At 48.0% G+C, this 142,649-nt stretch overlaps 1 protein-coding gene across 5 annotated transcripts; it reads left to right on the forward strand.

Annotated features, from left to right (window-relative positions):
- The first annotated feature begins 9,353 nt into the window (after positions 1–9,353).
- On the forward strand, positions 9,354–75,149 carry STX2 (syntaxin 2). 5 transcript variants are annotated; one of them, XR_005214022.1, is made up of 12 exons: positions 9,354–9,465; positions 24,533–24,607; positions 28,054–28,153; positions 37,547–37,621; positions 43,048–43,121; positions 43,747–43,855; positions 65,663–65,736; positions 65,873–66,010; positions 68,100–68,210; positions 70,298–70,422; positions 73,007–73,289; positions 74,756–75,149. XR_005214022.1 is itself a non-coding variant. In XM_037817091.1 (11 exons), the coding sequence occupies exons 1-10, from the start codon at positions 9,436–9,438 to the stop codon at positions 70,376–70,378; spliced, it is 867 nt and encodes a 288-aa protein (XP_037673019.1). In that variant the 5' UTR covers positions 9,354–9,435; the 3' UTR covers positions 70,379–70,422; positions 73,007–75,149. The 5 variants fall into 5 exon arrangements, 3 of the variants coding, with proteins under 3 accessions (XP_037673019.1, XP_037673022.1, XP_037673021.1); XM_037817091.1 differs by having other exon boundaries at positions 73,007–75,149; XR_005214023.1 differs by lacking the exons at positions 70,298–70,422; positions 73,007–73,289; positions 74,756–75,149 and adding an exon at positions 67,436–67,599.
- Positions 75,150–142,649: the final 67,500 nt, after the last annotated feature.

Raw genomic sequence — 142,649 nt, forward strand, 5'->3', positions numbered from 1 at the left:
TTGTCAACACCATAATTCTCATTTCTTTAGAGTTCTGAATTGGAAAGGATTTTTTTTTTAATTCCCCCACTATTACATTAAATCCAGTAAAATAAATGGATTTAGAATCACAGAATTTTAGAGTAGGTGGAAACTTGCTTGGTCAACACACAGTTCTCAGGGAACTGTTCGGAGCTTTCATGCTTCCTTGTGGTGTCCCATCGGTGCCAACGACAGGCCCTCACTGAGGCATCTGAGGCCAGATGAGCCCCCCCGAGAGCGAGCCTGTGGTACCACCTGAGCCACTCCTCTGCCCGCCGACCAAGTGAGTGTCCCAGCTTGTCACTTGCCGTAATTCACGTGGCAGTGAGTTAAAGTCTCTCTTGAAGGGATGAATGCAAAGGTAGCAGCCTGGCTTGTTCACTCACTCACTCAGTCATCCAACAGAAGTTTATTAGACACCTTTTACAGGCTGGGCACCCAGAGAGGTGTCGGGGGTACATGGGTGGGTGGGGCAGGCACAAACGCCTCCCTCCACAGTGCGTCTACGCCAGGGGGAGGACAGGGCATAAGCAGTGAACAGACAAGGACACGTAGCACCTGGCACAATAGCGGGTCCTGCAAGCAAGCCTCCTGGTACTGGCTTCAGGCCATGTTTTGCAAACCATTAGTTGGGTAGTGAAAGAAATTTAAAGGGTTACAACCAGAATTAAAAAAAAAAAAAGATTTGGAATAAGAAAGACTAGAAAACGTCAGAGTACAGCCCCTGAAGGGTGTTTTTCACAAGTCCTCCGTTTCAGGTGTCTGTCTGCACACGTGTGTGAGCAGGGTTGAAATGTAAATGGATCTCTAACTATCGGCCGAGGTAAAGACAAGTTAGAGAGCCGCCATGTCTAGGAAGAGATCTAGTCACCCTGCAGAGGGTCGGGGCAAAGCCGAGTGTTCATTCTCGGGGCCGCCAGGCTCCCATGTGGGGGGCACCAGGGTGGGCTGTGGGCAGAGGTGGGGGATGCTTTTAGTGGAGGGGCTTGTAGGTGGAGCCGCAGTGCTGGAAACGCCCCCACCACGGCTGAGGCCCCTCCTCCCACTGTGGAAGGCCCGGCCAGACCAGCATGGCTTGCTTCCTCCTCCTGAAGTAAGAGCTGGAAGTTTGTAGGGGCCGGAGCAGGGTGGGGCAGGCTGAGGGGTGGGGGGTACAGGCCTGGGTGGGGTGCTGCTCGCATTGCCCTGTCTCCTGCTACCCTCCCCGCCCTCCCAGCTTGCTGGCGTTGGTGGCCCAGAAAAGCCCCAGCTGCCCACTGCAAACCAGTTCTCTGAACGTGGTGCCCAGCAGCTTGGGAGGGGGGCAGGAGCCTGAGGAGGAATGAGGTTGGGGGCTCAGGTCCTTGCTTTGCTTCCCCTTCATGTTTTCCACACCCACTCCCAGGACATCTTCCCTCCTCGGCGGGTGGACAGTGGGCCCCAAAACATGGGGCTTGGCAGATGGAACTGAGTTAAGGATCTGGAGATGAGTGACTCCGGATTCTGTAGACGGGTGTCTAAGAGAAAGGAGATTTGAGACAGAGATGCACAGGAAGAAAAAGGCCAGATGAGGGCGGAGGCGGAGATGGAGGGATGAGGCTGCAAGCCAAGGAGCACTGGGGGCCCCCAGAAGCCAGGAGAGGGAGAGCGGAGCCGCTCCGGAGCCTCCCAAGGGAGCACAGCCCTGCTTTCACTTTGATCTTGGACTTCTGGCCTCCAGAGCTGGGAGAGAATAAACTTCCTTTGTTTTCAGCCCCCTGGTTTGGGGTAATTTGTTACGACAGCGCCAGCACGTTCTTAGGACTCCCACAGCGCTGAGGGCTGGGCCGCTACTGTGGTGGGCCGTGGAGGGGCTGGAGCTCTGAAGTGTGCAGCGACGCTACTGCAGACGACCCTGTGTGACGGTGAGTGAGTCAGACGGGAAACCCCAGATCTGGGGGATAACTAGGCTGCACAGGAGAGGGTGGAGGCGGATGTGTCCACAGCCCTGGCGGTGGGCCTCTGCCGTGGGTTCCCACACCTGGCTTCTGTCGCCTCCCAGCAGGAATTCAGCTCTGCTCAGCTCCGGCCAGGAACTGCTTCCAGCTCCACAGGGGCTAAAGTGGGACTGATTCATTCAGTTCACATCCACCGAAAGCTTGGATATGAGTGGGGGTGGAAGGACACACAGATGAAGATGTCACTACCCTTGCCTCATTCACTCATTCACTCCTGTAAGATTCCTTAAAAGGGATATATAAGCAATGCACTATATATGCCTTATTCTCCAGGTGCTAAAAATCTAATTTTTAGTATATGATTGTGTATTCATTTTCTCTTGCTGCCGTAACAAATTACCCAAAATGTAGCAGCTTAAAACAGCACAGATTTATGAGTTCATGGTTCTGCAGGTCAGAAATCGAGGATGGCTCCGCTGGTTTCTCTGCCTGGGGTCTCCCAAAGTGGAGACCAGCTGGGCTCTTGTTGGGGCTCTCTAGGAAGAGTCCGCTTCCAAGACCATCCAGGTGGCCGGCAGAACCCAGCTCCTTGCATTCCTAGGACTGAGAGCCCCATTTCCTGGCTGGCTGTCAGCAGGGGCTCCCAGCGGTTGCCCTGGGGTCCTTGGACACAGGCCCCTGCTTCTCAGACCAGCCCCGTGAGTCAAATCCTTCCCACACTTGCATCTCCGACTCTCACTTCTGCCTCATGTCTTCTCCTTCCAGCCGGAGAAAGTCATCTGCTTTTGGGGGCTCAGGCGATTAGATTTGGCCTACCCTCAATAATGCAGGAAGGTCCATAGTCTGCCAAGTCCTTTTGCGGCATTCAGTGATGCAGGCACAGGCTCCAGGATTAGGGATGGGGCACCCTGGGGAGGGACTAATGGTGTTGCGCTCGCTTCCTTTTCTCCTTTCTATGGTCTAGGCTGGGAAGGGCACCATTTAGAGTGCCAAGTCCAATGTGTGATGACCCCTCTTTCTTTGAGAACTGTCTCCATCCACTGGGGTTGGGCTTCCCAGAGCCACGTTTGCACACTGTGATCGGAACTCTCTGGCCAGTGAGTGGACAGGGGGAGGCTCTGCCGGCCAGCGGGTTCTCTTCTTAGGAACGTGCACTTCTTTGGCTCTCCCTGTATGGCTGCTGCTACAGTGTTTTGAACCCGCCATAGTGACCTGGTTGATGTTTTCACCCCAAAGACATCTTGACTGCATTTGCCTGTATGTAATATAGAAAAAATGACAAATTGTGTGCCAATATTCACAGCCTCATTCTGTCTGGATAAGAAAAATGCTGGTAGCCAGCTCAATGTTATCTGCCCATTCCCAATATTTTTATATATTTTGGAATAATCAATGGGGGAATGGGGAGACACCAGAAAGGGGTCAGTGCTTATGGAGAGTGATGAAAATGATGGTGGCCAACGGCTGGAAAAGGAGCTGGAAGGAGAGTGCTCGCTCAATGTGAGTGTCCACGAGGGGCATTTTGGTGGGAAGTTTGGGTGTGGTATGGAGAGAAAGGATTTTCTGGGAGCTCCACAGTAGAAGAGGTATGGAAAGCAAGAGAACCGTTGAAAGAGGATTTTAAGAGTGCTGCTCTGGGTTATAAATTCTAACTTTGAATACTCTTTGGGAGACCTTAGTACAGATTGGAATCACTTTTTGTTGCTTTTGACTCTTGGGCTGTGTTTCTCTGAGTGAGATACTACAGGGATTGGGCCTTTAGATACTGCACTGGTGTGAAGCTGTGATGTACCCCAGGAAAGGCCATGTTCTTTAATCCATCCCTGTGGGTACGGACCTGTTGTGGGTGGGACCTTTTGGTCAATTGAGATGTGACCCAGACCATTCAAGGTGGATCTTAATCCTTTTACTGGAGTCCTCTATGAAGAGAATAAAAGCAGAAAAAAGCTGAGAGAGCTCAGAGAGAGAAACACCTGGAGAAGCTTAGAGGAAAGCCCCCAGTGTTGCTGAGAAAGCCACTGAAACCAGGAGCTAAAACAGCAAAACCCAGAAGCGAAGGGCAGCAAACGCTGGCCATGTGCCTTGCTATCTGACCCAGGAACCCCGGATGCCAGCAGCCTTTCTTCAGAGAAGGTATCGTCCTGTTGATGCCTTATTTGGGACATTTTCATGGCCTTAGAACTGTATATTTGTAAACTAATAAATCCCTGTTGGAAAGCCAACCCAGTTCTGATCTTGCATTCTGGCAGCTTTAGCAAACTGAAACAGTTGCCATATCCAGAATTCAGAGATTAGCTTATCTGCAGGGTCTAGGCAACATATGTGGCTAAAAATCTTTCATCAAAATTACACTGACATCAGTTAGTTTTCATTAGGAAAGTGTTTTCTAGATGAGACCTTATTAGGATAATTAATTACCATTCTACACGATGCAATTAAAAGATCCCAGCTTCTACCTTTCTCATTTTTGCTCTGATGAATTTATTTTCATTGGAATTGAGAGGGCTACTGTGGTGGTGATTTTTTGCCACCCAGAGCCCATTTATTCTTGTCTAGCACATAGATTTTGCACGGAGGAGCCAACCCTCCCCGCTTACCTCCTGGATATGGCATCTGAAGGCCCATTTTTCTTGGTATCACCAGCCAGTGAATCTCGCCCAAGCCTTATATCCAGAGTTTTCACTGGGGCTCCATTCTGTAGGCGTGCCAGACTGCCCGCGTAACTGGTCAACTGATAGGCTGACACTAATACATTTGTGCATACTAATACATTTGGGTGTGACGTGACCCCAAACCCTCTCTGCCCCAAATCACTCTGTTGCTGTCTGGCTCGCCCCAGGTCCCCAGGCAAATGAAGACCGTCTCTCAGGAGCCGAGGGCAAAGGCAGGACCTCTTCTGGGGCAAGATGAAATTCTTTGCTACACAGAAGTCCTCCTTGAGGAGGTGCCTTTTGAGCTGTGATCTGAGTGATGAGAAATCTATTGGAGAAGAGCAGCCTAGACAGAAAAAAACCAGGAAGCTTTGGGTTTGGTTCTAGTTGTGCTTTGGGTCTGGTTTTTGGTGGGGAGTAGGGGAAGCAGTGAGGCCAGACAGGCCAAGAGTGACGTGGACTGGGGGAGACGAGTGGCATGCTGGCCCCCTCTTGACTTAGGACTTTGATAAGTTTTTCATATTTTTTTTTTATTAAATTCAGTTTTATTGAAATACACTCACACACCATACAATCATCCATGGTATACAATCCACTGTCCACAGTATGATAACATAGTTATGCGTTCATCACCACAATCTATCTCTGAACCTTTTCCTTACATCAGAAAGAACCAGAACAAGAATAAAAAATAAAAGTGAAAAAAGAACACCCAAATCATCCCCCCATCCCACCCCATTTGTCCTTTAGTTTTTATCCCCATTTTTCTACTCATCCATACACTAGATAAAGGGGGTGTGATCCACAAAGTCTTCACAATCACACTGTCACCCCTTGTAATCTACATTATTATATAATTGTCTTCAGGAGTCCAGACTGCTGGGTTGGAGTTTGGTAGCTTCAGGTATTTACTTCTAGCTATTCCAATACATTAAAGCCTAAGAGGTGTTATCTATATAGTGCATAAGAATGTCCACCAGAGTGACCTCTCGGCTCCATTTGGAATCTCTCAGCCACTGAAGTTTTTCATATTTTAAACTGAAGTCAATAAGTTGATGGATGTAATTTGATCAAAAATGCTATATTTTAGTAAAGCTACAAAAATGCAGTGAGGGGTGCAGTTATAGCAGAGTTTGTCTGAGAATGGAATTAATAAATATAAAAGAAGTAAAATTGGGAGACTGGGAAGGACACTTGAGCCGCAGCACAGCATTTGAGCTCCTGCGCCAAGCAGCGCCTGGAACCAGCGCAGCCCAGGACTTTTATGAGCCATAGATGCCCATTTTGGTTTCGTCACTTAGAATGAAGAAGGCATGGTACACCCTGACGACATCCTGTTGAATGAAGTAAGCCGTACACAAAAGGATACATAATGTGTGATCTCACTGATATGAGATAATTAAAACCCACAAATTCATAGAGTCGGAAACAAGAATATAGGATACTGGGGGCCAGGATGGGGGTAGGGAATGGGGAGTTAATTCTTAAATTGTACAGTTTCTATTTAAAAAGGTGATGGAAAAGTTTTAGTAATGGATGGTGGTGATGGTAGCACAACATTGTGAATATAATTAATATCACTGAAATATATATTTGAATGTGATTAAGAGGGATAAATTTAGGTAGTATTTATGTTACTAAAATAAAAAAAATTAGTCTGCACAACACAATGAGATTTAATGTAAAACATAGACTATAGTTATTAGTTTGATTGTAATAATATTCTTTCATCAGGTGTAACAAAGTTACCATCCTAATGCATGGCGTTAATGTCAAGGATTGAACGTATATGGGAACTTTGTATTTTCTTCATGATTTCTCTGTAAACCTACAATTTCTCTAAAAAGAACAAAAAAATGAAAACACACATACACAAAAGAAACCATGATACATAGCTACAAGTTTAAAAATAGACAATATTACTTTACGGATGATGAGGTAGGCAAATTTAAAATGTAAGGCCCTCCCAAGCAGGGTTTTGAGGCTGTGTGCTGCTGTAGCTCTCTGATGCCCACAAAGGACTGGCAGGCTGTAGGCTATACATTTATGGAACAAAAGAATGAATGTTCAGGTATGCTTTGAATCACAGTTCCACCGTTTACTCTCTGTGCGACTTTGCACAACATTATTCATCTCTCTAAGCCTCTGTTTTCAGTCCATGAACTGGTGATAATGCCTTTGAATCCAAAGACGTTGACTTCTGCACCTTAACCCTGCTGTGCCTCCAGAGCCTGTGATTTGACCTCCTAATGCTCTTTACTGCAAACAGTAAATACAAGTCACTAGTCTTTAATCAATGAGTATTAGTCTCAGAAATAAGTAGTATGCAATAAAAAATCAGCTAAAACACACATGGTAAAATGTGTGCAAATTAAAAAAAATGGACTGAAAAATCAAATCTGGTTAGTAACAGAGAAAACAGCAAAATAGTTTCCCCTGGAAAATAAGGCTTGGGAGAAAGAGTCAGGAAAATAAAATTATGTCTAAAAATGCATGCTTCAAAATTTGCCCTTCCTTTAAAATTTGATTAAAGAGTCAAATCTCCTTAAGAAACGTTAGATGTGCAAAATGTTGCCTTCAGAAATTGCACTTCGTAAAAATAATTCACACACATGCACACAGTCCCAGACACAAAAGCCCCCCAATGCCAGATGTGCTAATGAATAAGTGTTTCTATTTGTGAAAAAAAAAAAAAAAGTCAACGAATAAAATCTTGGTTATAAAATGTCTATGGAAAAGAACTGATTCCTCTGTCAGTCAGCTTTCCTCAAGAAAGGGTGGGGGGCTTGATCCAAGACCCCAGCTCCCTCCCTCCACGATGGTCCCAGCTCCACCAGACCCAGCCTGCCCACAGGCGGTCCCTCCCCAGGTCTGTGTCCCACAGGAGGGAAGTGACGGCCTCCCTTCCTGGTTCCTCTAGCTCTGCGGTTGGCCCGGAGCCCAGACATCTGCCCTGGCACCTGCCTCAGATCTCCTCCAGGGTCTCTCCCGACTTTCCTGGGCTTGTTTCATTGTGTGTGGTCCACTTCTCCCTCTAGAACTGTATCCCAGTGCCGGCCTGCAAGTGCACCTCACCTTACCGGCCCATGCCCTTTCTGTTTTTAAAATGTTAACACAAAATTGGTCATTTATTTTTATTGTTGTTATCAAGAAGCAAAAAAAAAAAATGTACTGATGCAACAATCATTTTCCAAGTAGAGGTTAAATATGAGCCTCTACTAAGTGTAAAGTGTAAAGAGCCTCTACGTGTAAAGAAGGAAGAGGAACATCACTTTAAAAATCATTAAATTAAAAGCAGAAACCCAAAGAACCAAGCCCTGTGCTGAGTTCTCTCCTTGTGCGACTTTGCAAAATGAGAACAGAAAAAGCGGTGGGGTGGCGGCCGTGGGGGCCCCAGGCAGGGGTGGGAGCTGGGAGCCAGGAACAGGCAGGAGGGGGCTGCTGGGTGTCAGGGGCGATGGCCTCCTGTTGGCTGGGCCCCATCATCCCTGGCACCTGGGTGTGCTTGGTGCCCCCCCAGGGCTGAGGCAGAGAGGAGGTGCCTTTGGATGCCCAGCCAGCCTGTGGCCTTGCAGCCTGCAGGGACAAGCCAGATTGGGTGGCAGAAAGAAGCCGGGCATGAGGACGGCCCCCAGTGCCTAGGCTGCACCGGTACTGGCTGCCACCTGTCCTCATGGGAACTCGCCCCGGGCCAGCCCTGCATCTCCTCCTCTCTCTTCAGACTGCCGGCCTCCGGGATCCTCACTGGCGCTGCAGCACCAAATGGTTTATTTTTGTCTTTGTTTCTATTAAATAATTAAAATATATACACACACACATGCTGTAGGACAGAGGAGGGCAGGAGCTGCCGGGCAGGGCCAAGCAGAAGGACAAAGCCAGAGGTCAGGGGCCCAGAATGGCAGGCCATGCATTTTACAATAAAAGCAGGAGTTCAAACCTCAGGAGAACAGGACTGGGTTCCCCAGAGAGCCCCCACTCCACACTGAGTGAGAAGGGTGGGCTTGCGGGGGGGGGGGGGGAGGAGGACGGGGCTTGCGGGGTCCCTTAGGCCCTGCTCCGAGGGGGAAAGGCGCAGCCTCAGCTCCTTGCAGGCGTTGCACTGAACCAGCCCGGGAGGGCGATGCCTCCGCTCCCCATTTCTTTGCAGGAGACGGCGGAGCAGCAGGTCCCTCGGGGCTGGGTCCCCGTCGCCCCCGCTGCCCTGGCCCTGCGTCCCGAGCGCACCCCCCGGACCCTCCCGGGACCCTCGCGGCCCGGCCGCTTGGGGTGACCTAAGATCGCCAGCAAACGCCAGATGCAAAGGATTCCCCCCAGAGACTTGGGAGGCACGGACCGCAGACACCTTGATTTTGGACATCTGTCCTCCAGAACGGGAGACAGTAAGCTCCTGTTGGTTTAAGCCACTCAACTTGTGATACTCTGTTAGGCAGCTCCAGGAGGCTCGGGCCTGAGGCAAAGCAGATGCACGTCCAGATGCAAGTCCAGCTGACCAGGGCAGGCGGCGGCCTGGCCCCGCCCCTCTCGGCCCCGGCCCCGCCCCTCCAGGCCCTGGCCACACCCATCCTGCCCCTGACCCCGCCCCTCAGACCCCGGCCCCGCCCCAGCCCCGCCCCTCGGGCGCGCGGCATTCCCGCGGGAAGCCTCCTGCAGCTCGTCCCGGCGGGGAGCGCGGCGGCGGCCGGGCATGCGCAGAGCGGGCGGGCCGCGGTTGCCGTGGCAGCGCCGGCCGGGCGGGGAGGGCGCGGCGGGGCTGAGGCGGCGACGCGGCGACCCGAGGGCCCGCGGCCGGGCGGGGAGCGGCGCCGGGCAGGCCTGAGCGGCGGGGGCGCGCCGCCCGGCCCGCGGGGATGCGGGACCGGCTGCCGGAGCTGACGGCGGTGAGGCGCGGCGGGCGGCCGGGTAGCGGTTCTCGGAGGGCGGAGGCGGCCGGGGCGGGGCGCGGCGGCGGGGCCCCTGCGCCTGGGCGCCCCCTCGGGACTCGGGCCCCTGCGCCTGGCGGGAATGGGGTCCCCTGCAGGGTCGTCTCTCGCAGCTCGCAGCGACCTCCAGGGTCCGCAGACCGAGCCCCGAGCCCCGGGCGGTCTTCGGGGCGCCGCGGCGGGCGGGCTCCCGGCCCCCCAGGGCAGCGGGTCCTCAGGCCCCTGCCGCACCCGCACGCCCAGCGGCGCACATTGCCGCACGTTTGCTCCCCGCCGGCCTGCACGGGCGTGATCGCCTCTCCTCTTTTGACAGCGCTGGGGCAGCAGGGTTTTGCCCTCATCTCAGCAGATGGGGAGCTGCGTTTTGGGGAAGGTAGATCTTTGTGAGCTGGCCCTCTCCTGCTGGCCTTAAAGTAACTCGCTCACGTCCCGGGCTTGATTCTCTGCACTGCTCGCAAGGCAGCCAGGAATTATGTGTGCAGCCCCACCCTAGCGGATGTCAGCTCCCGGAGCAGGGGCTTGTCCCCCCACCCCCTCACCGTTTCATCGCGTGTCCAACGCAGGGCCGGGCCCACACTAGGAGCTCAGCAGATAGGAGCGGAGTCAGTGCAGAAGGAATATGGAGCCTTAGGATGCTGGATGCTGGGGAGAGGGTAGGGCAGGCCCAGCAGCTTGTTTCTAGTGTTTCCCTTGAGGATCGAACTGGGACTGTGTTTATTCTTTATACACCTAACCCACCCAGCTAGTGGAGTCCTCTGAACCTGGTATCGTCCCCTGAACTACAGCAAATCTCTGTAAGAGAAAAGCAGTCCGTTTAAGAATGGAACAATTTTTTTTTTTTTTTTCTTATGCATTCTACCTGTGGAAAGATGACATTTTGGAGAATGAGATGCTGATGGGGGAAGCTAGAGTGGGGGTTTATAGAATGTGCAAGAGTTGAAATATTTTAGGCCATCAAAATAATGACATTTGCTCCCTTAAAACTGCAAGTGCCCGTTCCTGCTGAGTGCTCCCCATTTCGTGAGCCAGTACGCAGATTCAGCCTCTGTCCTTAGAAGACCTGGCAGCCTCAGACCAGGGGTGCTAAGCCCTGCTGCCCTGGGGCGTCAGCTGCATGCCATGAGTTAACCTCTCTAGAAGGGAGCTGGTAACGTACCACCCTTGGGAGAATAGAAACAAGTCACCACTCAAATCATTATCCGTGTTCTGTGGTTCCAGTGGAGCCCAGGTTGAGAGAGGCTAGGAATCTGTCTTTCGTGTCGTGGGAATTGTCCTCTATCCTCATTCCAAGAAAGCCTTTTCATAGTGATTTTTCTTCCCTTCCTCCTTTATTCCTCGTCTACTATGTTGACCTTCCCTGCAGTCTACTGGTCAATGTGATACTACACAGAACAAATTCCTACTGTGTTATCGCATCCTATAGAGGATCTGTCAGTGCCATGTGGTAGGAGCTCAAATATTTCCTAAATGAGGAAATGCCAAAGGCAGCAAACTGGAGAGCTGTACCGATTTTAGCAAATAACAGCCAGATTTATGTGTTATTGGGGAAGAGAAAGTGGTGTCCAGAGAATATATTAAATATATTAATGCTTTTTCTCTGCATGATCAGCAAAAATTAAATTAGGGAATGATCACTCTTGAAGTGTCTGTATATTTCCACTGTTACTGGAATGTTAGTAACAATATGTAAACATACTTTGTGTAGAATTTTAGAGCTAGAAGTGACCTACCTAGTCTAACACCATCCTCTTTTAGTTGAAGGGACTGAGCAGCTGGAGAGAAAATTAGTGGGAGTTTCTGCTTCTGGTTGTAGAAACCAGAAAATGGGCAAGTCATTTTTAAACTTCTCAAAAATTCTGTAAATAAAATGGGAATAATAATATCTCACTTGTCTGTCTCATAGGGGTAGTTGTGAAACATAAAATTATCTAACATCTGTGAAGTTCTGGGAGAAGGTGGGAGGGGGAAGTGCTATGTAATTATAAGTGCTGTTAATATTTACTAGGTTTGTTTTTAAACATTTTTGGGAAGTTATAAAAAGCAACCTTTTCCCTAGTATAAAATATTAAGTTAAAATTAAATTGGAAATACTTAAAGTTTAATAACTTTTAACATTTAAAAACCAATCTTAAAGTTACCAGATATAAAAGTTTAAATATATTTTTCCAAGAAATATGTCCTTTTCAAGTAATACCTGTAGTAGTTAAATATCTGTTCACAATCATGTTTCTAAATGGTTGGTGTTTTTCCCTAGGTAAATTTTAATATTTAATTTTGGTAGTTAAAATGCCTCGCTTGCAACATCCACACTAACGAAATATTTGTGATGCTTACCAAAAGTTTTCTGTATTATCTGTTAATGCTTTCTCCCGAGAAGGTTACCATTGATCATTATTTGAAAGAACTTAAAAATCAGTTTGTTCATACAATTTTTCAAACATAGATTTAGCTTCTTCTAACCAATAAATCTCTTTGTGTGTGTGTTGTACAGTCTACATAACATAAAAATCATTTAAACTTTTTAGGTACTCACTTCTGTGACAATAAGTACTTTTGACAGGTTGTGTAACTTTCACCTCTTATTTCCAGAACATTTTCATCACCCCACATAGAAACTTGTACATATTAAGCAATACCCCCCACCCCCCACCCCAGGCCCTGGGAGCTGCTATCCTGCTTTCTGCCTCTATGTATTTGCTTTTTCTGAGTATTTTGTATTAGAGAAATCATACAGTATTTGTCTTTTTGTGTCTGCCTTCACTCAACATGTTTTTAGGTTCATCTGTGTTGTAACGTGTGTCAACACTTTGTTTCTTTTTATGGCTGAATACCATTGTGTGGCATTTTATCCATTCATGTGTTCGTAGAGACATGGGTTGCGTCTACCTTTTGGCTATGGGGAATAATGCTGCTATGGACACTGATGTGCAAGAATCTAATCGAGTCCCTGTTTTCAGTTCTTCTGTTTCCATACCTAGAAGTAGAATTGCCAGGTCATATGGTGATTCTGTTTAATTTTCTGAGGAATCACCAAACCATTTTCCACAGAGGCTGTTCTGTTTTTACATCCCCAACAACAAGGCATGGGGGTTCCTATTTTTCCACGTCTTTGCTAACACTTGTTATTTTCCATTTTAAAAAATAACAGCCACCGTACTGGGTGTGAGGTAGTATTTCATTGTAGTTTTGATCTGCATTTCTCTAATGGCTAATGATGTTGAGCATCTTTTCTTATACTTTTTGGCTGTTTGAATATCAACTTTGGAGAAATGTCTATTCAAATCTTTGGCCCATTTTTAAATTGAGTGGTCTTTTTGTTGAGATGTAGGAGTTGTTTATATATTCTGCATAGTAAACCCTTATCAGATATGTGGTTTACAAATATGTTCTCCCATTCTGTAGGTTGTCTTTTCACTTTCTTGATAATGTCCTTTGATGCACAGAGGTTTTTGATTTTGACAACGTCCAATTTATCTATTTTTTCTTTCATTGCCTGTACTTTTGGTACAAAATCTAAGAATCCGTTGATTAATATAAGGCCCTAAAGGTATTTCCCTGTGTTTTCCTCTAAGAACTTTATAGTAGTAGCTCTCATATTCAGGTTGTTGGGTTAATTTTTGTATGCAGTGAGAGGTAGGGATCTAAGCTCATCATTACTTTGCATGTGGATGTACGATTCTCTTTTTGAGCAACTAATTCGTTTGGGTGCAGAAAGCTTAATTGACTTGCCCAAGATCTCCTGGTCCCTGCAGAGAGATGTTGTTTCTGAAGGACAAGAAGTGACGGATCCACCCTCTAGCAGTCCTGGTGGGGTGTTAGGTGCAGGGAGGCCCGAAGAGGAACTGGGCACCTGCCAGGGACGCACACATCCTCGGGAGAAGGAGCGGAGGGTGGCCCGGTGAATCAAACAGGACAGCTCTTCTAGAAGATAATGTTTTTATTTTGTTTTTTAAAATTTGTGTTTGCAAGCAAATATTTATTATAGTTAAGAATAAAGAAACTGTAGATTCCAATTGTGGGAATTATGTGCATGATAATAAATGTGTTAATCATTAATAGATCTAAGAGAAATAAAATCATTTTTAATCATTAACCGTTAGATAAATGCAGATCAAAACTATAATGAAATACTACCTCACACCTAGTAGGGTGGCTGTTATTTTTAAAAATGGAAAATAACAAGTGTTAGCAAAGACGTGGAAAAATAGGAACCCCCATGCCTTGTTGTTGGGGATGTAAAAACAGAACAGCCTCTGTGGAAAATGGTTTATGTGATTCCTCAGATCAAAGTGATGAACTGCCAAATATAATTTTTAAAGGATAGGAAAAACTCTGCCTAGATATATGTATATAAATATATTTTATTGTGGTAACATGTATATATAACATAAAATTTGCCATTTTCATCGTTCTTAAGTGCGCAGTTCAGCGGCATTGATTACTTCCGTCTTCACCCTCCATTATCAAAACTGTTTCATTACCCGAAAGAGAAGCTGTTTATCAGTTAAGCAATAAGTCCCCATTGTCCCTTCCTCTTGGTCCCTGGTAACCTCTAATTAACTTCCTATGAATTGGCTTATTCTAGGTATTTCATTTACGTAGAATGATAAAATATCTCTCCTTTTGTTTCTGGCTTATTTCACTCCACATGATATTTTCACTGTTCATCCATGTTTTAGCAGTTGTTAGAACTCCATTCCTTTTTACAACTGAATAATATTCCATTGTATGGATAGACCACATTTTGTTTATCCATTCTGCTGTTAATTGACACTTGGGTTGCTTCCACCTTTTGGCAATTGTAGATAATGCTGCTGTGAACATCTGTTCAAGTCCCTGCTTTCACATCTTTGGATATATAATTATGAGTGGAATTGCCAGGTCATATAGTAATTCTATGTTTATTTGAGGACCTGCTAAACTGTTCCACAGTGGCTGTACCATTTTATGTTTCTCTAGTGATGCATGAGGGTTCGTTTGTCCACAGCCTCACCAACACTTGTTATTTTCCATTAAAAAAAAAAAAAATAGCCATCCTAGTGTGTGTGAAATGGTATTTCATTGTGGTTTTGATTTGCATTTCCCTAAAGGCTAATGACGTTGAGTGTTTTTTCATGTGCTCGTTGGCCATTTGTGTATGTTCTTTGAAGAAATGTCTATTCAAGTCCTTTGCCCAGTTTTTGATTGGGTTGTTTGTATTTTTGTGGTGCCCTGATATTTTTAAAGTTACTTTTTTGACAGTTCAGATATGTGTGTAGCTCAGAATATTAATATAGTAAAGTTTCAGAAACTAGTTTTTAGCATAAGAACTTATTTTTCTAAACACTAAAACACTAAGGATTTCAGTCTATTTATAATTTTATATATATTTATAGTTTAGAATTTATTCAGTCCTGCTAACTTTTCATAGTTTACTATCATGCAAACAATTTCCAAAGTTGGAATCCATAGTTTCTTGACTAAAATACACCCATTTAATTTCATAATGTTTCTCTTTTTTTTGAGGTAGCAAAACCTCTAACTTTCCACAGATTAGTTGCTCTTCATTGTAACTTCAGGTCTGTTCTAAATTTGAGGACTAGACAATCTAAAAGATACCTGATAGCTGGAAGGGCTTCCTGTGGAGCCTCCTTCCTGCTGGGGCCCTTGTGCGGGCGGCAGCTCCTGCCCACGCTTCCTGGGAGCCCCGGAGGGGCCGTTCCCTCTGGCCACACCGCTGGCCTCAGGCTGCCCGGGTCTCACTGTCCTCTGTCTTGGGGTGTCTGAGCGCAGGAGCTGTGCCCTCCTGCTGCGCCGCACCCCCCCCCCCCCATGCTCGGCGGCCTTGCGGGCAGGGCTGTGCGGTCACCTGGCTCCGGGCCTCAGTGCCCAGCACCAGTGCGTTTCCCTGGAGAGGGCCCCTGGGGAGGAAAACATAGACAGCAGAGGGCTCTGCTGCCTCCCACGTGCTTTTGGTTGTGAGGGACAGAAACTCTTCAGCCAAAGCAGAGGGGGTTTGGTTTATGAAGAGGCAGAGTGGTGTCGCCCGGCTTTCCCCACAGGAAGCGCCGTCAGTCCGTCCGCAGGAGGGAGGAGCAGGACAGGCAAGCGGCCTGCGGCCTCCAGGACCTGTGTCTTGCCCGCTTGGTGCCTGCTTCATCAGGCCTGTGTGTCTCTTTCTGTGCATCTTGGTTTCCGTGTGTCTGCATGCGCTTTCCCTGCGCCCTCATTGCTGAGTGTCCTTCTCTTTGCTCTCCTTCGCTCATCCAGCAGTCGGGCGCGACTCTCCGTGTGCGGGGACTGTTGTGAAAGTCAGAGAAAGGCCTTGCTCTCCTGAAACGCGACATGGGGCAATGGCAGGAAACAGCTCAGGGACTGGACCAGTGCCGTGAAAGGTGCAGAGAAGGGGGCTGGGGAGGCTGTGGGCGACGGGGAAGGCCCTCTGAGCTGAGCTTTGAGCGGCAGGAAGGACCTGCCGTGGAGCGGTCTGGGAGGAGCATTCCGGGCACAGCACTGAAGTCCAGAGCCCTGGGGTGGGAGCCAGGGGTGCGTCCACCAGAAGGGTGCCACCTCTGCCTGCCCATGTGAGCAAGGGGGGAGACAGGCCATGCAGGAGTGTGGACTTCGTTAGTGCACTGGGGAGGCCCTGGAGGGGCTCTGCCCCTCTGCTGCCATGTGCAGATGGAGCTCTCGTGGGGCAAGGATGAGGGCGGGGGCCACTGGGTCCAGGTCAGATGGCGACCCATGGATGCCGAGATGGAGACAGAAGTGTGTGCGGGGATGAACGGAGCGGACTGCAGCCTGACTCCTGGCCCAGGGTTTGGTTTTGCTCTCTGCAGCACTCTTTCCCTTTCCTTCCTCATGCCTCCTCTTTCTCCCTGCGTTTGTCTCTGGCTCTGGCTCTGGCTACCTGCTCTCTGTGTCTGCTGTAGCTGCTTCACTTCTCTGTCTGCCAGTGGGTTATGGTTGTTCTCTGTGACCCATGGCCCCAAGTTCAGATGCCTCCCACATCAAGCTGTAATTGAGTCCGCAGTCTCTCAGTTCTGATCCTTGTTCCTGGGAGAGAGAGTCATGTTGGGCCGGTGAGGGCTGGGTGTCCACGCTGGCCCGTGGCCCTGAGTCAGCCCAGCAGTGTGCTGTGGGGGGGCGGGGACGGACCAGTCACAGCCTCTCTGGAATACAAGTGAGCATCACTGGGTGAGTTTAGAGATGCTCAGACCCCGTGGCTCAGCAGTCCTTAACTGGGTGTATGTGTCTCAGAAAAATCCTAACATGTACTTAAGGAGATATGTATAAAAATGTTGTTTTGTTGTATTTTTGGTAACAACAAAATATGGCACCTAATAGGAGCATTTATAAATAAATTGTGACAGGTTTACATAATGGAATACTATGCTGCAGTTAAAATGAATGGGTGGGGTTGAACATAACACTAGAGAGAGCTACACATGTCAACACGGAGAAGTCTCTAAACATATGTTCAGAGAAAGCAAACATAAAACTGCAGAAGAATCTGTGCAGTACAGTACCCTTTATATCAAGTCCAAGTCCCTGCAGAAGAGTACTTAGATAATGTCAATGGAGACAAGCATGTAGTTGTTGGGGTCCCAACCCCTGGCCCTCTGAATGCACACCGATTTGCACACAGGAACTGTGAAGGTGCTGTTGATGAAGTGGTGCCCAAACTGAAGGGGGGTGGGCCTTAACCCAATATGGCTGACGTCCTTGTAAGCCAAGGACATTGGACATAGAAGGAGAAGCAAAAAGCGGGAAGTCAGTGGAACCTAGAAGAGAAAGGAGAAGACACCGCCATGTGATGGAAAAGCCAAGGAACCCCGAGCATTGCCAGTCAGCCAAAAGATACTGACCCTGGGAGGGAGCCAGCCTTCTAGCCTCTGAAACCACGAGCCAACACGTTCCCATTGTTTAAGCCCACTAGATGGTATTTGTTTTAGCAGCTAGGAAACTAAAACAGTTTTTAGTCCCAGAAAGTGAGGTGCTCTGTGACAAATACCTAAAAATGTGAAAAACGACTTTGGAATTGGGTAATGGGTAGAGGCTGGAGAAATTGTGAGGGCTTAAAAATGAGTGAGAGCTATAGAGAAAGTTGGTATCATCTTAGAGAATACATAATTCATCTTGGCAGAATGTTGGTAGAAATATGATGTTGAGGGTATTTCTGGTGAGGCCTTAGAAGGAAATGATGATTGTGTCATTGGAAATTGGAAGAAAGGCCATCCTTTTTATAACGTGGCAGAGAACTTGGCAAAATTGGGTTCTGATGTTGGTTGGAAGGCAGAACTTGAAAGCAACACATGGATATTTAGCTGAAGAGATTCCCAGGCTCATTGGAAGGTGCAGCCTGGCTTCTCCTTGCAGTGAAAAGAGAGAGGAAGGAGATAAACCAAGGATCAAATTGTTGAGCACAAGGAAACCAGCAGTTAATGGTTTGGAAAATTCTGAGCCTATGCAGAAGAGTTTGCTGAGTCTAGAGCCAGAAGCTCCGCATCAGACACCTCCCTGAGCTTTCTGGAAGTGAGTCCCCGGAGGACAGGGCTCCATGAGAGGGTTTAATTGAACAACCCTTTGCTAAAGAGGGTGTGACTGAACGTGGGTCCAGTCGGCCATCTCAGTGGAAGTCAGGAAGGATCTGTGGCAGGTTCTCTGGTCTGGTGGTTTGGATCTGCTTGAATTGCACACAACGCCAACAAGGTTTTGCAAAATGTACATGAGCAGAACGACTACCAGCCTGGACTGCAAGGGACAGAGAAGGGACAAATTGAAGGAAGAATGATTTCGGGGCAGAACCATGGAAGTCAAGGTCTCAGGGCAGCAAGTGGGCCCACTTGCATGTGTGGAGAGGGCAGGTCCACCCCTGCCCTCAGAGGGGCCAGGCCTTGCACCCCATTTGTCAGGGAGAGTCCTGCCGCCTCAGTGCTCAGAGATGGTGGGGCCTGCACCCCAGTGTTCGGGGAGAGCATGGCCGCTGCCGAAGTGCTTAGAAGAGGTGCTGCAGCCACTCCAGCAAGCCCGGAGGACAAAGCGTCAATCTGTTGGTGACTCACAGTCCTTGAAATCTGATGGAGTTTGTCCTGCTGGGTTTTGGACTTGCTTGGGGTCTGTGACCCCAGGTTTCCTTTCATTTTCCCCTTCTGAAAGGGGAATGTCTATCCTATGCCTGCCCCACCCTTGTATTTTGGAAGCAGATAGCTCATTTTCTAGGTTTCACAAGGCCGTTAGAGGAGCTTTGCCCCAGGACGGACCACACCCATAACTGAGTTTGATAAGACTTAATACCTAGTATTGTTCTAAAATGACTTAAGGCTTTTAAGATGCTGTGATGGAATGAATGTATTTTACTTGTGGGAAAAACATGTCTTTTGGGGGTCCGGAGGGCAGATTGTTGGGGATGGAATCATGCCCCCACGAAAGGCATGTTCAGATCCCAAGCCCTGGCCCTGTGGTGTGAATCCATTTGGAAGGAGGACCTTTGAAGGCGTTATTAGTTTAGGTGCCCAAACTGAGTGAGGTGGCCCTCATCCAGTAGACCTGAAGTGCTTATAAGCAAAGAAAACTGGACACGAAAGAGGAGCCGCGGGGAGCAGCCGGAAGTCGGAAGTCAACAGAACCTGGAAGAGAAAGGAAAAGACGCCACCATGTGCATCGCCATGTACCCCAAAGATGGCCGGCTCCTGGACGGCACCGACCCCCAGAGGAAGCCAGCCCTTCTAGCCTCTGAAACCACGAGCCCGTTACCTCCTGTTCTTTAAGCCAGCCCATTGTGTGGTGTTTGTTTTAGCAGCTAGGAGGCAAAAACACTAATAAAAACACTAAAACATGGACAAATACAACATTTTACCATAGGATATAGAAATAATTATATGAAAATATGAAAAACCAGTGTCACCTTTGGGGCCATAGTCACAAACTGGCCAACAGTCTGTTCTTCCCTGAATCACAGGTGCGACTTTCTCTTTTATATGCAAGTAATTTAATTTTGGAAAAATAAATTAATGTATTCTAGCAGCAAAGGTACCACAACCACAGTACTTATGTCAAGGCAGTAATTTCTTAGATTTATTTCCCCACAATTATAATTGTATAGAAGGCCCTTAGTGTATATGGATATGGACAGCAACATAGAAGAAAAAGGTCTGCTTTTCGTCCAGCTTTGGAGTCTACTAATTGTGATAGTTCAGCTTTGTTGAATTCTAAATAGCGAGCATTCCACTGGCAAAGTATTCATATCTTTTAAATTATTTCCAAACATAGAAGCTTGCCTGTTCCTGAGGATAGTAGTCACATAGGGAGAGTTGTATTTTTCCTATTATGCTGCTTTTAAAATTTAACAGAATCAGATTCTGTATAGTTGAATGTTTCTCCTTCACTTTGAAACTTTAGAAATCAAGTTTGTTTTATGGGAGAGTATTCCCCAGTGAATTTGGTAAATGTGTTGCCACAAATCATTTTATTTATAATAAATATGCTGTCATTGACGAGGCTTTTGTACAAGTCTACTCTCTTAGCATGAAAAGTCAATATGGGTTTTCACGGAAGACAGAGAACAATGTAGCTTGGGCATGAAGCCAAAAATATCATTGATTTTGGATGACAGCCTGTGTTTATTAATATTATTTTTTGTTTCTTTTTTTATGAATGGAAATGGAAATGCAGACACAGTAGTATCAGGCCTGTTCCCTAATATCAAACAAGCAAGTAAAAGATTAAAATATAAGAATAAAAATAACATAATAGAAAAAGGATATTCCTAGTCATTTTGTCTACAGGTAGAGAAGCACAGGAATTATTTACTAGCAAGTGAATGACTTGGTTAAGGAAAAAATCATTCATGACAAATGAATTTTAAAGAATAGAAGAGGAATTTAATTTCTCTAGTGATTGTTCATTCGGTGCCATTGTGTGGAGTATAGTAAGTGAGCGATGTGGGAACTGAGCTAGTGAAGTACTGACTTTCCTCAGCGAGAGTCTTATGTTGGAGACCATCTCGCCTCAGCATGGAAATAAGTTTCTTTAGTGGAAAGAAAGTGCAGTTGTTAGCTTGGGGCCATGTCTTACAGGTAGAATAGGCGTCTTTGTGGGGTCCAGTGTCTTGGGGTGGAGTGGGGTGGGAGGTGGGGGGATGTCCAGGTGAGAGGAGGCGCTGCAGATTGATGGCAGCTGAACCTGGGTAATGGCGTGTTGACGGCTTATTATACTATTCCTTCTACTTTTGTTTGAAGTTTTCCGTAACAAAAACTAAAACAAACAGCAACTAGACATCTCTGATTCTAGAATTACTGTCAGAGTGGTGAGGTACCCAGTGAGAGCTGTGGGGTGACAGATGGGGGCACAGATTCCTTTCCCCTCTCCCGTGCATGGGCATCCGTGGGCTCGCTGGCGCTGTGCCACACATTCCCTCCTCCCCGCCCCTCCCGCCATGCGTGTGTGGTACTCCCAGCAGGTCGGTACTTTGTACCGTGAGGCAGGCTGTGATGTTGCAGACCCAGGGCTGTACAGCACACCATCATTTCCTTCCAGGGAGAGACAGATGACCACAGGAAAATAGTTAAACCACAGTGCCCACAGTTGTGTGAATAAATCCCAAAGCAAGAGGAGTGTACAGTGAATTTTCTAGCTGTCAGAGACAAGAGAGTTTAGCATGAGCTGTAATGGGGAGGGGAGGTGGGGGGACCTTGGTTGGTGGGCTCAGTCTCCAGAGGAGGGACGGTCACAGGCACAGGCCACGGGGCACAGGCCACGGCGAGGAGCTCGAGACCATCTGAGGTCCGAGGAGGGCCGAGTGGGCCCGCTGGGCCTGGAGTGCTGGGGCAGAAGGATTTGCAGTCCAGCTTAAGCTCGGAGGAGGCACGCTTCTGCAGTTTTAAGAACAAGTGGTTCTGGAGGACAAGGCTGCATTTTCTGGCTGTGTGATCCTGGGCATTTGGCTCATTCTGCAGTGTTTCAGCCTCCTCAGCACAGGGGATGTTAAAAGTCAACAGGCACATGTGTGCAAAGTCCCTTTTACTTTGCTCAACCATCGTGAGCCTTAGTGAATGATCACTTGGGATTTTTGAGAGTCAACGTAGCATAATTGTTAAGGTGGCAGCTTTTGTTGCCTAACAGAGGTGGGTTCAAGTGCTGGCCCTGGCACTTCTTAGCCATGAGGCCTGGGCACATTCCTCACTGTTCAGTTCTCTGAGGGGCACCTCTTCCAGGGTGCTGGTAGGGGTGTGCCAGGCTGCGAAGCCTCTGTGCCCAGAACCGTAGCGGCTCATCTTATTCTGTAGTGACATGGATGCCTGAGAGGACCGGACGTCGGTTTCTGAGGCCTCCTGCCTGCCTGCAGTCAGCCCTAAGTTCTGCTTTGCTTAGAACTCAGACCACAGGCTAACAATGGTTTTGAAACCTTTGTCAGTTTAGGTGCTCCCTAGAAAAAGAACACCACCTCATGTGTATGTCTTCTCAAGCCTCCTGAAACACCGGTGATGCTTTAGCCTGACCCCTGTCTTGGAAGGAGCTGGGACATGTGTTCCCTCCATCTCATGGACAGGAGACTGAGCTTGGAGAAGTTCATGGCCTGCTGGAAGGAGTAAGAATCCAGATCCTGGGCTCCTGACAAGCGTTCTTTCTTTCAGCTGAAGTTGTTTTTACACGGAAAGAGTAAGAGGAAAAGCCTTGCTTTTTCAGCCCACTGGACTCCTACTGTGCTTGACGGCTTGGCTTGGCCCTTGGTTGGCTGTTAGCACAGCCACACGTTTCCAGCAGCAGCTCTCTTTAGCTCCAGGCATCTTTCTCAGCAGATAGCATCGGGTGAGAGCAGGGAACTGGCTCCCTGTAACTCAGGGTGCTATTGGGAAAACCGCTCAAAATGGATGCCCAGGGAGTCAGTATAAACAGAATACGCAGTTGCACAGCTGGGAGAGAGCCTGCTGGTCCCCTGCCTTACCCAAGGGAGGGTCTCAAGTCACCCCGTGTAAGTGGGTTTATTTTTCCTTGAAGACTGCCTTGGCTAGCTGTTCCTGTGTCTCCTCACCTTTATATTCTTCTCATAAAAGCCCCTATACAAGCGAGCTCATCTCTGTCTAGCTGAAAGAAACACATTTCTTTTCGCTTTACTTTAATGAACTGATTTGGCTTATGTACAGACAGAAGAAGCCCCAGGGTAAAAGAAGATGATGTTTAAAGACTTCAAAATAGAAATTAAGAGATTAATATAGTTTTTGTGGTAGTTTGGAGCTGTATGAACCCCAGAAAAACACATTCTTAAACCTAACCCGTTCCTGTGGATGTGAGCCCCTCCTAAGTAGGCCCTCTTGCTGAGGCTACTTCATTTGAGGTGTGGCCCAGCTCAGTCAGGATGGCTTCGTCCTGTTACTAGAGGCCTTCATAAGCAGCGTGAAATTCAGCAGAAAGAGAAAAAGCCATGCAAAGTAAGAAGCTGAAATTCAGCGGAACCCAGCAGAGAAGGGAGAGGCCGGGAGAGCCGCCATGTGCGTGGCCATGTGATGGAAAAGCCAGTGACCAAGGGTCTCCAGCAGCCGGCCCCAGAACGCCACAGTCTTCAGGGAAAAAGCGTTACCTTGATTTTGGACTTTTTTCTGACCTCAAAACCATGAGCCATTAAATTCCTGTTGTTTAAACCATCTCTTTGCCTGGTATTTGCTTGAGCAGCCAAGGAACTGAAGCAGTTTTATAGGCCAAATCGATTTTACCTTGGTGTGGGTCCTGGATAGCACACAGGAAGGATTTGAGTGTTTTCTTAGCACATTTATTGTATTTTGCAGGTGTTTCTAAGCTAAATTTTAGTAAAATTTTGTTTCCAAATTATTCCTTTGCTGTAGATCCATAAAGCTCATGCTTCAGACTTGCTGTGGGTAAAGGCCTTTTGATTTTCCTGAACAATTTTGAGACTTCCTGAACTACATGCTGCCTCAGCTTTTACAGGGTTGGAATTGTGCTGACTCATCTGGCGTGTCCCTAGGGGACCATTCAAAACAGCTTCCTCCCCTGGGCTTTCTGATGGGTTTTCTTTTCTTCTCTTTCCCATCTCGCATCTCTCTCTAGTGGATTCTGCAGCAGAAGTCTTTAATAAACATTGTGTAATTTAGGTGTCAGTTTCCTGAGGTCTTATTTTCTTGTCTCCTCTCCCTACTAGTTGAAACAACATTTTTTTCATCCTGATTGAGACTTCTCTGATTATTTTGACTGTCTAGAACAGGCGCCTGTAGCAGTGGCAGCAGTGTCCCCTGGCCCGTGCTAGGGATGCAGGTTCTCCTCCCAGACCCAGACCTGCTGAGGCCAGCTCTCTGGGGCCGCACCCGGAATCTGCGTTCTGCCAGCCCTCCTGGTCACTGCGATGCTCACCCCTGTTTGAGAACCGTGGACCTAGAATCTCTCCTGGTTCTTTGTTCTTTGACATTATCTTAAATGGATAGTACCTGATTTCTAAGACATAATATCATTTTGGCTCAGTCCAGTGACCACTATTTTGTTTTCTTTCTCGATTTTTCTTATTAAAGTCTTTGTGTTCATTGATTATTGATTATTAGTGCGGGTATGACTGGGAGGTACTCATTTAGAAAAAAAATGATGAACTCTAGCTAATATATGTGAAAATACTTTGAAAATTATTAGGTACTTTAGAAAAGTTAACCAGTAGTGTCAATACTTTTTTTTACCTTTATAGAAAATATGCAAAGCAAGCATTTTCACTTCTTGAAGATAAAAACAGTACATGCTATGTTGACTTACACAGCGAAACAGATAATTCTAAATTGCTTAGTTCTAAAAAATCCAGTTTTTTTTGTTTTGTTTTGTTTTTTGTTTTTTTCTCAGAGGTTAGTTGTGCTATTCCCCAGGGCTCCCTCCTCTTCCCCCTGGGAGCTGTAATCTCTCCTATTGAAAGTGTTGCAGAAGAAAATTGTCATAGATAGTAGGAACTGCTAGTTTGTTACAATTTGGTGCTCAACTGAGTTACTTGATATCGTGTAGGTTTTGTGTTACTTTTGTGTTTGAATTTACTGTTTATTCATATTTTCCATTTTAGTGTAGGAAAAATGATGATGGAGACACAACTATTATTGTTGAAAAGGACCATTTTATGGATGATTTCTTCCATCAGGTAAGTCAGTTAATGACTGTTTTCTCTTTAAACATAGTTATATTACTGTTATTGTACATTTATCAAATTTGAAATAATAGTAACATCAGTATATTTAAAGGTATCCTTTGATTTGCCTACGTTCACTGGAATTTTTACTGCTATCAGAATGTCAGATGATATTGAAAAGGTGGTGATAGACATGGGAGGGGTGGGTGAGAACGGTGGAGCCCAGAGGAGAGGACCCACGCCCGAATCCGGGCGCCCCGTCCAGCGCTGCTGCCTGCTGGTGCTCCCGGGATTCCCTTGGTGCCTCGGAGCCAGGCCTCGGGAGACCCCCTGGGTAGGGATGAAAAGGCTCTTGCCCGCAGACTCGGGGCCTTGGTCCTTGAGAAGGTGGACGTCGGCAGCCGCGACTGGCTCAGGGCCCCGCTGGGCGGCCTGGAGGACGGACGACCTGCTTCCCCGCAGTGCTCACCGATCGCGTGGATCAGAAAGCACCAATTGTCCATGTTCTCAAGTCTTTGATTGAACTTTTAATCCCTCTCCTTAGAGGTTTTCCACATTTCAAAACGTCAGTCTCCAGGTTAGATGGGTCTTGTCTCCTGAGTCATTCCTTATCTGTGAGCCAGTCTGTTCTCGTGGGAGCTCTGCTTCGCCTCCGGCATCGGCCGGTGGGACACTCTCCCTTCTGCCCCGAGGCTGGTCTCCGCTTCCCTCAGGTGTGACTTCCTAAACCCAAGTCAGACTTGACCGCATTTTGTGTAATTTAAATGTTTGAAATTGAGTCACAGAACAAACACCTTCATCTTGTTTAACATGAAGGAAAGAAGCATGTCATTTGCAGGATTGGTTTTGTTTATGCTGAATCTAAGTCTAATAGCTTTGGTTTAGGCTCCTATAAAGAGTCTAAAATGGGCTTTTTAACCCATGGGTTTGAAAATATATAGTATGTTACTAAAATATATTCCAAGTTATCAGTTTTTCAGATTCAACCAAAATTTATTGCCTACCTATAGTAAGTCTAGTTATTGGATTTGAAGTATTTATGTTAGTTCTTAATTTTGCCTTATAGAAAAAAACATGAGACTAAATTGTTAGACACAAAAACTTACTTTACTCTAAAAAGACTTAAGTGACTGGATTTCCTGATTTCATCCCTTGGAAATGAGATGCTTTTTGTTGCCTTTTAGCCTTCCTACCCTCTTTGTCAGATCATTATTTTTCTGGTTTTATACTCCCTTTACCTGGCTGTTTAACTCTTCCATACCAATTCTTTGTAAACAACATATTTGAAAGAATCTCCTAGCATCAAACGCTGTTGTTGTGTTCAGGGATGAGCAAAGACCTTTGATTGCTGAGCGTGAGAGGCGCTGCCCCAGTCGGTTTAGTGCTCATCCGCTTGGCCCCGGTGCCCAGGAGCTGTGGATGTGGCAGGCCGCGCACCGCTGCCGAGGTTTCAGGGGGTCCAACTTCATTTGGGCTCTGGTCTAAGCTCAAATTTCCATGTCTTAAGTAGTCAGTTTATTTTACAGTTGATTTCTGGGAGACGACTTCTTAGACAAACAGAGAAGCAACAGGTGTTTGTCATAAAAAAACTGTTTTTTAGAAAATGGCACTCAGACCTTAAACATCCCATACAATTTTTGCAAACAATATGATGCTTTTACATGACTCATGTTTAGTTAAAGACTAAAATAGCACCCTACAGGGTGACTGGGGAAATGCAGTTTGTGAGGATGGTTTATAATGGCCAGAAGGAGACCGTGTCTGGCAGTCCCCGGCCGTCAATAGGAGCTGGCATCATTAAAGCCACGCTGCTTGCCTCTCGGCGCCGGCAGGTCGGTAGCCCAGCAGATTCCTTTCCTGTTTGAGCCATGCTGGGGCCTCTCTTGCGGGGATACACTGAAGAACGCTCCAAGAGTTAAAATCATCTTTTTTTCCTACTTTCTGACTGTATGTGTACCTTTGAATTTATTTTAGAAATGGTACTTTCAAGATGGAAAACTGAGGTGTAGATCTATGTGCTAAAAATGACATATCTTTACTTGGGTTTAACCCTTCATGATAAAATAACAAAAAACTTACAAGAATCAGTTTTTATTTTATGTGTTGTTTTTACATGATTAATAAAATTAAACTATGCTGTAAGTTTATGTACAATATCTGAAGTTCTACAGAAATTGTGTATATATGGAAATGACACTCAGGCTTAATGAAATAACTTTTACGGTTCTATAAAAGCAGAAGGTTGTGTTAGAAGGTCTTCTAATGCTTTCATTTTAAAAATGTGGTCTGGGGCTTGGTCTGGGGTCCCTGGGGTCCCTGAGACCCTTTCAGGGGTCCATGTCGTCAACACTGTTACCACAATGCTAAGACATCCTCTGCCCTTTACTCTTGTTCTCTCTTAAATGTACAGTGGCGTTTCCCAGAGGCCACAGGGAGTGCATAATAGCACGACAGAAACCAGATGCAGAAGCAGATATGGGGGTCCAGCCGCCTTCTATTAAGCTGGACATTGGAGTTAACAAGTGTAAAACACTGTCTCTCTCTTCACAATTTTTCTTTGAAAATGTGGGGATTTTCCCCACATTTTCTGTTATGTATGTTAACATGTATATTATTTTCCTGTTGTTCCTACAAATTACTATAAATTTAGTGGTTAAAAACAACAAAAATATATTGTCCCACAGTTCTGAAGACCAGAAGCCTGAAATGAGCTTTATGGGGCTGAAACCGAGGTGTTGGCAGGGCCGGTTCCTTCCGGAGGCTCCGGGGGAAAGCCCTGTCCCCGTCCTCTCCGGCTTCTGGAGTCTGTCCGCATCCTTGCTCATCTGCGGGGCGGCTTCCGTGGCCACAAGCCTCCTGTGTGGCCAGTCTGCACCTGTGGACGGCCCAGGATGCTCTCCCTGTTCCAGGTCCCGGACTTGATCCGCTCCCAGGGCTGGGCAGTAGGACGGGGGCATCTCCCCGAAGGTGATGTCTTAAACCTGTTTGGACAGATCTTGCTGAAGAGTACATTTCATTCTGAAATGAGCATTAGAGGCCAAGGTATAGCTTTGCAAGCCGAGCCTGGTAAACTCTAAGTATCTCCTCTCTGGGGAACGTCGTTGTCAGCAGATGCTACAGCGCATTTGCCTCTTGTTTGCCTCAAGTCCTAGAATCAATAACAGTATGTTTCCAGCTGGAGTTGCCTGTGGAAGTACCTGGGGCTGGATTGTGTGATTTAGACAATCTACCAGCTTTGCCGGTGAATGTTGACTGATACTGCCTTAGTCATAAGGGTAGAAATTTTAATAGGATACATTTCTTGTTATCTTTTGAACTTTTAAAATGATTATCAATGTGAAAATGGGAAAAGGCTTTTATTTATGTAGTAATTATTCATTTGTTTTCCTTCATTATCATTCCCTTTATAGGTAAAGAAAATTTGCCACAACTTTGATGACTTTTTATATTTCTTCTAGGTTGAGGAGATCAGGAACAGTATAACTAAAATAGCTCAATATGTTGAAGAAGTAAAGAAAAACCACAGCATCATTCTTTCTGCACCAAACCCAGAAGGAAGTAAGCTTTTGACTTAAAAAGATGTTGACCCGTGTCTGTCTGTCTGTTCATGTGGCTCTCTCTGTTGCCACCTTTGGCAGAAGTTCTCAGCCCTGGCTGGGCGTTAGCTTGACTTGGGAACTGGTGGAGATGCTGCTCCTTGGGCTGCCCCTGTAGATACACTGATATGTTTTGCTTGGGATAGAGCCTTGGCATAGGTGTGGTTTTTAAAAAACTCCTGGCAAGGTTCTGGTTCAGCAAGGTGAGGACCACTGATGTATAACATCAAAACGAACACATAAAAGTGACTTTTTGCAACTTTGGGGCCATATCAATAAGACCTTAGATCTGGTTTATGTCCACATTAAGCAGAAATGACAGAACTAGGTCCTTAGAGGAGAGTTAGTAAGACATTGACTTGGAAAACAGTACTGGTTAGAGCAGGTTTAAAGATGAAGAAAAAACTGAGAGGTGATTTTAAAGGTTTGAGCAAGGCTTTCATATGGAGCATTCCACTCTTAAGTGTCTGTTGAGGACAGCGTGTAAGCGAATGATTTAAAAGTAGCCGAGCATTCGGGAGTTGCTAGTAATGAGGTGTGTTTCCTTGGTCTGGGGTGGTACACATCGGACCCCTGAAAGATGGGGCAGGTTGCGTATTGGTATGCCATTAACCACATGTGGTCCACAGCTGGGGTTCTTTGGCCTGCATAGTGGTTTTGAAGTAAAAATGGATAAGAAGTTGAAAGGAGAGAAAAATATGAAAAGCACCGACAAAAAGTCAAACACGTGGTTTAGCCACATGTGTCCTGTGGTGGGGGCAGACGGGCCCGTGCCAGGCTGTGAAGATGCTCATTAGTGCGCGCCTGACTCATCAGTCAACGGACGTGGGCTATGTGGGATCCAAGTGACACAGTTTGAAAGATTTGCTTCACATTGGTTGGAATGTAATCTTTCTGATGCTTAAAGGAATGAGTAATGATTTGAAAAATACCACTTTTGTGGAACAGTGAATTTCTCAAACATGTCGCTTAAAAACTGCACATTATACCCATTACCATGTTTTAGCTTAGTTTAATTTTTAATTTTGTTTTAACATTGAATATAATTTTGCCTTTACTTTTCAACCCTAAATTAGCAACTAAAATCTCATTTAGTTGTTAACACTTTTAAACAATGTTTTTCTACCCTTTCAAATGTATGTTCTCAGACAAGTGTTAATGGTAAGAGCAATTAACCCAAGACCCAGGGGAATTTCCGGATCACAGCGCCCCTGTGTTTCCAGTTTAGTAGATGTTGCTTGGCAGTTTTCTGAAATAGTCAGTCCCAGCTGCACTCGCTCCAGCAGCGGGGGCCAGTCCCAGGGCTCCCCGTCTTCCTCGCCCTTGCACTGATTGTCCAGCTCCTTTAGGCATTCTGGAGAGTGCATAGCAGTTGCGTTTTGACTGGGGTTTGCATTTTTCTGTTTCTAATAAAGTTAAGCACTTTCTAAAAGGTTTATTGGACATTTGAGTAACCCCTTCTGCGATACCCATTCAGTTCCTTTACCCATTTTTCTTTGAATTGTCTGGTGTTTTCCTTATTGAGTCATCGACATTCTTAACATATTCTGATATTTAAAGATTGCAAATATTTTCTCCTTCTCTGTATGTTGCAATTTCAGTAGTCTTTTCATAAATGAAGTTCATAATTTTAAGGTAGTTTCATTTTTTTTCCTTTTCTGTTCTGTTTGAGAAACCATTGCCTGCCCCAAGGTCTGAGCTGTTTCCTCTGCCTGTGTCTGCCTCCCTCTGTTTTCGATTCTAAATGCCTTACTGTTTTATTTTCATGTTCAGAACTATAAGCATCTAGAAGTGATTTGTGAGTATGGTTTCGGTTAGGAATCAAGCTCTTTTTCATTTTTTTTTGTGTATAGATATCCCATTGACCCAGTGCCTTTTCTGAAAGATTGTCCTTTACCCGACTGCATTGCCCTGTGCAGCCCATCATAGATCAAGTCATGGCATGTGTGCGAGTCTGTTTCTGGCCTCTTCATTGTGCTCATCTGGTTTGGAGCTTCTTTTTAAAATTGGTGTCTGCCACTGATTGGAATGTCTGTCCATCCTTGTACGAGTGACATCCTGTCTTTGTTGCTTTATCTTTGTGTAAGTCTTGGTGTCTGGTAGTGTGAATCCTGGGGGCTTTTGTTTGGGTTCACTGAATGCAGACATGGTTTGGTGAAAGAAATGCTCTCTTGACGATGTGGAGCCTTTCAGTCCGTGACGTGGTGTCTCTGTGCCCTCTGCTTAGAGCTGCTGTGATTTCCTTCAACAGTGTCCTGCGGGGTTGTTGGTAGAGGCCTTGCTCACCTTTCATTGTGCGTATTCCTGGGTGGTCAGCGCTTGCTGATGTTGCTGTAAGTGGTATCTGTTTAAAATTTTATTTCCTATTTGTTTGTTGCTATTATATAGAAATAAAATGATTTTTATACTTTAATCTTGTATGCTGTTACCTTGTCTAATTTACTTATTAATTCTAATAATTTCTCTGTAGATTCTGTTGGATTTTTTATATACCCAGTCATGCCATCTTTGAATAATGACAGTTTTCCCTCTCATTCGTATACTTTTTATTTTTAATTGACCTGTTGTACTGGCTAGGGCCTCCAAAAGAATTTGAATAGAAATGGTGATGGGGGCAACCTTTTCTTATTCCCAATCTTGGGGGGAAGTTGAAAGCAAATATGGCTCTCATTAGAAGATTATTTGGAGTAGTCTTACATTGAAAACGTAAGAAATTGGTATTAAAATTTAAAAGTACACATTTTAAAATTTTAAGATCTTGCATTTCTTAGAAAATAATGGTTTGAATCTCTGTAGATGCCCTATGTTATCATTAAGAAGAGCATTTCCCAAAGTATGTTCTGGAGCATGAGTCTCGTTAGGTAGCCTTTGAAACAAAGGTTCTATGGCCACAAACATTTGGAGGCTCATTTATACCAACCTCCCTTTTGGAAAGTTACTATGTAATTAGAACGATAAAGGTTCTGAACAGTCTATAGTAAAGAAACCTGTTCAATTTTGTTTAATCTAGTGTTTCACGAATTTGCCCACAGAACTTTTATGTTACACCTATTAACATCTTGCTTGGTTATTGAGGAAATTGAATTTGAGTAAATATCAGTGATTTTTTTTTCTTTCTTTTGATGAATCAAAAAAACTTCTGCCAACAAAAACAGATACGACTGTTGTTCGAATAAATTTCGAGCTCTTGATGTTGTACCATAGTCCTTTTTTAGCTCTACATAAAACTTTCTTTTAGTCTCTTGTTCATTTCCCAACAGAGTATGAACAAAATCTAGGAAGCAATCTCTAACTGCTTGTTTATTGGTCTTTAGAAAGCAAAATGCAACGACTTTCCTCCCCCAATAATGGGCTCTAGGATAATGTGCCACAGGATGGTGCATGTGCTCACTGGCTCCTGTCCCCTCCCACCCCTCTGTTCTCGAGGAAAGAGGTGGCCCTGGTTCCCCTCGGGGTGGGGAGGCGGCAGATCTCCAACTCCTGGGTATCCTCCCTGCCTGGGCTCCTGGCTGGGCAGACAGAGGGGTCCTGGCCAACAGGGAGATTCCTGCAACTTGCTGCAGTCCTGGAGCCCCAGCCACCTTAGGACCAGAGCAGTGCCCCTTGCTGAGAGCACAGGTGCAGCAGGTGCTGCCACGCTGCAGGCCCATCCTGACGGGTTTGCACCTGCCAGCTGACCCGGAGCCCAGGGCTGGCTGGCAGCCGGCCTGTTGGTCCTGGTCACTTCATTAACCTTCAGTGACAGGATCTCTGAGGTGGATTGGCTGGGCAGCGTATGAAGGGCCTTTTCACTCATATGGGCCTTTCTTTATTCACGTTCCAATTTTGTGAAAATTCTCTTTTTAAAATGGTGCCCCTGCTAAATGTGTACGTTTCAGGCCTGCTAAAACATGGACCCACCCTGTAGGGCCGTAAAATCTATGCGAGAGCATTATGGCTGGGGTTTGCCATCTCAGAATAGTGGAGGTTTTATTAAGGAACATAGGTTTTCTGGTTCCTTCTGATTAGGAATACGGCCCTTCTTTCACCCTGTTCTAGCTGTCCTTTCACCTGCCCTTCTTTTCCGTCCCCACTGCCCCTCCGACGGCTGGAGCCTCCCAGTGGCCCTCCCCGTCTCGCGGGCCGCCTCCTCCCGGCGCCCTGTGCTTTCCTATCGGAGCGCCCCTCCATGCCTGTCTCGGTTCTCTCTCCAGAACCACGTGGTCAATATTTTTCACCTTGGCTGCCTTCTCGTGTGGGCTCCGGGTTCGGCTCCCAGCTGCGGGCCTCTTCTCTCTGTGCCGTGGGTGAGCCTCTCCGCGTGCCTGCCTGCGTGCACACGGACACTGAGCGCGCGGGGGTCTGCGCGCCGGCCTTGCTGCCACCCAGACGAGGCTGCTCACCAGACGAGCCCTCGGTGGACGGCAGCTGCTGCTGTCCCTGTAGAGTCTGGGGCCTGCCTTGAAAGCTGCACCTTTCCCCGTCCTTCCTCGCTCCCGCCTCACCTTGCAGCGGCGGTTTTTCCCGAGAGTGTCTTTCCCACCCCCCTGCACCCCCGTCCCTCATCCTAGGGGGCGTCAGCCTGTCGTCGCCATGTCTCCGTGCCTGGCCCACTGACTACACCCTCCTCTTCCTCCTCCCCTCAACCCCTGCCCCCCTTCTTTCAGACGCCCCTTTTCTCCATTCTCAACCCTAATCAGGGTTTACTTGGACGTTTTGACAAAACGCAGAAAGGAGGGAAAAACTCACCCATAATTCTTCCCTTGGTGACAAGCATCATAACATTTTGGTAAATATTCTCCTAGTTAACAAATACAGTGTATGTGAAAATACGCCATTTTAAAAATAAAATTTGGATCACATGGTACCTGTTTTATAACCTGTTTTTTTTCATGTTAATGAATATAGATTTAAATGATCCTTCTTTAATGGCTGCATAGTATTTCGTTGTTGCCACTGTCGGCTGTGTGTTCAACAGTGTAGTGTTTTGGAATCAAACCCTGCCTTTAAGTGTTTGCAAGCAGCTTCCTCGTAGTGTGTGATGATAATTACGCATACTTCACATCATGACAGTGTTGCTAACTGACCCTTAGGAAGACTGATAAGGGGCAAGGGGCAGCACTCTGAACTCGTGACGTGGGGGCCTCATTTATACTCTGATGCGGCCTTGTGAGGCAGAAGCTGTCATAGCTCTGCTTCAGAGGCGAGGGCCTTGTGGCTGCAAGGAGACCATCTGGCCCTGGGTCTCTGGCTGGCCCTCTTCCCACTCTACAAGGCACTTAACCTGCGGCCTGACGCATGCTGAGTGTCCAGTTCTTCACCATTATAAACTCACCTGCATTGAAATCCTCATGTTCTGGTGTGTCCTTGAGTACTTGTGTCCTTAGATCTTCGGGAAAAATCCCTAGGAATGTGCATGCTGGCTCAAAGGAACTTTACCATTAGGCATTTTTTTTTTCAGTTTAAAAATTTTCACTTTTTCAAGAAAACACCAAATGGCAGGTGTCACTGGTGCCGCAGGAGGCCCTGGGGGCCCTGGGGACCCTGGAGTGGGAGGCCACAGTGGCTCCCGCGGAGCCTTTGGCAGTGGGGTCCAGGGCTGAGGCCTTGGCTGTGGTCAGGAGGGGCCGAGCTTGCAGAGGCGAGGCTGAGGACAAGGTGTGGCTCCCTGTCTCCAGCTGGGCCGCCCAGTCAGGGCTGTAAAGATCGGCTCTCTGCCCACCAAGGAGGCTGCGATCAGGTTTTCCTGGGGAAATGCCATCGGGGAAACATTTCCTAGGGGAAATGCCATTGGGGACTGCAGTGGCCACATCCATCTGAGTGTGAAGTGCTCCGAGGAGGCAGCCACTGCCCTGTGGTGTCATCATCCCAGCCAAGCTCTCCATCGTCCCTGGGCAGCAGGGCTCCTGGAGGAAAAAACCCCACTCCGTCCCTGGCAAGAAGACGAGGTGCTGTGGCTCTGTGTGGGGGCATCTCCTCCCTGCCCCCAGAGGAGGCATCCTCTCATCACTTGTGCCCAAGAAGCTGCTACACCTCAGCCAGGGCTGCACCGCCACCTGGGACAGCTCGCCACGGCCACTTTCAATGCCACCTCCAAGACTTACAGTATCTCACCCCCATTCTCTGGAGAGAGTCCTTGTCACCGGGCCCCCTCTCCAGAATTCACCAGCTGTCCTGTAAACACCACACCAGGGTCTCCATGCAGAAGGCCCAGGACCCGGGGCCACCACGTAGGGTTTTTCATGAGAAAAATAAAGGGAACTAATAAAGCCTGAAAAAAATTCAAATCTATGGAAAAGTTGCAGTTATGGTACAGTGAAAACTTAATTCCCCCTTTCCCTGGATTCATCAACTGTTAACATGTTGCCACATTTGATTTCTCTCTTGCGTGTGCGTGCGCGAGTGTGAGCATATACAGTTCCTATATGTAGACACCTGTACACATATATACTATTATTTTTGCTGAATTGTTTTGGAGTGAGTTGTAGACATTGTGACTGTCCCCGGCTAACTCCTTCATCATTTCTCTCTTAAGAAACAGGACTCTCCCTCACACACCTGAACCAGGACATACCTACAGCATAATCATCTAATACAGGAAAGATAACACTGGTACGGTGGTAGGTTACTGTTGTCTAATTCGCAGGCCATATTCTCATTATGAGAATGGTCCCAGTGTCCTCTAGAGCAGTTTGCTTTTCCCAATGTGCAGGACCCAGCCCCGGAGTACCTGAAGGATTCAGCTGCCACTTCTCTGACCTTCCCTTTGAGCGTCCCCAGGCCAATCCGGCTGTGGTGTTGTGGGTGCCCCTCTGGGCCCTGGGTGGCCGTTGCCTGTGATCACAGGCAGCTTGGGCGTCAGAGGCAGCAGCCGTGCCCTGGACTGTGTGCGTCCCGGGTCATCCCCTCTGGGGGCTGGGACCCAGGGTCACTCGCCGAGACCACCCTCCCTCGCTTGGTTGTGGGTTTGCACAGCAGCATTCTCCTCTCTTACCTGCATGCTCAGTGAGTGATGACTCCAAGACCATCTGAAATCACGTTCACCAGCAAACCCAGGTTTTAGGGTCCATTGGTTTTTTTTTGCCCAAATGGTTATTACTGTGGTGGTTGTAAAGTTACAATTTTTTGGATTTTTCATTCCTTCTACATTTATTAGTTATCAACCTAATGCACAAGAAGAGTTATCCCCCCACCCCTCCTTCCTTCATTATAACCCTCCTGTTACAATTCATCATGATGCTCAAAACCTCCTGGATGTGGCCAGAGGAGCCTCGGTGAGCTGGCTTCTGTGTCCTCTGGCATGTCCTCACGCATTTTGAGCACTTCCTTACCTTCAGGACAGCAGACCATTCAGCTCACCGTCTCCTCGCCTTTCCCAGCTCTGGAAGTGGCCGTTTGTCCGAGAGACCCCTGGTTCTTTTCAGTGAGTTACTGAACACCAAGGTCTGGGTGTGAAGTCTCATTGCCGTTGGATGTGTTTCCAGGGCCTCCCAGCTGCGATGAGGAGCAGTCATGAATCATGTGGGTGGCTAGTTCCAGTCCAGGGCCCGGGGCCTGCCTCTCCTCCTTCCCTGTTTGCAGTCTCCATCCCCTGGTGAGGACCCTGGTTCCTAGCACCGAGTTCTTCCCGTTTGCCCGGTCTCACACACGCCACACAAAATAGATGCAGACTCGCTGCCCTTGTTCCAGCTCCAGCGACAAGCCTGAGGAGAGGTGGCGGTTTCCTTGTGGTGCTTTTTGTCTTCAGGACCCACCTCGCTGAGACAGACCTGCAGAGGTTCCTCTGATTCGTTCTCCCGCCCGGCCACGTACCCGGTTGGCTGTTGGTGTGGGCCACCCGGCTCCCCTTCCCCACCCTCCTTCCCACTGGCTGAGCTTTGCCATGGGCACTGGGCCCTGTGTCCGGGCACTGGCCGGGCCGGGCTCCTCCCCGTGCACCTGCTGCGCCGGAGGGAGGCTTTTCCACCTGTCCGCTTGCTTTGTTCCTGTTGCTGTTTCCATGTAAATTAAGGTATCTCTTTTTGAACATGTTTATTGGCTTTTTATCAAAGATATATGTGTGGATTGTAAAATTTTTCACTGTATAAGCATGAAGGTTTATTTAGGTCTTCTGGTTTCTTCTAATTTCTTTCAGTTAAGTGTGATCATTTTCTGCATAGAAATATTTCATATCTTTATTATAAGATATAAATCTAATAAATTTGGATTTTGCAGTGCTCTTATAAATGGTATCTTTTTGAAAAATTCATTTTCTAAGCTGCTGATACATAGAAAAACCATTCTAATTCTGTATTACTCTTGCATCTTCCAATCTTATTGAACTCAAATTCTAAATTCGAATTATATATCTGTAGATGCATTTGAATGTTCAGTGTGTGATAAATGATGGCAGTTTTATTTCTTCGTCCCTATTCTGTACATTTTGTTTCTTTTCCTCGCCTTATTGTGTGAGCGCCTGAAAGTACATCCTTATCTCGTTCCTACTCTCAGAGAAGAATCCCCACTTTTCACCATGAGGGAGGACGGTTGCCAGAGGGTTTCTGTAATAGCCCTTTAAATTAAGGAAGTTCCCTTCTATTTCTAGTTTGTAAAATGTTTCTGTTTAAAATGAATCGATAGTCAAGTTTTATCAACTGCTTTTTCCTGAGTCGATTGAGATAATCGTGTGTTTTTTCCTCTTTTTCCTTTGAAGTGGAGAGATGCACTGACTGAGTTAAGCCAGTATTGCATCCTGGAGGGAAGCCCCCTGCGGGGCTGTGGCACCTTTTTTACATATTGCTGCATTTGCTTTGTGGTACTTTGTGCCTCTTTTCATGACTGAGAGGAGACAGTTTTGTAAGGTTTTGGAAGAGTTGGTAAGACGGGACTTACTTTTCTCAGCTCCCAAGGCCTGGCTCAGGGGCAGGCAGAAGTGGGAGACCTTCACTTGATGTGCTCATTTCACTCGGTGCACATTTGCCCGGATGAGTTGGTAATAGGAGAAAAGAGGGTTAAATCTCTGCTTTCCTTTTTCAGGTCTAAACTTTAGTCAGGGATTTAGTCAACTATTTCACCAATTGATGTATATACCAGTTATTCTCAAATTTAAGTGTGCACCAGAGTCACAGATTGCCGGTCCCCACACCCCCAGCAAAGTTTCTGGTTGAGCAGGTGCAGGCTGGGCCCAGGACTTTTCCTTTCTCCCAGGCCCCCACCTGATGCTGAAAGTGCTCTGGGGACCGCACTTTGAGAACCACTAGTATAAGCAGTAGTTTTTCTTTACTTGAAAAAACCTGAACATTTACCAAGAATGTTAATATTTTTTTTCAGTTGATTGGATGTTATTTCTGCTGCCTTGTCATAGCTCAGACACCTTATTTTTTTTTTATTTTTAAAGAAACAAAAGAAGAGCTTGAAGATCTGAACAAAGAAATCAAGAAAACTGCTAATAAAATTCGAGCCAAATTAAAGTGTAAGTTTAAAATTTTGATTATGTTTAATTTTTGATGTTGGGGCTATCGGTAATTGGTATTTTCTTTATAATTTTTTTATCCTTTTACATTTTCAAAAATAAAAATTGTGACCACTTCAAAATAAATTTTTATATGTAGTTACAGCAGCAAGCCTGTGTTTATGTTATTCAGAATTCTAGAATTTTTAAACTACCAGCTCTGAAGGATTGGGTATGAGGAGTTAAAGCTTTTGGTTGTTCATCCTTAAATTTAGGAGAGAAGCACTGATTTATATTAGACAAGGTTAAGCATTGACTTATAAATTATTATTCTCTTTTACTGTTACATATTTTCATGACAAGTTGGGCTAAATTTCAGATATTCGAAAAGGTGAAATAGCCTTTAAAATGAATTACCAGTCTTGTCTTTGATGGTTCTTTTAGTTGGTGAGTTCTTTTAAACTTTTATTATAATTCAACTTAGTTTAACAGTGCTTATTATTCAACTTTAAAGCAATGATTTCTGGGTTTATAGCTTTTGTATGGGAATTACTGCTTTTTCTATATATAGTAGGAAGACACATTGTATTGAATTTTACAAAATAGCATGAAATCAAGACTGATCTCATTGTAGAGTAAAAATTCTTTTATTATGAAAAATTTCAAATGTAACCTAGAAGGAGAAAGGCTGCTATCACCAAGTGGATGTCCTCATTCCTCAGCGTTAGCAGCTCTAAGTCAGGTCTTACTTCATCTGTGTTCCCGCCCCACCCAGATTACTTAGGAGCAAATTCCATAATTTCATTTCATTTCATCAGTACATATTTCAGTATGTACTTTTAAAACATAGGATTTTCTTTTCAAAAACATAATAACAGCACTGTTATTATATCTAAATTCAATTAGTTACAATTATTTTGTATTATAAAATACCCAGAGTTTATATTTCCCCCAGTGGTCTTACAGTTGTTTTTTTTTTTAAGTTAGTTTGAATTGGGTTTTGTTCCGGTTTGCTAAAGCTGCCAAAATGCAGTATACCAGAAATGGATTGGCTTTTTTTTTTTAAATTTTATTTTGAAATAAATTCAAAGTTACAGGAACAGTTGCAAAAACAATACAAACCCCATACATAGCATACCGTGACCCCCCTCCCCTGATACCCCGATCCATCAACTTTAACATGCTGTCGCACTGCCATTTCTTTCTTTCCCTCCCTCCCTCCCTATCTATCATCCATCATCTATTGCTCTGTCTTCTGAACATATGAGAGCTAGCTGCACACAGCCTTCAACAAACAATACACTTCACATATACATTTCCCATGAACAAGAACATTCTTTTATGCAATCCCATTAAGCGCAGCTAAGAAGTACAAGAAATTCAACATTGATACAAAACTTACATTCTATATTTCCTTTTTTTTTTTTTCCCTTATGTTCCAACTGTGTCCCTTTGAGCCTCCTGTCCTCCATCCTCAGATCCCATCCAGGATCATCCTTGGCATTCAATTGTCATCTATTTAGACTGTCTTTTTTTTTTTTTCAATTGTGGAAACATATATACAGCCTAAATCTTCCCATTCCACCCCTTCCCTAGCATTCCATTAGTGGGATTAATCACATTTAGAATGTTGTAATGCTATCACCTCCCACCATCCATTACTAGAAATTTCCCTTCACCTCAGACAGCAACCCTACACTCATTTCTTAACTCCCCATTGCCCCTTCCCCCACTTCTCATAACCCACACTCTACTTTTCATCTCTATGGTCATATTCTCTGATAATTTCTTTGTGTTTACTGTGGGACTTAAATTTAACCTCTTAAATCCATAACAATCTTGGTTTTCTTTGATACCAACTTAAATTCAATAGGACCTGTAAACTATGTTCCTATACTCTTCCATTCCCCCGCCTTTATATAGTTCTTGTCAAATATTACATATTTTACATTGAGTCCAAAACCACTGATTTGTCATTAGAGTTTATATATTTTATATCCTGTAGGAAGTAAATAGTGGAGTTACAAATCAAAAATTATTGACTTCTATTTGTATTCCCTTGTGGTCAGAGAATGTGCTTTGAATATATTCAATTGTTGTTTTTTTTTTTAATTTATTGAGGCTTGTTTTATGTCCCAGCATATGGTCTATTCTGGAGAAAGATCCATGATCACTAGAGAAAAATCTGTGTCCTGGTGATTTGGGATGTAAGGTTCTATATACATCTGTTAAAATTCTCTATATCTCTCTCTCTTTTCTTTGTTTCTCTGTCAGTAGGGCTCCCTTTAGTATCTGAAGTAGGGCAGGTCTTTTATTGGCAAAATCTCTCAGCATTTGTTTGTCTGTGAAGAATTTAAGCTCTCCCTCAATTTTGAAGGAGAGTTTTACTGGATAAAGTATTCTTGGTTGGAAATTTTTCTCTCTGAGAATTTTAAATATGTCATGCCACTGCCTTCTCGCCTCTATGGTGGCCACTGAGTAGTCACTACTTAGTCTTATGTTGTTTCCTTTGTATGTGGTGAATTGCTTTTCTCTTGCTGCTTTCAAAACTTGCTCCTTGTCTTCAGTATTTGAGAGTCTGATCAGAATATGTCTCGGAGTGGGTTTATTTGGATTTATTCTATTTGGAGTTCGCTGGGCATTTATGCTTTGTGTATTTATATTGTGTAGAAGGTTTGGGAAGTTTTCCCCAACAATTTCTCTGAATACTCTTTCTAGACCTTTACCCTTCTCTTCCCCTTCTGGGACACCAATGAGTTTTAAATTTGGACGTTTTATTTTATCTATCGTATCCCTGAGATCCATTTCGATTTTTTTGATTTTTTTCTCCATTCTTTCTTTTGTTCTTTCATTTTCTGTTCTTTGGTCTTCTAGGACACTGAGATGTTGTTCAGCTTCCTCTAGTCTTGTATTGTGAATATCCAGAGTATTTTTAATTTGGCCAACAGTTTCTTTTGTTTCCATAAGATCTTCTACTTTTTATTTACTCTTGCAATGTCTTCTTTATGCTCTTCTAGGGTCTTGTTTATGTCCTTTATGTCCTGTGCCATGTTCTTCTTCATGTCCTTTATATCCTGTGCCATGCTCTCATTCTTTGACTGTAGTCCTTTGATTAATTGTGCCAAGTACTGTTTCTCCTCCGATCGTTTGATTTGGGTGTTTGGGATTGGATTCTCCATATCGTTTGGTTTTAGCAAATGCTTTAAGATTTTCTGTTGTTTTTGGTCTCTCGGCATTTGCTTTGCTTGATAGCTGTGATCTTCCAGGACCTCTGCTGAGGGAAGGTTGTGCTACGTCACAAGTGCATGCCGTCCCTCAAGGGAAGCCCCGGGCCACCAGGCCGTGCAGGGGCGCTCCCAGCCTGATGCAAAAATGGCTGAATGGGGCATCTCAACCCCCCACACACACACTTTGCGCACAGCTCCGCCTTCCCAGCTCCGGGACAACTAGCTGTGGTTGCACCCAAGGCCACTGTCCACGGCCGATATTGTGGCGTGTGCGGGGTGCTGTGGGATACACTCCTTGTCAGACTGGGTTTCCTGGCGCAGCTGTGGGCTGTGGGTATGGCCCTGGGCAGGAGTGTCACCAGCACGCCAGGAAGCTGGCTGCAAGGGGTGTGATTTCTTTCTCCCTTTGGCTCTCCCCTCTGTCCCTCTGGCCCCGGGACAATCAGCAGTGGGTGTGGGGAGGGCTATCCTCCACGCCAGACACTGAGGCATTGGCTACAGCCCGCTCCTGCAGTGCTTCACTGCGCAGTGCTTCACTGCGCAGTTCTCACTGCTGTATCTGCAGCCGCTCGCGGGTTTGTTTGTTTTTTATTTTAAAAAGAACTAGTCCATCTCCAAATGCCAACCCGCAGTTTCCCCACACCACAGCGCAGCTGCGGGACTTTCAGCTGACTTACTCACTCGTTTCAGAATGCAGACTCCCAGTTTCACCAAGTGCACAGCCCCTGTGGATTTAGCAGACCTTGTCCGGCTGGTGCATTGCTGGAAGTGGTATTCTGGGTCACTTGCTGGTTTTTATGTAGTTTTTTCATGGAGGTGTTTTTTTGCCCTGTCTCACCTAGCTGCCATCTTAGGTTCTCCGGGCTCATCGGATTGGCTTTTATAAAGGGGATTTACTAGGTTATAAATTTACAGTTCTAATGCCATAAAAAGTATCCAAACTAAGACATCAACAAGAGGATACCTTCACTGAAGAAACGCTGATGGCATTTGGGGCTCCTCTGTCACATGGGAAGGCACATGGCCGGAGTGTGCTGGGCCCCTCCAGGGTTAGCTTCTCATTCTCATTGTTTTCTCCAAACTGTCTCTGGGCTTCTGTCTTAGCTTCTCTCTCAGCTCCTGTGCGTCCTTGCTGGTTCTCCCAGGGTGTTTCTCTTTAAGCATCTGGGGGACCTCTCTTAGCTTCTCTGGAGCAAACTCTGGATTTCTCTTAGCTTTTTTCCTGGTTCTGGTTTCAACAGCTGTCTCCAAAATGTCTCTAGGCATTTTCTCTGTAAACGTTTGGGGGTCCTCTCTTAGCTTCTCCAGGGCAAACTCTGGGCTTCATCTCTTAGCTTAACATCTCCAAACATCCTTCTGTCTGCATCTCCGTCCCTGAGCTCCCTGAAGGACTCCAGTAAACTAATTAAGACCTACCTTGAATGGGCAGAGTCCATGGAATAATCTAATCAAAAGTATCACCCACAATTGGGTGGAAACAAACTAATCAAAAGATCCCACCCACAATAAGTCTGCCCTCACAAGATTGGATTAAAAGAACATGGCTTTTGTGGGGGACATAATAGATTCAAACCAGGATGGGTTCCAGTTAAGACCATGCACTTACTGTGGGTTTATATGGCTCTCCAGACTTTAAAGATCAGTTTCTCCATCTTTTCTTCCTCCTAGCACTCTTTTTCCCTTGGTTGAAGAAAGCATGTCAGTTTTCCTGCAGAATTTGTCAAACATTGGATTTTGCTGATTTCATCCCTCTATTTTCTATTAAACCAGTTTCCATTGTCCTCTGTATTTCCTGTAAATTGGTAGTTAAATTTTTATTTTTAGGGAGTGGTTTTTTAAACCTTTTGCTATATAGCATGTGAAGTATTACATCATTCCAAAGCCAAACCTATAAAACAAGGCATATTCCAAGAAGTCTCGCTTCTCTCCCTGTCCTCTCTGCCTGGCTCCTCCTCCCCCTAAGTGGTAACCGCTTTTAAAAGTTATGGGTTATCTTTCCATCGTTTTTTTTTCTGTGAACAGATATTTATAAGAGTAATCAAACAATTTCCTCTTGATGTATCATCTTCTAGGTAGATTATTTTAAAAGGTCATTTATTCATTAGCTTTAGTTTCATAAGGAATATACCCCAAATATAAGAAAGAAAAGCAATTTGAGGTTTGACTCAAAAACTTTCATCTTTGTAATTTAAAAGGTGAATCCTTTGTGTTTGTTTCTAGCTATTGAACAAAGTTTTGATCAGGATGAGAGCGGGAACCGAACGTCAGTAGACCTTCGGATACGACGAACCCAGGTTTGACGCCAGCCTTGTTTCGATAGGAGGAATGTTGGAGAATCAGTCTTTTTACCTTTTTCTTTCAAACTCAGAATAATTGCTTCTTTCTGTCATGTGCATCTTTACATTTCTGTTTATAAAGGATACAGAATTTAGAGACTGTATCTGTTTATTATGAAGAAAAAAAACTATTCAGCCCATCCACAAGATTATGTTCTGAAGAGCAGAGAATTACCCACATCATTTTGGTGCCTGTGGGTGAAACTGCCCTTTGGCTGTTTATGGGGCGCAGTTGGCCTCAGCCTTCCTGGGCTCCAGACATGGCTCCGCTCTTGAGTAACAAGGCTCCCCAAAGGGCTGACTGCCTGACCCCCTAAACGGGCTTTCTTGTCCGCAGAATGGGGGGTGGAGGGAGGGTAATAATAGCATAATAGGGTTATTGTGAAAATTAAACAAGATAATGCATATAAAGTTCTTGGCATAGAGTCTGCTACAGGACGAGTTTCTATTATTCTTATTTGAAGGTATGGTACAATAGTTTGGAATTTTGATATGTATTGTTTTATCAAAATGTTTTATGTACCACTTTCAATAGAAGAAATGATCATAGTAAGTCATTCTTATTTTTTTTCTGTGTAATTAGCACTCAGTACTGTCTCGGAAGTTTGTGGAAGTCATGACAGAATATAATGAAGCACAGACTCTATTTCGGGAGAGAAGCAAAGGCCGTATACAGCGTCAGCTAGAAATCAGTGAGTAATTGGAAGTTCTGTTTTGGTTAAAAACATATTTTTCTTCCTTAAATTCTCACTTCAGAGTACTTTAAATTCAAGAAAGTTATTCCATCTCTGTTTTAACCAGTATTGTAAAACCTAAAGGCCTTCCATTGTGTCCTGTTCCTTGAATCAACTCAAACTATTATTTAAATCTTTCAGAAAATGCTAGGTGAATGAACTTTAAATTACTTTTAGCTACCATGACTTTTAGAATTTTAATCAAATTCGGGACAGTTCCAGCCATGACTTTTTCAAATGTTTCTTCTGTGCCCCACGTCCTCCTCCCGTCGTTGTCGGGAGACGTTTTCCCCTGGGTCTCTGGTGGTTCTGCACAGCTTGGAGCAGAGGCACACTTCTCCTGTCTGAAGGGTGCCTGTGGAGGGAGCGGCCTGGGAAGATGGAGACAGTGCCTCCCTCTGGAGCAAAGCAGCTTGTTACACAATAAGGCCAGTTGGGTTTGCTGATGCCCCACTATTGAAAAGCAGGATTTCCTAATCTCAGGGCACCTCGGCTGCATCACACCGGGGCTCTTCTGCACCGCCCCCGTGAGGCCTGGGGTCGCAGGAGCCGGCCGTTGTCTCTGACCCCGCAGCCTTGGGTCTTCCTCCCCATCTGTGAAACTGTGGTGGCTAGCTTGCTGCTTGTAAGAAGGGTGAAATCTCCGGCCTTCACAGTTCTTGACAGCTCTTTCTCATCTCCTTCAGAGAGTGTAACTGCACACACATCAGGCTGCTCGGAGCTGCCCCACAGTGAATGATGCTCTTTTAAGTGTTGTTAAAATTCTTTTTTCCATGTGTTTCATTGGATAGTTTCCATTGCTATGTCTTCAATGTCTCCAAGTTTATAAATCTTTTCTTCCCTGCCTGATCTGCCTTTAATCCCATCCAGTGCATTTTTCATCTTGGGCATTGTAATTTTCATCTCTAGAAAGTCTTTGAAGTCTTACTTTCAGGGGGACCAGTGCACCTTTTAATCGAGGACGTGTAACGCCTCCCGACTGAGGCTGTCTGAGCATCCTACCCAGTAACCATGAATCATGGAGCTCTCCGGTCTGGCTGTGGGAACAGCACTGTTCCCAGCCCTGTTTCCTCTGACCCTTTGAGTGGCCCTGCACACACGTGTGCTGGTCAGGGCCACTGAGTCCTCTAGGGGACCCTTGCCGATCTCCAGGGTGCCCCCTGTGCCTCTCTCTCCTCTCTAGCACCCCGTGCTGTGGACTCCTGCTGCCTCTCGGCTGTGTGCGCCCCACTGGGGGAGTCCACTGGCCCCACCTGGCTTACCCCTTGCCGTGCGGCAGCCTGGAGACTCGTTTGTTTTTCTTCTCTCAGGATTCACTCTTCATTGCCTGTGTCTTGAAAAACCAGTGTTTCATAGATTTTATTTGGTTTTGGTTATTTCAGTGGAAGGGCAAACGCAGTCCCTGCTTTCCATCTTGGCTGGAAGTGGAGGTTCAATCATAATGTTGATCATATTGTTTTCTTATTATAAATTGTTTTAAAACAACTACTTTAGTGAATTGTTGCTATTTAAGATAGTTTTTAAAGTGAGGGAGTCATGGTTGGCACCTAAATTACTGGCTGAATTTTGAGAGTTTTCATATATGACATAAAATCCTTTTTAGCTCAGAGTTCCTTAGGTCTTACTCCCCCTTCCCTAAGTGTCATCCCGTTTTCCCTCCTCCATGCGAATCATGCAATCTAGTCACAACGGGTCTAAAAAGCTTTCCTGAGTTATTTCATCCCTGCTCACCGTATTTCTTTTCCAACATTTCCCCTATTGAAATCAGTCTCATATATCAAACGCAATAGGGTATTTTTTTTTTTATAAACAAAATATCATACACATATTGGCAGTTTTAAAAATAATTATTTAGGGTCTGTTAAATTCTAAATCTTTGTGTGGCTTTCTTTAACTCTCTGCACCTAGAAGTATTTTTTCCCCTTTTGTTTGGTCCTTAAATCCGCCCTGTCATTGGACAGATTTCTTACCTTGTGTTTCAGGACATCTTTTCATGTTTCTGCTTTATTTCTTCACTGGTGAGTGAGTTCCTAGGGGCAGGGGCCTTTATCAGATAAAGTGTGAATTGTGAAATTGCGTTTCACAATTCAGAATTTTTCAGATTTTAGGAAGATACTACAGTAGATATGATGTGTATTATATAATACCCTGCTGGGTCTGGACTCTGTCCTAGAATCAAATTCATCAGTGTATCTCCAGTGAAGCATATGAATATTCACAATAAGTGGGATAAATTAAGATTGTAAATAGCCTCAAGTTGGTTTAGGTCAGATTTTGCCACGAAATGGATTTTAGCACCAATTTTAGGAAAAAAAAAACAGTTTTCTTAACATTTTGGATTTCAGAATTGTGGATAAGAAATTGTGAATGTTTATTACTTTTTATGCTCCATAACACCAGGCTGTTTCTTTATATAATAGTTAATCAGTAAAAATTGACTTAGTAGAAATTGACTTAGTAATCACAACTTTTAAATTATGTTGGTGGAAATGGGAAGAGCTTTGATAATATGAGAGATGAACAGCTTTTTAGTATTGATGATTATATTTTAAACTGTTTCAAAACAAATTTCATCTTCCTTAAAAAGCAAGGAAAAACTCGAAATCTTATAGGCCTGTTTTGAATAGATTTTTAATTTGCTTGAGAATTCTCTCCCCAAAAATAGTATAACATTAAGTAAATGAGTTTTGCAATTTACTGACTATTTCCATTAAATGACATTTTAATAATTTCATTGAGATTTAATTCACATACTCTGTGAATGCTGTTTATTTACAGTATGCGATTCAGTGTGTGTGTGTGTGTGTGTGTGTGTGTGTGTGTGTGTGTGTTCTTTTTTTTTTTTTAGTATATTCAGAGCTGTGCAACTATCACCATAATCAATTTTACAACATTCTCATCACACCCCCCACCAAAACCCTGTCCCCATGATCAGTTACTCCCATTCTCTCTCCCTCTTGCCCCTATCATCCCCAGTCTGCTCTCCGTCTCTATGGATTTACCTGTTCTGAATGTTTCTTATAAATAAAGCCTTACAGCATGTGGTCCTCTGTGGCTGGCTTCTTTCACTCAGCATGGTTCAGGGTTCTTCCCCGTTGCTGCAGGTTTCAGCACTTCCCTCCTTTTCATGGCTGCATGGTTTCCCGTTGTATGGACGGACCACATCTGTGTGTCCAGTCTTCAGTTGTTGGACACTTGGTTGTTTTCACTTTGCGGCTGTTATGAATAATGCTGCTGTGAACATTCACATTAAATGATATTTTAATTATTATGATAGCTATCTATTTAATTTTTTAAAGCCATTTTACTGAAATTCAAATACCATACAGTCCATCTAAAGTATACAATCATTGTCTTCTAGTATATTCACAGTTGTGCATCCATCACCAAAGTGAGTTCTAGAACATTTTCACCCTGAAGAGGGTTCACTATGTTGTGCAGTCCCATATTTCATCCCCTAGCTTTCCTTCTAGTGACATTCACGACCCTAGACTTCCCTTTTCAACCACAATCACACCACGTATCATCGCTGTTAATTACAGTCACTATTATGTGCTCCCATCACCTCCATCCATCTCCGAACATTTACAATCAACATTATTACGTGTTCTGCAGAAATTAACCATCAGCTCCCCATTCTCTGTCCTCATTCTGTCTTCTGGTGACCTATGTTGTAGATATTCACACCCTGAGTTTGTTAGTTATAGTTAGTTCATGTTAGTGAGGCCGTATAGTATTTGTCCTCTTGTGTCTGACTTATTTCACTCGACATAATGTCTTCAGGGTTCATCCATGTAGTCACATGCAACATAGCTCCATTTCTTCTTCCAGCTGCATAATATTCCATCAAAGGTGTATACCACATTTAGTTTATCCGTTCATTGGTTGAGGGACACTGGGTTGTTTCCATCTTTTGGCAATTGTGAATAATGCCACCATGACCATCGGTGTGCAAGTCTCTGTTCGCTTCTCTGCTTTCAGTTCTTCTGGGTATATACCTAGTAGTGGGGTTGCTGGGTCATATGGCCGTTCTATATGTAGCTTCCGGAGGAGCTGCCAAGCTGTCTTCCACCGCGGCTGCATCATGCTACATTCCCACCAACAGTGAATGAGTGTGCCTGTTTCTCCACATCCTCTCCAACACTTGCAGTTTTCTGCTATTTAAATGGTGGTCATTCTAGCAGGTGTGCAATGACATCTTATTGTGGTTTTGATTTGCCTTTCCCTAAAAGCTAGTGATGTTGTGCTTTTTAGCCATTTATATATGCTCTTTGGAAAAATATCTATTCAGGTCTTTTGTCCATTAAAAATTTTTTTTTTTTTGTCTTTTTATCATTGAGTTGTAGGATCTCTTTATATATCCTGGATATGTGGTTTCCAAATATTTTCTTCTATTGAGTCAGCTGCCTTTTCACTTTCTTGACAAAGTCCTTTGAAATAGAAAAACATTCATTTTTGAGGAAATCTCATTTACCTATTTCTTCTTTTGTTCCTTGTGTTTTGGGTGTAAGGTCTAAGAACCACCTCCTACCATGAGATCGTGAAGATGCTTCCCTACATTTTCTTCTAGGAGTTTTATGGTCCTAGCTCTTATACTTAGGTCTTGGATCATTTTGAGCTAATTTTTGTACGAGGGGTGAGATATGGGTCCTCTTTCATTTTTTGGGTTTTGGATATCCAGCTCTTCCAGCACGTTTGTTGAAGAGACTGCTCTGTCTCAGTTGGATGGACTTGGCAGCCTTGTCAAAATCAATTGACCTTAGATGAGAGGGTCTGTTTCTGAACTCTCAATTCTATTCCATTTGTCAGTATGTCTATCTTTATGCCAATACTATGTTGTTTTTATCAGTGTAGCTTTGTAACATACTTTAAAGTCAGGAAGTGAGAGTCCTCCAATTTCATTTTTCTTTTTCAAGATGTTTTTGGATATTTGGGCCCCTTACCCTTCCAAATAACTTTGATAATTGGCTTTTCCAATTCTGCAAACTGGGCTGCTGGAATTTTGATTGTGATTGCATTGAATATGTGACTCGATTTTGGTGGAATTGACATCTAAAGGGTATTTAGTCTTCCAATCCATGAACATGGAATGTCCTTCCATTTATTTAGATCTTCTTTGATTTCTCTTAGCAATGCTTTGTAGTTTTCTAAATACAGGTCCTTTATATCCTTGGATAGTTTATTCCTGAGTATATTCCTTTATTCTTTTTATCTGCTATTGTAAATGGATATTTTTTTCTGATCTCCTCAGATTGCTCATTACTAGTGTATAGAAACCCTCCTGATTTTTGCATATTAAACTTGTATCCTGCCTCTTGCTGAATTCATTTATTAGGTCTAGTAGCTTTGTTGTACACTTTTTTGGACTTTCTAGGTATAGGATCATACCACCTGCAAATAATGAAAGTTTACTTCTTCCTTTCTGATTCGTATGCCTTTTATTTCTTTTTCTTGCCTAGTTGCTCTAGCTAAAACTTCTAGCACAATGTTGAATAACAGTGGTGACTGTTCCCAGTCTCAAGGGGAAAGCTTTCAGCCTCTCAAATTGAGTATGATGTTAGCTATGGGTTTTTCATATATGCTCTTTCTCTTGTTGAAAAAGTTTCCTTCTATTCCTATCTTTAGAAGTGTTTTTTATCAAGAAGGGATGCTGGATTTTGTCAAACGCCTTTTCTGCTTCCATTGAGATGATCTTGTGGTTCTTCTTCAATTTGTTAATGTGGTTATTAGATTGATTGTCTTGTGTTGAAACACCCTTGCATACCTTGGATAAAACCCACTTGATAATGTTGTGTAATTCTTTGAATGTGCCGTTGGATTCTATTTGCAAGGATTTTTTTGAGGATTTTTGCATCCATATTCACTAAAGAGGTTGATCTGTAATTTTCCTTTCTTGTAGTATCTTTATCTGGTGTTGGTATTAGGGTGATGGTGGCTTCATAGAATGACGTAGCTAGTGTTCCCTGCTCTTCAGTTTTCTGGAAGAGTGTGAGCAGGATTGGCATTTATTCTCCTTGGAGCCATCTGGTCCTGGGCTTTTCCTTGTTGGATGGTTTTGGATCACTGTTTCAGTCTCTTTACTTGTGATTGGTTTGTTTGGGTCTTGCATTTCTTATGGAGTCAGTGTGGGTTGTTTTTATGTTTCTAGAAAATTGTCCATTTCATCCAAATTGCCTAGTTTGTTGGTGTACAGTTATTCATAGTATCTTCTTATGATCTCTTTTATTCTATGGGGTCAGCAGAAATTTTAAAATTCAGTTTTACTGAGATATAGTCACACACCGTACAGTCATCCATGGTGTACAATCAGTTGTTCACACTACCATCCTATAGTTGTGTTTTCATCACCCAATCAATTTTTGAACGTTTTCCTTACTCCAAAAAGAATAAAAATAAGAATAAAACTAAAAGTAGAAAAGAACACCCAAAGCATTACACCCCCCTATCCCACCCTATTTTTCATTTATTTTTGTCCCTATTTTTCTACTCATCTGTGCATACTCTGAATAAAGGGAGTGTGAGCCACAAGGTTTTCACAATCACAGTCACACCGTGTAAGCTACATAGTTATGCATTTGTCTTCAAGAATTAAGGCTACTGGGTTGCAATTCGACAGTTTCAAGTATTTCCTTCTGGCTATTGCAGTACACTAAAAACTAAAAAGGGATAACTAGCACATAAGAATGCCCTCCAGAGTGACCTTTGACTCCATTTGAAATCTCTCAAATACTGAAACTTTATTTTGTTTCATTTTGCTTCCTCCTTTTGGTCAAGAAGATTTTCTCAGTCCCACAGTGCCAGGTCGAGGCTCATCCCTGGGAGTCATGTCCCGCATTGCCAGGGAGATTTACACCCCTGGGAGTCATGTCTCACATAGTGGGGAGGACAGTGAGTTCACCTGCTGCATTGGCTTAGAGAGAGAGAAAGAGAGAGAGTGCGTGCCACATCTGAGCAACAAAGAGGCTCTCTGGGAGAGAGTCTTAGGCACAATTTTAAGTAGGTTCAGCTTCTCTTTTGCAGTAACAGTCTTCATAAGAGCAAGCCCCAGGATTGAAGGCTCATTCTACTATATTGTTAGTCCTCAATGTTTGTGAGAATACCAGTAATAATCCAGGTGGGGACGTCCAACATTTCCACACTTTCCCCCAGTTCCTCAGGGGGGCCCTGCAAATATATTTTTATTCTCTGCCCAGATTACTTTGGGATGTATCACTATTTCACATGACTCATAGAAACCTATCAGATCTCACTTCCTATTCAAAGTTCCATGTAGTTGTGGTGTTTGAATAAACCAACTGTACAAGTTGAATTATTTAGTGTGCTGCAGAAAATATAGATCCTGCACCAAATAAATATCTCTTCCCTTGGTCTCACACAGAAGTTGAAGTTTAAAAACACAGTCAGTCTCATCCTTTACCCTTTGGCATGATTTGCCTTAGTTTTAACCAGATCCGCTTCATTCATATCTGTAATTGAGGTCTGGACTCTCTTTCAGCTTTTTTAACCATTGCTGTATGAGGTAATACTGACATTCATAGCTGCAGAGCTCTAGCTCTGAGTCTCAGGTTTCACACAGACACCCAAAGTTCCAGAGACCTACCAGGTTATGCACAAAGAGCTCAGCATCTCAGAATTTGGAGATAACCATTACAACTCAGGAATAGATGTGACTGCTGCAAGAGCTTACAATCTAGGGACCATTGCAATAAGCCTTCCCCTGATAAACTGTGCTCTAAGATTCAATTCTCAGAGTTTACACATTATAGTTAGTCCATAATAGTGAGGCATTATAATGTTTGTCTTTTCATTTCTGGTGTACTTCACTCAAAATGCTGTCCTCAAGATCCATTCATGTAGTTGAGTGTCTCACAGCTTCATTCCTTCTTGCAGCTGCTCAATATTCTATTGTATGCATACACCATTCTGTTTATCGGTCGATGTACCTTAGGCCATCTCCATCCTTTGCAAATCTTGATACTGCTGCCATAAACACCAATGTGTAAATGTCCATTCGTGTCATTGCTCTCAGATCTTCCAGGTGTATACCCCATAATGAGGTGGCAGGACCTTATGGCACCCACATACTTAGTTTCTTGTGGAACCACCACAGTGTCCTCCAGATAGGCTACACTATTCTACTTCCACTAGTGAATAGGTACATTCCTCTCTCCATGTTTTCTCCAACACTTGTATTCCTCTCTTTATATTTTTCCCTGCAATTTTATATATACATATTTACATACCATACAATCATCCACAGTGTACAATCAGTTGTTCACAGTATCATCATATAGTTGTGCTTTCATCACCACAGTCAGCACTTGAACATATTCATTACTCCAAAAAAATTTTTAAGGAATAATAAAACAGATAAAAAATTAAAATACCATACAATCTTTAAGATACTTCCCTACATTTTCTTCTAGAAGTCTTGAGGTCTTAATGCTAATGTTCAGGTCTTTGATCCAGTTCAAGTTAATTTTTGTATAAGATTTGAGAGAGGAGTTCTCTTTCATTCTTTTGGATATGGATATCCAGTTCTCCAAACACCATTTATCGAAGAGGCTGCTCTGTCCCAGTTGCTTTGGCTTGACTGCTTTATCAAAGATCAGTTGTCTGTAGATGAGAAGGTCTATTTATGAACACTCTGTTTGATTCCATTGTTCAGTATATCTGTCTATGCCAGTACCATGCTGTTTTGACCACTGTAACTTTGTAGGATGCTTCAAAGTCAAGTGGTGTGAGATCTCCCACTTCATTCCTCTTTCTCAAGATATTTTTGGCTATTTGGGTACCCTGCCCTTCTAAATAAATTTAGTTATTGGTTTTTATATTTCTACAAAGTAAGTTGGGATTTCAATTGGTATTGCATTGAATCTATAAATCAGTTTAGGCAGAATTGACATCTTAACTATATTTAGTCTTCCAATCCATAAACATGGTATGTTTTTCCATTTTTTAAGGCCCTATTTGATTTCTTTTAGCAGTTTCTTTTAGTTTTCTGCGTATAGGTCTTTTGTGGCCTTGGTTAAGTTTATTCCTAAATACTTGATTCTTTTGGTTGCTATTGTAAATGGAATTTTTTCTTGATTTCCTCCTCCTGTTGTTCATTACTTTTGTATAGGAACACTACTGATTTTTGCATGTTGGTCTTGTAGCCTGCCCCTTTGCTATATTCATTGATTAGCCCTAGTAGCTTTGCTGTAGATTTTTCTGGATTTTCTACATATAGGATCATGCCATCTGCAAACAGTGAAAGTTTTACTTCTTCCTCTCCAATTTGGATGCCTTTTATTTCTTTTTCTTGCCTAATTGCTCTAGCTAGAACTTCCAGCACAATGTTGAATAACACTGGTTACAGTGGGCATCCTTGTCTTGTTCCTGATCTTAATTAAGTCTGATATTAGCCATGGGTTTTTCATATATTGCCTTTATCATATTGAGAAAGTTCCCTTCCATTCCTTTCCTTTGAAGTGTTTTCATCAAGAAAGGATGTTGAATTTTGTCAAATGCCTTTTCTGCATCGATCGAGATGATCATGTGGTTCCTCCACTTGATATATTGATGTGGTGTGTTACATTAATTGATTTTCTTGTGTTGAACCTGACTTGCATACCTGGAGTAAATCCCACCTGGTCATGGTGTATGATTCTTTTAATATGCCTCTAGATTCTATGTATTAGTATTTTGTTGAGGATTTTTGCATCTATATTCATTAAAGAGATTGGTCTATAATTTTCTTTTTTTAAGATTTCTTTGTCTGACTTTGGTATTAAGGTGATGTTGGCTTCAGAGAATGAGTTGGGTAGCTTTCCCTCGTCTTCAATTTTTTTTGAAGAGTTTACACAGGATTGGTACTAATTCTTTCTTGAGTGCTTGGTAGAATTCACATGCAAAGCCATCTGGTCCTGGGCTTTTCTTTTTTGGGAGCTTTTTGACGACTGACTCAATCTGTTTACTTGTGATTGGTTTGTTGAAGTTGTCTATTTCTTCTCTAGTCAATGTTGGTTGTTCATGTTTTTCTAGAAGTTGTCCATTTCGTCTAAGTTGTCTAGTTTATTGGCATATAGTTGCTCATAGTATCTTCTCATTATCTCCTTTATTTCTGTGGGGTCAGTAGTTATATCTCCTTTCCCATTTCTGATTGTATTTATTTGCATCCTCCCCCCCCCCCACTTCGATAGCCTCAAATAACCAACTCCTGGTTTTGTTGCTTCTCTCTATTGTTTTCCTGTTCTTGATTTATTTCTGCTCCAATCTTTATTATTTCTTTCTTTCTGTTTGCTTTGGGGTTAGTTTGTTGTTCTTTCTCTAGTTCCTCCGGGTAAACAGTTAATTCTCATTTTTTTTTAAATTCAGTTTTATTGAAATATATTCACATAACCATACAATCATCCATGGTATACAATCAGCTGTTTACAGTACGATCATATAGTTATGTATTCATCACCACAATCTATTTCTGAACATTTTCCTTACATCAGAAAGAATCAGAATAAGAATAAAAAATAAAAGTAAAAAAGAACACCCAAACCATCCCCCATCCCACCCTATTTGTCATTTAGTTTTTATCTCCATTTTTCTACTCGTCCATCCATACACTAGATAAAGGGGGTGTGATCCACAAGGTTTTCACAATCACACTGTCACCCTTTGTAATCTACATTATTATGTAATCATCTTCAGGAGTCCAGACTTCTGGGTTGGAGTTTGGTAGTTTCAGGTATTTACTTCTAGCTATTCCAATACATTAAAACCTAAGAGGTGTTATCTACATCGTGTATAAGAATGTCCACCAGAGTGACCTCTCGACTCCATTTGAAATCTCTCAGCCACTGAAACTATTTCGTCTCATTTTGCATCCCCCTTTTGGTCAAGAAGATGTTCTCAATCCCACGATGCTGGGTCCAGATTCATCCCAGGAGTCATATCCCGCGTTGTCAGGGAGATTTACACCTCTGGGAGTTGCAGCCCATATCCTCTTAATGTGTTCCACGCCTGCTGAGGAGGCTGCCTTATGATACATAAAAAAGATGAGCATAGAGAAGCAGCCATGGTGTGCAAATGGCAAGAACATTAGGAATCCCCCTCAAATATTCTAATTTAATAACTGTTATACAAGATTGTGAAGCTTATGCCTGGCTTCACCCTTTCAGTACCGTATAATAGTGGGCATATACATGAAGCCAATATGCCTCTAAAGAATTTGACAAAACTATGGTGACAGAATACCTTCATGAATTTCAAAATTCATGCAAAATTAAATCATTGTGTTTTTTTAGGGGAGGAAAAATGTAATACCTATATGTTCCAATAATCCTTGTCAAAAGATTGTTTATTACTGTTTCAAAATGCATTGACTAAAGTGTTTTAAATTTAGCATTCTGACAAGTTTGAAGTTAATGGTAATTGTATGTTGTAAGAAGTTTGCCTGAAAAAAATTCTAAAATCATTTTAGTAACTTTTAATATAAAATCTTAAAAATGTGTTTTTGTCAGAAAGAAAACAGAAAGTAGTTTTGCCCAGGTCTATCTTTAAAAAATTTTTAAGTCTTGGTCAAACAAAAGTTTAGGTTCCTCTCTAAAAGTAAAAAAGTTTCCTAGGATTGTTACTCTGTTTGTTGTTGTTGTTGAAAAACATTAATTTATAAATCCAAAAAGTTCAGTGAACTCTAAGTGAGATAAACTCAGAGTGATCCATATCTAGACACATCATAATCAGTGTCAAAAGGCAAAGACAAGGAGAGAGTCTTGAAAGCATCAAAGGAAGAAAGACTTGTTACATACAAGGGATCCTCAATAAAAGTAACAGCTCTTTTCCCATCAGAAACTGTGGTGGCCAGAAGGAGATAACATACTCAAATTTCTGAAAGAAAAAGACTGCCAGTGATAGAATTCTATATCTGGCAAAACTGTTCCTTCAAAAGTGAAAAAGAAATTGACATTCCCAAATAAGCAAAAACTGAGAGACTTTATCATCAGCAACCTACACTATAAGAAATGCTACATAGAGTGCTTCCCTGAAATGAAAGGACATTGCACAGTAACTTGAATTCACACGAAGAGACAAAGAACACCAGTAAAAGAAACTACATAGGTAAATATAAAAGCAGTATAAATTATATATTTATAACTCCTTTTTTTCTCCTATATGACTTTTTTTCCTTTTGTCTTTTTTTTTATTTTGAAATAAATTCAAAGTTACATGAATAGTTGCAAAAACAATACTAGCCCCATACACAGAATTCCATCATTCCCTGACCTCCTTCCCCCGATAGCTCAATCCACCAACTTTAACATGCTGTCACATCACTCTTTCCCTCCCTCGCTATCTATCATCCATCATCTATTGCTCTGTCTTCTGAATGTATGAGAGTTAGCTGCACACATCCTTGAACATAAGCTATAATTCACGTATACACTTCCCATGAACAAGAACATTCTCTTATGTAATTCCATTAAGCACAGCTAAGAAGTATAAGAGGTTCAACAATGATACAAAGCTTACATTCTATATTTCCTTTTCCTTATGTCTCAACTGTGTCCCTTCGAGCCACCTGTCCTCTATCCTCCAATCCCATCCAAGTTCATCCTTAGCATTCAGTTGTCGTCTAGTTAGACTGTCTTTTTTATTTTTTATTTTTTCAGTTGTGGAAACATATATACAGCCTAAATCTTCCCATTCCACCCCCTCCCTAGCCTTCCATTAGTGGGATTAATCACATTTAGAATGTTGTAATGCTCTTTCCCACCATCCATTACTAGAAATTTCCCTTCACTTCAAACAGCAACCCTACACTCCTTTCTTAACTCCCCATTGCCCCTTCCCCCATTTCTCTTAACCCAAACTCTACTTTTCATCTCTATGGTTATATTCTCTGATAATTTCTTTGTGTTTACTGTGGGGCTTAAAATTAACCTCTTAAATCCCTATCAATCTTGTTTTTCTTTGATACCACCTTCACTTCAATAGGGCACATAAACTATGTTCCTATACTCCTTCATTCCCCCACCTTTATATAGTTGTCTAAAATTACATATTTTACATTGAGTTCAAAACCACTGATTTGTCCTTAGAGTTTGTGTATTTTTTATCATGTAGGAAGTAAATAGTGGAGTTAGAGTTCAAAAATTATTGACTTCTATTTGTATTCCATTGTGGTTGGAGAATGTTCTTTAAGTATATTCAATTTTTTTTTTTTTTTAATTTCTTGAGGCTTGTTTTATGTCCCAGCTTATGGTCCCTTCTGGAGAAAGATCTGTGATCACTAGAGAAAAATGAGTGTCCCAGTGATTTGGGATGTAAGGTACTATATATGTCAGTTAAAATTCTCTGTATCTCTTTCTCCTTTCTTTGTCTCTCTGTTGGTAGGGCTTCCTTTAGAATCTGAAATAGGGCAGGTCTTTTATTGGCAAAGTCTCTCAGCATTTGTTTGTCTGTGAAAAATTTAAGCTCTCCCTCAAATTTGAAGGAGAGTTTTGCTGGATAAAGTATTCTTGGCTGGAAATTTTTCTCTCTGAGAATTTTAAATATGTCATGCCACTGCCTTCTCGCCTCCATGGTGGTCGCTGAGTAGTCACTACTTAGTCTTATGTTGTTTCCTTCGTATGTGGTGAATTGCTTTTCTCTTGCTGCTTTCAGAACTTGCTCCTTGTCTTCAGTATTTGACAGTCTGATCAGAATATGTCTCGGAGTGGGTTTATTTGGATTTATTCTTTGGGTTTATGGTTTGTGTATTTTATATTGTGTAGAAGGTTCGGGAAGTTTTCCCCAACAATTTCTTTGAATACTCTTTCCAGACTTTTACCCTTCTCTTCCCCTCTGGGACACCAATGAGTCTTAAGTTTGGATGTTTTATTTTATCTATCGTATCCCTGAGATCCGTTTCGATTTTTTCAATTTTTTTCTCCATTCTTTCTTTTGTTCTTTCATTTTTTGTTCTGTGGACTTCTAGGACACTGAGATGTTGTTCAGCTTCCTCTAGTCTTATATTGTGAATATCCAGAGTCTTTTTAATTTGGCCAACAGTTTCTTTTATTTCCATAAGATCTTCTATTTTTTTATTTACTCTTGCAATGTCTTCTTTATGCTCTTCTAGGGTCTTCTTTATGTTACTTATATCCTGGGCCATGGTCCTCTTGATGTCCTTTAAATCCTTTGCCATGTTTTCATTCTTTGATTGTAGTTCTTTGATTAATTGTGCGAGGTACATTGTTTCTTCGAAAATCTTGATTTGTGTGTTTGGAGCTGGATTCTACATATCGTCTGGTTTTATCATATGCATTAAGATTTTCTGTTGTTTTTGGCCTCTTGGCATTCATTTTGCTTGATAGGGTTCTTTCAAGTTGTAACAAAAAAAAAGGATATTGATCTAATTTTTCAGAGACACAGTTTGGTGACATACGCTTTCTCTAACTAACCAGCAGATGGCATCTGTGAGTCACCTATATCCCTCGAGTTAGTTCTCAACCTTTTTCCTGCGGTGTGTGGGGAAGTGATTCTTGTGGGTTCAGTTAGAGAACTCAGTTTGGGTGTGTTGCTGGAGCCATCCACCCTGAACGTGGGGCATGTGTACGGGTGGCCAGGGAGGAAGGGCAGTTCTACTGTTCAAATCTACCAGGTTCCAGGAGATTCAAGGCCACCGCAAGAGTCTAAGCCTTCATTTCAGTTCAGCCCCAGACCCTCTCTCTCTCTCTCCCACAAACCACCGGACTTGGCATAGCCTCCCTGGGTTCTCCGAGCAGGTCCCCCCGTCCAGCCGCAATCCTCCAGGAGTTCAGCCAAGGGAATGCTGTGCTATGTCACCAGTGTGCGCCATCCCTCAAGGGAAGCCCTGGGCTGCTGGGCTGTGCCGCGGGGCTCTCAGCTCGTTTCAGAATGCAGAATGTCTGAGGCTGTCTTCACTGCAATGCCTTGCAGGCTGAGAACAGCTGAGGTTTTCTCCACAGAGAGAGAGCGAGGGACAGAAAAACTCCCAGGTTCACCCGTCAGCCAGAGAGAGCACCCGATCCTCTGGGCTCCCTATCCTGAGACAGATATGTCCCCTGATTCTCCCAAGGTCAGTTGTCACCAAAAGCCTCTGTCTGCTTGTTGAGGATTCGCTGTCTGTATTGAGCAGTTATTATTAAAACCTCATTTGGGGCTGGGCTGAGAAAGTGCACGGCGCGGCTTCCGTGAGGGAGGGGCTCTCGGCTCTCAGCGCGGGTCCGCAGTTTTACTTACAGATTTTATGCTGTGATCTTGGGCATTCCTCCCAATTCAGGTTGGTGGATGTTGAGTGTTCAGTCCCGTTTGTCTCCCTATAGTTATTCCGGGTTATTTACTGGTTTTTTGTTCATTTATGAATTGTTCTGGGGGAGACTAAGTCTTCTACTTCTTTCTATGCCTCCATCTTCCCTGAGTCCTCTCAATTTTAATATAGGCATTTAGGACAATAAATTTCCCTCTCAGCACTGCCTTAGCTACATAAGTTTTGATATGTTGTGTTTTCATTGTCATTTGCCTCGAGTTATTTATTAATTTCTCTTGTAATTTCTTCCTTTACCTGCTGATTGTCTAAGAGTGTGTTGTTTAGCCTCATATATTTGTGAATTTTCTGAATTTCTGCCTGTTATTGATTTCCAACTCTATACCATTATGATCTGAGAAAGTGTTTTGTATAATACCAGTATTTTTAAATTTGTTGAGTCTTGCTTTGTGCCCCAGCATGTGGTCTATCCCAGAGAATGAGCCATGAGCACTTGAGAAAAATGTGTATCCTTCTGTTGTGGGGTGTATTGTTCATTTATCATACAATTCAACATCTCTGTTTCCTTACTGATTCTCTGTCTAGATGTTCTGTTCATTGATGAGAGTGGTTTATTGAAGTCTCCAACTATTATTGTAGAGATGTCTGCTTCTCCCTTCAGTGTTGTCAGTGTTTGCCTCATGTATTTTGGGGCACTCTGGCTTGGTGCATGAATATTTATGATTGTTATGTTTTCTTGATGAATTGACCTTTTTATTAATATATAGTGTCCTTTCTTTTAATTGTTTTACATTTGAAGTCTAATTTGTCTGATATTAATATAGCTACTCCTGTTTTTTTCTGATTGTTGTTTGCGTAGAATATCTTTTTCCAACCTTTCACTTTCATCGTATGTTTTTCTTTGTGTCTAAAGTGAGTTTCTTGTAGATAGCATATAGGTGGGTCCTATTTTTTTAATCCATTCTGCCAGTCTATGTCTTTTTATTGGGGAGTTTAATCCATTCATATTTTGTGTTATTACTGTTAAGGTCCGTACTCTCTTCTACCATTTTGTCTTTTTTGGATTTTATATGTCATACCTTTCCTTTTTCTCTCATTTTACCCTTCCTAATAGTCTTCATTTCTACACTCTTCTCCAACTCTTTCTTTCCTGTCTTTTCCTATCAGCCTGTAGCACTCCCTTTAGTATTTCTTATAGTGCAGGTCTCTTTTTCACAAATTCTCTCAATGTCTGTTTGTCTGAATTTATTCTAATCTCTCCCTCATTTTTGAGGGATAGTTTTGCTGGATATAGAATTCTTTTTTGGCAGTTTTACTCTTTCTGTATCTTAAGTATATCATACCACTGCCTTCTCGCCTCCATGGTTTCTGCTAAGAAATCTGTACATAGTCTTATTAAGCTTCCCTTGCATGTGATGGATCACTTTTCTCTTGCTGCTTTCAGAATTCTCTCTTTGTCTTTGGCATTTGACATGCTGATTAATATGTGTCCTGGAGTAGGTCTGTTCAGATTTATTTGGTTCTTAGACCTGGAAATCAGTGCTTTTCATAAGAGTTTGGAAGTTCTCAGCCATTATTTCCTCAAATATTCCTTCTGTCCCTTTTCCCTTCTCTTCTCCTTCTGGAACACCCATGATGCAAATGTTTGCATGCTTTGTGTTTTCAGTCAGTTCCCAAAGACCCTGCTCAATTTTTTCCATTCTTTTCTTTATCTGTTATTTTGTCTGAATCCAGATGCTGTTTTCTAGCTTACTGATCCTTTTTTCTGCCTCTTCAAATCTGCTGTTGTGTGCTTCCAGTGTATTTTTTTTAATTTTATTTTTCATTTTTATTGAGATTGTTCAGATACCATACAATTATCCAAAGATCCAAAGTGTACAATCACTTGCCCCTGGGTACCCTCATACAGCTGTGCATCCATCACACTTAATTTTTGTTCAATTTTTAGAAACTTTTCATTACTCCAGACAAGAAATAAAGTGAAAGATGAAAAAAGAAAAAAAGAAAAGGAAACTCTAAACCTCCCCTATCCCTAACCAACCCCCCTCAATTGTTGACTCCTAGTATTGACATAGTACGTTTGTTACTGTTTATGAAAAAATGTTGAAATACTACTAACTGTAGTATATAGTTTGTAATAGGTATATAGTTCTTCCCTATATGCCCCTCTATTATTAACTTCTAATTGTATTGTCATACATTTGTTCTGGTTCATGAAGTGATTTGTAGTATTTGTACAGTTGATCACGGACATTGCCCACCATAGGATTCAGTTTCATACATTCCCATCTTTTGACCTCCAACTTTCCTTCTGGTGACATATATGACTCTGAGCTTCCCCTTTCCACCTCATTCACACACCATTTGGCACTGTTAGTTATTTTCACATCTTGCTACCGACACCCCTGTTCATTTCCAAACATTTAAGTTCATCCTAATTGAACATTCTGCTCATACTAAGCAAGAGCATCTACATTTCTTCCACAAGGCAGGAGGGAGAGTCAAAGAAGGTAGAGAGGCAAAAGAAAGAGGAAACAAAAAAATGACAGCTAGGAAGCAGCAAAAGGAAAAATAACCTTAAATCAAAGTAGAATAAAGAATCAGACAATACCACCAATGTCAAGTGTCTAACATGCCTCCCCTATCCCCCCTCTTATCTGCATTCACCTTGGTATATCACCTTTGTTACATTAAAGGAGGCATAATACAATGATTCTATTAGTTACAGTCTCTAGTTTATGCTGATTGCATCCCTCCCCCAGTGCCTCCCCATTTTTTTTTTATTATTTATTTATTTATTTATTTTTTTTTTTAATTCAGTTTTATTGAAATACATTCACACATCATACAATCATCCATGATATGCAATCCACTGTCCACAGTATGATAACATAGTTATGCGTTCATCACCACAATCTATCTCTGAACATTTTCCTTACATCAGAAAGAACCAGAACAAGAATAAAAAATAAAAGTGAAAAAAAAACACCCAAATCATCCCCCCATCCCACCCCATTTGTCCTTTAGTTTTTATCCCCATTCCTCCACTCATCCATACACTAGATAAACCCCATTTTAACACCTTGCAAGGTTGACATTTGCTTGCTCTCCCTCGTAAAAGAACATATTTGTACATTTTATCACAATTGTTGAATACTCTAGATTTCACCAAGTTACACAGTCCCAGTCATTATCTTTCCTCCTTTCTTGTGGTGTCTCACATGCTCCCCATCTTCCTCTCTCAACCGTATTCATAGTTACCTTTGTTCAGTGTACTTACATTGTTGTGCTACCATCTCCCAAAATTGTGTTCCAAACCACACACTCCTGTCTTCTGTCACCCTGTAGTGCTCCCTTTAGTATTTCCTGTAGGGCAGGTGTCTTGTTCACAAAGTCTCTCATTGTTTGTCAGAAAATATTTTGAGCTCTCCCTCATATTTGAAGGATAGCTTTGCTGGATACAGGATTCTTGGTTGGTGGTTTTTCTCTTTCAGTATCTTAAATATATCACACCACTTCCTTCTTGCCTCCATGGTTTCTGCTGAGAGATCCACACATAGTCTTATTAAGCTTGCTTTGTATGTAATGGATTGCTTTTCTCTTGCTGCTTTCAGGATTCTCTCTTTGTCTTTGACATTTGATAATCTGATTATTAAGTGTCTTGGCGTAGGCCTATTCATATCTCTTCTGTTTGGAGTACGCTGCGCTTCTTGGATCTGTAATTTTATGTCTTTCATAAGAGATGGGAAATTTCCATTAATTATTTCCTCTATTATTGCTTCTGCCCCCTTTCCCTTCTCTTCTCCTTCTGGGACACCAATGATATGTACATTATTGTACTTTGTTTCATCCTTGAGTTCCCGGAGACGTTGCTCATATTTTTTCATTCTTTTCTCCATCTGCTCCTTTGCGTGTAGGCTTTCAGGTATTTTGTTCTCCAGTTCCTGAGTGTTTTCTTCTGCCTCTTGAGATCTGCTGTTGTATGTTTCCATATTGTCTTTCATCTCTTGTGTTGTGCCTTTCATTTCCATAGTTTCTACTAGTAGGTTTTTTGAACTTTTGATTTCTGCCGTATACATGTCCAGTGCTTCCTTTACAGCCTCTATCTCTTTTGCAATATCTTCTCTAAACTTTTTGAATTGATTTAGCATTAGTTGTTTAAATTCCTGTATCTCAGTTGAAGTGTACGTTTGTTCCTTTGACTGGGCCACAACTTTGTTTTTCTTAGTGTAGGTTGTAATTTTCTGTTGTCTAGGCATGGTTTCCTTGGTTATCCAAATCAGGTTTTCCCAGACCAGAACAGGCTCAGGTCCCAGAGGGAAGAAATATTCAGTATCTGGTTTCCCTGTGGGTGTGTCTTAGAAAATTGCTCCACCCTGTGATGCCTCGGGTCCCTGTGCTTTTCTGCCCAGCAGGTGACGCCTGTTAGCCTATAATTCTTGACTGGTGTGAGGAGGTGTGGCTGTGTTCCCCCAGGCTCTGGGGTCTGGTTCTGAATGGAAAGGGCCCCACCCCTTTCCTCCTAGAGAAGACAGACCCCTCAGGTGGAGGTCATTAGCATTTCAGTGGTCTCGCTCTGCTTGTGCTGTCTCCACCCTTCCCAGAGTCACAGCCCTGGAAACTAAAAATGACTGGGGCTTTCTCCACTGAGCCAAAAAAGAAACAGATAGTCCCCTTCAGACCCAGTCCAAGACAACCCTCCGGCTCTCCCAGGTCAGTCGTCACCCAAAGCCTCTGTCGGTTTTTTTGGGGCTGTGTACCTGTAGTGAGCAGTTCACACTTGCTACTTAAAACCCCAGTTGGAGCTCAGCTGAGCTGTATTCGCTTGCTGGAAGAGAGCTTCTCTGTGGCACCACGCGGCTCCGCAGCTCGGGCTATGGGGGAGGGGGTCTCCTGACCTGGTTCCGCAGGTTTTACTTACAGATTTTATGCTGTGTTCTCAGGCATTCCTCCCAATTCAGGTTGGTGTATGATGAATGGATGGTCTCATTTGTCCCCCCGCAGTTATTCTGGATTATTTACTAGTTGTTTCTGGTTTTTTGTAGTTGTTCCAGGGGGACTACTCAGCTTCCACTCCTCTCTATGCCACCATCTTGCCCGAGTCCTCCCTCCAGTGTATTTTTATTTTCATCTGTGTGCCTTTCATTCCCATAAGATCAGTTATTTTTCTTTGTATGCTTTCAAATTCTTCTTTATGCTCACCCAGTGTCTTTTTAGTATTCTTTATCTCTTTAGCCATCTCCTTGAATTAGTTTAGGAAATTGGTTTAAATATTTTTTTATTAGTTCCACAGTCTGTATCTCCTCTGACTTTTTGATTTGCTCCTTTGACTGGGCCATATCTTCCTTTTTCTTTATATGGCTTTATTTTTGCTGATGTCTGGGCATTGGATTATCTTGGTGAGTTTACTCTGAAGTTCAGATTATCCCTCTTGCCAAAGCTTCTCTTGTTGATTGGGTTTTTATAAAACCTCTTCCTTGGCATGTGGTTTGTCAGGATTACTCAGCCAGGACTGGACCAGGGACCTGCAAGGAGGGTGCACCCCAGCTCCAGAGGGCCTTGTGGGGAAGGTCTGGTAAAGATGCCTGAAAGCCTTCAATTCTGCTCCTGAAGGGAGCACTTTCCTGGCCAAAAGCTGTCATAGGGCTGGACCGTGTCCTGCCCTTTCCTTGGCAGAGTGGACCTCCCTGCCCTTTCAGTCTGGGGTTCTCCATCGGCCAGAGACTGGAGAGCCAGAGGGTTTCTACCCCGAGAGTCGGGGGTGGACGCCAGGAGTCGGGCTGGGGGCTCACTCAGGCTCTCTTGCCGTAGCTTCCCCATCACTTTGTCCCGCACTTTCCTGGGTGTTGCAGAGCACTCCCCCCGGTCTCCAGAGCCCAGATCCAATGTTGCAGACAGCTTCTGCCTGACCCCCGGTTGTTTTTCTGGGAGAGAAGCAAGCCCACCTTCTCCCTGTTTGGCCACCTTGGATCCACAAGTCTTCAGTTACCCATTTAATTTTGTATTTTGTGGCACAAACTTGAAAAATAGCAGGTTTTCAATTCAGTTTTCCCAAACAACTGTGAGCATGTTTCTTAGAAATCATTAATATACTTAACTCAAAAGGAAAAATCTTAACTACCTCTATTTGTATTGATTTAATATATGCTGAGTTCAGTTTAACTCCCCCTTTTTCCATAAACCAGAGTTAACCTTTTAGGAAAACTCATGTGGCAAAACAATAACATTTTGATTTCTTTTTTGTAATTGATTTTCATTTGTACTAAAATTAGATTTTATTATTTGTTTCAGTTTTAAAGTTTTCCATGAATTTTCCCAATTTATCCTATTTCTTAGTCTTGGGTTAATTTCTCTCATCATTAACACTTGCCTGAGAAAATATATTTGAGAGGGTAGAAAAACATTGTTTAAAAGTGTTAACAACATAATGAGATTTTAGTTGCTAACTTAGGTTGAAAGATCCTCATTTTTCAATAATGAGCCATTCTGAATGGCCTTTTTAACTGTTAATCTTTTAGCTGGGAAAACCACCACTGACGATGAACTAGAAACGATGTTGGAAAGTGGGAATCCCTCCATATTCACTTCAGATGTAAGTACTCATATTTCTGTGCAGTTGCATGTATTCACTTATATTATATATGAAATTATATTTGTATATTTTTCTTTATCTTCCAAAACATTCATAGACTCACGAACTATTTCTCTTCTATTTTTGGTTTTCAAAGATTATATCAGATTCACAGATTACTAGACAAGCGCTCAATGAAATTGAGTCCCGTCACAAAGACATCATGAAGCTGGAGAGCAGCATCCGGGAGCTGCACGAGATGTTCGTGGACATGGCCATGTTCGTGGAGACACAGGTGCCAGACTCCTTCGCTCTCTAATGTTTTCTAGTTGATTCTGGTACCCAGGAAGGCCATTGTTTTGGTTGTTATCTGAATATTCAAAAGTTAATTGCAAAACTATATGTGACATTTCAACAGCAGAGACAACGGAGACTTTCCTAGCAGGGCCCTGGTCTGATCAGTTAAGCTCAGCTAGGGTCTGTCCACAGGGTAGCCTGGCAGGCCTCGTGGGCCACCACAGTTTTGTGTTTGGAGAATTGCAAATGAACTGTACAAAAGATAATAGTAGAATTTTGGGCTAGGAAAAGGAGAGATATAAAATAAACACATATACATGTATCACACATATATACACACAGACATGTATATTTACATACTATGTACTCAGCTGCATAAACAGCATTCACAGAAGGAGAGAAATATGCCAAACAGTATAATAACAGTATTCTTCTCTTTGGGATAGGGGTACTATTGAAATTTTAATTTTCATCTCTAAAATGTATGTATTTTTCAAGTTTTCTTCAAGGAGCACATATTACAGTCATAACTGGGGAAAATATTTAAGAAAGGTAATCCCCAAGGGAGATAGGATCCCTGAGGCAAGTAGAAGCATGTTCCTACACCGGTTGTTCTCGTTGTGTCCAGTTCACAGACAGCAAGTAGACAGATGTGGGGAAGACCCCACTGAAGGAATTGAAGAAATGAATACAATTCTAAAAATATGTAGAAGTCAATGTCAAATTCAAGACAGTGCATATCTGTTAGGTGTGGGGGCAGGTTCACATTTACTTCTGTGGCTGAGCAAGGTCCTGCCATGATTTTTCAGATACCCTGTGCATGGTTTGGTCCAGCGTTCACTGATTCTGTGGGCCGGGTAGAATTCAGCTGACCACCAGAGAAGGTGAAGCGTTCTCGTCACACTACCCCAAGTAAATCACGTCCTCACTCCTATGCAGATTGATTTCAGAGTGTGCTTTGGCTGGACTAGCCATCCAAGGATGCTCAAAGTCGATGGGTGTATTTTCTGTGATCAGCTGGACTATGGCAGCAGGACAAGAAATCCATCCATGTATGGGAGTCATTCTTTGCCTGTCACTAACCTTTTGAAGGACGTAGTTACAGTTTGGGTGGGAAATTCAGACACCAGGCGTTTGCTTGGAGAAACCAACTGCTGCTTGGGGGCAAAGGTGGAAAGATTTTACTCTTCTCCTGTTTCTGGTGGACCCGCTGCTCAGGATATGTGATACTGTCAGTTCCTATTTTCAGGAAGCCTTCCAAAGCAACCAATTAGGCAGAAGAATGCTAGGTTATTTCTGTAGTGATTAAGGATGTTACGCTACGTTAGACTTTAATTATAATTGTTCTTTGCCGTCTGTATTACTGTAGACTCCATTAGAAAAATCACCGTGTCCTTCGATTTATTTTATTGCTTACTTTTAGAAATCCATTAAGTATTGCATTACAGAAACTCGTCTGTTCAAAATAGATGTCAAGGTGAAAATGTAGTAAGTTTAAATTTCGAATGAACAAGTTAACTGTGCGTCATTCCTCAATGCTGCCCTCCGCACTGCTGCAGATCATGTCTGCAGGGAGATAGGACACAGGTAACTTGTTTTCTCCCCTGGCTTCACCTCATTCACCCTCGCTTACATTTTTGATCATTAATTTAGTCAGCTTAGTGTAAACATAGCTGTATGTCATTGACTGCTATTTTAAAGAAACAGCAACATTTTCTACCATTGGAAAAGAAGCTGTTCCTTGTATATCATACATTTGTCCTGAAGAGTAAAATGTTTGCCCACAGCTGGCTTCTTTTCCTTCACTGTGCTCATCGTTGAAATAATGTTCACGTCTTCAAGTGTGCCCCAAGTCTAACTGATGTGCCTTTCCTCTTCAGTGTTTTTGGCCATCCCTTCTACTTCTTTTTAAAATAGAAATTGTATTTTGATTGCTTTATGTTGGCACCTTTTACCTTTCACAAAGTGTGAAAATAAAAACAATCAGTATCCATCACATGCACATTATGTTTGTATAAAAACCTTTTGGATGTTTGTGAGTATCTTCAGATATATGTTAAGAGAATTTTTTAAAATTTTATTTTAAGGGTGAAATGATCAACAACATAGAAAAAAATGTTATGAATGCTGCAGACTATGTCGAACATGCTAAAGAAGAAACTAAAAAAGCTATTAAATATCAAAGCAAAGCGAGGAGGGTGAGTTTGATTTTTGAGAATTATGGTGCATATTTCTTAATGTTAGGGTCAAGTTTTTAATACATTAATGTAAGCCTCCTTATACATATTCAAAGAATAAAAGTTTCTTAATGAAGATCTTATTTTAAAATTGCAATATTCTTTTTATTAGCAGTTTTAGAAGTTTATTACATAAATTATATGGAATATAAATCCTTTCATGTTCTAAGTATTAAAACCCAACCCAACCAAAAGCCAGTGTCATTTCCCTTTCCTAGTTTGGATGAGTTTAAAATTTTTACAGTATTCTCCATTTCTTGTGTGATTATATGGAGGGAGAAGCAAAACCAGTTGATTTAGAAATTCTCTTTAAAAATCATTGGCTACACATTTTATGTAATGAACATTTTATTCTCTACTTAGATTATTTGCTATATCTTTCATTTGGAGGAAAGAAGAGCATTTTTTTTTGAGACTGTGGACTTGAGATATTTTGTAGCAACCACATTGTAAGGTTGCTTACAATGGGTAAGCTTGCCCTCAAAAGAAGGGGGTCTGATTCTGCCTAAGATCTACATACTTGACATCTAACGAGGGCTAGGAAACCCAGTCTGAATTTTTTGTTACCAGGGCCAACGTTGAAAACCTATTCTTCTGATTTAGGTATTTTTTAGCTTTATTCCTCTGAAACTTGAAAGATTACAGATTTTCCACACTGTCACCTCCTTTTGCCTAATATATAGAGATGTGATGCATGACTTAAGCTTTGCAAACAAATTTTAATATTTAAATCTGAATCTTAAGTGTGTCGTGTGTGAATAAAAATCTCTCCTAAGAAAATAACGAAGATACAAAATGAAGTCCTGATTCAGGCCTGGCCCTGACTTCCTTGCCCAGCAGTTCTCTGGTTCTCTCTCCTGGGTGTGGAGAAAGATGGACACCATGGAAAAGCCTCTGCTCTCAGCACTGTCGTCCCCGACCCTCCTGGCAATGGCTGTCCAGGCTCTGACGCCCGTCTTAGGGGCTGTTTGCCTAGTGAGGGTCAGAGTAAGATGTCAGCAGATGCTGAGAAGAGATAGTTGCTCAGTGTTAGGAAAAGTGAAGCACCAGATTGTGCGCAGGCTCACTGGAAGTCATTCCCAGATAAAATGTACACCTGTGCTTTGGCACCAGCCTGCAAGTGTATCACCCTGCTTATCTTTGTGATGTAAGGCGTGGTTCTTCGCGTAATTTGTTTTATGTGTTCTTAAACATTGATCCTGAAGTTGAGGTGGGAGATAGACATCGATGTGAAGTGCTTGGCTTTGTTCCAAGCACAAAGTGGATTCGGTTAAAGGGCATCTCCCTCCCTTGTCTTCTTGACCTCACTGCATGTCAGTCCAGTGAGGATTTAGTGAAAGGCTGGCTGGTCTTATAAAGGTAAGAGCTTGTGGATACGGTAAATTCCATTTTTAACCTGCTGAGTGAGCCTGGCTTCCTAAGATGGCTGAAAACCCTGTTAGCTTAAGATAAAGTGGTCAAAAATGTGGTGCCTATTTCAAAAATTATTCCTTTCTTTTTGATTAAGTGTCTATCTAAAACCACACAGCTTTTTTTTAACTTCTCCGTAGACACTCAGATGCTTTACCTTTGCTTCTGTTCTAAGTGCCAGCTGTCCCCTTTTCTGGTGTCTTGTTTTTACTCCCGGGGCTGAATCCAGGGGGCTGGGGTGGCCGCTGACAGGAAGTGCTTCACTCCGTAGGGGTGCGAAGAGCTTAACTGGCAGCAGCAAACAGGCAACAAAGGCTGTACGCTGCGAGGGTGGAGGGGCCTGGTGCACAGCACCGATTTCCATCAGAAATTTATCAGAATGATGTGATCGTGCGGCTCCCCCCATTGACAGAACCAGTTTCTAAGAGTGGATAGCAGTTTGGCTGCAAATAATTTGACCTTATTAAATAAAGCATCACCTTTTCTGAGAACTAAAACTTGTCAAACAGGGTGAAGCAGAAGCCCTGAAACAGATTTTAAAATGAGCTCCAGGGGGTCCTTTTATTTTAATGACTGATGCCTTTCCATGTGGTGATGGGAATTAACCGCGATACAATCGGCTTGCTTCTCTTTGACAGAAAAAGTGGATAATCGCCGCGGCCTTAGTGGTCCTGGTTGCTGTAATTGCTCTGATCATCGGTTTATCGGTTGGCAAGTGATGGCCTGGGGGGCAGCCTGGGCGCGCCTCGCTGCCAGGGTGGCGGTAAGTGGCTCTGCAGTTAGCTGTCCCCCTGCCCACCCGGTTCTAGCACACCTCGGGAGGGCCGAGCCCGGCCACGCGGGCCCTGGTGGTCTCCGGAGGCCTGGCGGGGTCCACTTCTGTACCCGCTGTGAGCGCGTGGAGGGTCCCAGCCCCTGTCTGCATGGGCTTTCGTTTCCATCCTGGAAGCGCATCTCTCCTCACCCGCGGAGTCCTCGCTGGGCTGGGAGCGTGTCGGGAGGGTTAATTCCCCGTCAGAGGACTCGCGTTCTGGCTTTAGTTTACCTCTTACATTTCAGCCTGCATTATAATTATAATTGCAACAACTGACAGTTACTTTTTAAAATATATTTACTCATTTTGCTGTGGAATTAGAATGAAACTAAAGGTCTGAAAAACATTTAGTGGAATCAAAATCCATTGTGCAATTTATTTCTATTTGGCAGTATATTTTGTTTGAAAATGTTTCCTTTTTAAAACAGGAACTGCATTTATTTTATTAGCCTGCCTGTTAATTCTCATTTTTTAAATTTTTTGTTAAACAGTTTTATTCACACACTATACAATCCATCATGCCTGTTAATTCCTAAAGGATTCTGAATATAACGGATATTCAATTTACTTATTTAAAAACATGTGATTTCTGTTCACTATATTAGTATCACCTTTCTCTACTGTCAGTAGATTTTGTGCTTTCCCTCTGGTTTTATTTTGCATTTGGGGTCACCCACCTTGCATGATCCCTTAAGTCCAATTGCTGCCTGGCCTATTAAATTTGGACACACAAGTTATTTCTCTTGAAATTTGAGTTTGGCGTCATGGTTGAAATTGGAATATTGTGACAGGAAGCCCTCGATGTGCTCATTGTCTTATCGGGGGAGTGACTGCTGGCTGAGAGTCATTTTGCAGGGTTTTTTTTGTTTTTTGGTTTTGATAAGATGTTATGGTAGAAAGCGTGAGGGCGTCAGCTGCTGCTTCTCAGTCTTAGAGGTCTATTTCTCCACGTGCGTGTCCCGTGCTGAGGGTGTGCAGTTAGTGAGGCGTACCTTTCGCGGTAATTCCTGTACTGACATTGACTCAGGCCACAGAACAGCCCAGGCGGGTGAGTTTGTTGGCACCTGTTCCTTCAGAGGCTGAAGGAACGGATTTTTCTTCACTAGTATATTGGTATCTTTTAGTATTTTTATAAGTCTTTCTAAAACATGTCTATTCTTAATTTTTCCCCGTGGCCATAATGTGGTTAGTTGAACATGGTTATACTAAAGATTACAGGTTTTAGCTTGGAGCCAGTGAAATGATTACTTTTCATCGCCATTGTTTGGTTTAGATGGTGAGAGACCCGGGGGTCAGCTGGTTTGGACTCTGCCCTGGGCCTGGCGGCTGGGTTACCTGATGCCTGTAGACACACATCAGGACAAAAGGATTCCCGCTGAAATCAAACAGATCGAAGTGTACACGCGATTATTTTTGTATACAAAATTGAGGTCTTTAATTATGTTTCTAAAAATTAACTTACTCTTTCGCGCTCAGCAGACACTTGTTGAATGCCTTCCCGTAGGATGGCACTGTGTAGCTGTCGTGCTCCCCAAAACCCCGCAGTCTGGGTGGGAGGCCCGTTTTACACATGAGGAGCCGTCCAAGACTGCAGTTCACCCATGACAGGACCGTGACGGGACTGACTCCCAGGGGTGCTCTCCCCCGGAGGAGAAGGCCGAGCTGGCATGCCCTCTTCCCGGGGTGCCAGACCAGAAGGGTTGTCGAGTCTGTGGTGTCGAGGGGCAGCCATTCCAGGATCGTGGATCCAGAGGGTCAGCGCCGGGACCTGGGGGGCAGCGGGGCAAACCTCCGCAAGCCCCGCTGCCTGAAGTTGAGTGCCTGGCTCCTTCCAGTTTCCGCAGACAGGATTTTCTAGATGGTTCCCATTTCCATTTGAGATGATGAACCTCTCCTTTTGCGAGGAGAGCTCCAGGCCCCGTGGTGTGAGGTGTGGCCCCTCCTGCTTCCTCAGACAGCTTCCCTGGTGGAGGAGTGCAGCTTTCTTAAGCCAGTGTGATTTCACTTTCAGTTGTGCAAGGATGCTTGCTGGTAGTAAAGGACAGTTAAACGCGCGTCACCCAGCTTAGGCCGCGTGTGCAGTGGAAGGCTGGGTCCTTGTCTTGTTGGTTTCTTACACAAGGGTGTCACATGTGACTTTAAAAATGTATAAAACAGATTTTTTCAGCAAATGAGAAATTCGTTTAGGGCTTTAAAAAGATATACAGTGCAGCTGAGAAGTAACATTTCAGGAATTTTATTATGATCAATAGAAAGTGCTTATTAAGAACCCACAGGGAGCCAAGTGATGGTGCCTTTTTCCTTCTAGGAGCAAATAGTTGTTTTAATAAGTAATGCACAGGCACATCACTTAACGTTTTGACTGTAGAGGTCCCCCCACTCTTTTTCTGTGACTTTTAGGGTTCTTACCTGATAATGGATTTATAGTTTAAAATATCTAAAATTTCTGGAGAATTTTGTTAGGAAATGACACGGCTGATTTCTCCCTTTTAATGCATTGCAAAAATAATTAATGTTTTTCTTTGTCTTGCAGAAAATGATGTTCATTGTTATTTGTGTAATTATTTTGCTTGTGAGCCTTGGAATTTTCCTAGCAACGACATTGTCATAGCAACCATATCCCAAGAACTGTTCATCCTCGGAGACTCTGACCACGTCTGGGACAAAGCCGACGTCCCCTCCGTCCATGAGTGAAGCCTGGGGGCTGTGGCGTCTGGTGCTGAGAGCCGATCTACTGGTTAACGAATGCAGGGAGAAAACACAACAGCACGTTTATTGCTCAGTGAAAATACTGTCAGCAGGATGGATGTGATGAGGTAACGCAAGTCACCTTGGACTCCAACTAAACATAGCATAAAAATTTAACAATGTGAAACTTGTTTCAGTGGCCTTAAAATAAATTATTGAAAATTTCAATTTTTTTTGTATTACAGTGTTAAAAAATGTATGTGAAGTTTAATTAGGAATACTTTATGTTATGAAGCTATCAGATTTCAGATCTCAGACTTGATTTCCTCCCCTTCACCCAGCTGACATATGCTAATTAAGACATGCTTTTTATACTGTGTTTAATTCATGTTTATTTCTTGTTTGTAAAAAATAATTTTTACTAATCACAAAGGCTGTTTTGTCAAATATCTATAATTTTTAATGCTTATAGATTAACTGTTTAATATATGAACATCTTAATTTTCCCCATTTTATATAGTAAATACTGCCTTTTAAGTGAAATAGGAAGCTTTATAATATCAGAGCCATTGTTGAACATTGTTTACAAAGTTTGCCCTTGTTACAAAAAATATTCATTGCACAGCACCCTGAAAGCCTTCCAAGTACCTTCTGTTCCTCTTGATATATAGATTTTCAATGCCTGCTCCCTTGCAGAACAGTCTAGAATACAGTATTTGGCTCCCTCTGTGTCCCATTCCCCAGGAAAGTAGTCACTGCTCTGTAAAGACGGTGGTCTCTTCTTTGTCCACTATAAAATGTTTGTGCTTCCCTGTTTACATGACTAAAGTCTGAATTTAAGTTTCATGATGAAACTAAGATTTGGTACTCTTTGATATCAAGAAAATTACTCCTAGACATTAAATAAATTTTTAAAATTTAAACATTTGTGCAGATCATTTAAAATGTTCTTGTTAAATACCTGATATTCTGCTGAACTTTAAAAGTGAATTCCCAAAGTTTGGTAGGAATTTATGATAAACATTTTTAGTGCTCATTAAAGGTTTTTAGTAGAATAATATTGTTTATTTTAGCCTCATAAATCTGTGAAATCTTGTTAGTGAACAGCCATCTATTAAGATAGCCAATTGTCAAAATATTAAATGAGTATGTGAAGGATATCCAAAATATTGTTAACTTTTGTTCCTTTTCTGTGTTATTGTATGAGCATGTGACTATATTTTAACATTGTTTGGTTTGAAAATTAATATGGATGTGCATGATTCCAAACAATATGTGTGAATAATCTTGGAGAGTTTAGAAACTGTGTTCCTTATTTAATGCGATTATGAATTACGCTCACTCGTAAGGTATACACCTTGCCGCCTGTTTGCGCATTTTATTTACCCCCCGGCTGTCCTCAGGACTTCAGGGAGTATTCGGCCCTAACACACAATTGTTCTGTCTCTAATAGCCTGTCAGTAGAAATGCTCCCTGACTTGAGATTAAATTGAATATATACCTTGTCTCGAAGGGGTTTAAATATGTAGAGATCATGCTTGTATTTATATAGCCTGAAACATTTATTTCTCTGTATAATTATGCCCACATGTAGGACTCCGTGCTGCTTTGTGTCCCACTTTTTCGTCACAGTCAGTCTTGGATGGACTTTGCCTTCTGTGGCCGTCCTCACTGTCCTCGCGGAAGTCGCCCTCCAGGCCTCGGAGGCTTCTGGCCGTGTGTGAGTTGGCCTGTGGCCGGCTCCAGGACTGACGCCTCCGTATCTAGTCAGTCATCAAACGGCACGTCTCTTGTGTCAGAACCTCAAACAAATATATTTACAGAGTCATCTGTTATGTTTTAGTCTTTCTTCATATAGTTGATGTTTACATTTTTTAAAAATTTGCAGAGTACCAAAAAAAGAAATACTTTCTGTTCTGTCATTTCTGGAAATATTTTTGGGAGATATTTTGTTGCATATTCATTAATAAATTGTCCTACTAAGAAAATTACTCTTACCTTTGGCTATTATTTCATGTAATAATATAACATGAATTGATACTTTTAGAAGTTTTGGATCATTATTGATTATTTATTTATTCATTATTGTTATTTTTATTATAACTTCTGTTGCCCATGTCTTGTGTCAGCAGCACGTGTTAAGAAAGCCCCTGAGGTCTTGTTATTTACCACCAATCCTAAGCCGACGAATTTGGGCAAAGTCCCTGAGTGCACGCTGAGACGTCCTGACAGATTCTCATCAGAATTTACTTGGGAAGCCCTTTCTCCCTTGTGGTCTGTGTTATCCTCTAGATGTTTCTTAACCTTCTTTCTGATTTTTTCTTAGTCAGTGGAATTTCCTTAATTCCTAACCCTCCTTACTGAATTGTAACCATATTGGAAAGTGAGGTTTTTAAAACCAGAATTAAACACATGTGCACGTGTGCGTGCACACACACACACACACACACACACACACACACACACAAGGAAAAGATGGTCCTAGAGATAATTAGTTCATGAAGACAGATTCCCAACATTAATTTTAACCTCCTAGCCCTATAGCTCTTCCAAAATGGATTTCCTTTCACATTTCAATCTTGATATACGTATTCAATAATTTACTTTGCTTATGCTTCTTAAAAACAACCAAAAGTTTATCATTCAAATGAATTTTTATGAATTTATTCAATAAATCTGAACTCCCATCCTTTATTGAGTTTAGAAAGTGTATTACACGGAGATAAAATCAAGCGGGGAAGTCTGTTTGGAAGCTAGACTGGAGAGAGCTCACCTGGCTCCGTTCAAAAATCACTGATTTGGGAGTGAGAAAGTGACGGGGCGCCGGCAGGCCGGGCTGCACGGGCACCTGCGGGTGGGCACAGGTGGGGCACTGCGGCGGCGACTGCGGAGCCAGGGCGGCCCTGAGGCACAGACACGGGCGCCGCGGCCGAGGAGCCTCGGGGTTCTCCAGTCGGCCTTCCAGAGCGCCAGAGGGCATGGTGAGTGCAGCGAGGAGCACGCCGTATTTATTTTATTAAATTCTACTTTTGGTGTTTTGTTGGGAACATGGCCCAGGATTTAGAGGCGGCAAATGCCATGCGAGGCCGTGTCCAATTTCATTGTCATTGTTGGGAGGTGCTGAGAAAAGCCTCTTGTTTTTAAAATGAGGGGGAAACAAGAGGCCTAAAATGGGAAGAACGTGGCGTGTAAAGCCCTGTTTGTTTTTTTTCCCTTTAATTGAGCAGTAGGTAAATTCAAGGCAACACTGGGGCATCGTTTGCTGCCCTGGAACCTTCGAGCAAGAGAGGAGATTCCCGAGCACAGGCGGGGGCCGCAGGCCTGGCTGGCCGTAAGGAAGGAGCCAAGAGGGGAGCGTGGGGGAGCAGGAGGCCCGGGAGGCAGGTGGACAAGCCCGGAGGCCTCCCGGAGCTGGTTTTCATTTGGCCTCTCTGAGCTCCTCGGCCCTGGTGCAGGCCGCCCGGAGAAGGGGCTGCTCCTCCTGCCCGTTCCTCTGGGAAGTGTTCCTCTGGGCCGCCTCCAGCTTGTCTGCGGTGGCTGCCGGTGTGTGTGCAGAGCCGGGGCCGGGAGCCCTGGGGTGGGATCACAGTGTCCTGAGAGTGACGAGTTCCCATAGCGGTCCCACAGCGCGGAGGAGGGCGGCTCCGGCTGGGCGGCGGCCGGGAATCACACCCGGGAATAACACAGCTGCACGACTGGGAGTTCAGGCCTGACGGGCAGGAAGCCGGGGGCTCGGCCTGGCCCGGGGTCGCAGGGTTAGGACAGAGGAGCGGGTGGGTCTGGCTGGGCAGTGGGCGCTGGACCCCCTGGGCTCCAGATCAAAGCAAGGTTGTACATGACTAATCCCAAGGAGCTGGCAGGGAGCAAGAACTGGATCCGAAGCAGAGACGAGTGTGTTAACAGGAAGGACGGGGCTCTGTGAAGGAAGCGGGGGGCCCTGGAAATGAGGGGAGGCAGCGTGGACTGAGGTGGAGCCTGCGGAGGCCACGGGGCCTGGGTCACGTGTGTCATCCCCTTCCAGGGGACCTGGACTGCAGCTCTGGGAGGCTCAAAGGCCTTTCTAGAAGCTGCACCTCCGGGTCAGACAGGCTGGGTCCCGCGGGACCGAGATGTGGCCTGTGCCGACACCCCAAGCTTCCTTGAGAGTTAGGGCCCCTCCGTGGCCAAGGTATAAATTGAATATCATAAAATTCTCCCAGCAGAAGTGTATATTTCTAAGAACTTTAGTAAATTTACGGGATTGTGCAGCCGTCACAGCCGGCCATGGTTAGAACATTTCCATCACACCCAGGATCTCCTTTGTGCCCATTTGCCAGAACTCTCTTCTCCAACCCCAGCACAGAAGCTGCCAGCGTGCTTTCTCTCTGCACATAATGTGCCCCTTCTGGACGTTTCCTGTAAATGGAATCATGAAACAAGTAGTGCCGTAGAGCCGCCTCTTTCACCCCCATGGTGCCGTGGCCGTGCATCCCCTGTGGCATCAGCGGCCCCTGGGGGTGGCCCACACAGCCTGGCCACCTGCCGGTGCCCACCAGCCCACTCTGCACCTGTGTGTGAGCTGTGATCCCGGTTCTCTGCAGGCTTTCCTGGGGTGGAGGTGCCTGGTCACCTGCGAGTTTATGTTTTACTTCTACGAGGGTCCCTAAGGGTTTTCCACAGCAGTGTCTTTTGCTTGTTTTTTAAGTTTTGAATAACTTTTTATTGCAGATGTAACTTTAAATTCATAGTGATTAGTTCACTTTTTAATTCTTTCTATCCTTCTAATAATTAAATCAATAAGGAAGTCTCCTTTGGGTGCCAATTAATCCCTAAGCCCTCTCTAATTCCTTTCTTAAAAATAAGAGGCAGGCAGTAGAAAGAGGTCTCAAACTAAAGCCTTTGGTGGGCTGTAGAATCCAGCTGTAATTTAACAATTTTCATTTTCCTTATTATATTTTTATGGTGACCTTTTATTAATGGCAGTGGATACTGGTTTCTCATTTTTGGTTGAAACCATAGGACTTCTTTTATAAAAATAATTAAATAAAGAAAAGTGATTCAATATCCTTACCTGAGCCAAACTGTATTTAAGAGATGAGTGGTACAGATGGAATGGTAAAAAGGCATGGGGAATCTGCCCTGATTCCTGACGCTTGGGAAGAGCTGGATTCCAGGACCCCCCACAGACCCCCAGGAAGAAGGGACTAGCACCCCTGCCCACCTGCTGTGGCCCCACTGCGCGGGCAGCTTTCCGCCAGGCCCTTTGGAGCGCACAAGTTGCTGGGTATTCATGAGGGGTTTTCTTTCACCCTTTTGAAATATGAATACACAAATTTATGTGTGTATATGGGTGTGCATGTGTGCAGACATATGCATACATGCAGGTGCCTGTGTGCTCACTCGATGTGTGTTCAAGGGCGTGTGTTTTCTGTCTAGGAGACCCCAACAGCCAGAGAAGGCCCCTGCCCTGGCCCTGCCCCCCGTGTTCTCCCACTGGGCCGTGGGTGGTGTGAGAAACAAGCACTATTCCTGAAAAGGAATAAACGCTCACCCAATTGTGGAGAAGAAACGAATTTATTCACGGTCTTGCAAGAACGGGCGCACAACCAAATGTGGGGGTTGGTGCGCAGAACAACAGACCCAGCAGTATTTATTCCCTACGCGTAACCGCAAGTCCCTCCCCTGTTTCTCCAGTGGCTGATACTCCAGAGGTTACATTCTATTCCACAGACCTAACTAGCCCAGAAAATTTGAAACATGTAGCCCACCCAAATTGGAAACATTTGAAAAAAAGTCTCCTGTGCAAACTTGGAACTTTTGAAACAAGTCTCCACCCCTCTTTCCTTTGTTCTGTAACTGCAGAGCCAGTCTGAGCTGGTTTGGTAACAAGTTATGAAGCTATTTAAGGAACCTCTACCCCGCCCCCCCCCCCAGTCTCCACCTTGCAAGGACAGTGGGTGGATAAACAGGAGGACCGGCCACTGATTACAGCTTGGCTTCTTGACCCTCTGCCATTCCCCTGAGCTGCCCCCACCCTGTGTGAAAGCTAAACTTAATCTAATTCTCACAGTGGCTGGAGAGAATGCCCAGGTGCTCGGGGAGAATTAGGGGCAGAGATGCTGTTGACCTCCCTGACTTTGTCCTAGTTCTTGCCTCTAAGCCCGGGAACCTCCCCTGCGATTGGAAACGTGCTGCTCTGGTGTCCCACTGTCCAGCCGGCGACTCCCTTCCTCCGCGGTGCCGACTCGTCCCCCCGGCCCTGGCCGGGCTGACCCGCATGTGAGCCGGGATGGCCAGGGGGACAGGCTCCCGCTTCCCGCCCGGCTGCTCTGCCAGCGCGTCCCCAGGCCCCGTCCGGCCCCGCGGGTCACTGTCGGGTCACCACGTGGCGGTTTACACGAACACACTCCCGGCCTCTGCGTCCCGGCACCGGGCACAGCGCGGTCTTCCCGGGCTGAACTCGCGGAGCTGGCGGCCCGTGCTTCCTCTGGGGCTCCGGGGGCCCTGTCCGCCGCCTTCCCCGCCCTGGCCCTGCGGTCCCTGCTCCCCGCAGCGGGCGGCCCGTCCTCCCTCCTCAAGGCCGGCGGGTGGCGTCTTCAGGCTCCTCCCTGCTCCGCCTGCAGTGCCCTCCTCCTGCGGGTCAAATCTCCTTCTGCCCCTACCCCCAGGGGTTACACTGGGCCCAGCTGGACAAGGGCCCGCTCACGAGTAACGGGGACTCGGACCTGGACATCTTTGGGGGTCACTGTCGCACCTACCACAGATGCCAAGGGGACACAGCCCATGACCCACGCGCTCACTGTAGGTCAAGTACCAGGAGGCTGCGCCCGTGGCTCGCCATGCCATTTTGGGGTGTCAGGGTGTTGGAGGGAGGTGGGACGGTGCGCTCCGACGGGGAGCCCGCGCAGGTGCGAAGGGCGGCTTTAGGCGAGGGGAGCAGAGGCCCTGGGATGGAGAGCAGCCCCGCGCCCAGGTGCAGCTCACCGGCCTGACGTGGCCGTGATGGGGGCGGGGGGTCTGCAGCCGCTGCTCCGGCCCCAGTGGAGAAGCGCAGGAGATCCACGCGGGGAGGAGGGCGCCCAGGAGTGCGCTTGTGAAGACGCTGCAGCCCTTCTCCCTGAGGGCTCGTCTGCAATGGAGGCCTTTCATGACAGAAACATCGGGCCCCCGTGGGGTCCCCCATCCAGGGCAGGCCCACGGGCCATGGCCCATTTGAGGAGAGTGATGCTCGGGCTAGAGTCTGACAGTGGAGAGAGCGCTGACGTCTCGGGGTTCCTTGGTTGTGGCGGGGGGACCTGGGGCACTGGATTTGCCCCCAGGATCCTGGAACTTTCACCTGGAATGAGGGGTGACCGAGGCCCGGCCAGCTTATGGACACGGTCTTGAGGAATGAGAAAGGGAGTGGGCTGGGCCGGAGGTGGGGGGTTCTCAGCAAGGGGCGGGGTCTGAGGCTGAGCTGGACAAGGCACCAGCCCCCGGCTTAAGGTCCCGTCAGATTAATCGACAAGAAAACTGTAGTGGTTGTTGCTTTATGTGGCACAACAATTAAAGTTTTACTAAACTATTTCTCACATATATACCATTTATCTGGGATGTAAAAAGCTGCTAACAGAAGGAATAAAGTGTTCTTTGAACTCCCCCATGGAACTCCAATGCTCTTAGAGTGAAACGAAGACCCCGTTTTAAACAGTCCACTAGGTGACAGTCCGTGGAGACGCGCACCTGCCCTCACCCAAGAGGCCACGTGGGAGCTCAACTTTTCCAGGGGGTCTAGGAGCTCCCTCAGGGTAGAGTCGCGTCTTCAGCCCCCACCAGACCTCGAGAGCCTCCGGGGACGCGGGACAGAGACGGCGGGGCCTGCAGAGCAAGCAGGACAGGTGCGGGTCCGTGCCTCTGTCCAGGTGGGGCGCTCGCGGCGGTGCTGGATGATTCTCCTCCAGGTGCCCATTTGAGCGATTCTGGGGAGTTCGTGAGAGCACAGATGCCGTGTGCCGGCCCAGGGGGTGCCGGTCAGCGGGTTGGGGGGCTGTGTGCGTCATGGCGACAGGCTCCAGCCGATGCTCTGGGGAGACTCGGGATGTGGCGGCCGCCCGGGCAGACGGCGTTCCCTGCCGGGGACCAAGGGCAGCGGTCAGTGGGCGTGGGGCCGCCCTGCAGGACTGGCCATCACTGGAGGGGTGACAAGAGGGGAAGAATTCTATTTTCCGGAGTCCCTTCTGGGAAAGACCCTCCGGGCTGTGGCTGAGGTGCCCGTGACGTGCCTCTCGGTGTGGAGGTGCCTTCCCAGGGAAGTGTGTCTTGTTAACCTAGGGATTTAGCTTTTGCACGTGGGGTCTGCACCATCAGACAAACCGAGGTGGAGGACTCAGCCCTCCAGATGCCAAGTCCCCAGAGACATCTGACACCAGACGCAAGGACTCGGGTCCGACTGCACAGTGAGAGCAGAGTCTGCACAAGACCACCCTCATGGCCGACGCCAGTCATGGGTTTGGGTGCTTTGGGTTCAGTTGTTCACTGGAAAGACCCAGAGACCTCTCTTGCGGTCGCAGTTGATTCGTCTGGGGGGGGGGGGTGGCGGCCGGTTGCTAAATCCTAGGCTCTCAGGATTGCTCGGAGGGTACCGGCGGCGGGGGCTCTTTCCCGGAGGCGAGGGCGAGGCGGGGGACTTGGCCAGGTCCCCGGCGTAGGCGTGCAAAGTATGGAGGGCGGCGAGAAAGGAACAGGCGGGACACGTTTCTTTTTAGGGTGAAGAAACCAAGAGAGTTTATTAGGGGAGAGTACAAGCTTATAACGGGCGTTTAGAGGGCGGGGTAGCTGTAGAGGTTAAAGGCTTGGATTGGTTCTGAGAGGGCGCGGAGGTTGGTTGTTGGGTGTTGCACAATGATTGGTGCATGCGCACTGGCAGTAGGGGACGTTGCATTGTAACGGAGGGGTTGAGTGGTTAGACGAGGGAGGCGGTCTTACCCGGCAAGCTTCCTCCAACGGTTGGTTTTGGGTGAGGAATTGGGGCCTGCCTCCGGCCTCACCTTCTCAGGCCCGGGGGGCTGTGGAGGGCGCTGTCACCCGTACCCACTACCCTCCCCAGGGGTGGATCCGGTCCCCCGGCCCAGACCCGCCAGGTTGAAGCACGTAATCAGTATCCCGCACTCTCTGAGCACAGTTCTGCTCACGGGGGGTTTGTCATGGAGAGGGTGCAGCGTAAAATCTGCCAAGGTTGGGGAGGCAGCGTGGGGTCTGGAGGTTCCCGATGGGAACTTCTTCAGGTGTCGGGCTGGGATGGGGCCGGTGGGGCAGAGACAGCCTGGGGAGCTCACCTGGGCCTGGGCTTGCAGGGTTGACGGGGCGGGGGGGGGGGGGGGGCTCCATCGCGTGGACGTGACTGACTGACCCGTCACCCCGGAGGTGGGCCTGGGCTGGTAGCACCTGGCCTGGAGGACCCTGGGGTCACCTCGTTAGCATGAACCCCTAGGGGTGGTGTTAACAGAGCCCCTCCCAGGCAGGACAAGACCTTCCAGGGCTCAGTCGGCACCAGCAGGTGCGCAGCGGGCTGGGCTGGGGCCTCGCATGGAGGGGGCCAGGCGGTCGGCCTGTCCCGGGTCCCCGTGGCCCCGGCTGTGTCTGTTCCCTGCAGACCGCGGCCCCAGGAAAGCCATCAGAGGACAGGGCCAGGAGCCCCTCCCCGCCCCTCTGTCCTGGGAGGCACTGACACCCCTCGTGTGGTCTGACCCCAGGCTCTGCTTCTCTGGGGACGGCTGAGTGGCAGCTCCAAGCGTGAGTGTTAAAAACCCATCAGAAATGATGCATTCGCCTAAGTGAACAGAAATGATGGAGTTACTGTTTTTAACCAAAGTGTCTACATTTAGGGGCCCTCAGAATGTGTAGCCGTTGCCTGTCCTTTTTCATTCCGGCTTTCATCATTGTTCATTTTTAAATATTTTGTCACTTCAATTTTGACTTTCTCAAAAACACAACTATTATCTGCAGGAGGCCTTTTGGATACATACGTGGAGACATTTGTTGCTTGTTCAAAGAAAACAGGAGATCCGGTATGAGGCACAGCAGACTTTTAAACAAATGGAGATACCCGCCTTAATGTGGGGGAAAAGACTATCCTGACTCACTTCTGCCTCTGATGTTTCTGACAGTGTCACCTGGTGATTCTCAAATTCATCCAGGGAGAATAGATAGGAAATATTCTGACCAAAGAGTAATGAGGAGGGACACCCATCAGCCTAACACACGTGCACACATGCACAAGTCCGGACACTTGCACAGGCATACATATGCACTTGTGCACACATGCATGTGCACACAGAGACCCTGGGAGTCTGTTGAAGTATCTAATCAGCTTAGGGAGCAAGAAGGCCATACTTCCTTTTTTTTAGGGTTAGATAGTATTTTCTTCTGATAGAACATGTGTTTCAGCCTTGGGGACATCCGTGAACCAGATGCCCGTGGGCCTGGCCGGCCTCGTCAGGAGCATCCTCTGCAGCCCGGCTCAAGGCTCAGTGTGCTGGGTCGCGCCTGCTTGCCCCATCATCTCCACCCGAGAACCAGCCCCTGGGAACCATGTTGATGAGCCCCATGTCCCGTTTGGGTTGTGTTTCACCCTTAGGGTTTGAGTCCTCGGGGCGGGGCCAGGCCCTGCGCGTCTCCCTGCTTGGCGCCCTCTGAGCCGTGCCACGCCTTTTTCTTTATTAAAGTTTTTTTTTCATTAGAGACATTGTGGGTTTACAGAACAAACATGTAAAATACAGAGTTCCCATTTGCTATCCTATCATTCACCCCTGGCTTCGGGGTGACACACTTGTCACAATTGATGAAAACACATTTTAATCGTTGAACTGTTAACTTGAGTCCATGGTTTGACGCAGCGTTTACTGTTTGTGTGGTGCAGTTCCGGGGAGTTTTTTTAAAAATTTATTCTATTCTCATATATATAACCTAACATTTCTCTTTTATCCACATTCAGATATAGATTCCAGTGCTGTTAATTACGGTCACAGCGTTGTGTTACCTTCACCATCATCCATTACCAGAACATTGTCCTGGTTTCCAATAGAAACTCTACGTTCTAAGTCTTGACTCCCCATTCTCTACTCCACCCTGACCCCTGGTAACCTGTGTCCCGGATTCTGATTCTATGACTTTACTTATTCTAATTGTTTAAAATCAGTGACGTCATAGAATGTTTGTCCTCTTGTGTCTGCTTTATTTCACGCAACACGAGATCTTCAGAACTCATCAGGTTGTCACGTGTCAGGGCTCCCTTCCTTTTCATGGCTGAATAACATCCACTGCATGCATATCCCGCATCTTCTTTACCCGTTCATCACTTGATGGACGCTTGCTTCCATCTTTCGGCGATTGTGAATAATGCATCTGTGAACATCGGTGTGTAAGTATCTGTTCGAGTCCCTGCTTTCAGTTCTTTTGGGTGTACACCTAGTAGTGGGATTGCTGGGTCATGTGGTAGTTTTATATTTAGCTTTCTGAGGAACCAACAAACTGTCTGATGCAGCAGCTACACCCTTTTACATTCCCACCCGTGAATAGTTTTCCTATTTCTATGCATCCTCTCCAACACTTATAATTTTTTTTTAATAGTAGCCATTCCAGTCGGGGTGAAGTGGTATCTCATTGTGGTTTCAATTTGCCTTTCCCCAATGGCTAACGATGCCGAGCAGCCCACGTCTTTTTAAACAGGGCTTTACTAAGGTCTCTGCCAATAACCATTTGAGTCAAGGCTTAGGAAAATGTCATAATGGCCTTTTAATTTTCCAGACCCCTGGCACCAAAACTCCTGGGTCCATTTGACTTCTGTACCCTCCTTCCTTCTGTTTTTAATTTTGGATTATCGGCATCTCAATGTAACGTGGCACTGGGCTTGAGTGCTGACCCCAGTATTCACCAGCTGTGTGATCTTGGACAAGTCGCCTAACCTCTCTGTGCCCCAGTTTCCTCATCTTACAACAACAACATTATCAGCTACCTCCTAGTATTGCAAGGGTGAAATGGATCAAAACGCGGAAGGCACCTGTGTATACAGCGGACACAGTAAGGTCTCTGTGAGTGCAGCTTATTATTATTATTATTATTATTATTATTCTCTTAAAATTTGCCTTCTAGTTGAGGGGATAATATTAGGGGCTGCCCGGCACAAGTAGAGATTCTACGGACACATGCGGCTTTGAACTAGTTATGGGCTAGAGGCAGCAGGAGTTGCCAGAGCTCAGAGCAGGGTCATCCTGAGCAATCTTGAGTTAGCTTGATCTGGACATCAAAACTCTATTGGAAAAGAGGGAGAAGAGAATGTGATCAGTGTCACCAGGATTCCAAATGGTGATGGAATGGGTGCTGTAAGCGTGACAGGAATTGACAAAAATGCCAGACTCGAGCCCCAGGCATCCGGGGGAAGATGGAAGGAGGTAGGCAAGGGGTGGGACCCGATGATGGAAAAGGCATCCATTAGGAATCTCCTGATTGTGAGAGATAAGACCCCCCCCTCAAATGGGCTTAAGAGAAAGGAGATTTGTTGGTTCATGTTCTAGAAAATCCAGGAGGAGGACTGCATCAGGAATGGCTGGATCCAGCCTGATCCACCTCCTGGCTTTGCTTTCCTTTAGGTCAGCGATTCTCAGAGAGAGGTCTCAGTATCCCCTGGGAACCTGTAGGAAGGCAAATTCCTGGGCCTCCTCCAGACCCCCTGAGTTGCACACTCTGGGGGTGGAACCCAGGAATCTGTTTTAACCAGCCCTCTTGGTGATTCTGATGCAACTAGCATTGAAGAACGGCCCCGTGGCAATTCTTTCCCAGCCTGGCTCTCTGCACATAGCTGCACCGGGAAACCACACGGGAACATTATCCAAGTTCATTTTCTGCCCACACCCCTAATGAAGCAGTACTCCTTAGGGGAGCACGGACTGCTCTGGATCGGCTTACTCTCCTGTCCCTGGACCCACTGAGTGTGATGGGAGACGTGGCAAGTTATTTGTGCAGTGGGCCGACGGGGGCCTGCCCCATTCCAACAGGACAGACAGCATGGGGAGGTGGTCCCCGAGTGATGTCACTGCTGTTACCAGAAGAGGGGGAGCAGATGCTCAGGGGTACATGCCGAGGGATTCCCGGGGGCAGGGCCTGGGCACTGATGGGGTTGCTCGTGCACACACCTGGCCCCACACTCCGGTGGGCCGGGGGCTGCAGGGGATGCTCTACTGACTTCGAGTTCTCCATGATTCTGTCTCTGCGCGTCCACTGGAGCCTGCACTTCGGGTGGCAGCTGGGAGGGGCCCTGGCAGCCGGGTGCCATGCCCTGAATCATAGGGCGGGACCCCTGGGCACCCCACAGGTAATCCTTCGTCCGCAGGGGCGTGACAGTAGATTGAAGATACAAACCGCCGGGACAGGTGGAGAGAGAGACTGGGGACAAAAAGAAATGTTTTGCTATTTTAGCACCTTTACCAGCACTGTTTCCCTGCTGTTTTGAACGAGGGGCTCCGCATTGTCAGTTCTCAGTTGGCTCCCGCACATCACACAGCTGGCCCCGGAAGCCGGAGAGAGAAACCGGGATGCTGAGGCCGCAGGTGGTGGCAGCCGTTGAGAGGATCAAATGTGAGAGCTGGGAGGTCAGCCTGGCTCCGTGTCTAGGGGCTGCACTTCCCCTCTTCCAGAAAATTCCACTCATTTTGTAGTGAAGCTGTTTTCCCTTTGGGGTCTTCACATGCAAATTGTAAGAAAAGAAAGTCAAATCGGGGAGATGCCCAGAAGGCTGGTGCTGTATCCAGTTAGGAGCTCGCAGGGCCTCCCGAAGGTGCAGGCAGCGACGGGCAAGAAACATCTGGAAAGAAGCACTGGCAGGAGGAGGTAACTAGCTGACCACTGGGGATGAAGGATGGGCTGGGAGAGGGTATTGGAGAGCGGAAAACTTCTGCTTAGGGTGTATTTTCATCTGAAGATGGGGATACAAGGTTTTACATCAAAGAATGAATTTCTAAAAATGCATTTTCAATATTGTGTTTCCCTCTTCTTTGATGCAGCTCCATCTATGGATAAGCTGACCTTGATAATTCAACCAACCAGATGTGGTAGATTCTAAGCTGCACATTGTTTCTTCACATTTTATCATCTCTGAAATTGGGTTGCGTTTTACGATCAGTGCCAAGTTACAATCGTGATTTTCCTGTCTCTGTCTTTCAGTACGTTAACACATGGGGCATCTCACAGTCATCCTAACGTGGGTGACATGGGGCATGTCTTCTCTTGTTCACCTTTCTTCTCCAGGCCATTGTCTCCATGTGTAAGAGAAATGTTGGGTTAGGGGGTTCCCGAGGCCCTTCTTGGGTTGACATCCCAGGGGCTGAGTGGGCTTTGGAAAAAGGTGACACTGGTCCTCTCCAGGAGGTCCCATGTCAAGCGGGAAACGTGGTCTCTGAGCCTTACTGTACCGTCTGCAGAAGCGGAGGATATCAAGACTTCACTCCCAACTGTGTCAATCGTGCTTGCTGAGCTACGAGTCCATTTGAAGTCCTGTTTTGGGATTTTCAAGCCAGAAATGCCCCTGTAGTGGGACCATTTGGCTGTCCTTGGAAATAACCAGAAGTACTTGTATTCTAAGGTTTTCAAACAACCACAGCTTACGCGGCTTTAAAACCTCACTTAAAGAAATCAGTGACTTGAAGTATCTGTCAGTCATTGCCCTTTGGGAGGACTCGGTGGGAGAAGGAGTGTGGGGGCGAGTGGGGGATCTTGTGGCTTCCAAGCCTCTCATCCGTTAGACGTTCACAGAGCTTTCTAGCAGATGAAACACATCACAGTTTGCATTTTCCTCTCTCCATTCATTCGTGACAAACTGAAGTATTACCGTGCGGGGGAAATCACATTTCCCGATGCATGGTGAGGATGGACGACTGGAAGCCAACTCCACGGCCTGTGAGGAGCATCCCAGCAGACGCCACCCTTCCCACGACTTACTTCACACGTGGTGCTTCAGTGGAGAAAACCAACCTGGGAGCACAGACACTGAGCCGCTGCCCTTGGGGCTTGTTTGGGGTTTCGTCATCACACACATCACTAGCGTGGAGCCCATTTTTGTCTGGTGTTGGTGTTGTCAGGGTAGAATAAGGCATGAGAAGTTTAAAAAATAAAGCAACTTCCAAAGCTATGGTACAGTTTTTACCTTTTGCTGAGGCAAACTTTAAAGCCTATCCCCTCAGTAAAGGAAGGTGGGGTGCAGCTGTGAGAAACAGGCACTATTCCTAAAAAGGAATAAACACTCACCCTGCGGGTGTCTGAGCTTGTACCTCGACTTACCAGGCCTGGGCCAGGGGACCTGATATCACCCCCTGGGGAGGGTAGTAGGTACGGGCGTGAGTGCCCTCTGCAGCCCCCCCGAGCCTGGGGAGCGAGGTCAAGGCAGCTCCCTTTTCCTCACCCAAAATGCCACTGGCAGGGGAGGCTTGCCGGAGGAAACCGCCTTTCTCCCAACTGCCCTTTCCCCACTTCCTTATCTTACCCACTCACTCCCTGGTGCCAAGGCCACTCCTGCCACCGCCAGCGCGCATGCCCGTGGCCAGAACAACCCCCGCCCCGCTGCAACGGTTCCGGCGTTCTCTCAGAACCAATCCTAGCCCCTATCCCTTCAATATTGCCATTTAAGGCTACTTCACCTCCTTTCCAGCCCTGCCCTTCTTACCAGCCTATATAACTTGTAATCACCCCTGAATAAATCTCTTTGGCGCATACTCCTACTGGATGAAGAGTGTCTTGTCCCTATCGCCGCCCTCCTTGCACGCCTCTCGCCGAGGACCCTGGCCACGTCCTCCGCCTCGCCCTCGCCTCCGGGAAAGAGCCCCCGCCGCCGGTACCCCTTGAGCAGCCCCGAGAGCTGAGGGCTCGGCTACCGGCCGCCTCTCCCCCTAGAAGTAGTAACCGCGACCGCAACTGGTGCCCCGTGTGAGGAAACGTCTCCACACAACAGTTCAGCAGGTCGATCGCTCGCCCGGACGCCTCTCCAGCTTCCCGTTTCCTCGCCTGCAAGGTAAGGGCCGCCTCTCCTTCGCCGCTTCTGGAGCCGTGGGAGGTTCACTGCTCCGAAGCCGCTCATCCCTTCCCCCACGCTCTCTTCATCCAGTAGGAACTCCTCCCTTCCCCTACGCTCTCTGCGTCCTCTTGTATGCGCACTTCTATGACCCCCGTTCCTCCTAACACTCTCCCTCTTCCCCTCCATTACTTTGCTGTAGTTCTTTGTATTTTTATTTCCTCATTTGGTGCCGTGTGCCTCTTTGCAACCGCCCCCCCTGACTGCTCTCGTTGCCAAAGGGCACTGCTTTCTGCTCTCGCCGTCTCCTTCGGCCTTGCGGCCACAGCTTATCTCATTCTCTCTGCTCGGTAAACAACTCCTCCTCCTCCTCCCTGCCAGCCGGCCGGCCCGGCTCGGGAGTAACCCCCCCTCCTCCCCCCTCAGCTATGGGTAATCGTATATCTACATGTCAGGCACCTCAAGTTCGTGCTCTAGCGGGTCTCCTAGACATGCATCGCTGTAAAGTGTCTGTCCGGCAGCTGCAAGTATACTGGGACCTCCTGCTGCCCTTTAACCCATGGCTCACCACTTGCCATCTTTGGGACCCTGTTACTTATGATCGTCTTATTGATCGGGTCACTAACGCCATGGAACATGAGAGCAAGCGCTTCCCTCCCGGCTTGCTCCCCACCTTGATAACCATCCGCTCCTGCCTTCAAGGCTCCCTCCCCCCTGATCGAGGCCTCGTTAAATCCAAGGAGGCCCTATCAACCCAGCCAACAGATTCAGATAGCGATACTAATTCAAATCATGACTCAGACACGGAGTCCTTGGTCGAGCAGATTAACAACGCGCTCCAGGTGACTCCCAAAAAGCAAAATAACACTGCGCCACGCCAAGATGGCGAACTTCCTCCTTCTTCTTCCATCGAGGGGAGGAAATGCTCCGGCGATGATATCAGCCCTAAGCTGAGCCGGAAACCGCATATGCTTTACCCCGCCCTTTCACAGGGCGGAGCTAGTCCGTCATCTTGTGCCTTGAACCCCGCCCTTTCACAGGGCGGGGCTGATCCACCATCTTGTGTCTTAGCCACGCCCACCGCGCCGCCATCTTGCGACGCTTGGGGCCTCCCACTCCCACCTCCCCCTTCGGCAAACTCCCCCTCGGAGCCGCTACCGGCAGCTGCCTCCGCTCCTTCCACCCTGCCAACTAACAACACCTGGCTGCCTTCTACACCTCAAGGCAACCCTTAGGGCAACGCTCCCCCTACCCCCACTCCCGCACCAAGCCCTCTTCAAGCGCGTCCTCCTTTCTCTCGTGCTTTTCGCTGCTTTCCTCTTAACCTTGCCCCCACCCCACAGAAACCGTATGACTGGTATCCCATTGACTCAGATATTATTAAGCAGCTTCGCAGGGCCGTCAAGGAGGACGGGTTAGGTAGCCCATACGCTTCCCAAATACTGCAGGATCTCGGCATGGACTATTGCATCCCCCAAGACTGGGCCTCGCTTGCCCGTTCCATTCTTAACCCCGGTCAGTTTGTTGACTGGCGTGCTCACTTCCAGGCAGAAGCAGCTCAACAAAGTGAGCAAGACGCAGCCCTTGGAGTCTATCATCCCCCTGAAGCCTATTTGGGCACTGGAGCATTTCTAAATGCGTCTGCTTATATTAATGCACCTGCCACCTTTTAGCCTATCCTTTGGGGAATCGCCTTACACGCGTTTGCCAATTGCTCTGCCTGTCGGCCTAATAAATTCACCAAGCTCTTCCAGGAGCCGAGTAAGCCTTTCGCCACCTTTGTCTCCAGAGTCGAAGAAACCTGCGCCAGGAAGGTAAGTGATCCCCAGGCCCAATATTACATGTGCCCATCCTCAAATCCTGAAAAATCGTACTGTAATTCCCCCAACGAGTACTACTGTGCATACTGGGGGTGTGAAACACTAACCACTAATTGGAAGCCTCCTGTTCCTGATCATTACCTTACCTTAAAGTGGGCCCCTACAGGGTGCAAACTCCCTACTGTTAACTGGCTCGGCCAAGAAAGTGAGGGATCCTGCACACATCTTAATCTTACAGTGCAGCTCCCCACTAATCCCTCCTGGTTACTCGGTCAAATTTGAGGCTTCAGAATCTATGAGAAAGGAACCGACCGAGAATCACTTATTCTAATAAAAAAGGAGGCTGTAAGCCAACCATACCAAAATACTGCATTAAAAACACCCTCTGGCATAGGTTCCAACCAAGTCATTAACCCCCTTTTTCCACAGCTCTCCAGCCGCACCTCAGCTCCAACCAGCCGCACCTCAGCTACAAACAACGCATCGCCAACCCCACCACCCCAGCTTCCTCTGCCCCCTTCTCGTTATTCCTCTCCCCTCCTCAGCCTCATCCAAGCCGCCTTTGCCTCAGTAAACTCCTCCAACCCCAATTTTACCTCATCCTGCTGGCTCTGCCTCTCCACCTCTTCCTCACTGTACGAGCCCGTTGCCTCCAACCTCTCCTTTTCAGAAAGCACAGAAAACAGCCCCTTGGAATGCAATTGGAATACCTCTGCCGTCCCCCTGACTTTTCATTCAGTCTCCTATACGGGAAAGTGCGTCCGCCCTCGCTCCAGGAACTCTCCCGACCTCACTGCCTGTGCCAGCTACTCATCTCCCAGCAGCTCTGCAAAATTTCTCATTCCTCATAACTCCTCCCAATGGCTCTGCTCCTCTACAGGACTTACCCCCTGTCTCAGCACGAATGTCATCAATGAATATAAAGAAACTTGCCTCCTAATTGTCCTTATCCCTAGGGTCTTATACCACAGCGAAGAAGACTTCTTCCTCCGTCTAGAAAAAACTGCAGCTCCTGCCCCACTGCAAAAGCGAGAGCCCATCACCGTCCTTACAATTGCCTCCCTCCTAGGTCTTGCCGGCACTAGCACCGGAATCGCTGCACTAGCCAGTCAAGGCTCCGCCCTAACTCACCTCAGGGCGGCTGTTGACGAAGACATTCATCACTTACAAAACGCTATTTACCATCTAAAAAATTCTGTCAATTCCCTCTCTGAAGTAGTGCTCCAAAACCGCCGAGGTCTTGACCTTCTCCTCCTCAAAGAAGGAGGCCTCTGCGCCGCCCTAGGAGAAGAGTGCTGTGTTTATGCCAATTCCACAGGTCTCGTCGAGGACAGCCTGAAAAGAGTCCGAGAAGGACTGGAAAAACGTAAAAGAGATCATGAAGCCACCAGTTATTGGTCCAGTTTTTTCACTCCCATCCTCCCATACATCCTTCCTTTTCTTGGCCCCTTATTAATAATTATTCTAGCTCTCATCTTAGGACCCTGCCTCATCCGCAAAATTGTCCAGCTTGTAAGAAAACAAACGGATGCCATTTTTTCCTCGTTCGTGCAAATCCAATATCAGCGACTCGCCACCTCTGACGCCCCCCACTCCAAGATGACAGCCAACCCTCCGCGACCTCAACGCCACCGGTCGACTCGCCAACCGCGAGACCCTTCTCAATCGCCTGAACATCGTTCTCGCCTCGAGTTCCAGCTTCTCTAAACCCCTGAACTTTAAACCCCTCACCTTCGCCCAGCCCGCTGCAGCGAAGCCATTGTCAAACGCACGGGCACCACACCAACACTGAGCTCCAGCCTCGCTGAGCCACCGTCAACCCCTTTTTCCCTTCCCTAACCTCCCCCTTCCCTCACCCGTAGCGGACCTCTCCGGTAAAGCCTCTTCCTCTAATTAGAAAAGAAAGGGGAATTGCGGGTGTCTGAGCTTGTACCTCGACTTACCAGGCCTGGGCCAGGGGACCTGATATCACCCCCTGGGGAGGGTAGTAGGTACGGGCGTGAGTGCCCTCTGCAGCCCCCCCGAGCCTGGGGAGCGAGGTCAAGGCAGCTCCCTTTTCCTCACCCAAAATGCCACTGGCAGGGGAGGCTTGCCGGAGGAAACCGCCTTTCTCCCAACTGCCCTTTCCCCACTTCCTTATCTTACCCACTCACTCCCTGGTGCCAAGGCCACTCCTGCCACCGCCAGCGCGCATGCCCGTGGCCAGAACAACCCCCGCCCGCTGCAACGGTTCCGGCGTTCTCTCAGAACCAATCCTAGCCCCTATCCCTTCAATATTGCCATTTAAGGCTACTTCACCTCCTTTCCAGCCCTGCCCTTCTTACCAGCCTATATAACTTGTAATCACCCCTGAATAAATCTCTTTGGCGCATACTCCTACTGGATGAAGAGTGTCTTGTCCCTATCGCCGCCCTCCTTGCACGCCTCTCGCCGAGGACCCTGGCCACGTCCTCCGCCTCGCCCTCGCCTCCGGGAAAGAGCCCCCGCCGCCGGTACCCCTTGAGCAGCCCCGAGAGCTGAGGGCTCGGCTACCGGCCGCCTCTCCCCCTAGAAGTAGTAACCGCGACCGCACACCCGATTGTGGAGAAGAAAAGAATTTATTCACGGTCTTGCAAGATTGGGCACCCAACCAAATGTGGGAGTTGGCGTGCAGAATAGACCCAGCAGTATTTACCCCCTAAACCTAACCTCAAGTCCCTCCCCTGTTTCTCCAGTGGCTGATACTCCAGAGGTTACATTCTATGCCACAAGCCTAACTAGCCCAGCAAATTTGAAACATGCAGCGGGCCCAAATTGGAAACATTTGAAATCCTTGCCCCCACAAATTTGCAACATTAGGAACCGTTGGAACAAATCTCCACTCCTGAGTATAATGGTTATGCCCAGGCCTCTTTAGAGCCAGTCTGCGCTAGTTTGGTAACAAGCTATGAGGCTATTTTGGGAACCTCTACCCTGAGTCTCTACCTTGCAAGGATAGTAGATAGTGGGCGGATAAGCAGGGGGACTGACTGTGGATTACAGTTTGTCTTTTTAACCTTCTGCCAATTTCTTAACTGCTCCACCCTGCAAGGCACACCTATTCTGTGTGAAAGCTAAACTTAATTTCATTCTCGCACAGCGGTCTACAGGCTCTCAGCCGCGGGCGGCCTCCAGCGGGCAGGTGCCTGGAGATAAGAGCGGGTCACGGCCGGGGTCGGCGTGGACAGTCCCCATCAGCTGAGGGGAGGAAGCCTCGTGTGTGTTCGTTTGGGGCTACACACTGGACTTTCTGAAACCCAAGGTGTCTGGTCATTTAAGGTAGAGGATTCCTGCGGGGATCGGGGACCCAGACGCCTGGGTTTCAGTCCTGCCTCTGCCACTCACAGCGTGTCCTCCAGGGCTGGGACCAGGGAGAGGACAGTCAGGCTCCCAGGGCCAAAGGTCAGGGGGCGCCCACCCCAGGGCCGGTGGCTAGGGGACTGGTTTAATCTCGTGTCTCAGTTTGTCAGTCTGTAAAATGGGGGACAGCAAAGACCCCTCCTCGGGCTGCAGTGGGACACAACAAGGGAACACATGCAAGGCGTTCGGAGCAGCCCTGGCACGCGTCATCCACTGCACAGGCTTCGGCTCGTAGTTCCGTGCTCAAAGCATGTTTTCACGGACATGAGAAAGCGGGCCATCCCTGGGCACGCGTGATGTTCTTTACATCTCAAATAAGCCCTTCAGTTTGGTGGCTGCGTTAGTTTTCATGTATATCCTTTATGCATTTCCCATCTACAAAGCTGCTGTCTCTCATTTCAAACTCTGCCTTCTGCTCAGCTGTCGGCTGCCGGCTGGGGCTGCAACCACACCCTTGCTCCGCTGGGTCTCCCTGTTTGGCGCTGCCAGGAGGAGGTGCTGCAGGGAGGCCGTGGGCTGGGAGGGGAGGGCTCTGCTTCCTGCTCCTGTTTGCTTCCTGCTCCTGTTTGCTTTCTGTCCCTGTTTGCTTCCTGCTCCTGTTTGCTTCCTGTCCCTGTTTGCTTCCTGCTCCTGCTTTGCTTCCTGTTCTGTTTGCTTCCTGTTCCTGTTTGCTTCCTGTCCCTGTTTGCTTCCTGCTCCTGCTTTGCTTCCTATTCCTGTTTGCTTCTGGTTCCTGTTTGCTTCCTGCTCCTGCTTTGCTTCCTGTTTGCTTCCTGTTCCTGCTTTCTTCCTATTCTTGCTTTGCATCCTGTTCCTGTTTGCTTCCTGCTCCTGCTTTGCTTCCTGTTCCTGTTTGCTTCCTGCTCCTGCTTTGCTTCCTGTTCCTGTTTGCTTCTGGTTCCTGTTTGCTTCCTGCTCCTGCTTTGCTTCCTGTTCCTGCTTGCTTCCAATTCCTGCTTGCGTCCTGTTCTTGCTTGATTCCTGTTCCCACTTTGCTTCCTGTTCCTGCTTGCTTCCTGTTTCCTCCTTGCTTCTGGTTCCTGTTTGTTTCTTGCTCCCCGACCTGGTCAGTGCCCACCACGACATTCTTCGCCCCGTCAGCGGCACTTTGTCTTGTTGGCAGCAGTTGGTGTTGGTTTGCAACCTTTTCTTTCCCGACACTTCCGGACCCACCTGCTGTGCCCCTCGGGGACCGGTGGGCCCCGTCCTGAGCGGCTGGGCTGCCTCGGCCTCATCCCTCTTCCCCCTGGCCCGGGGTGGCTGCTGCTTCCCGACCTGCCCCCACCTGCTTTCACAATGGCTCACGATTCTGTGTATTAAAGTCTCTCTCAGAATAACAGGGGCAGGTCTTGTCCTTTGACTTGAATGTATCGGCTCCAATCTAGAAACTTGTCGCTCTCTGGGCCTCTTCTCCCCAGTGTTGGCTCTCTGGTAGACACGTAAACGTAAGAAAGATTTCCTTTTACTCTAACCTAATGGTAAATTGGCAGGTTGGCAATTAGAGCACTCTCAGTGAAGGAGGGGCAGCAGGGAGCGGCCCGGGGCGGGGACGGAACTGGGGAGGAGACGCCCTGGCTGGGGACACAGCGGCCACTCGCTCCGGCTGGGTGACCCGGTTACCAGTGTTCGGGAGAAGCTGGACATCTGGATCGCAACGTGAGCTTTCCTGGTTTTCAAATAATCATCCAAACCTTCCCCCGTATCAGTCACACGTGGGGCAGGTGTAGGGCACCCTCCTAAGTGGGACGTTCGTACCCAGGATGGAGAAAGGCGGGACAGGGCTGCACCGCACAGCCACAGCCTGCTGGGGAGCACGCGGGGAAGGGGAGTGCTGGGGCTTGCTGTGGGAATGTAACATAGTGCGGCCACTGTGGGAAGCAGTTTGCAGTTTCTTAAAATGTTAAATGTCTTATTTACCCGAGAGAATGTAAACATGCAAAGCTACACAAAGGCTCGTGTGAAGATGTTCATGTCAGCATCACGAAATATAGTCAGAAAACTCGGAGCAATCCGCATGCCCACCAGCAAGCAAAGGACCTACAAACTGTGGTCCCGAGGGAAGCTCCCCCAGCCCTGAGGGCCCGGCCTGCAGCGGGCGGCGCCCCAGTCTCGTGACGAGGGACGGAAGCCAGTCCCCAGGGCCTGCCCGGCCTAGGGTCCGCTGACGTGAGATTCTGGAAACGCAGAACCAGGGGCAGGTGCGAGCAGGCACCGGTCGCCTGAGGCAGGGAGGAGGGAGCAGACGGGCACCAGGGGACTTCCCGGGGTGGCAGAAGTGTGCACACTGGATTGCGGGGATGGTTGCCCAACTGTAAGTTTACTGGAAACCGTCCACACTTGCACCGGGCGCATTTTATGGAATGTAAAGTATCCCTGAATAAAAGGGTCCTGGCCCCCCTGGATGCGGTGGGCGGGATGCGCTGCCCCCGTGCGCCCCGCGGCTGCAGGGCCCGGCCTGGGCGGCAGAGGGCACTCGGGCCCCGCGTCCGGCTCCCGCAGCTGCTCTCCTGAGATGCGGGCGGCGGCGGGTCCGTCACATCCCGTGTTGTCTCCGCCCCGGCGGCCCCCTGAGCGGTGTCTGTGGCCGCTGGAGCCTCCGGAGCGGCAGCGTGTCACCCGCCCTGCAGGGCCTGCGGGAGCGCCCCTGGGAAGCGACTGTTCACGCCTGGGAAGGGCCCCAGGCCTCGGGGGGGCCCCCGTCAACGGTGGGACAAAGCCCGGGCTGTGCGCTGAGGCGTTTCCACAATGCCTGGAGGCGTCTGTGATCCCACTGGAAATCCGACAAGGGGAGAAAGGGGGAAAGGAACACACAGGTGACAGCAGCAGGAGCCGAGGAGTCAGGGTGGGAGCTGAGCTACTCGGGAATTTCTGAGATTGGAAAAACGATCACCAGCCACCTGTCCCGACTGCTCTCTTGTTGGTGACAGTTCCTAGCTGGGCATGCAGCGGTCAGCCTGGCGGCAAAAGCATCTAACTGCTCCTTCAGCTGCACCCTGAGGCCGGGGCCCAGGGTCCCTGCGGCTGCAGCAGGTGCCAGGGCTGAGTTCCCCGTCGGAGGAGGCGATTCAGTGATGGCTGAACTGGGGTGGGGGGAGGATGCAAGGAGAGGGGCGCTGTCAGTACCGGTCACGTTTAATATAAGGTGTTGCCCAGACACTGCAGGGAGAGGCTGTAGACGGCTTTAAGCACAGCTGAGACGGTCTCTAAGGGGCCGGGGCCGGGTGGGTGGGGACACCAGGGGAGACGCAGGGCTGGAGGCGTGAGAGTGCCTCGAGTGCGGCGTGCAGTTTTAAATTTATAAAAGAAGAGACTCAAGGACAAGATGCTGTGGAACCAACATTCAGACATCAGTCAAGACAGACTTCCCTAAAATTGCTGAGAAATGCATGTGGGCAGAGTGAACAAACGAACGTGCCCCGAGCATTTTTTATGGCAAGTTTCAAGCTTTTTAAAAAAAGGGAAAGAATTGCATGGCAAGCGCCCCATATGCCCACAGCTGCCTTCTGCTGGGGACGTTTGCTGTGTTTGCTTTCACGCATTCATCCATCTGTCCATTCCTCTCTCCACCCAGGAGCCCATCGCGTTTGGCTTTTACTAAAATAGTTTTTTAGATTATGAAATGCTGAGCAGTTGAGAAGTTAGCAACTCATGTTAACATCCTAAAGTCTTTGCATCAAACAATATTTAGACCAAATCTTCCCAGTGGCAAGTGCCACAGAAGCCAACCAGACTCACAAACAAATATTATTTCAAGAGAGTTGCTATGAGTCAGTGGAAAGCAACCTGTGCAGCTGGGCAGAGAGTGGAAAACGTGACCACCTTGTTTGTTCACCGAGGCATGAGAGTAAAAGCAAATATTTGCACGGTGCTAGCGTGTGCCGGGTGGACTCATTTAGGCTCACACAAAACGAGGGGCGGCCTCAGACCTGCACTTTTCCCACTTACAGGTGCGGAGACTGGCACAGAGCGTTCTGGTGACCTGCCAGTTCTGCCCGCCGGGTTCTGGCCGAGCACCTCACCCCGTGGCCTGGGCACCTGCGTCTGCGCTGCCTCTGGGGCGAGCTGGGGCAGTGAGGGGCGTGCTCAACCGACCACGCGAGCACGGTGTGTAAAGACGCCGGTGCCCGGTGCCAGTGAGGATGTCGGGAGAGATGCACTGCTTGCGGAAACATGGATGGCAACACCCAGGAGGCAAATCGCGTTTACCAATTGATCCAGGCACTTTGTGTCCAGGAGTAAGTACCACGAAACCACTGAAGATGTGCAGCAAACTTCGTATCCAAGATAGTCACTGCGGGCTCAAATGGAACATGCCACAGCAGGAGCTCGGCGTTCCCTAAGTCACGAGTGTCCCCACAGTTGGCAGTGTTTTCAAAAGAAAAATTTACATTATGGGAAAGTGTTTATCAAGTAGGATGAATAAAGTTACAAAATAAAAGTTAGGAAAACAAAATAAAAAACAATCACCCACCCCCTAATGTTATATTTGCATAGGGAAAAAAAAAAAAAAGAAAGGCAGGTACCAAAAACACAAACATAGGTTATTTCAGAGAGTGGCTCCACCAAGGGGGGATGTAGCTGGTATTTTTATTTGGGCCTTTTTGGCATTTTCTCCGATGGGCACGCATTAATGCATTACCTTAGGAGGCAGAATTCCATCCTCCAGCCCCATAATTGCCGTACAAGAGATTGAATCCAGCTCAAAGCCTTTGTTTTTTATATGTACGTTTGGTTGCAAAGATGTTGCGCGGAGGAAGGGGCCAGCCGCCGGTGCCTCCTGAGACCCCCTCCAGTGCAGGAGGGGCTGCCCCAGCCGGCCCTGCCCCCCGTGGAGCCCCAGGTGCCTGCCATCGCTGGGGAAGCCGGGTGGGGGTTTGTATCTCCGTAGGTCTTGGCGCCTCCGTGGCTGGAGGCCTCCGCAGAGAAGGGGATCCCCGAGGTAGAAAATGACAAATTACTACCATTAATTTGCACCCTAAGTGCTCTCTGGGCTTTAGGGAGTGCAGCCCGTGCCAAGGGGCCTTCCGTTGAGAAGGGCTAATCTCAGGCCAGCGTAAAACAAAGGGAAAATGGGGGTGCAGGAAGGGGCGGAGGAGGTGCTGGCGGATAAACAGCGGGAAGTTTTGCCAGAGACTCTTGTGCGGCTTTATCCTCCAGCGGAAAGGAAGGTGCACCCATGGTCCTGGAAGCAGCTTGCGTGGGTCTGGCTCCTTTCCTGCAGAGAATCGGTGAGTGGTAACAAAGGTGACGAGGACAGGGACCCTCCAAGAGGCCCTGAGCTGGGATGGAGGGGCCAGGGGGCGCACGGGTGGGGGTCCCAGGAGAAATGGGCTAGGGCTCTTCCCTGCCATGAGAATAGGTGAGTCTAATGCAGCTGAATTTTAAGAGCTCCTTGGATACCGTTGAAGTAACACTAATGACAACCGTGATCACAGTGACACCAGCGCTGACTGGGCATGACTGTGCTGAGTGTTCTCCGTGTCCCAGTCACAGACGTGATTATCGCCATCCCTGCATCACAGATGAGGAGACCACAGCCTGGGGAGGGGAACCCGCTTCTCCAAGGTCACCCATCGCTGGGGGTGGTGCATTTGCTGGGAGCCAGCCCGTGTCAGTCAGGGTCAGTTACATTTCACTGCTGTAACAAGCAAATGGAAAACCGCAGTGGCTTGGGAGCACACATTCGTGTCTCAACCACGCTCGAGCAGGCTATTTACCCGTTAGGATTCCTCGGGAGCCCAGCTGCTGGGGATCCTTCTGTACACGGGCCTCCCTGATCGTGGAGGCAAGGAAAAGGGGCACGGGAAGCCTCGCGTTGGCTCTGGAAGTGTCTCACCTGCAGTGCCACTCGTCACCTGTGTGCACGTCATGGGCTGAAGAAAGTCACATGGGGGTTGTCATCCTCCCGTGAGGTGACGCACATGCACATCTGTGCAGAGCGTGCGCCATGCTGTTCCACTCCACTCCACTCCTATAACCCGTGGCTGTTTCTGTGTTATGAAAAGGAAACCAAGAGCACAGGTGACGTGCCCCAGGGCACCTGGCTGCTTGGCGGAGGACAAGTGACCCCATCCAGTTCTGCTGGAGCCTGGACCCCCAGGCAGTAGGAAGGGTTCTTACCTACCAGCCTGGCACTGGGGGAATTTCCAGGAAGGAAACCTGGTTTTTAACACCAACTTCAGAGTGAATATGCATAAACATACCAGTCATCAGATATCTATTTAAAGAGAAAGTATAAGTTTTGGATCCCAAAATTCAAGATAACATTTTAAACAAAATGATAGGTGAGCTAAGTCTCAAATTACCCTCCAAATGCAACTGTGGAAACTTGGAACCCTAAGTAGATATTTTGAAAAGTAGCAGCAAAAGGATGGCCATGTCACAGGAGCACGAGCCGAGCCACTGTCTGTGACGCTGTGAGAATCGCCCAGTGGCCTGGAAGTGAGAGTTGAGACTTTTACCTGCCCACACAACAGCGGATTACACACATATGAGCATTGACTGGGTTTAGATACGCTTTAGGAAGTCGGTGAGGGTATTTGGGTTGGTGGGTAATGTGTAATTATTTTTCTAATCTAAAATAGTAGAAAATTGGACCCTGGAGAGCAATTTCATGCAGAACTTCTGATTTTTTAAGGAAGAGATTGATGACATTAAGTGGAAATGCCTGAAGAACAAAACGGAAGGATATTATGCAGTTGAAAAATATTACAACTTCCTGAGTCCCTGCCATCAATGAAGGGGGAGAAGGCATACGCGGTTGTGTATGTGCGTAGTATGTGTATCTTTTGGATGTTCTCCTTCTGGACTTAAAAATAAGGATTAACGAAGATTGCTTATGAGGCTTGTTCTGAAAACCTCCAAGAAATAACTAAGAATGTCTAGGCTTTAGAGTGGGAACGGGGCATAGCTAAGGGACTGTGTCAAGTGTGTTGTGTCCATAATCAGTGAACAACAAGTTGCTGCATTAATTCACATCTGTAGACATCTGTTGGTGATGCCTGTGGGTATTTAGTCTGTGCAAGTCTAATGGGAGACCCTGGGAAGTCTGCGTGAAGCCTAAAGCCTCGGGTATTGCCCTATAATAATGCTTCTGCTTTCCAAGAGGAGATGGATTAACAGGCTGGAAATGCCAGCCGTGGTTGTCACGCACAGATCACAAACTTCGATGTTCTCCTTCCATAGTGTGGGCTGCGCATTTTCAGTGAGGGGAAGCTGTCAGTAAGCTGGTGCTGCGTAACAAAGCATCCCACATCTCCGAGCTGGAGAAGAAGCAACGTTGATTTGCATGGGTGTGTGGGTGAGCTGAAGTGCCACATGGACAGCTCTGCGTTGGGCTGGGGGCTCTGCGGGGGTCTCCTCTGGGGTGTCAGGTTGAGGGCGGAGCTGCCTCCTTGGCACGCCCACCCCACAGGGTCGCAGGACGCAAGAGAGCGAGCTCAGGGTGCGGGCACCTTCCGTGCCTCCGACCCGGCCCCGGCCGCTGTGCTCTCGGGTCTCTGGCAGCAGTGCCCTGAGCTCCCAGTGACATCTGTTCTCTTGGGGCCCCTCCCGGGTCCCTGGCGCTGGTTCTGTCCCCGGTGCCTCCAGCATCTCGTGCAGGGATGCCACCTCGCCCTGACACCCCTGCCTTGCTTTCCTCCTCGCTTCGTCAGGATTTATCACTCTGTATTCTATTCCCTCACCGACACTGTGCCTTCCACGAGAAAAACATTAGAAAGCTCCCACCGGGAGGAATTCCCAGTCATACTGGAGTTTTGGGATCATAACATCTTAACCCAAATGAATAGCTTTCAGTGGTAGAATTTTTCATCCTTGAGAATAAATCGCTGGATGAGATGTATTCACACCAGTGTGTCATTCTGGTATTTTCCCTGGCACCGCAGTTTCACTCAGCTCTTCCTGATCTGTGGTGTCTGTTGCTTCTTCCACTCCAGGTTTATGTTCTTTGGTTGCTGTTGTTTCTGGAGCTTGCTTTTGGTACTCGGGTCAGCAGTAAGCACAGCTTTGACTTCCTCCTGTGCCCCTTCCTGAGCGAGGCTGGGGAGAAGCTGTTCCGGAGCTCATCTTCATTTGTGGATCTGTTATAACAAATGAATCTCATGCAAAACCTCTTGGCTAGCATGAACATTTGCTCTCGCACATGGAGTTCTGGGTTCATAACTTCTGAGCACGATCCTGTCAGCCGGTCAGACAAAGCGAGCAGGCAGAAAAGCCACTGGCCAAGTTAGAAGCGCCCGGGTGAGCACTGAGGGGAGCAGCAAGGGTGAGTGGGAGCAACTCATCCTTTATTTATCAGCATAATGGAAACACTTGCTAGTGTTTTAAATATACTTTATGCTCGGGTCACATCTTAAATATATCTGCAGCATATTAATAATTAAACGGAAATGGAAAGTGTTCACTTTGGGGAAGGAAAGTAGGAATCATCAGCTTTATGCTGAGCACCCTCCTAAAGTGAGCTTTGCCTGAATCAGGGTTTGAGAATTAAGTCCATAGTTTAACAAAATTATCTTCTTATGCAGCAGGGGATGCAGGAAGAAACCCTTAGAGAATATAGTGCAGTATATTTTCTCACAACTGTTCTTGGAGCCTAAGAAAAAATGAAAAAAAAATATTGCTGTATCAGGTAGAGAGTGGTGTGACAAAAGTACTGGAATACACAGCCTGCAGTGACTTAGACAAATAGGGCTTTATTTTTTCTCATATGAGGAGGGGTCTGGATATGGTTACCTGCTCTCAGTGATTCAGTGGCTCAAGGATGGCAGGGCTGCCACTCTCTCTTGTGATGCTCTTGGCCTTTCCTTCTTGGTTGCAAGATGGCTGCTATAGCTCCAGCCATCACATCTATATTCAGGCTAGGAAGGAGCATGAGGAGTGAAGGATGACAATAACCTCAAGTGTTCCACTTTATCAGGAAAGCAAAAGCTTTCCCAGAGTTGTTTCCTCCTACTCACCTAGGACTTCTGCTTACATCTCATTGGCTACCTCTAGCTCCAACAGAGTTTGGGTGCATTGCCACCCTGAATTAATTAATGTTTTCTTCATATAGGAAAGGGGGTGAGTGGATATTAGAAAGAATTAGTAGAAGCTATCACATTAACCAAAGCAACTTTTGCATGAAAAAATCTTCCTCCAAATCCAAAGGCCACGAGGCCTGTGGAGAAACCCAGCCCCTGGGCCACCACAGATCGGGGGCCTCGGGCCTCGGAGCCAGCTAGGGGCTCTCAGGGTAGACCTCCTTTGCATTATTGCCCTGTAAGCAAGTGGACCTGGAGAGCATGAACTCAAGAAGTGATTCACAGATGTGACCTTCTACCATTGGGAACACACAGACAGATGGACAGAGAGAGAGAGACAGATAGGCAGAGAGAGAGAGAGAAAGAGATAGAGAGACAGATATATAGAGAACTGTATTAGGGTTTTCCAGAGGTTCAGAACTGCAGGAATGCATGTAAATATTAAGAGATTTATTACAAGGATTTGCTCATGTGACCTTGGGGATTGGCAAGCCCAAATTCCCTAGGGCAGACCACAAAGGCTCCAAAGAAAGTGATGTTGAATTCCCCAGGAAAAGCTGGCTGGATGAAGTAGAGATAGAAATTCTTCTATCTGACTGCTGAAAAGCTCAGTTCTGACCTTAAATCCTCCACTTGATTGGCTGAGGAGACTCCTCTCATTACTGAAGGCAATCTCCTTTGTTGACCGTAGATGCAATCAACTGACCATAGATGCAAACACAGTTGTGAAATATCTTCACAGGAACAATCAAGCCAGGGTTTGCTTGACCAAATACCCGGACATCATAACCTAGCCACACTGACTCATGACCTTAACCATCACCAACACACAGAGAGGGGCAGAGAAAGGGACAGAAAGAGAGAGAGAGAGAGACAGAGAGGGGGGATAGAGGTAGGGGGAGGGAGAGAGAGAGACAGAGAGAGAGATGGAGATAGAGATAGATAGTGAAAGAGTGATTTTTTTCCCCCAGAATCATCTATTTGAAAATAAATTGCAGGCATTGTGCCCCTTCACTGCTAAATATTTCAGGGTGTTTTTCCTAGGAACAAGGACATTTTCTTACATAACCCAGGAGCAATGATCAAAACCCAAATGTGACACTGATGAGCATGGTTCTCTGATTTTCTTGGGGACCCCCACAACATCCTGGCGAGCCCCTTCCCCACGCAGCTGAGTGTCGGATCCCTTCAGTCCCCTCTCACGTGAAATGCCCCCAGGCTCTCCTCACCTTGGCAACCTGGATGCTTTTGAGGGTACCCGCAGATCACTCTGTGGACGGCGCCCTGCAGTGGCTCTGCCGGGTGTTTCCTCGTGACTGGCCTTGTTGTGCCAAGTGGGCAGGGCCTCCGCAGCAGTGGTGTTGGCCCGTCTCGGGACCCGGGTCCTGGGGACGTGCGGTGTCAGCTGGGGCACTACCCGTGACTTCACTTTTGGTTGTTTGGTCGAGGTAGCGTGCACGAGGGATTTCCATCTGAAGTTTCCAGTTCCCTCTTTGTAACTGAGAAGTCATTTGTGGGGCAATGTTTGGAAGCTATGGAAGTTTCTGTGGCTCACCCATGTGTTATGGGTGTGTGCTCTGTAGGGATCTCTGAGTTAAATGTTTGCAAACATTTGATGAGGAAAGGGCAAATCTTTTCTCTAAAGGGTCAGACTGTAAATCTTTCTGCTCAGCCGGCCATCCTCACGCAACCGTAGACAATACACAAACAAATGGGTGTGGCTGTGTGCCAATAAAACTTTATTTAACAAAATAGGTGGGGAGCTAGGGTTTCTCCCACAGGCTGGAGTTTGCCAATTTCCCCAGACCACGGTCAACACCCCTGCCCCTGGAAACTGGATTTTCCCTGAGGGGAGGTTTGCCCACTCTTTGGGCTGCGGTTCTGAAGTTGGAGAGTCTTAAGGAGTTGAATCATGCAGCAGCCTCAGGAGAGAGTGGACGTCAGCTGGGGTGAGAATGAGCAAGCGCCATTATCATTGTAAGTTTTCCCTCAGAAACTGTAAAGAAGGGCCTCAACTGGGAGTCACACGGGGTTTGTTTGGCTTGCCCACTTAAAAAATAATCCGAATTCCTTTAGTTAGGGCTTGAACTCTCCAATTGCCATGGGTCTCACCACTCCACCCCGTTTTGAAGTCTTGACAATTAGGGAATCACTCTCTGGAACTCCTATCTCTTGTGGCTGTAGGATGGATGTAAAATCCCAGAAGGAAAATTAACCAAATCAGGTTGTTTATATTTAGTGCCCCAATTAGCTCCATTCCAAGAAAAGAAGCTTAGTCATTATAAGGCACACTCCAGGGACTCGGTTGGCTTTGGAAGGCTGTGGTTATTAGACTTAATTTGTTTGGCTCTATTGGTTCTGCAAATTGGGCGACTTGACCTGAAGCAGCAGAACGTCGCATGTGTAGCCGGTTCCGGGCGGTGCCAGAGCCCAAGCGTCCGGTTCTGAGTTATTCGAGGATGGGTCCCGGAAAGTCCACAGCTGAGGGAAGGAGTGGAAGCTGTATCTTTTGGACTTGGGCGTTGGTTGGGACAATCCATTGGTTTATTTTCTCAGCGGGAGGGGTTGTGAAGATCCGAAGTGAGATGAGTTTGAGATGCTCACCCACTGTGACGGGATCCATGGGCAGACTCTGCTAAGATGGATTCAGACTCCTGGCTCTACAAATGCAGAACGAACAGGGGTGCTGACTAGGAAATCCATGCTACACGAAGAGAGGTGTCACCATGTTACACAAGGAGATTCATTAGGACTCCATCGGAATCTGTTTAACAGGGCTGGGAAGGGGAAACATGCACATCCACATCTTCAACCTCCTCGTGGTATTCTGAAACTTATTTTCAAAAAAAGTGAAACGGATCTGCTATCCTCACGTTCTGTGGCTTGATTTTGGGGTTATGGCAAAAGTTAACGACTTTCTCATCCCGAGGGGAGGTTCTCTTCAAGAGAGAGCTGGGAGCATCCCAACGGTGGAGAGAATCCTCCTAGAAAGATGGAGCATCAAATCGGTAACAGAATAGCTGGAGGCAGGCTGGTGACAGGGAGATTCCAATTATTTTTTGAGCCTCACCCTTGGCTTCCTGCCCTGGGGTCTTCTCCGGGGAACTTGGACCCCTTGGTCGGTCCCCTTCCCCATGGGACCACCTGCTCCCCTTCCTTCCTCTTTGTGTACTAGTCTGTGCCCACGGTCTGCCCAGATGCTTGGCAGATATCCTTGATCTTAGATCTTATGATTCCAGGGTCACAGCTTGCATGCTGCCCAGGCTCTGAACTGTGCCAGCCGGCAGGACTGAGGTCGACAGGAGTGCTAAGGACCCAGAGGAAACAGGCTCTGCTGCCAGACTCTCCAGCTGCTGGCAGGAGACATGGGGTCCTCTGTCACTAGATAACCCCGTTTCTCAGGAGAGGGCAGAAATCCAGATTTGGATGCGAAATCTCCAGATTTCAAAATCTTGTCATAAAATTGACTTGAAAACCTGTGTGACATCTGCAGGTGTGGTTCAGCCAGAGTGGAGTAATGTGTCCGTTCACAGGCTCTGGGTGTGCAGGTAAAGCTATCATTATCCCTGGAGGAGATTTTAGCCTATGGGCTTGCTGAATGATCCAGCAGATCAGTCAGGACTAGATATATCAGAAAACCCCCAGTAGGAGGGGTCCAAACACAGTAATTTCCTTCTCTCTCACAGCAACATAGTCACCAGGGGCCCAGGCTTTTATCTTTCTGATCCCTCATCCTAGTGTGTGGCTTCCGTTCTCAGGGCTGCCTCATAGTCCAAGATGGCGGCTGGAGCTCCAGCCATCATATTAGTGTTCCAGATGGTGGAAAGGAGGGAGGAGAAAGAGCAAAAGGACACCCCTTCCAGGCTCAGTCACTTGCCTAAGGCAGCCCTTCCTATAAGCCCACATACAGTCTCTTCCACTTACTGCTTCTCGATAGATAGGTGTTAGGCCAAACATGATCTTGTCCCCTAAATCCCAGCATATTGGAGTATGGAGGTTACTTCAGTGCAGTGAAAGTGTGGGGAGATAACACAAAATCTGGTCTCACGTTGGACATACATCCTCAGAGGTCTAGACCAGTGATGTCCAAATGTTTGCATCTCTTACCGGGTTGTGAAGTCAGTTTAGAGGTTGTAACCAGCCCTAAAATAAAATTAACGCAACTAGAACTCAATAGAATATATTGGCTGCTTTGCATATAGGACATTGGTTGTGAAAGTTTATTTTGGTTTCACCTGTGTATGTTTGCCTTGGGAAATGATATGTGCTGTGTTTTTCGCTGAGGGTCGGTGTGGTTAAAATGGAAGTCTGACCTGCATTGTCTGGAGGTCTAACGACTCTGAACGCAGCTTCCTGCCCTCGGTGATCACGTCCGATGACGCAGTCCAGACATGGACGGTAACACGCCCAGGAAAGCGTGTCCTCCCAGGACGTTGTGGAGACACCGGCTGGGAATGCACAAGTGGGCTCCACGAGGGAGTGATGGCTGACGAGATGAACGGCTCCTCAGGAATCTGTCAGCGAGAGCGTCCCTGTGCAGGGGAAAACTGAGCTGCTGAGCTGGAGCCCGTCCTATTTTCCAGGGCAGAGTGAAGGGGACCAGCCGGCTCCTGCACAGCTCTCGGGTGATGTGGGCCTGATTATGCACAATCTGAACCCGTCCGCCGCTGAGTGGGGCGGGCCCCTGCCAGGTGCTGGGCCAGCCGGGCATGTCTCCACACTCGTGGGACCCCTGGAAGGTGGACACTGGGTCCAGCAGGGGGAAAGAGCTGGGAATATTTGCCAGGTGAGGGACGCTGTGACCGGGGAGGGTGGGGCTGCTCCAGGGGCAACTTTGGGGACAAAGCAAGAAGGCAGATGTGGAAAATTCTGGGGGAAGGACATGTCAGATGGGTGGAGCAGCTGGTGCAACGCAAACAGTGCCCTGGGGTGGGTTTCTGGACCCGCCTCCTGCCTGCACCAGTACCTGGTTGTGGTGCAATCCACAGAAACACCCCCAGGTGAGGGGAGAGCACACGGGCAGCGTGCGGTTGTGACATGGCACACCTGGCTCAAGAGCATCGCCACCTCGAGGTGCTGATGGAGCCCGTGGAGGCCCGGGAATCCGGCCAGGGAGCCGCTGATAAGAACCCAGAGGCGTCCTCAACTTAGGGCTGCTGTGAGAGGACCAGAGAGTATTACAGGTGAGTTGGACATAATGTCCAATTGCAGACAGAGGGTGGGATTCACCCTCTTTTCTGCGTGCAGGAGCTCGTGCTCTTGCGGCCTGGGTATGGGGCTGGTGTGGCTTCATGTGCTGTTGCTAAGTCTGTGGCCCGGCCCTTCTGCCCACACCGCCTGCGGCTCTGCTCTCCTGAATCAGATTCCTCGCTACTATTAGCTGAGAACTCGCAGGCTCCGTTTTAGGGACTTTCCCAGATCTGCTCCAGGCACGGCTCTCACCAGTGTTGCTGCAAACGGCACTTTCTCCGGGAAGTCCTCCGTGTTCTGCCTGCCTTGTGACCCCAGGAAGGGCTGTGCGCTCTGGTGGCTTGCTGGATCCCTCTGATCCAGAGCCTGGGTTCCGGCTGAAAGTGGAGCATCGAGGTGGGGTCCCATGTGTTTTAGGTACTGGGTCTGAATAACCCTCCACCGACCGTCTGTCTTTGCCACTTTAAATCAAACATTGCACGGCAGACTTGCCCGGAGAGAAAATAACTGGAAGAGGCGCCCTGAAGTTCAGCTTCCCGCTGTGTCTTGATGAGTCTGAGACTGCATTCCCGCAGGGTGACCCTGCCTGGAGCCCCGCGTGGCCCTGGGAGGGCCCTTGAAGACCCCGTGCCCACCGGCCCTTGCTCATGGCCCAGGGAGGGTTGGCCGGAGGGGGCCCAGGAGAGGGATGGTTGGTGGGAGTGAGAAAATCCAGGCGACCCCCCACTCCCTCTGTCCTGGGGCTCTCACCCCGACCCACCCACTCCCTGGGTCTCTCGCACACCGTTTGTGAAGGGGTGCAGAGTTCCTGCTCTTGGACTTCTAGCGTTTCCTGGTTTCCTTACAGTAGAGTTGAGTGAAGTGGATGTTTTGAATACCCAAGGCCCTGTGACAAGGTGGAAGAACGATGCCTGAGGGACGTGTTTCCTGCCCTCTGTCTGTCCTCTCGCACCTGTATTGTGCTGTCCCCAAAGGCCTCCGACCCTGCAAGCCCTGACCTGCATTTGGCACTGGTGTCCTAAGGCCGTGCCGGGGAGGTCGCTTTGCCTCCTGGGTCTCCTGACGCACCAGGTGAGCTGATGTTGGTTCACCCCGGGGCCCTCCCGTGCCCTTGGGACCACACACCGGCTTTGAAATTCCGGACAGAGGTGTCCCAACTGACTAAAGAAAGCTGTCACCCGTCTCTCCTGCCCCTTGTACGTGGGCCTCCCCTGAGAGTAGGTGACGTGTTCCTAATTTTACTCTCAAGTGACCGAACGAGGAGGTGAAACCCCCCGGAGCTGCCCGGGCCGCGGCGGTGCCCCCCACCCTGCCAGGCCCCGGGAGGTGGAGGCCAGGCCCCCGGCGAAGTCTAACGGTGGCGGTGACAGCGCCGCTGCCTACAGCTGGCTCTGCCCTCCACACCCAGGCCGGATGCTGGAGACACGAGAGCCGCCGCCACCCGGTCCTCCCTGCAGGGCCCGCATCCCGGTGGGCAGGGACCACGCCCTGACCCGTCTCCTGGAGCTGGGTCGCCTGGCTCTCCGTCACCCTGGGCTGGCCGGCCGCCCAGGAGCGTGAGCGGGCCCCGAACCCCCCATGGCTCCCGCCGCCCTGCGCACAGCCACGAGCTCGGAGCCCAGAAGCAGACGGCGGCTCTGCCCGCCCTGGGGTCTCTGCTCTCAAGCATCTTGTTTCCTCACGGCGCCCGATCCAAGCAGCCTCCCCCCGCCCCGGACCCTGTGGGTAAAGCCCCCCAAGGCCGTCGCTCCTCACGCCCACCCGCCGTGCGTCTCTGCGGTGCGCGTCACATCCCACAGGACACGTGCTTGTGTGTGTCTGCTTCTCCTCTGTCTCCCCGCCCGGAAAACACGTGTGGCGCTCATAGGAGGTGCCTAATAAACATTTCTTGATTAAGTGAGTTTCGTCATTTAAACGAGACCAGGGTGTATAAACACTTATTCTCTCTAGCTGGGTGTTGACGCTGGAGCTCAAAACAGCCTGTGACGGGAGTAATGATTAAGAGGGTGCAGAAGCCTCCAGCCTGGCTGCTAGTCCCCTGCCCTGCCCTCCCCTCCCGTCCTCCCCTTTCCTGTTGTATCTTCTGCTGCTCGTGCAGGAAGTCTGGTTTCACCAGCAGAAGGGGCCCAAGTTCACGTTGTGTGATGGGAAGCATTCTTCCCCTTAGCATTTTTTTTAAACTTTTTATTTTGAAATACTTTCAAACTTATAAGATAGTTACCAAAATAATATAAACCCCGCATAGAGAACTCTAATATACCACCCCCAGATATCTATGTATCTATCTATCATCTATATACCTATGTATTTATCATCTACCTACCTACCTATTTATCCATCGATCATCTATCATCTGTCTTTCATCTATATCATCTATTTATCATCTATCATCTATCTATCATCTATCTATCTACCTATCTCTCTCTTTCTCATCTATCATCTATCAATCATCTATCTATCTATCTATCTATCTATTGAATTTCTATTTATCAATCCATTTTCTGATCATTGGAAGGTGGGTTGTACACATCATGCTCCTTGACTTGTTCCAGACAAGTGACTGGGAGAAGGTGTCCATTTCTCCCAGAATATCTACGGAGGTTTGTTTTGAATCTGAAATAAATATCAATCTTCTGTTATTCACATGTGAGCTATTATTTCGGTGATCATCAGGGGTCATTTTCGTCATAGGCTGCTTTCTGTTTGCCTTTCTATTGTGGTAGTTTGGTTTGTGCAACCCCTAAGATTCACAGAATTGGGGATGAACCTGACACAACTGACAACAGAAAGATATATCAAATCTGCATAACCGTTGGAGTTTTATTCTGCTCTGCATTGCCAGAAGGCCTGCCCACTCCAGCAGCCAAAGCCAAACAAGTGTTTAATAATGGATATTCTTTCCATACATCCTGCATCCATTATTAACATATCCTTCAATAATACTTCAAAAATATCTACAGGATTTTATTTTAAAGTAAATATTTTATTTTAAAAATGGTAAAATGGACCATTTTTAGGTTTAGTTCAATGAATATTAATAAATAATAGTGCTTTGAGTAACAGAAATAGTAATATATGCATATGGTAAAAAATAAGCACTATGCAAAGGTAAAACAAAAGTTCTCATTCTATCCTTAAAACATGTTCCCAGTCCCTCTCCCAAGAGTCAGTCACTTTTACTATTGTGACTGAGCTTTCTGAGACACTCTATACATATTCAAGTCTTCCTGTTTTATGTGTAAATAAGACCACACATACACACTATTCTTTTCTCCTTTTTTTAAAAAAACAATATATTTTGGAGAACATATCATATTACTTCTTCATTGTTATTTAAACTTTTTTTGGGGTGTGTGTGAACTATCTGTTTATACCTTTTCCCAATTTTCCTATTAGATGGATGGTCTTTTTCTTATTGATTTGTAAGAGCTCTTTATATATTAAGAAAACTAGTCCTTATTTGTTAGGAGGCAGATTTACAAGAAGCCAACAAAGCTTAAGCTTCTGAGCCCCTTACTTACCTAGACCTCATGAGGCCCTGGAATGCCCCTGGCGATACATTTACACAATGACTCAGGTGAGTTCTTCTACCTGCAATCATTTAAGACTGTGTCTCCTTCCTTCGTGCTCTTGGTATCAAAGAGACAGTGGGCATTTTGGGAACCTGACTATGAGGAAGCTGAGTTAGGGTTGCATTTAGTTTGCAGTTGAGTCGCACACGTTTAAGTGGGTTTCTGCCTCTTCAGGGTATGAATTTTCACTCGCCGTCGTGGCATGGGCTAGTTTCCTGTCATCCCTCTGCTGCCTTCTGGGCTGTGTGTTCCCTCATGCCCCTGCACATCTGTGGCGTTTGGCATTGGACCCACGTGGGTAGTGGGTAAGGAGAGAGGCTTTGCGTGCACAGGGCCACTAGCCGCTCTATGGAAAATTCTTCCATAAGACGGTCGGTGGGGGTCTTACCAATTCATGGCCAAAACAGAGGGTCGCCTGTCTGGAAAACCCTCCATGATGCAGCGCACAAATTATAAAACATCATAGCTGCCTTTTTCTTTTCTGCATCAAATCAAGTAGAATTTATCAGGATTCCTGGGCTTACAGGACACAATTCTGTAAGAGTATCTCAAGCAGCAAGGACTTTCCTGTGGCTGTAATGAAAGAATTTGTTAGAAATCTTTAAAGTTATCGATAAAAAAAGTGATCAATCGTGCTAAGGGACAGAATTTTCTTTCTATTACCTTGAAAGAAAATAATGTTGCAAAACTGTTGTCATACGAAGAGCTAATCAAAGAGTATGCAGTCCAAAACTGTAAAATCAAACAAAAACCAGCCAGTATTATAGAATTGTGTCACACAGTTAGTTAAAACAAATATAATGCTTGTCTTCTGGATTTTATAATATCTGTGGGATTTGTCATTTTTTAGAAGACTGGAAATTGTTATAATTTATTCCCTCATTCTTCATAACTAATTACATTTGTGCTTAATTTCGTGTTGATATTTTCTGTGTTTTATTTTATTTAAACAGTGTTCCCAAAAGCTTTGGGCCCTACAAAATTTGATTCCACATTTAAGCCTGAATTATGTGTTGCAAATATTTTACCTCCATTTGTTGCCTTCCTTTTGATTTTTATATGTGACATTTTTTTCATTGTGCAGAAGTTTTAAATTTTCTTGAAGTCAAATTTAATCAACCTTTATTATCATGATTTCTGGGTTTTGTTTCTTGCATTGATAGTCTGTTATTTTACAAAATAATGGGAAAAAAATCCATGGTTTCTTCTAAGACATTAAATTTTACCTCTATATGTTTAAGTTCTTGATTCTTCTGGAATTGATTTTGGCATAAGAACTTTTCCTTGTTTATCCAGTTTTCTGAATATTATTTATTGAATAATGGATTTTTTCTCATTAGAAGAACCACTTAATCATATACTAAAGTCCCATATATAATTAGATCTATTTATGGACCACCAATTCTGTTATATTGATCTATCTGTTCATGGACCAGTAATTTTAATTAGTTTATCTTTGTGATATATTTTAAGATCTGGTAAGGCCTAGTGTTTTTAAACACTCTTTATTTCCCTCAGTAAAAAAATGTCCAGGTTATTCTTTTATGCTTGAATTTCCATATGAAGTTTAGAACAATTTCTATAAATCTAAAAACTCCTGCTGTCATGTCTGTTGTAATCACATTAAATTTTTAAGTTGATTTAGGGAAAATTTTACAAAATTTAAGCTTCCTCTCCAGGCATAGGGTATACTTTTCTCTTTATTTAATTTTCCTTTTTTTTGCTCCTTAGTGACATATTAAAGTTTCTTTCATGTATCTCTTACACATTTCTGCCTCAAATCATTTTACAGGTCTATTTTTCTTTTTGGATGCTGTTACAAATGGATTTTTTTCTTTCATTATATTTCCTAGCTGGTTGTGTTCATATATAGGAAAGCTCTTGATTTTTGTATATTGATATTGTTTCCCAAAATAACATGCAATGACATATAAATAATATACACAGATTTTTGCTGGGAACAAACAGTGTGCTCGTCTGTTCTGTTACAGGATGTACATACATTCTCTGTGTGGAATGCTTGGTTCTTATCTGGGACAGGCTCTCCACTGATTCTCTGGGCTTTCCACGGAGACAGCCCCATCCTTCCCCGGCACGGGGTGCCTTAGGCCGCCCAGGCCGCGGCTGCAGCGGGCTCTGTGTAGGGCCGTGTGGGTGCCTCCGGGGCCGCGTGGAGCTGTAGTGGACCCATGGCCTCTGGCTGGACCTTCCTGATCCAGAAGGCCCCGGGCTGCTGGGGCTGGGAGGTCCAGGGTGGGCTCGGACCTATTCTTAGCTCTCAGCGCATGGTGCAGTCTGCTCTCATGCTGAGCCCTCAGAACCGCGTCGTGACCTAAATGCTGGCGTTTTCTCTTACAGCAGCTCCAAATGGAAACTGCCCACGTGTGCTTTCTCCAAATGCAGGACAGGAAAGCTCTGAATGGCAGCTACGCCGTTTCGCAGCTGGTGCTTGCTGGCATCTGGCAGACCCTCATGGCATCCAGGAGCAGATGAACGAGGGGTGCATTATTTATGGGCGTCTTGCACAGCCTAGTAGGCCAAGTTAAAGGCAGGGCCTCTGTGTTTTCTGGGCAGGGGATGGCTGGGTGCTTGTCGCAGTCTCTTTAGATTTTGTCTAGGTAGCTGGTGTTAGCCTCAGCAGCTCCTTCCTGCCCTTTCCACAATCTGCGCAGACGCAGGGCAGCCTCGTCTGCATCGTTAGTTACCACTAGCATACCTGCATAATCGTTTCGTGTGTTACATAGTCCAGTATTTTATGCATAACATTCTTCAGATTATGGTGAAATTAGACCATGATGCCAAGAGCTGCAATCTCTGGATTTCTTTATTGACCCAGCCGTGTAGCAAGGTCTGCTGTTTAGGCCTCGGTCAACCAGTCCATAAATGTCTTCAGCTGTCATCGCGACTGTGGAGTGGGAGATTCGAGAAGAGCAAAACAGCCTTAGAGTCTGCTGCACTTAACGCGGGGCCTCCGCAGGCCGGCACCCCCAGCCCACCAAGACGGGCGAGGTGTCGGTGTCTTGAAAGGAAATACATTTGTGGTTCCGTTGCTCCTGGACAGTGGACCTGCCTGAGGATCGCTGAGATTGCTTCAAATATTAATTCCCTGTCAAATATACATGGTGCAGCCTTTGGGGAAGGCAGTTTGGTGGTTCCTCAGGAAATTAAGCATAGAATTACCATATGACCCGGCAATCCCACTTCCAGGCATATACCCAGAGGGACTGAGAACAGGGCTCAAACAGCTATTTGCACACAAACCTACCAAGCAGCATTATTCACAATAGCCAAAGGTGGAAGCAACCCAAGGGACCCTCGAGGGATGAGTGGATAAACAAATTGTGGTTTATCCATGCGACGGAATATTTTTCAGCCTTAAAAAAGAATGATGTTCTGATACATGCTACTGCATGCACAAACCTTGAGGACATCATCCTGAGTGAAATAAGCCAGATACTGCACGACAAATGTTGCATGTTTCTACCTATATGAAATGTCTAGAATAAGCAATTTGTTAGGGGTAGAAAGTCAATTAGATGTTACCAGGGCTGGGGAGGGGAAAAGGAGGATTGCTGCCTAATGGGTACAGAGTTTCTGTGTGGGGCTGTGCTAGTCCCCTGGCTGCTAAAACAAATACCACACAGTGGGGTGGCTTAAACAATGGGAATGTATTGGGTCACAGTTTTGAGGTTAGGTGAATTGCAAAATCACCCATCATCCAGGCAGTGCTCTCTCCCTGAAGCTTGTGGCATCCTGGGCTGGTTGCCGGGGGCTCTTGGTCCTTGGCTTTTCCGTCTCATGGCAGTGCATATGGCGGTGTCCTCTGCTTTCTCTTCCAGGCTCTGCTGACCTCCAGCTTCTGCTGCTCCCCGTGGCTTCTCTCTCTGTGGCCTTCTCCCTAAGGCCTCCGGGGATAAGAATTAGACCCATCCTGATTCAGTCGGGCCACACCTTAACCAGGGGAGCCTCATCAAAAGGTCCTATTTACAAGGGGTCCACACCCAGAGGAATGGTTTAACATAACTCAGTCTCCCACAGTGGGGGTGAAAACGTTGTGGTAATGGGAGGTGGTGATGGTAGTGTATCACTGCAAATGTAACTAATGGCACCAAATTGTCCACATAAAAATGGTTAAAATGGGAAATATTATATTACATATATGTTAGCACACACATGCAAAATTAATCCCCTGTGTGCTGAGAAACCAGCTGGCAGACCATTTTCAGACCTTCGAGGGATCTTTCAAAATAACGAGTGCTTTCTCGAGGGGATGGCTTTATTCTCTTCCTCAAATACTTTATTTGCCCTCTACCACAGCCCCATGAAGCAGGTATTATAAGTGGATGTTATAATCTTAATTTGGTCAAGGCCACACAAGTAGAGATGAGGCTCAGCCTGGGCCAGCCGGGGTCCCACTTGATGAGCTTTCCCGCGCCCGCCCCCTGTGGGTCAGACGGCAGGCCTGGCACCCCTGCCACCAGGGCGGGTGTCGGCTGGAAGCTCTTTGATGAGGCTCCTAAGATGCGACCGGGGCCACAGGACTGGGGAGAAGCCTTCCTTCTCACAGGCACGGACACAGGCTCCCCATGGTTGGGAAGCAAACAATCAGTCCTGATTAAGAAAACTATTTTTTTTTTAAATAATATTTACAGTGAATTTATTTTTTCATGCGTGTCTTTATTTCATTACTCATCTAACAACATACACTGTATAAAGGGGGTATCTGCCACAAGGTTTTTACAATCACATGGTCACAAGATGAAAGCTATATAGTTATACAGTCATTATCCAAGATCAAGGCTCCTGGGTTACAGTTCTACAGTTTCAGGTATTTCCTTCCAGCTGTTCTAACACACTAGAAACTAAAAAGAAATATCTGTATAATGATTCAGAAGTCATAATCAACTATTAAATCCCAACTTCTCTATTACAACTCCTGCCTCTCATTTGATCAGTCTCTCAATCTTCAGGAATATCTGGGCAATGACTGTTCTAATTTTTCATGCTGAAAAGGGGTGTCAACATTACGGGGTAGAGGAATGAAACTGGTTGATGTTCTCGGAGAGATCAGTACCTCTGAGTTTCAGGGTTTATCTGGCATAGGAGCCATCTGGAGGCTTTAGGTTTCTGAAAAAATAAACTTAACAGGTAAAACTTTATAGAGTCTTAGATAGAGCCTGGGGTATTGTTCAGCATTTTCAGGAGAATTTTTGCTCAGCCCATGTGCCGTGGTGATGGAGGAGTTGTCTCGGGGAGTTTCCTTCTGACATTTTAGCTTTCGGGTCACTGGGAAAGTGCAAAACCGCTGTGGCCGAGGCTGTGTGGGGCTCCACCAGGGAACCCATCTGCTTTGTTTGAAACCTGTAGTCGGTTGATTGGAGAAGCCGCAGAAGGCACCTTGGGTGTAGCTGTTCCTTCCGTAGGAGGGACTGCAGACGGTGCAGCAAGCTTTTCCTGGGAATTCTTGGGGGCCTTTTCCTGGGCGGCTGTGGGGGGATCCCTGCTCGCCCAGACACAGGGGCCTGCCCTTTAGGGGAGTGACATTACTGAGCATCTCCAAGTAAGAATGATGGGAGTCCTACCCTAGGGAAGCAAGTGTGTCTGTGGTTGTGTGGGTGTGTGCACCTGAGTGTGTGCACGCCAGTGTGTATGTGACTGTGCAAGTGGCAAGAGTGCACGAGTGTGAGTGCACAGGGAGTGTGTACATGAATGTGCGTGTGAGCATGAGTGTGCAAGCACGAGAATGCACGAGTGCCAGAGCGTGTGCGAGTGTGAGCGCGCGCGTGTTAGTGTGTGCGTTTGTGAGCGTTACATGAGTGTGTGCGCAGGAGAGTAGGTGTGTGCATTTGTATGTATGTGTGTGAGGTGTGTGCGTGTGCATGTGAGTGTGAATGTCCGTGCAGAGTTTCCTTGTTTTTCCCTCTCTCGCAGCACCGGCTGCTGGGAGCACGAGAACCGCAGCAGGGGCCTGAGGCTCGGGCAGCTGGAGGCCTGAAGCATTTCCTTTGGCTCCTGGGGGCGGCGGGGGAGGAGGGGACCGAGAGCAAAGACCCCAGGGCCAGGGCGGCCCCGCACAGCCCCGCGCTCCCGGCTGCATGGGGGTCTGCGCCGGGCGGAGCGCGCAGGGCCCTAGGCGCGTCCACGCCCGCGCCTGCCGGTGCAGGAGGCCCTGGTACCTGCGGGGGACACCGTGCACTGTTCACTCCGTGCGCGAACATCACCCGCCTGGAGCCCCGCTCGGCTGGGAGAGCGGCTGTGCCTCCATTTCCGTCAGCTTTTGAGCACATCCCGGGGAAGAAAGCAGCTGGAGAGAGCAGAAAGCCATCTTGGTACATGTGTGTGTGCGTGCGCGTGTGCTTAAGCCCTGCCGCTCCCCAGCCCTGGTGGCTGCTGCAGGGCGGCTGCCGCTCGCCGTCCCCCTCCCCCGCCTGCAGACAGCTAATGAATCATCCCCGCGCCCCCGCAGCGCGCGCCCCGCCCGCGGCCCCGCCCCCGCCCCGCGCGCCCCCGCGCGCGCCCCCAGCTGTAATCCGGCACAGTGGACTGCGGCTGTGTGCGCGCTGACCCCGGCGCCGCGGCTCCTAAGGTAGGCTGGCGTGCATGTTTCCTCCTAAAAATAGCTCCCAGGTCCCCTCACCTTCCTGCACCGCGCGCTGCGCCGTGGCGACGGGGTGAGAGCCAGAAACTCTCCCGGACAAAGTTTATTTTCCAGTGGTTCGCGGGTGTCCTTCAGCCTCAGGCTGGGGAGCCGCCGGGCTGGCCGGCCCGGGGGACCTTGGTGCCCGGGAGCCCCGGGGAAAGGCACGGAGGGCTTCCAGATGGTTCGCTCCTGCCCACGTTTGTTTGCTGTTTGGTCCTGGTGGATCCATTTCAGAAGGAAAGGCTGGCGGCTCTCTCCCGCCTGCTGGATTTCCGGGCTGTGCTGGGCTTGCACGCCCCCCACCCCGACCCCCAGCCTTGCAAAAAAGCCCCCTCCGGGCAAAGTTTGCTGTGCCAGCGGTCAGGCCAGCATTGCTTTCTAACCCGGGCAGCAGCCTGTGACAGGTCGTTTCAGCCGTCAGCATCGGGCGTCAGCACCAGGCTCCGGGGGCTTGGGGACGGAGTGGGGAAAGGGATGTGGGACAAACAATAAGAATAAACAGGACTTGATGGTCCTGTCCACGGCTCCGGCTCGGATTTGAAGCAGTGGCCAGGGCACCTGCACATTAGGAATTTGTCAACTCATGTTCCGAGACCCACTTGAATAATTTGTCAAAACAGCTCTTCCCCAGCGGCGCGTGGCAGCGCGTGTGCCTGTGTGCAGGTGTGTCCCTGGAAGCCGGGCGTGTTCACCTGGCCGTGCAGCCTAGGACGGGGGTGTGGGGGCAGATGGGAGTGGGGGGCCCGGGTGCTGACGACCCCCCAGAGCCCGCGTGCCAGCCCAGGCCCTTTGCGGGGGGTGGGCTTGGTCCTGAGAGCCCAGGCCTGGGGGCTGGGGCTCACCACAGGGGCCCCTTTCCGATGCCGCTGGTTGTTGAGCTGGGGGTGTGGGGGTCAGGGGCGCTGCACCCAGGCTCTGCCAGCCCTTTGGGAGGGCCCAGCCCCCAGGGCTCCCAGGACGATGGAGTGAGCCTGGAGGGGGAGGAGGGCCGGGAAAGGGGAGCCAAAGGTGACGCACCAGCGGACACTAAATGAGACCCTTCGCAGGGAGGAATGGAGCCCCTGCCTTCCGGGAAGATGAGAGTCGCAGCTGGAGCAGCGTGAGCCCACCCTCCCCACTCCCGAAGGGGACGCCGGGACGGGGTCAGTGTGGGGTCAGCGTGGGGTCAGCGTGGGCAGCCTCCTCCTGTGCACCCAGTTTCCGAGCCGGTGGGCAAGGTGCCATGAGGTGAGCATCTCAACCTCGTGCTGCCTGTCAGGTTGACATCTGGGGGTCCTCTGAGAAGGAACAGCCCTCACCCCAGAGTGTCCTTCCCCCCTGCTCTCCCCTGACTTGCTGACGCCTCCTGCTGTTTGTCCCCCCACCTCTAGCATCTGATATTTGGGGTTTCAGGTCTCAGGGAGTTGTGTGGGTTTATGTGATATGAATTCTGAGCCTGTGGGTGGGGGCCCCTCGGGGGGCTCCCCGAAGACTCTCCGCTCTCGGCTGTAGCCTCCACTGGGGTGTGGTGTGTGTGGGGTGTAGGCTCGCAGCCCGTCTGCAGTGTGGGGTGACTGGGCCGCACCCCAGGCTTCCAGACAGCACAGCGGGCCATGGATCACCTACCCAGGACACCAGCAGAGCACTCCACAGTTATTCTGGGGAAGTGGCACCTGCGTCGGCCCATGTGTGTGGGGGGCCGGGGGGCCGGGGGCTCTGCGATTCGAGCCCGCAGAGGGGCCCAGCAGCCTGCCTCACAGGGTGGGCTGCAATCGGACAGGTAAGGGGCCTCCCTGGGTGGGGCCAGTGGGCAGGCGGGAGACTCTTGGTGACCCCCAAAATATAAAAAGGCAGCAAGCCAGGTCTGTGGGTTCTTCCCTGGCTTTCCACGTCTCCCTGTTTTGGGGTTGCGGTGACGGGCAGTGGGGGCTGGGCTGGACGGCCGACCCCCTGGGCCCCTTTCCCAGCGGTGCTTTGTGTCTGGGAAGGGTGGGCTGAAGTTTTATTCGAGCACCGCCTCCCGGGCTGGAGCCACCAGAGTCCCCGGGGACTGGTCCTGACCCAGGGGGCTGGCGCTCGGCTGAGAATCTGCGGTTCTCGCACGTTCCCGCGGATGCAGAGGCTGCTGGGCAGGGACCCCCTGGAGACCCTGGGATGGAGCAGACCGCGAGGCCCCTTAGCATCTCTGGGCAGCATCCTCTGTCCCTCTTCTGTTGACTGTATCAGAGAGCTCACCGCCAGGGCTGCAGCACCCACAGATGTCCGCAGGGGAGGGTGGGGGGCTGCGCTCACCCCGCCGTGAGGATTTAGCTCGGATTCTCCTTTAGGGACCACAGTGAGGAGCCGTTTTGGGGGTTGAGTTTTCCAGACGGGTCCCTCCTCTGGAGGCTGGGGTGCAGGTGGTCCCAGGGACCCAGGTGAGGACGGCCTTGCTCTCCAGTCGTGCCATCCATCCATCCGGCACACAGGAACTGCCTTCTAGAAAAGCGCCTTCTTCATTCCTGCGGCTTGAGCTAGAAAGTTCCGTTCCCTCCTCGTGCTGCGTCTGCTTCCCCAAAGCTGCCTGGCTTGGGGGAGAAGATTCCCCTGCTGCTTCAGGGGTCTCCTGGGGCTTGGGGAGCTCCTGCCTCATCGTTGTGGGCTGTGGGGGCACCCTTGGGTGTCGGGGTCCACGGCCTGCCTGCAGCCCCTAACGCACAGCTGTGGCTGGTTCCTGCAGGTGCTCCCCCCACCCCATCCCCTTCCCCTTCTTGCCCTCTCCCTTCCTCCCTCCTGCAGACCCCAGACCCTGCTCCAGCAGGCACCCCTTCAGGGAGGGTGACGTGCACCCACGGGTCCGAGGCTGTCACCCGAGCCGGTGTTTGCGGCAGGCTCCCGCCAGGCTCTACACCTTCCTCCCGCGGTGCTCGACCGTGGCTCCCCGTGGGCGTCGGCGGCGACTTCTGAGTGCTGTGTGTGTCCCGTTGAGTTCGCTGTGCACTTCGTGGTCTGCGTTCCCCAGGGAGGGCCCCAGTGGGCTCGAGCGCCACGAGGAAGCCCTAGCCCAGGACCCCTTGGGGTGCAGAGTGGCAGCTGCCCTGGGGCCATGCTCAGAGGTGGGGTGCTGGGCCCGAGGGACGTGTCTCCTCGATCTGAGCGAGTCCATCCAGTTCACCCTCGGGGCGGCTGCTGCAGCAGTGCAGAAGGGGTCCCGCGTGCCCACATTCTTGCCAACACTTAGCATCACCCGACTTTCTAATGTTCGTGATGATTTTTTATGGCCACTCTGGATCTCCAGTCCTTCCACTGCCCCTGAAGTGGCCCAGGGTGGGGTTTAAAAGGCGCTGCAGTTGGAAAGGAGTGGGCATGGGGAGGGTGCCCGGGTGCCCACAAAGTCGGCTGCAAGGGTGAGTGGAGGGGAGGGCTCCCGAGGTGGGGGTGGGTGGTCTCTCAGGGCTCCCGGCCCCCCTCGGGCATCGCCGCGGCCCTCCAGCCCTGGTGGTCTGCCCTGCACGTGAAGGCTGCAGCTCACGGGCCTTCTGCTTTAGTGTACCCCAGAGACGGCTCGGGGTACCTGGGGGGCTGTGTGGCCCAGACTCACGGTGATGCACGGTGTTAGCTGCACCTTTCAACCTCCGCGGGTACTTTCCAGTGCCCCTTACTAGACCACACACCTGCGTGACTCGTTCTTTCCTCTCAACCTCTGTGTTCATCTTCGAATAATAAGTTGTTTTAGGGTTGTGGGGTTAAAAGTGCTAATTTGTTAAATGGGTATCTGAAAAATAACACACCATGTAAACCTGTGTTGACATTTCATAATTTTTCACTCCACCAGTAGCCTCATAAAGTGGAAGTAGTCAGAGAGTCTCCGGACTTCCCAGAGACCAGAACGCTCTGTCCTTCACCATGGCCAGGGGAAAGGCAGGTTTCCTGAACTCCGGGTTCTCAGGGCCCGGCCCGTGTGAAGTGGCAGAGGGGGCGGCAGCTGGGAGCACTGGGGCTTGTGGCTAAACGGAGACACCAGTGCCCTGAAGACGCTCATTCTGGAGCAATCCCATTTGTTGGCACCTTTTTTTAAATCGTATTTTTTATTGTAGGCTGTAACATATATACGTAGAAGTGCTAACTTTCCAACTGAAATTTAACAAGTAGTTAGAGAACAAATTTCAAAGAATATTGTAGGTACAGTTCCACAGTTTCAGTTATTTTCTTATTGTGAAATTTAACATATATACAAAAAAGGTAATACTTTTCAAAGTATGATTTAACAAGTAGATAGGAAATTTCCAAAGTTTTTATGAGTTATAGTAGCATAGTTTCAGTTATTTCCTTATTGTGAAATATAACGTTTATACAGAAAGGTGATAGCTTTTAAATTACAATTTAACAAGTAGCTATAGAACAAATTTCAAAGGAGGCTGTGTGTTACATTTCCACCCTTTCAGTTCTTTCCTTCTAGCTATTCCAAGACCCTAGCAACTAAGAAAAAAGAAAATTATATAGAGATTCAGTATTCATAATCCTCCATTAAGTTCCATCTTGTCTGTTGCTATCCCTTCCTCTAGTTTAATCACTTTCCTGACCCTCAGGGATGTCTAGGCAGTGAGGACCCTAACTTGTTCATGTTGAAAAGGGGTGTGAGCTTTATGGGAAAAGGGGACATATCTGGTCGATGCTCTTGAAGAGGCTACTGCCTCTGGGGTTTGGGACTTAGCTCACATAGGAGCTCTCTGGAGGATTTAAGCTTCTGAAGAATAAACTTAGTGAGTGAAACTTTTATCTCAGCTAGGGATCTGGGTATTTAAGATTTTGGGGACTGCTGTTGACTTGGGCTTATCATACTGTGGTCATCTGGCATATCCAGGTGAAGCTTGCATAGGAGTAACCTCCAGGACAGCCTCTCGAGTCTCTTTGAATTCTCTCAGCCACTGAAACCTTATTTTGTTGCGTTTCTTTTCCCCCTTTTGGTCAAAAAGACATTCTCAACCCCTTGATGCCAGGGTCAGGCTCATTTCTGGAATCTGTGTCCCATGTCCCCAGGGAGACTCATTCACCTGGGGGGTCCTGTCCCACGTTGGGAGGAGGGTGATGAATTTATTTGTGGACTTGGGCTTAGAGAGAGAAAATCCGCATTTGAGCAACAAATGAGGTTCTCTGGAGGTGACTCCTCGGCATAATTACAGGTGGGCTCAGTCTCCCTTTTATAACCGTAAGTTTCACAAGAGCAAGCCTCAAGATTGAAGGCTTGGCTTATAAAGCAGGGGGTTCCTAAGTTCACATAGCATATGTTATGTCCAAGATAAACCATCCGTATCTCACATTATCATCACTTAGTTGTTCAATCCTCATCACTCTCCATTTAAAACATTTCTCATGACCCCAAACACCCCATAGCTCTTTTCAGCCCTTAGTTATTGGTTCCTGGTATTTGTTTGGTACTAGTAAGGTATTCCTATTAATTACAGTCCCTAGTAGGCAATAGGTAGATTTTTCCCATGTAACACTCTGTTGTCAACTCTGTACCAGTGTCATACCTTAGAAGTATCTCATGCAAGCACCTATCTGTATTTGTCGTGCTGCTCTGTGGATGTTGGCATTTTTTTTATTGTCTGTCTTTATTGTCTGTCTATTCTAGGCTCTGTGATAGCAGGGATTCTGTTTTCTTCACAGCTGAATCCTCAGTGAGTTGGTGCATAATAGGTGCTCAATAAATATATATATTTATTTATATAAATATAATGTATATATTTGTTAGAGAAATTGTGGGTTTACGGAGCAGTCATGCACAAATACAGAGTTCCCATATGACACCCTGTTATTCACACGTTGCATTGGTGTGGGACGTTTGTCATAATTGATGGAAACACATTTTTATAATTGTGCTATTGACTGTAGCCCATGGTTTAACTTGGGGCTCACTGCTTGTGCAGCGCCTTTCCATGGGTTTAAAGAGTTTTTTTACTCCAGTAACATATACACAGGCTAACATTTCCCCCTTCACCTACATGCAGATCTGTATTTCAGGGCTCTTGATAATGTGCACAGTTCTGTGCTGCCATCACCACCGTCTTTATCGAAACACTTCCACTGTTCCGAGCAGGGGCTCTGGGCACCGACAGCTACTTTTGGAAGCACGCGCGACGGGCTCGCATTGCCCGGGTGAGGAGGCTGTCCTCCCCTCGGTGCTGGTTTCTGGCTGAGGTCTCGTCCCTTTTACGTACTCACCACAATGTCCACGTTTCCGTGGCTACGACAGTCTCCCCACTGCCTGTGAGCTCCTGGAAGGCAGAGACTGGGGCATTTATCTTGTACCCCACTTGTGCAGGCCCCACATTCATTCAGCAAACACTGAGCAGCTGCTGGATGCCAAGTAACACTTCACGGGCTGGGTCAGAGCAGCAAAAAGCTAGAGAAGGTCCCTCCACTCACAGAGAGGACATTTGTGTGTGTGTGGGGGTGGGAGTGGGGCAGGGGGAGACAACAGGCAAGTAAATAGATAAATACCATGAACAAAAGAGAGTCAAACTGAGCTAGTGCCGGGCAGAGGATGCGACAGCCTGAGGAGAGAGCTGGTGACTGGGAGATCCCGGAGGCCCTCCCGGGGGAGGTGAGCCGTGAACAATGAGAAGGAGCAAGAAGCTCAGAGCCGGGCAGTGGCTTCTGTTGGCAGCTCCACCCGCAGGGAAGCAGCCTGGTGCCCGCTTGTCGGAGGTGTCCCCACGCCCTGCTGTCGGCGTGTGGGGTGGGGTCCCGGAGAGGGTCTCAGCCCGATTCCTTCTGATGCGAGAGTCTTGGTGCCAAAACCCAGCGTGTGTCTGCGATCGTGATAGTGAGCCCTGGCGGCCGCGGTTCGTCCAGCGCGTTGGTTTTAAGGCTGTCATCACCGGTCATCACCGATTTCTTGTTCCTAAGACTGAGGAGTGGCCTGGCCAAGTGGCTGGTCTCTTGCCATGGACGGAGCCTGGCCCAGTGCATGTGGCAGAAGTTTTCTTTCTGCTTCTGATTTTCTTTTCCCAGAAGGGAGCTCGTGCTTGGGCTGTCAGAGAGCTCCAGGTCTCCGTTTTGGGGACCAGGAATTAGACCTGGTTATTTACTTCCGATGCTGTGGCCCTCTGGGAGTGGGCATGTCAGATGTCATGTGGATGCACGGACACCCCATGGATGCCGAGCGGACACCCCATGGACGCCAAGTGGAGGCCACGTGAATATTGAGTGATGCCGAGTGGATGCTGAGAGGACACTGTGTAGAGACATGTGGATCCCCCGTGGACACTGAGCCTGCTGACCGGATCCTGGGGCAGTGGAGGGGAAGGGGCTCGGGCTCGGCTCCACCGTGGCCTCAGGCTCAGCAGGGGAAGGAGCCCCTCTGCTCACGTCCAGCCTCACACCCTGCTCGGGCCCCAGGGTGCACTCGGGCCTCAAGTCTGTTTGAGTTTGTTCCTGGCTGAATCCCGGGTGCGCAGAAGTGGCCGGCGCGCAGTAGGTGCTCAGTGCGTGTTTGCTGGAGGGAAGCAGGAGCGGGTGAGAGGACGCAGCTGTGCCGTCGCTGCCCCTGGCCCGGGCTCCCCTCCTCGCTACTTCTGGGCTGTGTTTTGTCCTGAGGATTAGATACCGGAATTGTGCAAACAGCCCCTGTGAGGGGCAGGTGCAACTTCCATTCTTCACTGGAGGCCGCGCTGGGTGGGACATTTTTTTTTTTAATTAGTAGACTTTACTATTTAGGCAGATCTAGGTTGGTGGAAAAATTGAGCAGAAAGTGCCAGGCCCCCGTGTTGCCCTCGCCCGCCCCTCAGCTCCCCTCCCGTCGGCGTCTTGCGTGAGTCTGAGTGTGGTGCGTGTTACAGCGGACGAGCCGATGGCGGATGGCGTCAGGGCTGCGGTGTGAGGCTCGCATGAGGCTCCTCTCTGCCTCGTGCGGCCTGTGGGTTTCAATGAGTTCGTGGTGTCAGGCACCCCAGCTCGACGTCACGCACAGCAGTTTCCCTGCCCTAAAGCCCCTGGGCTGCACCTCCTCGTCCCACCCCTTCCCCTCCCCCAGCAACCGCTCTTCTTTTTACCATCCTTGTAGTTTTGCCTTTTCCAGAATGATCTATAGTTGTAATCCCACAGTGTGGAGCCTAATCAGCTTGCTTCTTCCACTGAGCAACATGCGTTGAAGGCTCCGCCGTGTCTTTTCGTGGTCCAGGAGCTCCCACTGAATAATGTTATTTTGCGAGGAGGTGCCGCGGTCTGCTCAGCCACCCTCCGGAGAAGGCGTCTCGGCCGCTCCAGGCCCGGGCGATGCTGAGCACGGCGGCTGTTAGCGCTGCAGCCTGGTTCCGTGGACACGGGTTTCAGCCCCTGCGGCTGTCGGGTTCTGTACGTGTCGGGCGGACTTTGTGGACAGGCCCCTGGGTCAGCTCAGACCCGCTGTGCGGTCGTCCACGAGGTGCGGTGGCTTCCCCAGGGCTCGGCCGGAAGGTGGGGCCGGCTTCCCACCTGCGTCTGCTGGAACCAAAGCCACAAAGAAACCACCCGCGGCCCTGCCCTGAGGCCCTGGGGACCCCTCCTGGAGGGGCTGTGAGACGTGCTGAGGTTCAGGACTCAGCCCAGCAGCTCTGGGGTGCAGCCCAGGCATCAGGATTTATTTCTTAAATGGCACTTTTATTGAGATATAATTCATACACCGTGCTGCTTACTCATTTAAAGTGCACACTTGCATGGTTTTTAGTATGTTCACAGAGTTGTTTGAGGTTATTTCATTGCCTCCAAAAGAAATCCCCTAAATTCCTCTCACCCACGAACCCCTGCACCCACTACCCTGCCTTAAACACTCATGAATCTCCTTTCTGTCCTGTGGTTTCCCGATTCAGGACGTTTCATACGATTGGAACCCTGTGGTGCATGTCCTTCTAGTGGGTGTCCGTGCTTCATCCATCACTTGGATGGACTTTCTGTTCCTCTGCGGGCGTCGGTGCTTGGAGACCCTGGGCCGCTGCTGGGAGGCCGGGGCTGGCCCCTTGGGACGCTCCTTCTCCCAGTTCCATCCTGCGGGATCCGTCCCACGCGTGCCCCCCACTTTCTGTCTGTCCTCCTCCCCCATGGCCCCCCAGCTCCCCACCTGTCACGGCTGGACCACAGCCTCCTGCCCCCACTCAGAGGGCTCGCGCCCCGCTGCACTGGAGGGCCTTTGAAGGAGAGATGGTGCAGCTCTCCCCAGAAGCGTCAGTGGCTTCTGTTCCCACCCAGAGAGAATTCCAGGCCCTCCTGGCGCTACGAGGCCCTGCAGGACTTGATCCTGGCCCCCCTGCACCGTCACAGCGGCCGCCTCTCTCCCCTGGCTGCCGGACCCCTGCGCACGCTCTCTCCGCCACCAGGTGTGGCTCCTCCCTGGCCTCCTCCTCCTCCTCCTCCATTCCGCGTGAGGGAGGGGTGGGCAGCAGGGTCCCCGGAGCTGGGCTCAGCTCTGCCATCTGTGAAAGCCGAGCACGAGCAGAGCTTGCTGGTAGTGGCTTTGGGGTGCAGGGAGTCCAGGGGGAAGGGCTCCGGTCCCGTCCCCATGGGGCGTTGGTGATTCGCTCATCACTCCACCCATTTGGAGTCCAGGAGGATGAGCAGGAATGACAACCACCGGCGTTAGGTGAACCCTCAGATGCGAGGCCCTGACTAAACGTGTTTTATGTTCCCTTTGTCTGTGTCCCGGTTTGCTAGAGCTGCGGAAAGCAGTGTACCACAAGTGGGTTGCCTTGTTCAATGGGGTTTTACTAGGTTACAAACTTAACAGTTCTGAAGCCATGAAAATCTCCAAATTAAGGCATCAAGAGGATGACACCTTCTCTGAGGAAAGGCCTCTGGCGCCTGGGGCTCCCCGTCACCTGGGAAGGTACCTGGTGCCGTCTGCTGGGCCTTCCCTCCTGGTTCTGGTTTCAGTGGCTGTTTCCAGATGTCTCTGGGTGTTTCCTTCTGAGTGCCTGGGGGTCCTCTTTTAGATTATCTGGGGCAAAACTCTGGATTTCATCTCTTAGCTTCTCTTAAAGGATGTCAGTAAAGGATTAAGACCCACCTTGAACTGGGGGGGTCACATCTCCATGGAAACAGCCTAATCCAAAGGCCCCCCCACAAGAGGTCTGCCCCCGCAAGAATGGATGAAAAGAGCATTGTCTTTTCTGAGGTACATGCAGCTCCAAGCCAGCACAGTCTCCTTCCCTTGTTTCGTCATCAAAATGATCCACCCCATCCAAGGTGCCTCCGTTGCCCACATTTTGCAGCGGGAGACAGATGAGGAAAGGTTACGTCATTTGACCAAATCTGTGTGGCTCGGGGTGACGGGGCCAGGATTGCAGCTGAGACAGTGGGCCCAGAGCTCATGTCCCTGCACTTCACTGTGTGGACGCCAAGGAGCCCCTGACCCGCCCTGCCTGGGCTCCCTGCGGCACCTGCAAGGGCAGTCAGCCCCGTGGACGGCTCTGCTGCTTCCCGGCTGTGTGGCCAGGGCACGCTCCCCCACCGCGGGCCTCTGTTTCCTCACCCGTAAAATGGGGACAACAAGTGCCCGTCTCCTCCTCACGGGGCAGAGTGAGCGGACACCCGAGATGTGCCTAGTACACAGGAAGCACTCAGACATCAGCTACCACCGTGGCTGCGTTCTCGCTCAAAGCCAACGCTGAAATGCCCCGTGCTCCCCTGCCCCGCAGGCCCTGAGGCTGTCCCACACCTGTTCCTTTACAAGCCGCTGACCCTCCGGCTTAGGAGTAGCTTAGCGTCCGGACTGACCGGCTCTGCTCCGTGTCAACAGCCGGGAGAAGGTGCCCATTGCTCCGCTCTTTCGAGTTGGTTTTCAAGCTCCCTGGCAGTGCCTCCCAGAATTGCTGCAGATGCTCCTGCGATCGGCGCCTCCTTCCTTTCCCGCCAGCAGACCTGGCTAACACGCGTGATGAGAGGCCGCCGGTGAGAGCTGGCTGGTGCGGTGTGTCCTGTGTGACCCTTTGCTGCCTGGACGTGCTGGGGGCAGGCTTGGCTGCCGCTCGTCTCCACTGAGGCTGCGGGTGGGTTGAGCTGAGGCTCTGCAGCTCCTGCACTTGCCTCCTCAGGAGGAAGAGGGAGATGGGGACAGCAGCCAGGCCCGGCCAGTGCACAGCTGTGGATGCTGGACCACACAGCCAGCGCTGGAGCCGACGGGCTAGCGGCGGTGCTGCTCGGGGGCAGCTCCATCCAGCCCACTCCCCCAGCCCCCCCAGGGTAGTTCTGGGGCCCATGGTCATGGAAAGGAACACAGCCAGGGGGATGTGCCTTCTCCCCACAGAAGTTGGAGTGCTCTGGAAAGCCCACGGTTAGCTGCTAGGGGGGCCCTGGGTTCTCCCTCTGCTGCAACCGCCAGTGAGGTTTGAGGAAGTTTTTTAAACTTTCTGGGTTTGGCCTCCCTGTTTCTGAAATGGGGATTCTTACGTCACTCCAGTGTTTCCCACACTTTGGCGGCACCAATATTCTTTCCCTCATTTGTGTGTATTTGTGTGTATTTGTGTGTAATTGTTTTGTGAACAATCAGCATCAGGCGTTTATCGCGGTATTTGCTGGCCCCCCCATTCTTCCAGGCAGCCCCGGGGTTGCTCTGCCCGTAGCTCTCTGCTGCCTGTGCTGTTACTTAGCTCTTTTTTCACTGGACTCGTTTTCCTTTAAACAAATTTATGTAGCTTAAAAATACATAAAAATTTATATCATTACCATAAACGAAAGCTCGATAGAATTATCGTAAGTGAAGTAGCCCTGGAAGTGAATGGGGATGGTAGAAGTGTGGCCATTTCTAGTCTAATGGAGTCGAGTAATACTACTCTCCTGAGTAATCCGCTCCTCCCTGGCTTGTGGTGCCCCTGAGGCCCCCACCCGCCCCCACTGTGATAAAAAGTGAGGTTAAAGGTGGTGAAGAGACTTTGGCACCCAGTCCTTGAGCTAATCTTGGAGGAGAAATGAGCAGAGAGTAATTTGCTCACTCGCTGAATCAGTGTCATTTTCTGCCAGCCCTGAATAACCATCACCCTGCATGCAGTTGGCGCTCACGTGTGCACATGCCGATGGGGAGACCGTGCAGGTGTGAACTCATTAAGCGCAGCCCTGGAAGGCAGGTGTGCGGGAGAACAGTGCGCCCCGAAGGCCTCTCCGTGCCCTGACCCTGGGTCCTGTGAATTTCACCCTGCACGGCGAGGGGGCACAGGGGGACGGTCGTGAGAGGAGGGGCTCGTCTGGATTACCCGGTGCGTCCTGAGTGCAGTCACATGTGACCTTCTAAGAGAGAGGCCGAGGGAGCTCTGAGACAGACAGACGGACACGCGGAGGAGATGGCGCAGAGAAGGGGAGAAGGCCCCGGGAGGTGGGTGCGGGGACAGGAGTGGCGCAGCCGCAAGGCAGGAGCACCCGGGGACCCCGGCGCTGGAGCCTCCAGAACGGGGAGAGGATGGATGTCTGTGGGCGAAGACACTCAGCTGTGGACTCGCAGAGCCGCCCCGGAGAGGAGCTCGGTGGCTGTATGCGGTCTCAGTTGACTCGTCTGGGGGAGGGTGGCGGCCGGTTGATAAATCCTAGGCTCCCAGGATTACTCCGAGGGTACCGGCGGCGGGGGCTCTTTCCCGGAGGCGAGGGCGAGGCGGGGGACTTGGCCAGGTCCCCGGCGGGAGGGTATGGAGGGCGGCGAGAAAGGAACAGGCGGGACACGCTTCTTTTAGGGTGAAGAAACCAAGAGAGTTTATTAGGAGAGAGTACAAGCTTATATCGGGCGTTTAGAGGGCGGGGTAGCTGTAGGGGTTAAAGGCTTGGATTGGTTCTGAGAGGGCGCGGAGGTTGATTGAAAAGGGGCGAGAGTTGCTCCTGTAACGGTGTCTGGCAACAGTGTATGCGCACCGGTGGTGATGGGAGTTGCGCTGGCAACGGGGAGTGTCCGGGCAAGATAAGGGGGTGGGGAAAAGGCGGTTCCCTCCGGCAAGCCTCCCCCAACAGTGGTATATTTTGGGTGAGGAAATGGGGCCTGCCTCCGGCCTCACTTTCCCAGGCCCGGGGGGCTGTAGAGGGCGCACTCACCCGTACCCACTACCCTCCCCAGGGGTGGATCCGGTCCCCCAGCCCAGGCCCGCCAAGTTGAAGCGCGTAATCAGTGTCCCGCAGCTGTGGCCGTGAGCCCCACGTGTGGACCGAGAAACCGAGGCCCCGGCGGGTGAGGAGACTCAGCGGGGAAGTGGCCGAAGCCCGGTGGTCGCCCCGCGTTGGTGCTGGGGGGCGGGGGGCTGGTGCCAGGAGCCGCCGCGGGGAGAGCCCGCTTCCGGGTTAGAAGTCACCTGTTTGGGGGCCCATTTACTTTTGTTTATTTTCTCAAAAAGCAGTCGGGATCCGCCGTGTTGAATGCCAAGAACATGTGGGAAGGGGAGTGGCAGTTTTGGGGGGCAAGTGCAGCTGCTCCCCTATCTCTGCGTCTTTGTCTCCAGCACCCCCCTGTCCCCCTCTCCTGAGCTCTGAGAAGGGAAAGGGGCTTTGCCTTGAGGGCCCCTCCCCACTTCCCAGAGGTCGCGTTTGCCGGAGGTTGCTTAATCGAGAAGCAGGGGGCAGCGATCCTGGGATTGTAGGTGCAGAAAGGGGGTGTGTAAGGGGACTTGGCTGGTGCCCCTCGAGATGCCACAGAGCTGGGGCGGTTTAGTCACCAGCACAGCGGGTCCTGTCACAGGGCGGCGGGTCCTGGGACTCAGCCGGGCCGAGCAGTGAGTTGATGGGTTTCAGACAGTGATTTCCCTCCTCACCTCTAGATATCTCTCCCTCTTTCTCTCTGTCTCCCTGTCTCTGTCTCCCTCTCTCTCTGCATCTCTCTCTCTGTCTCTCCATCTCTCTATCCCTCTCTCTCTCTCCCTCCTCTCCCACTCGCTCCCCCCTCACTCTGAATTCCCTAAGCTGATCAGGTGTGGGGTGCTTTCTTCCCCAGGAAACTCCATGCTGAAAAGGAAACAAACAAAACCAGAACACTGCATGCACTGAAGTTGCGGGATCCTGCTCACAATGTGTAACACCACCGGCCTCCGAGGGGGCACGGCTCCAGCGTACGGCCCTGTGGCTGGGTTTGGGGGGCGCCCAGACACGTGGGGGCTGAAGCACCGAGAGGGCAGCCGGGGTGGCCGTCAGTGGGCAGTAGGGGCTGCCCGGCCTGGATGAGGGGCCCTGGCCTGGGAGCCGCGGCCCCGCTGCTCGGTGGGCTCCGGTGAGGGTGGGGGTCGCTCCGGGCTCTCAGGCCAAGGGGCCGCCCTGGCCGTGAGGGACCCGGTGACCTGAGGGCTTTCCTGGGAAAACCTCGTGGCAGTGAGCGTCCGGGCACCTCGAGGGCAGCGGCAGTTTCAGGGAAAGGAGTAAATGGCTGGAAATCACAGGCTCGTTGTCCAAGACCCAGCCAAGGTGCAGGGAGAGAGCGAGCAGGTGCCCGGAGCCAGGCCCCGCGGGCGCCACCGGAGCTCCACACGCGCTTCACTCTGGCCTGGGAAGGAAAACGGCGCCAGGGAATCGAGCGACTTTCCCGGAGCACACGGCTCGTGAGGGGAGGAGCAGGAGTGTCACCTACCCTCTGTCCGATTCCAGAGGCTTCCCTCTCAGCCACGGTGCAGGAGTCCCGCTCCTTAGGAGGGAATTAGCAGGTGGAAAATTACCTGAATTCCAGCAGGAAAAGTAAGGGAACACATGAAATTTCTGTCTGTCTCTCTCACACACACACCATTTTCTTCTCCAAATACTTGATGATCTTTGTGGTTATTGTTGGTAGTGGCAGCGGCAATTTGGGATTTACCCTAAGGAATTGTGAAGGATTCACTATAGATTAGGTTTTTCTCCCCAGGATAAAGCAAACACGCACTGGTCTCATTCTTTTGCTATGAAGAGCTAGTTTTGTGAACTGGGTCCTCGGAAGATCCTTGTACTGGATTACGGGTAGAAATCGCCTGTTGCCTGGAGCAGCGTCGTCTGAGCTCGCCACCTGTGTTCTCTTGCAGTGGCCCTTTGCCTGCGGAGCCCTTTCCTCAAGCTCCTGCTTTGTAGGCATGTGTGTGCAGTGTGTGTGTTTGTGTACACGTGCACGTGCCTGTGGTATGCATGTGTGCAATGTATGCATGGTATGCATGTGTGCAGAGTACAGGCTGGTGATGTGTGTGTGGTGCAGTGCATGTGTGTGCACAGGTGTGTACAGTGTGTATGTGTGCAGGCACGTGTGTGCATTGCATGTCTGTGTTGCATGTGGTATGCATGTGTGTAGAGTGCACGCATGTGCATTGTGAGTGTGTGTGTGCAGTGGCATGTGTGTGCATTGCAAAGCACATGTGTGCAGTGTGCATGTGTGCAGATGTGTGTGTATAGTATGTGTGTGCAGCTGTGCGAGCACTGTGTACAGTATACATGTGCACAGGTGCATGTGTGGTGTGTGCAAGTGTGCATGTGTGTGCAGTGTATGTGTGTGCAATGCACATGTGTGTGGTGTGTGCATGTGCAGTGTGTATTTGTGTGGCATGCATGTGTGCAGGTGTATGTGCAGTGTGGTGCACATGTGCACAGGTGTGTGCAGTTTGCCTGTGTGGTGTGTGTGCAGTATGTGTGTGCAGGTGGATGTTGGCAGGCACATGTGTGCAGTACGCAGGTATGTGTGTTTGGTGTGCATTTGTGTAGTGCCTGTGTGCATGTGTGTGTACAGTGTACGTGTATGCACAGTCATGTGTGTGCTGGTGCGTGTGTGCAGTGTGTAAGTGTGCAATGTATGTGTGCCTTGCAGTGTGCCCGTGTGCAAATGTGTGTGTATAGTATGTGTGTGTGTGCAGCTGTGCGAGCACTGTGTACAGTATACATGTGCACAGGTGCATGTGTGGTATGTGCAAGTGTGTATGTGTGTGCAGTGTATGTGCAATGCACATGTGTGTGGTGTGTGCATGTGCAGTGTGTATTTGTGTGGCATGCATGTTTTCAGGTGCATGTGTGCAGTGTGTTCACGGTGCGCTTGTGCATATGTGCATGTGCGTGTGTGGCGTGAGTATGTGCAGTGTATGTGTGTTCTGTGTGCACGTGTACAGAGCACGTGTGTGCTGTGTGTGTGTGTGTGGGCGTGGGATGGAGGTAAAGGGCAGGTACCCAGCAGAAAACACTTATGGGCCCGACAGGGAGAGGGGGTGGGTATTGGGTGGGGGTGCCCCAATGACCTTGTCTGATTTTGAGGTCAAGTGGTGAATCATGCCCTGTTTTGCCCACCAAGCTTGGGAACTTAGGAAAGATGTTCTGTTATCTTGCCCAAAGTTGTTGAAGAAAAATGAATGAATTCTGCGTTGTGAAGTCAAGTCTGAGTGACTTGGGCCCAGTGGCTTTGAGGTGGTGAAACTCAGCGTCAGGTGCTTTCCCGCTGATCTCACGCCTGTCCTCCCCCTCGGAACCCACCCAGGGGCAGGGGTCCCTCATGAGCTGAGCCAGTGCCCAGGAGGGTCCCCAGGCCCTCTGTGCTCTAACCCGGCCCTGTGGAGACACCTCCTCACATCCGGTCCCCTGGACTGCTCTGCACCCCCTGACACGGTATAATTATTTACAGCTGTTACTATGCTCTGTTCTTTGGAGCCCTTGTTTCTCCAGGGGCTGCAAACTTACTCAGAAGCAGTGAAGTTAGTGAGGCAAGCTCGTTATAAGTCAGAAGGCTCCACGTTGCATTTATTTCTTTAAACCACAGTGCCCTCCTGGTTGTTTACATTTCAGAACACGATGCAGGCATCCCAGAATGGTCCAATGAAACAGTCTACCAGTGTACCAGGGGCCTAGACTGGGGCCTTTCCTTCCTGCTGGAATGACTTCTCTGCCACCTTCCTGCCCTCTTTGGGCATACATCAAAGTTTTCCTTCTTAAACGCTTTGCCACAACGGCCTCCAACTGGAATTATTTTCTGCCCGTTGTTTGAAATTCACAGAGGTTTAATCTTTGCATTTCCATACTTTGCATTTTTTACATTGTGTTCTAGAGGTTTGCACATTATTGTCTGTCCTCTGGAAAACGGGGGTCTTAGGTTGCGTGCCTTGCCTCACTTAGTCCAGTCTTGTGGACGTAGTGGGCACTCAGAAAGCATCTGTTGAATGAAAGAACATTTGCTGTTTAAACCAGTCCTTCGGGTGCAGGCTGGCAGTTTAGGGGCCTCCTCGACTCCAGTCGCCAGCGGAGAGTGGACGAGGGGAGGTGAGAGTGTTGGCTGCGAGGCACTGGGTGTCCGTGGCCTGTCAGGAATTGCCCAGCCTGAGTTGCGATGGAGCGAGAGGAGCTTGCCATCCAGGAGGCTGTCAGGTGGGTTTTGGCCAGTGCCGGCTCAGGCAGCAGTTGGGGTGCTGGGAGCCCACAGTGGGCCTCGGAGGTTGTGTGTTCACGTGCGTCACGTGCTGAAGGATGCCTCACACACACGTTTTGTTTGGCTCACATGGAGTTAAGAAAAAATAAGTTGTTAAAGTTGATTATCAGCTTTTAAAATTTGGGATTTTTAAAAATACAAAATCTGGATTTCTAGCTTCTTTTGGCAAATAGCAAACACTGGACCTTTGTGTCTTCTGAGCATCCTCAGGCCGATCAGTGGCTGCCCCTAGTGGGCCGCGTGTGCTCTGGTGGAGGGGATGGCCGACGCGTTTGACTGAGGGTGGAGACGGGGTCTGCTGCTATAGCAAGATCCCAAGGGGGTAGCTTTGATGTTAGAGTTACAGGCTCTCAGTCACACCCGGTTAGGTGTCCAGGCCTCACATGGGGGACCCCCCGTGTCGGAAACCCAGCCACCTGCTCTCTGGTTGCTCTGCTCTTTCCTGGGTATTGGGTCACTGATTGATCCAAATGGTTCCTCCCAGCCAGGGACAAGAGAAGAGGCGAAGGGCGGGTGCAGGGCCCCCTGAGGGCCCCTCCTGGAAGCTGTAGCCTTGCAGCTTTTACAGCTCACTGTGGTCCCGTGGCCCCCCTGGCCTCAGGGAGGCTGGGAAGTGAGTTCCTGCTGGGGCAGCCCCGCATCCAGCTACGAAACACTGTTGCCGCGTGCGAAGGGGGGAATGGACGTGAGGGCACGCGAGCGCCCGCTCCTGCTGTATGGAGCTTGGCTTTGGAGTTGGGTTTGAGGATTGGAGTCTTGGGACTGGCTGGCAGTCATCTCTTTGAGCACCGTGGGGATGGAACCAAGTGGCACCAACGTCACTGAACATTAGAAGCAGCGTTTGTGCGCGTGTGATTTCTGGGACTCTGAGGGTGGTGCTGAGCTCCTGTGGCCTGCCCGCCATGTTTGCAGTGCCAGCTCCGGACACGGCGACACCATCGCCGTGTAACAGCGCAATCCACGAGATCTCGTGTGCAGCTGTCCCCACCTCTCCCTGCTGATCACACCCGCCCTGTTCATCCTTTGCTTTCCCACCTGGCTGCTTTAGCTCGTCTAGTTCAAGGTTCGTTTTGCGGTGGCGTTGGAGTGGGCCCAGGGGTGTCGGGGGCTTTTGTGAAGACCCAGTGTCCTGCTGTGCTTGCTGTCACGGGCTTCTTGGTACAAAATCCAGGAGGAAGCTGTCTGGGGCAGCGGTTGAAGAGTTTAGGGCTTGAGATTAGGGTTTCCGTACGCCTTGAGGAACCGAGGTGAACTGGGCAGTGTCCTTCACGGCTGGAGCTCCGGAATGGGAAGGGTATTCTCATTTAAAAGCAAAAGCAAATGTCTCCCAGGTTGACTATTTGCAGGCCTGTGCTATTTGAGGAAGCCTGGATATGAAAGTGTAAATAACTGTTGCCAAAAGAAGGGTGGGATTTAGAATATTTCATGAGGCTTTAAAGCACCCCGGGAGGGAGGCTGAATGGAGAGAGAACCCTGGGAAGGAACTGGTGTGTGAAGAAGGGTTTTGGACTTCCTGTTTTAATTGAAATTATAATTAGAAACCTTTAGAACATAAGCCTCTTTGCTGTTGTTTTAGTTCAGAAAACTCCCCTGGCTGCTGCAGACTTCTCTAATACACAGAAGCAGCAGAGACGTGAGTCTGGAAAGAGCCTCGAGGGCATCACTTATTTGCCCAGTGGTCTGGAGTCCTGGCTCATGGCAAGTTCTCCTGCACTTGGCTGATGGTTTATAAAATCTGTCTCCTGGGATGCTCAGGATACTCTTCCACGTGGCCCCTGTAACTTCCTTGAATCTGCTGCTTTATTCACATGTGGACAGGGACAAGGGCTCTTACGGGAGACTCGGCCAAGGCCTTTCATTACCAAGACTATCGTGCCACTTTAGATATATTTTGTCCCCCCAAAAGCCATGTTTTAATCCACTCTGTGGGATATTTGGATTAGGTTGTTTCTGTGGTGTGCTAGTTTGTATATATTATGTCCCCCAGAAAAAGCCATGTTCCTTGCTGTCATCTTGTGGGGGCCGATTGATTAATCTTTTTGATTAGGGTGTGACCTTTTGATTGGATGTTTCCATAGAGATGTGACCCACACAACTGTAAGTGATAACTCTGATTGGATGGTTTCCATGGAGGTGTGCCCCCCCCCCCATTCAGTGTGGGTCTGTATTAGTTTACTGGAGCGCTAGAAAAGCTCAGCCAGAAGGAGCTCAGTGCAGCTGCAGCTTAGAGACACATTCTGAAGACAGCCATTGAAAGCGACTTTTGCTGACACTTTGCTCCGGAGAAGCTAAGAGAGGACAAAATACCCCAAGAGCAACATTTTGGAGAAGGCCATTTTGAAACGCAACCTGGGAGCAAGCAGACACCAGCCACGTGCCTTCTGAGCTAACAGAGGTTTTCTCCAGTGAAGGTACCTGATTGTTGATGACTTACCTTGGACACTTTATGGTCCTAATACTGTAACTTTGTAACCAAATAACCCCCCTTTGTAAAAGCCAATCCATTTCTGGTGTTTTGCAAAATGGCAGCATTAGCAAACTGGAACACAGGGAGATGTGACTCACCCAACTGCGGTAACACCTTCGAGTGGATCATTTCCATGGATTGTGGCCCTGCCATTCAGCCTGGGCCTTGATTAGTTTGCTGGAGTCCTTTAAAAGGAGCTGACACAGGCCCAGAAGTTTGCTGATGCTTTCAGATGCTGGCCCAGCGCTTGCTCCGGAGAAACTAAGAGAAGATCCCCAGATGGTTAGATGCATAGGAGCTGAGAGAGAGAAGCTAAGAGAGACAGAAGCCCAGAGACATTTTGGAGAAAGCAATTTTGGAATCAGAACCCAGGAGCAAAGGACCAGCAGACTCCAGCCACGTGCCTTCCTAGCTGACAGCGATGTTCCAGATGCCACCAGCCATCCTTCAGTGAAAGTATCGTCTTGTTGATGCCTTAGTTCAGCTGCTTTTATGGCCAGAGAACTGTAAATTTGTAACCTAATAAATCCCCTTTGTAAAAGCCAGTCCATTTCTGGTGTGTTGCATAATGGCAGCATCTGCAAACCAGAAGAATTATTGAATGTAGACTTGGGATGTCGTCTTCAAAAGATGCTGTGCAAAAAAGGCACACACATGAATTTTTGTGTTTTGATTTTGTTTTTAACACATTAACTTTAAATATATGCATACCAAGAGTGTATCAGTCAGGATAGTTTAGGTGATGCTGTATTAACAAACAATCCCTAACTATTGGTGACTTAAAGCAACAAAAACTTGCATCTCATCTCACTCTGCAGGTTTGGTGGTGATGGGAGGGTGGGGGGCTCTGCTCACTGTAGTCCCTGTGGGACACTGGCTGATGCAAGCTCCTTCACAACACGTGATTGCTAAGGTAGGGAAGGGAGGCACAGATTATGTTCAGACGCTAGAGCCTGGAAAGGTCACCTGGTGTTTCATGGATCAAAGTAAGTCACATGGCCAAGGCTAATTAAAAAGGTGTGGGAAAGTATAATCCCCTTGTGTGCCTGGAAGGAGAGGAGAATTGGAAGAGGTATGACTCCTGATGACCACAGAATTGAATATAACAAACTTTATAATCCTATTTTGACATTTCTTTATTCTCAGCATACCAGGAACCTTAAAAAATGGGAGTGACTTGGATTTTTCTTGACTCTGAAAGACACTGGACACAGTTCTTTTTACGAAGGAGGTTGATCTGTTTCTAATGGAGAGGATTTGAACTTGGTGTCTCTTAGCATTCTTCCTTCTTCTGTGACCAGAAAATTATGATTGCAGAAGCATTTGTTGTACCTGTTGTTCTGGTTTGCTAATGCTGCGGAATGCAAAACACCAGAAATGGATTGGCTTCTATAAAAGGGGGTTTATTTGGTTACACAGTTATAGTCTTCAGGCCAGAAAGTGTCCAAGGTAACACATCAGCAATTGGGTACCTTCACTGGAGGATGACCAGTGGTGTCTGGAAAACCTCTGTTAGCTGGGAAGGCACGTGGCTGGCATCTGCTCCAAATTTCTGGTTTCAAAATGGCTTTCTCCCAGGACGTTCCTCTCCAGGCTTCAGCTTCTCTTCAGAATGTCACTCTCAGTTGCTCTTGGGGTATGTGTCCTCTCTTAGCTTCTCTGGAGCAAAAGTCTGCTTGCAAAGGCCGTCTCCAAAATGTCTCTGTAACCTGCAGTTCCTCTCTCAGCTCCTGTGCATTCTTCAAAGTGTCCCTCTTGGCTGTAGCAAGCTCGCTCCTTCTGTCTGAGCTTATACAGTGCTCCAGTGAACTAATCAAGGCCCATGCTGAATGGGTGGGGCCACACCTCTGTGGAAATGATCCAGTTAGGGTTATCACCCACAGTTGGGTGGGGCGCATTTCCATGGAAACAACCTAATCCAAACGTTCCAACTTAATCCCCACTAATATGTCTGCCCCACAAGATTGCATCAAAGAATATGGCTTTTTCTGGGGGACATAATACATTCAAGCTGGTACACCTGTATAATACATACACGCTTCTAAGCCTTGTCCTCATATTAACTCGGTTACTCATTGTCATGACCCTACATGGTGGATGTTAGTTTTCTCTCCACTTTACAGATGAAGCAGCTGAGGTACGGAGAGGTGGAGAACATGCTCCAGGCTGCTGGACCAGTAAGGGGTGGAGCAGGGATTTGAACCCAGACATTCAAGTGCCCCCTCTTCTCTGTCCTTCAGCCTGACCTCTCCTTTCCCTTCTCAGATGCTCAGTTCAGTTGACGTCCCCGGTGATTCCCGCCGGCCTCAGCCCTGGGGCTCAGGGCTCTCTGCTTCTGAAGTGCTGAAGTTCAGGTGCTTGTTGTTTAAGTGGCCAAGGGGCTTCCCCCGTGGGTGCACCCCACTCTGCACGTTGCTGGGGCCCTCCCCCGTCTCCTGGCTGCCCAGGTTCAGAGGACCGCCTTGCTTTTAGAGCACAGCATTTCTGACTCTTTGCCCCCCGGCACTGTCATCCCTGCCCTCTTCCTTGAAACCCCTTTCCCTCCCGCACCTGTGACACAGTGTCTCCTGGCCGCTGCGCTCCCTCTCGGGCTTTTGCGTGGTCCTGCCCCGTGAGGAGCTGCTCTCAGCCCCCGCCTTCTCTGCACCATCACCGGTCCAAGGCCACTCAAACCGCTGCTCAGAATGTTTCCTTGAACACCAGGTTCAGGCTCCAGCTGTGCTCTCACTTAGAGTGAGTCCAGACCCTCTTCCGGCTCCCAAGGCTCTGCCTGCCTGGCTCCCTGGAGCACCTACCCCTCCTGGCCACCGGCTGCTTCCGTGGCCTGCGGCGCTCCCCATCCCTCTGTCCAGAAGTCTCTCCTTGTGTCCCTCTGTCCGGAGTGCTCTCCTCGCGTTGTCCTTCAGGTCTCTGCCTGGACAGCACCTCCCCCGGGGGGCTTTTCTCCCTTCGGGCCCTTTTTACCCCTCGGTGCCCCTTCCCCAGCTCCTCGTTCCGTTACCTGCCCTCCACGCCCTGACGTTGCTTGTCTGTGATGTGTCGTCTCTAGAGCAGCTCCGTCGGTTAGTTTTGTTTAATGCCCCGTCCCCAGCAGGAGGACAAGACCTGCACCGCAGCCAAGAGGGGTTTCTTGAAAGGATGTGTCTCGAGAGAAGGACAAGTGGGCACTGACCACCTGGGCTGCGTCCTCTTGGAGGTTCGGGGCCTTGGGGTGCATCCTGGCCCACACCGCTGCTGGCCATGGGTGCGTCCTGGCTCCCTTTGGACACACAGCCCGGTGGGCACTCACATTGCCCGGTGGCCCGTGCCAGGGGCTGGGAGTGGGTTTGTTGTGAGGCAGCGTGTCCTCAGCCGGCCTGGCAGCTTCCCGACTCAGGCCCTGCTCACCCGCATGCCTGCTCGCCCTGGGCTGCATCTTTGTTCCCTCTGCCGGGGTTTGTGGGGCTGCGCTCCGGGCGCTAAGGGCAGGGGGGCCTGGACAGGACCTCCTTTGTGGTCACCAGCCTCGCCGTGGGTCTCTCCACGGAGCAGGAAGTGATGGTCACGGCACGTCTGCTCCACACGGGCACTGGCTGAGCCTGGTGAGCTGTAGATGCCATGACAGGAAGTGGCCTTGGTGCCAAGTCACGTGGGGTGGGCAGGATTCACTGCAGGCGGGAGGCTGGGAAGAGAATCCCCGGCCAAGGGGGCATCAGGTGAGAACCGGGGTGGGGACTGGAAGCCCAGCGGGCTGGAGTGGGGGGAAGGGGGCTGGCCCGGGAGACGGGGGTTGAGGAGGGCGTGTGGCGAGCGGGAGGGGGACTTGGACCCCATCCTGAGGGCAGCGGGCAGCCTCGGAGCTCCAGTTCCAAGAAGCGTCCGCCTCCGGGCAGGGGTGCAGGGAGGGGCCGGCGCTGGGCTGACGTGGAGCTGGGCTCAGCTGGAAATCGGGTCCTGCAGGTGGGAAGGGTGAGCACGAGGTCGTGCTGGACGGGCCGCGCGGGGAGCAGACGGCGGAGGGCACTGCAGGCCGCTCAGAGCTGGAGCCCGGACGGCGAGTCGGGGTGTGGGTGCTTGTTCCTTCCGGAGGCTC

This window comes from Choloepus didactylus, chromosome 23, assembly GCF_015220235.1.
Source record: "Choloepus didactylus isolate mChoDid1 chromosome 23, mChoDid1.pri, whole genome shotgun sequence".
Classification (NCBI taxonomy): domain Eukaryota; kingdom Metazoa; phylum Chordata; class Mammalia; order Pilosa; family Megalonychidae; genus Choloepus; species Choloepus didactylus.

What these genes read in the sequence shown, in the direction of transcription:
- STX2 (XM_037817091.1), top strand. Translation starts at nt 9,436, where the DNA reads ATGCGGGACCGGCTGCCGGAGCTGACGGCG. An exon ending in GGCTGCCGGAGCTGACGGCG is followed by an intron (nt 9,466 to 24,532) that starts GTGAGGCGCGGC and finishes TTTCCATTTTAG; the next exon opens with TGTAGGAAAAATGATGATGG. An exon ending in TGCACCAAACCCAGAAGGAA is followed by an intron (nt 28,154 to 37,546) that starts GTAAGCTTTTGA and finishes TTATTTTTAAAG; the next exon opens with AAACAAAAGAAGAGCTTGAA.